Raw genomic sequence first — 125,507 nt, forward strand, 5'->3', positions numbered from 1 at the left:
TGTCTTCCTTGTGCTGATAAAGCAGAAAAGGCTCTACAAGTTAGAAATCTCTCCAATCTTTCAGATAAATCAGCTGACCAACTCTCCCCCTTTAAATTCATTATAAATGACTGGGCAGCCTCCTGTGCGGAGTGTTCTCATACAGCCAAGGTAAAAGGCCTTGACTAGTGTCCCAAACTAAGAGGGGGGAAGGTGGTCATCTGATGTACTCATAACCACACCTTAAGTGACGTGTGATCCAAATTCACAACGTCAGCAGTGATGTGAGTACCAATCACTCTCTTACTTAGTGTACTTGGGTGGACAAAAGTAAAAATCACTTCGGTCCTTCAAAACTTCGGAGTCGGGGACAGACTCGTCCAAGAGCGGAGAAGTCTGGCCTGGAACACCTGAAGGACAGCCATGGTGTGAAGGGCCGCGGAAGCCTGGCCAGCGGAGGCATACGCTCGCCCAGCGAGAGCAGAGGTGGTGCCGCAGGGCTTGGAAGGGTGCTGTACCCTGGCCTGCCATCCTCTGGAGGAGGGCGGGCAGAGGTGCGCGGCGACAGCCTCTTCGAGGGGGGGAAGAGACTCGTAGACTTTTTCCTTGGCGCCGTTGATGGTAGAGAGCGCTGAGGAAAAGGCGGATCTAGCGCGAACAGAGTAGGGAGACTTCCAAGATTTAGTAAGCTCGTTGTGTACCTCAGGGAAGAAAGGCGCGGGCTTCTAAGGAGAAGAGAGGCGGCGGCTTTCTAGGTACCACTCGTCCAGTCTGCTGCGCGTTGGCTCTTCGGGCTGGGACCACTAGAGTCCGAGGTCTTCCACGGCCTTAGAGAGCATGCGGATAAGCTCTGCGTCAGCATTGTTTTTGGAGCTCGTGGCAGTCTGCGTCGAAGCGGGGGGCTCCGAGACAGAAACTGACCACTCGCTACCCGAAGCGGCAGTGGAGAGGCTGTCCTCGTCTTCCTCTGGCGACGGGCCACCGAAAGAAACCGAACAGGCCACTGCAAGAGAGGGGCGCTGTTCCTCCTGAGTGAAGGTGACCGGCGAATGGGGGGGCACGCGGGGAATCATCCAGCGTGCAGTCGCCCGACCGCTCTGGCAGCCTCTGGTCGCGGCGTTTCTTACGGCGCGGCCCAGCGGCAGGAGGAGGGACCTGGTCGAAGGTGGCGAGGCGAGCCCGAAGGGTCTGCAGCGCCATCACATTACACTCGGGGCAGCCGCCAATGGAAAGCGTGAGCTGCGCGTGGTCCCGTCCGAGGTATGTCACACAGATGATGTGACAGTCGTCGCCGAGGAGAGGAAAAGAAAGAAAGAATAAAAGGATACAGGCGCCGGATGGCGTAGCTGGAACGGCAGAGAAGGTGGAGAGAGAATCCGTCGTCCTCAGCTGCAGGTTCCGCTGGTGCTTTTCGACCCATAGACCGTAAAAAATATGGCACCACACAAAGGACTACACATTGATTTCTCTTTCGCGTTTTTTTTTATTTTTTATATAGCCTAACGAAAAAGTCTGTATCTGATATTTAAAATAATATTGCTTGATCTCAGCCAGTGGGTCATTTGTTTAATCAACATATCATATAGCAAACCCAGAGTCAGAGGTGGACAGTAACTAAGTACATTTACTTAAGTACTGTACACTTTTTGAGTATCTGTATTTTACTTGAGTATTATTTTTTCTGGAAACTTATGACTTTTACTTCACTACATTTGAAAGACAAATATCGTACTTTTTACTCCACTACATTTCTATCAAGGTCAAAACTCGTTTCTGTTGCAGCTCTGAATGTGGATGATTTTTTCCTTCTTTAAAGGGTGTTTTGTTGTTGTTGTTGTTGTTGTTGTTGTTGTTGTTGCAGACAGTCTATCAGGAATCACTCTTATAGTCATATACCCCAACTTTTTTTGAACACATATCTTTTTCAAAGCCATACTTTGAAAGTATGTTTCAGTTTAAAAAAAAAAAATCAAGATTAGTTTAGTTGGCATACACTTGGTGCATGTCTTATAAAATATTAAAAATATAAATGTCTGGGAGAAAGAGAAGAGTAAAGTTGGGAGAATATCAGATGTGTATTAGTGTATTGGATCCGTGCTTTTGGCCTTAAAGTGACAGCAGCTTTGTAAAGAGCTTTGTAACTTATATACAAGTATTTAAATGAGTTTAAGTTAGTTGTGTGGTAGTATGTCAGATGGAGCATCACTGACTGGCTTAAACCATTATGACAGTGTGCATTTATACAACAATAATAAAATAATGCATTGGCATAAAAAAGGAAATTTACTTTTATACTTAAAGGGGGGGTGAAACACTCAGTTTCAGTCAATCTCATGTCAATCTTGAGTACCTAAAGAGTAGTATTGCATCCTTCATATCTCCGAAAAATCTTTCTTTTTATTATATTTATAAAAGAAATATAGGCTGTACCGAATCTTTCCGGAAAAAAACGAGCGCCTGGAGGCGTATCGTGTGGGCGGAGCCAAGCCTGCAGTCTCCCTCTCATTTACTGAAGCTTTCGCGCCTCTATCGCCCCCCGGTGACCGGTCCCAGTATAGCCGCCCCTCTGTGATTTCTAATGGACGCGAGGCAAACTAAATTATAAATTTACACTTCAAAATGTTTCCCCAAAGTTAGTTTATGTCACTGAAGGCAGTTATCATCACGATTTCATTTCAGGTGTTCGTTTTAAAAATAAGTTTAGTTTGAGTTAGTTATTTGATGCTATTAAAACGGGGGGTGTGACGTCATGATTGACAGCTGAGACTGACGGCTTCTCTGAGTGAAGTTTTCACTGAGGCACTAACGGACTTTTTTCGAAATTTTTGGGAGCAGATTAGAGCTTTAGCTTTAATTTCTACATTTCCATAACTGTTTATTTCACACCAACATAATTAATTGTTCTGCATCTGCGAGAGAGTGGGCGGGCTTTTGATATCGCGACTGTACTTCCTGCTCTACTTCCTGCGCTCTACTGCGCAACTCCGGTCCCGAAATCGCTACTGCGCAGACTCGGTCCCAAGATGTCCGCGCCGTGCACCCCCGCCTGAAAGCTTCAAATCTGGCAAGCGGAAACGGGTGATGTCGAGTCGTCCATATTTTTTTACGGTCTATGGGCGGAGCTAAAGAATGACGATCACGAACAAAGCGGTGACGTCCTCAAGCGTGGAGAAACCCATGGCTATCTCAGCTAATACAGATAATGATCCAGAATCAAATCTGAGGCAGAAATAAATTGAACAGGAGAAACAGCAACATCAGGACGTCCGTCTCTGTGGTATGTAATCAGGGCTTGACATTAACACCCGCCAAATGCGGGTAGATTTCAGCTGTGGCGGGTACGGCAGCCACTCCCACTAGCCACTTTGGCGGGTTGAATATAATTTACAGCTAAATGAAATGCCAAGACCGTCGTATCACAAAATTGGCTACCATTCAACTACAATTCTTTATACTTAGTGAAGGCAAGATAGGCAGAATCGCGCTGAATGACACACAACAAAAGCGCTCTCTCGCGTACGTGCTCTCTCTCTCTCGTGCGCACTCTGTCGCACGCGTGATCAGTTCTCCCTGCTTCTGAATACTCAAATACACGCGCACACTGATGTCAAAATATCCATCGCATGAACACTGTCGGTTATGGCTTAAGTTTAAACTAAGTTTAAGGTTAAGTTTTTGTAATTTGCATAGGGTATTTTTTTAATTATATTTAATTATATATATATATATATATATATATATATATATATATATATATATATATATATATATATATATATATATATATAGCCTAACTAAAATAACTCATAGCCTATCATATTACATTCCTCATATTAGCCTATTATACAGTATTCTATTATAATCTATTATATTGCCCACCCCTTGCCCACCTGCACATCCCAGCTGATATACAATGTAGTCTTGATTTGGGGGGTCACTCTGCATTTGAAAGTTTGAAAGGGTTTTAAAATCTTCTAAATCAAGTAAAATGATTTAAAATCAAGTAATTTAAGCATGCCAAAGTCAACTTTAAACATATAGAATGTATTTTCCAAACAGGAAAATTGTGGCCAGTGAAAATGCTGAGTGGCTAGTAACTTTGGAAAAACCCCTGTATGTACTGTATTTAGTGGCCTGTCAACATTTGTGTGTCTTTACTCGCAGTTTATGAGGACATGATTCGGTTTATGGACTATTGTATGCGACTAACGTTAGACCTTAGCAGCAGCAAGCAAAACGGTTTTGCACGTCAGACTAGTGTAACGTTATACAGAGAACAGCAATGGAGTAACCGTTAGCGCATTTGAATGACGAAGCACGCGATCGTGTCGTTTACTGATGTTTACTCATGCAACGGTAGCCAATAGCAGAGACATTTGAAGCAGTTTTACTCACCAGCTGCTTCCAAAGCAGGACCGAACCTTTATCGCTGGTACCGCTCCGTCAAAAACCCACTTCTTTGGTATGATCTGGTGAAGTCCTGTGAGAGCATTGGCGTGGAAATCCACTTTGAGATGCGACTGAAGCGATGTTGTGAAGCTTCCCGTCATTTCTGCGTTTTTTTTTTTTTTTTTTAGTTTAAGTAGTCATTTAAAATCAATACTAAACTAAATCAGTATCTTATAATCTCAAAAATATAGCAAGAATTAGGAGCCCTTTTGTTTCCACTAAAGACTTAGAGAAACTTGTTCATGCTTTTATCACTAGTAGGGTTGACTGTTGTAATGGACTCCTCACTGGCCTTCCTTAACATTAGACAGCTGCTGCTCATACATGTTGGCAGGATTCTGAGCAGAACCAGAAAATCTGAGCATATCACACCAGGTGAAAAAAAAAACATGCTGACCATATCACCATGAGGTCCTCTCCTTCATGGCCAAGGTGAAATTGGAGGGACTTGAAAACATAATGGTCACATGACCACAAATGTGTTCAGTTGACCAGATACAGGGGGTGTTACCCGATGTACACATTACCCTACTATCTCCTACTACTGATACGTATTCTCATGTGATGGTGTTCCACAGTACAGGCAGATGGCACATGCAGTTGCATTTCTGAAAGGTCTGGAGTGAAAACCTCTTCCTTGTTTTGTGCCTGTGGACTGGTGATGTGGTTTTTGAGTCTATTGTGAAATGGCCCCATGTCAGATGTGCATGGATGAATTTCAAAGTCCAGGGTCAAAGTGTGCTGAGGAGAGATGCATCATGGTGTGAATGACTGAGAGCGAAACAACTCACCATTGACAGGGCTCAATCCGAGGGGCGGGATAAACGGTTGTCTTTCAAACTCCCTCTGCACGCGATAGGATAGCGCTACACCAACCAGAGCAACGAAGGTGAAACAGAGCTTGTTGATAGATTAAACATTCGCCATATCCAGTCGGCTAAACTCCGAACACATCTTCCCTTTTTAAGAATGACTTCAGTGCCGTTCTTTGTTTTCTCAGAGAAAAGCTTAAGTCCAAGTCTTCCAGAGTCGCGGTCAAAGCTGATTCGAAAGACCGCCGTTCGCCAGTTTCTGTGTTTACTAGAAGAACGCAAACGCAACTCAGCCGTCGTCATTATGGCCCCGCCCACCGACTCTATATACGATGTGATTGGCCCAGCAAGAGTTTGGCGATTACAGCTCAGTAGGGTATTGAGAGTTGCTAGACGACACTCCCGGGCAGATTAGATATGCTGCCGCTAGGGTGCGTCTAGATTTCTAGGCTATAGTTCTCCAGCTGTAGCTAGCGAACACAAGATGAAAAGAAATATCGTTTATAAAACATAATCTGTGGACAATTTCTAACTAACCTCAAGTTTAATCAAAAAAGTATGAACTTATTTTTTTTTATATTTAAGATATTTGTGTGTTTAGGTATTTTAAGTTAATTCACAAGGCTGAAAATTGTAGTTTAATAAATGCCCACATCTAAAAATGTATTTCCTAAAAGTATTAGAAACCTATTCAAATTCATCTCTGCCATCAGGGATTGACTTATTGTGGTGTGTTGGTATGAGCCACTACACTGGCTACAGTCATCAAAAATATACAAAATAACACAGTGAGAATAAAGTGGCATTTGGGGGTTATGGAAACAACAGTCACCATGGTAAATGCACAACAATGGACCGTTAATACAACATATGGAAACTGCTCCTGATTAAAGTGATAGTTCACCCAAAAATGAAAATCTGATGTTTATTTGCTTAGCCCCAGGGCAAGATGTAGGTGTGTTTGTTTCTTCATTAGAACACAAACTAAGATATTTAACTCCAACCGTTGCTTGTATAATGCATGTCAACAGGGGGTTTACTATGACAGTCACAATGAGAGGAAATGTAAAAGAAGGACGCATTCGAATTGCGTCAATTCAAAAAAGTGAGTAGGACACTCCAAATGCGACGGGCTTTTGACGTATGCACCCTTCAAATGCGACCTCCAGAGGACGCAGCCTTCGGAAATGAGACACAGCTACAGGTGAATGTCCTTCTGCACTTACCTACCGCTCGTCACCTTCCACTTCTCTTCTGTTGCCTACCTTGCTGAACCACGCCCCCTTGCCACAACCATAACTAATTATAGATTAGTTAGAGTCACTTTATCCATCCACTGGCCAACACTCCAGATAAACCACATTAATTCGCCCCCTCAAGTCTCTAGGCCTTCAATGTAGCTAGATATAAGCACGACCAACAAAGGCTACTATTACACTTTTCGTCAACCAGTACAATCAACTGCCTTGCCAACTCTGTGTAATCCATCAAGACAACATTAATGCTAAATGAAGTGGGCACCTTGTAGGTCTCAGACAAATGGGCAGATTTTGGGTGAAACAACTAAAAATAGCCAGAAGAATTCATTGCAGCTTATGTCTCCTGTGTTACATTCAGAACAGGGTGAAGCATTTCTCTCAAAAGTTCTATTGTCCATATTGGCAGACTTATTTGTTATTTCCATTTTTAGTGACCTTAAAACATTTAATTTAAATTTCACATCATATAACCTTTCTTTGTTCGACATTTTTCATAATCCCAAAAGTATAGAACTTTACCCAACATTGACTAACCCTAACCAAATGTGGTCTCAGAGAATATGTTTTTTAAGCTTATGTTCATTTTTCAGCTTTTATGTTTTTTTTACACATTTTTTTTTTATGTTCATTTTTTGACACAACCACACAAACCATAACTGCAATGTGTACGTATTGTTATCATATGTTGTTATCATATGTATTCAATTTCATTTCAAATATACAACGGCAAAATTTTGTTTATGCAAGCAATGTATAGCTATGTGGACCATTTTTATGGAGGCTTTTATGGTTGTGACAGCTACTTGCTGAAATAGCAAGCACACATTAGCAGCTTGGTTATGGATGCTAAGTATTTCTACAAAATTCAAAGGACATAATCTTTGTGCTGCTGTTTGGAGCACCTGACAAAATTCAGGCAGTCAATAAATTTCTGGCCAAGTCTCACACTGAGAGTACAGACCGTGGTGGGCTGAGAGTAAAGGAGCTGGGCTCACAAGGTCAATAAAGCCACACACACATACACACGTAGTCTTTCACATGCGGCAGCTACTGCCCACCTATGTGAGTGCATTTAAGTGTAGTATAACCAGATTTGTACATGTTTTTTTGTGCAGAGTGCACACTGCATTGCCACTGTATGTGGTTGCTCACTGGTCCAAATCAAACATCTATGAAATCTTATTTTTAAAGTCCTGCTTTTAACATCATGTAAAGAAATGTTTCACCCTTGTAATTCTGGAAGAATTTTAGCACTGTATTAATACTGTTAATATATATATATATATATATATATATATATATATATATATATATATATATATATATATATATATATATATATATATATATATATATATATATATATATATATATATTTTATGTTTGTGTCATAATATAAAAAATGTCAATTGGTGATACAGTAAATTAAACAAAGATAATACCGGACCATAGACAGAAACAAACACAAGGTGTAAAGACTAGGAGGTGACAATGATCTATAACCATAGAAACAAACATGTTTCGTAATGAATAATATTTGTAATAAATAAAAATTAAATTATAAATATCCAGTAAAAATATCCAAAAACTACTAGGCCAGTGATATATATTTTGTTTAGTTGAGCACTTACAATATTCCAAATGTTTCCAACTATTTGTAAATTGTGAGAAAATTGCTAGTTTAACCAAGGAGCCGGGACGTCTGAGGGAGTCGCCTGGCAATTGCGTCATATCTGTGTTACCTTCGTTTTCAGATTTTATTTGGCAAAAGTGCTCGACTCTTAGCAGTTTGCAGCAAGTGGCACAGCAGCCGCTGAGCGAACGCACATCACAAGTAACATCATAAGTAACATCATAACCTAATTTTAAACACACTTAAATTCTAATATGATAAACAGAGCTGTGTTACCTCATTCTCATGACCGTAAAAGCGGAAATAGCGCTGGCTGTCATAATAAAAGTCCTGTTGCTCGCGAGGCGTGTGTTGTTCATCTCATCATCAATCGCTCCAGTGGCATTGCTCAGCTCCACAACACTTGGTCCTGCACTGCTTTATACTACAGTAACATTAATAACCGCATCCATCAACATGATTTCTGTCCTAGTCCTATTTTCCACTGGCTGTGAGGTGAAGACCACATGCCCCAAGATGCTGCGCTCAAACTGCGTCATCAAACTATGCCTTTGTTTTGAATAGGCCAATCTAGCGGATGGAAAAGTTGCATAGTGCACCATTAAGTTGTAGGAAAACTATGCTTACTTTTTACTTGAGACCACATGAAATCATGATTTAAGAAGAGTTATTGGTTGCATTTTATTTTAGGGTTCAATTCTTGCTAATAACCAGTTACTTATTACCATGCATTTCACTAGGATATTGGTTGATTATGATGAAGCACATATTAATGCCTTCTGCATAACTTTATTCTACATTCCTTAATCTTACCCACCTAAACTTAAAGGGCACATATCATGAAAATCTGACTTTTTCCTTGTTAAATGCTGTCGGGTCCCCGTCGGTGCATCTACACTGTAAAAAATTATTTAGAAAAAAAGTTACCTGGTTGCCATAAAATGTTGAGTTCGTTGAAATTAAAATTTTGAGTTAATCCAATGAACATTTTTTAAGATTCGACAACCTTTATTAAAATATTATTAAAAGATTTTGTAAGTATATTGGGTAATTGTGTGTTTTATTTCTGGTGACGCAGTGAAACATGGCAAATAGTGCTATTTTCATGATTTATTACATTTTATATGTGGTTCAGATACAATAATATTTTGAGTTTCTATTTATTAAACAAATTTCCTTCATTGTATCAACTCAAATTTTTAATTTTAATACACTCAAAATTTTAAGGCAACCAAGTTACTTACTTTTTTAAGTTAAACCACCAATATCTTTTTACAGTGTATGGAATGTCTCCATGTGTGTGTGTGTGTGTGTGTGTGTTTCAGATAAGTGCACTCAGAAAACAATAATAATTTAATAGCGTTAAAATGCGTGGAAATAATACATTTTAATGATAAAAAGAAGAACTATGCTCTCTGTGAGAGTGATCGCAATATAGATGATAATCAAAACCAAGTCTTGTTAGTATTTGGCAGAGAATCCGATTGAGGCAGGAACTGTATGGGCACACTGCAGCTCATTTGCATTTAAAGGCACATGCACGAAAATAGCCCATTCTTGACTGTAGTCAGAAATGGGTATTTACAACATGGATTTATAAATGATATGTGAGGTAATTTAAGCTGAAACTTCAGAGACATTCTGGGGACACCTGAGACTTAAATAAGTTGGTAAAAATGGGCATAATAGAATCCCCTTTAAACGCTAAAAATCTACCCTACTAACTATTAATAAGCAGTAAATCAGGAGTTTACTGTATTAGTCATAGTTAATAGTGAATAATGGTCCCCATACTAAAGTGCTACCAAGTTATTAAACTAAAGCTTTGGTGTTGTAAAAATGGAAAATGGTATACAAGCTTTTCTAAAAACCAACTATATGAAACCAACGACGTGAATACAAAAAATATATTTTTCTTTGCACATATGTTTTCAACAAGATTTTTTAAAGTTGTATCTTTTTTATATCATGGATTCTTGTATATGTCACTGACTCAAACATCACTAATTGTAGGCCTACTAGTGATGGTTTGTTGCTGTCATTAGATATGATTACTGTCAGAAGTGTGTATTTCTTCCTTTATCTGCATTCTAGTCATGTGGTGGCAACATGGCTTATTTTTTAAAGACTTTTGACTGTAAAATATATGGTGGTTGACCTTTATGGAATGAAATCAGAGGGGATGTCAGCATTTGAGAGGACATTTGAAAGGTTTGCTGTCAGAGTGAGTGGCGGAAAAGTAAATAGGCCAGAAAAAATCACCAAGAAAGGGCTGAAGTGACATAGTTTGCTGTGATTATAACCTTCAGTTCATTCAATGCTGGGATTGCTCCAAACATTATGACCTCCGATCCGAGAGCTGTGTTGCAGTATTGACTTTATCCTGACCTTAGCAATTGTCTGCAAGTACTGTGACCTCTGTGTTGACCCCACTGTCGAAGTATAAATTAATTCAAATGTATTGGATATAGGCTATTCCATAAAGACACCCACACTCCAGTGTTGTGCAAGGAATGTGATTTATTTTTTTTCTTTTAGTGAGCATTAGAGCACAACTCACTGACGTAATGAGTTGCTAATGTCAGCAACCGAATGAACATGTTGACAGACCTGTCAGGAACTGCAGTGGTGCCTTTTGTCAGCATGTTAACATTACATCATCTGCCCTTAGACTGGAAGTGCTTGTGCAATGCTCCCCCCAGTGGATCATGCTGTTATTACTGAACTGAACATTGTCATTCTGTGGATAGATTTTTCCTCACAAAAACATTCAAAATGCTCCCTTTAGCATATATACAGAGATTTAAAAAGCCCATTACAATCAAACTTCAATAATAAAATACACCTTCAGCACCGAAAAGAAAAGAAAAGAAAAGGAGTGCATTTCTGGACAGGAATTCTTAAAGGTGTAGTATTTTTGCCGTAAAATATCCCAAAACCAAGAGGCCAGTGTTATATATTTTGTTCAGTTGAGTTCTTACAATATCCCAAATGTTTCCAACTATTTGTAAATTGTGAGAAAATTGTTATTTTAACTAAGGGTCTGAGGGAGTCGCCTGTCAATTGCGTTATATCTGCGCTCAGTTTCTGATTTTATTCTGCAGAAGCACTTTAACTCTTAGCAGTGTGCAACAAGTGTCACAGCAGCCGCTGAGCTAAACGCACAGAGTAACGTCATAAAATAATTTTAAACACACTTAAATGTATCTGATATTGATAAACAGAGCTGTTAACTCATACTCATGACCAGAAAAGCAGAAATGGCGCCGTGTCCCTTCAAAATAAAAGTCCCGCTGCTCGCAAGCTGTGTGTTTGCGTAACAATCACTCCAGCGACCTTGCTCAGCTCCCTCAACACTTAGTCCTGCTCTGCTTCATACTACAGTAACGTTAATAATCGCATCCATGTCCATTATTTCTGCCTGAGTCCTCGCCTGATTCTTTTCCACTGGCTATTGTAGCCTGGGAAACCCCAGACAACTTCAGGCAAATTTCGATTTTCTCTGCAAGTAGTCTGGCAAAGAGCCCATTCAAGCCCATTTCTAATCCGTTGAAATTGCGGCACCCATCAGACTTTACATGATGACGATAGCGTAGCGACGGGGAAGCAGGATGCCGCCATGGAACATCACTCGTTCGAATCAGCTATCACGTCTGTTTTAAGTGATTTAAACTTTTCAGTTTCGTTACAACCCGAGCAAAGAACAACACTCGGCTACCAGATGTGGATTACACCGGCTACTTTGATGAGGAGGATGGGGAGTGTGATCTTGTGTTAAAACTACACAGCAGCTCTGTATCTGGCCTTTCTGGGCTTATTTCCTCACACTAGATCTGGTAGCCTAATCATGTAAACATGTTGAATAAATAACTAGCGTAACTATGCTCAAGTCTGAGAATTTTCTAATACATCTGAAATGACTGAATTTGAATAAAGTTTGTGAGTCACAATTTTCCAAAGACTCAAAATATTGCAATCACGTTCTAATCGCAATACAAATGCCTTACAACGGGGGCAAATGCGATCAGAGCTTGATGTTTTCTATTCGACCGTCAATCCGAGATGTTTCAGTCGGTCTGTGGACACCAGCTATAAACATTTATTTTACAACAACATCAAAAGCCGTCAGAACTAAGACATTGCAACATCTTCCTCGAAATCACAAACAGAGAATTGCTGTCTCAGATGTTTCTCTGTCGCTGTAGGCTACGTCATCGTCTGTTGGTGACGCCCCTTTGGCAGGGCTGGACTGGGGCTAAAATTCGGCTCTGGTATACCAAGCACATCCGGAGCATGAGTTCCACGTGAATGTTTTTGCTGGGGTTGGGGCCTTAAATTGGAGTATATAAATAAAACTAGGACAAGGACAAATAATGATAGATATTATCGAATTTGCTGCAAATGCAGATAAACTTAATATTGCTTTTTTGTCACACAGAAATGCCCTTGGCAGTAAAGCACTGATGATTTTGAGCTAGGATACAGTAAAGTAAATTTACTGCTTTTAAATGGTCTCATCATTTACTCACTCTCGTGTCATTCCAAACCTGCATGACTTCTGTGAAACACAAAATAAGATGTTTTGAAGAATGTTGGCAACCAAGCCATTTTAGTTAACATTTGAATATTGTATGAACAAAAAAACACTCAAATTATTTTATTTTATGCTACACAGAAATAAATTCATTTAGGTTTGGAATGACATTAGGGTGAGTAAATGATCACATTTTTGGGATGAACAATCATATTTTTCAAGAGTAATCACATCATTTAAGTAAGACACTGATAACTATCTTTCAGTTATTTTATGGAAAAATAAACTTTTCTTTCTCTGAATCTAAGGTGAACAACCTTATTATGCATCTAACAAATAAACGATTTGTTAGACGAAATAGAGGAAAAAGTTATATTACGTCTAATGCAAATTAGAAAATTATATACTGATAATAAGCAACAATGCTATAGTCTCTGGAAAGAGGTTTGCTTAAGTGATATTTATGTTCCACGTGGTTGTGCTGGTAGACAATGCAGTAGGGAAAAGAGCTGGAATCCGTTTCAACAGCCTTGAACATGAAGATCTGTGGATAATGATCTCCTGGGGCGCCAAAGGGTCCTAAAATCTGGAACAAAACAGATGAGGCCCTGAAGTAGTTGCAGAAGATCCTTAATTTGCCACATGCAGACGAAGAAACCCTGAAGTGAAGGTGTGCTCTCCTGACCTTAACCTCTTGCAAATGTCTCTGTGTGTCTTCTGCCTCTCTGGACCATACACAGAACTTGGTCAATCCGCTTTTGTCTCTCTGCCATGAAAACTCGGGATGTACTGTAGTCATCTCGCTGGACTAAACTCAGAATGTAGTGTTTCATAATGTCTCTTTCCTCACAGGCTGGAGGCTCAGAATATTGTCGTATCTGTTGCGGCCTCACAAGCCTTTTGTTGTCTCTCTGGATAAACCAGAGGCTCAGAATGTTATGGTGTACCTGTTATGTCTCATCCCTGCAGGACAGAATCAGAAATTGGTTGCTCTGTCACAGTCTGCCTTTATCCTTTTCCGACGAGGAGGAGATTGCATTTTGGTGCTTCTCCATCCAAGTGCTGTGATTGACCGCTGGCATCAGAAGGGGAACACACAGTGTTGCCCACCCTCTTTACCCCATGGAATTCATTTGCATACTGTACACAGTTAGAAATCTTTAAAGTTTACCAATGTATTTCTCCCTTTTCAAACCACCATCAGAATACCCGTGGCAATATTCTAAATTAGCACCAAACATGATGAAAAAAGATTGAACTGTCATGTGTTCATTCATTTGTTCATTAACAGCTGAATCTGTGTAAGCTGTTGCATTACAAATAGCTGTCACTGAGAATACATGTGTACTTTCCAAATATAGTTATGAATGGATTTGGATGGATCATTGTGTTCTTTCTTTGTTTCACCCACTACTGCTGAGGATTTTTTAGGGCAGTAATAGAACAGGACATGGATTTATCTCTAGATGTCCTCCAGTTTCACATGAGTAGATTACAAGTATTTTCTGTTGATTAAACTACTTCCAAGTGCATTTCAATTGTCCATTTTAAGATAGATTCATAATTTAAAACTGCACATAATGTAACCAGTATTACATTATTGTAATAAAATGTTCATTATATATGTGTATATATATATATATATATATACAGGGCCGTGCACAGACATTTTGAGGGCGGTGGTCCAAACCAAAAAAGGGGGCACTATAAGGGGGTTGAGTAATCTTAATATAGAGAATGAATATCAAACCATTTACAATGCATACTAATTTAATTTAAGTTGTTGTAATTATACTTTCAAAAAGTTTATACTGCGTTGATATCTTTTTCCAGAACATGAAACAAATTGACATAACCTCCAACATTGTAGACCTTCAACAAAAACATCAACTGCCCACTGCCCAGTATTTGCAACAGTGGACAGACTGGCGGATCACTGTAATATATCCCTGAGCAGTGTTCTTCAGTGTATCCTGGAACGCCGCTGTAAACAGTCTGGTCTTACGGTTCACAAGCTTGCCTTCCGTGACCATCAAAAAGCTTATCTTAAAGGGTTACTTCAGCGATTAGCATATGGATTTGCTGCTGCTAGGGTGCATTAGATTTCTAGGCTACATTGTAATAACTTTTAAAACAGAACCAAAAAAAATTCCATTAGAGTACATTTTTATTCTTAAATTTCTTTAAAATTTATTCTTAAAAAAAAAAAAAAACATTTAAATATTCATGCAATTCTTATTCTTATATTTTTATTAAACATAAAGTATTGGTATTCCTTTATTTTAAAAATCTAAATCCAGTCTTAACCTGCCTACAAAATCCACCAGATTACTGACACTGTTATAAATCAAGTGCACAAATGTTGTTTATAAAAAATAAAAAACACCTTAGTTTCAGTATTGCAATGAGATGCGAGTGTGATATATCTGCTTCAGCCAGTGCAGCACAGAGCACAAGTTAAGTAAACATGTTGTTACTTGTTACAGTAAGTTACAAGCAAAAAGTTACAGCAAAAACAAAGCTTAAATGTACATCAGAGGGCATGCTGGAAAAAACAACTTCCATCATGTACAGTGATTTAGATATTTAGAATGTACTGTAAATTAATACCAAATTGCTTTACATTTAATAAATATTTAAATCTGTTGCATTTCATAGGTAGTTTCAGACTGGATTTGGCTTTTGTAATAATCGAACGGTAAATTACTCGGTTTTTTTTATGGTTTCAAAACTATGGAGAAAATCACTTATCCACCAGTTACAATAACTGAGGAAATGTCTACATTTTCCCAAACTTATCATGCACGGACAGTGCATACCATCTACTGAAGACATTTGGTAATACATGGAAATTATATAATCTCATGCAAGACACGTCTATGTATAATTTTTTTTCCAACAACTTAAATTGTCCAAAATGTAAATAAACTTTAAAAAAAAAAAAACAATTAAACAAAAAAAATAAAGATAGTAATTTAGTTCACAGCAATATTCAGATTCACGGGAATAAGACTAGGATCAGATTTCATCACCTGACCAAAAGAACATTGGTTTGAATTAAGAATTTTGACAAAACAAAATCCACTTACTATGCAATAACAACTTTGCATATGCTCCATTTTGGCCTGATCAAATCAATTATTCAAAATAAAAATCAAAACTAACTATTTGAATTGCCCCGTATTTTAAACCATACCTTGCCTCAGCTGGGACACTTTAAAAAAAAAAACTAATGCACATTGAGATGAAATGTGTTGAACATGTAGGGGCAAACACTACTTTCAACACTAGAGGGAGACACATTCCATGTTATATCTGGTCCTCTTGGATAAGGCTTCTCAGCGAAGCTTTAAAATTATCAACTTTATTCTCGACTACATGCAAGCACAAGTTTTAGGTTGATTAATATTAAATTCTATTTGCTTTCATGCAGACACTTGCATTTCTATACTGCAATACATGAAAGGCGAATTAATATTTAAACATTTAAATGCTAGTAAAGCACACAGCAAACAATAGTTTCAGGATCTTTTTTATTTAGTATAACAGTAAGACGACTAGATAACCGTCAAAGATGTCAACATTTATTGCTATTTTTGCATTTCACATGTAAAGCCCTCCAATACCCATCCTCAGACTAGTACAAAGGACAGTCATGTGCTTACAGCAACAAAAACACCTTGTGAAAGCAGAAAGCTTAAGGAATGCAGACTGTAACAGGCATGTTAAGGATTTAAGCACATCATACACAATCCTCATCAGGTTCTGAAGACAGCTAATATAAGACAATGACAAAGCTGCAGTCCAAACAGTGCAGATATGTAAAAGTAGAGTTGATCAAGGTGTAAAACCACTTCTATATACAAAGACGCATTTTTTTTGGTTTGCTTTCTGAATATAGACCATGATGAAACCGTACTGTCTCATGTGAACTCAAAGAAAGAAGAAAGAAAATTCAAAATCCCCAATAATTTTAGTTTCCTTCACCGTTGACCTCTTTGGTTTCTTTGTTCTTTCGAACCACTTCCAGCTTCTTGTCCTAGAATTAAAGAAGTAAAAACGATTATATTTCTTTTATTTGCACAAAAGTCAGCTTTACAAAATATACCATATCACAATACCTTCTCTTTAAACTTCTCATTCATGGCTGCCATGATTGCTGTACGGTTTTCTTTGCTAGCCTCCATTTTCTGGTTCAGTTTTTCTTCTGTTATCTTGCTGAAATTGTTGTTTTCTTCTAGAGCTTTCTGAAGCACCTCCTTTTCATGCTCACGCTTCTCTGCTAAGTGCTTCAGAACCTCTGCTTCATGAGACTAGGGGGCAAAAAAACAGGGGTGGGGGTGGGAAGACAACCTGTCAAGCTAGGAATATAACATTGTCAGAAGAAAACAACAAATGTCCCAAGTTAACTCCAGTAATAGATCAAACAGAAAAACCTGTGCAACGTCACATCTTTCACTGATAGATTTTTTGCATCTGGAGAAAATCCTCATACACACCCATTTATTATTGCTAACGCATTTGATGTAGACAGTCAAACCAAAAATTATTCAGACACCATACATGTTTACTAGTGCAAAGTAGCAAAAAAAGTAGCAAAATAAAGTGGCATTACAAAAAAAATGTGGCATTATAACCAAAGATTCTTCATAAAGTGGACTGCCAGAAAAACTTTATTTGGGACCAAATTATTCACACTTTGACGTGACCATATTTTGCTCATTTCATTTTTGGGTGAACTAACCCTTTGTGTCATTAATGACTAACCCTAATGACGTTCCACACCCGCGAGACCTCTGTGCATCTTTAGAACACAGTTTAAGATATTTTATATTTAGTCCGAGAGCTGTTCTCTTCCTTCATGAAAGGGTATGCACACTATACTGTCTATGTCCAGAAAGGTAATAAAAACAAAGTAATCCAGCAAATAAATAGTCAAACACTTGCATATACTCTCAGACTAGATATAAAATATCTTAAACTGTGTTCCGAAGAAGAACGGTGGCCTTACGGGTGAGGAACACATTAGGGTGAGTCATTAATTACATCCCTTTAATTTATTATTATTTTTGTATTGCTGATGTGCCTTTTACACCACAGACTGAACACAATGAAGCATTTATTGGCAACTGGTAATGACCTAAATTGGTATTATCTAATTGTGTATTTAAACAGCTGACTGGTGACTGCAATCCATTACATGCCCTTCTATCAAAAGGTATCTTGCCATATGTTATTACCAAATAAACTGTTAACGTAGGAAAGCGGTGAAGGGGTCTAAATAAATGTTGGTTTGACTGTAAAATGTAGTTTTGCATGCAGAATAGTGTCCCAAAAAAAAAGTAAAGATATGCACCTTGCGCCTCTCTTCTGCAGCTTCTAGTTTTCTCTGGATCTCCTCCAAGGAAAGATCCCTTTTCTTTGGAGGGGAGAGAGGGAACTCACCCGTGGCATCTGGAGCAGGACTCCCAAGAATGACCTCAAAAGCTTGCCCAGAGGCACGCTTGTCCAGCTCCTTAATCTGAATATCTGAAAACAAGTTTACTTGTTAACTGTCGAATTCAAGGATGATCACTGCCTCATATTTATCCAGATTCTAGTTTGACGCGTGCATGAATACAGGAATATTACCACTTAAAGAGGCCATTGCTGCAGAGGACTAAGTTACAGATCCACGTATGCCTGAAAACAAAAACATAAGGGTTCCATTTTTATTGTAGTCACCATCATCCTGGTCATACTGTACACACTTGACTACTTGGATATCTAAATTAGGAAATATCAGACTTGGATTTTATATAATTAGCTCAAAATAAATCCCATAAAAAGACTAATCCTCAAATAGCCTTTTCTCATTTTTTGAAAATGTCTTAATGTCTTAACAAGTAAACTTGATATACCCCCTGGTATCCCAAACGGTAGGTTGTCAAATTGACACTTTTGAGAAACTCCGTCTCTAAAGCACAGCTAACAAATTAGGAAATTTAGCTGTCGACATGTGTATTTGGCGCGCAAATGTTTTCAGCTCTGCAAACTCGCGGTGGAAAAAAACTGGCGCGTATTCTTCAAAAACACACACACCGCACCGCCCCCTCCCCTAAACACTGTACCACACCTGCACGTGTGAAAACCACATACGAAGGACAAACATGATGACTCGTTGCCATTTTATGGTGTTCCTACTGACCTACTCTAGCATAAGACGCAAAATTTAAGTGCACTTAAATGTGAAAGGCGTTTTTATTAGCAACACGGAGAGAACAGATCCAAACAAAGACAGTCAAGGGGCACCGCGTGCACTCTGCACAGCTCCGCCCTGCTTTCTGCTCTATGAACACACAGGAACAAAATGCAAAACGATACTCTAACCTGCCAAGATGCTTTAATGCAGATGAATTGCATGCACGATATTCGAGAAGAAAAACGCATTATGATTGCAAATGTATGTTGGCAAAAAGTAGACCAAGCCGTAAACATGCATTTGACAACTTTTCAGATTTTGTAAGTTTTCAATATTGGTTTCAGGTTATACCAATACAAACTGCCTTTTATTTAAGCGTTTGCTTATACACGATCTAAACCTTGCAATGCAGGTAAACCTTGAAATGAGAGTTAGATAAACTTGAAACACTGACGAAAATAGCACCATGCATGCCATAATATAAATCTGCACGTAAATAATTCTACGCAGGTGGACAAATTGATATCTAGCGTGTTAATTTTTCAACGACTTTATCATAATAACGCATGCACACCCACCTTCAGACAAAATGATTCCAGGTTTGACGACAACGCTTGCCTCGCGCCGTTTCTGCCCTCAAAGCATGTCAAGTTCGCGCATAAAAGGGTCGAATTTATGTCGTCACATGTCTTTCTTGAATCCAATTGGCTGCTCTCACTGCCTCCCGGAAAATGTAGTTCTGTTTCAAACCAGACGTTTCTACAAAACCATGCGGGGGATGTTTATCTATTGCATTTTTGCAACTATTAAGATTCATTTGGGCAATATCGGAATGCAATATATGACAATTAAAAAAGTTTATTCTGACAAATAGTTTTAGACAGATGTGTTATGACGGCTGCTTGAGGTTACGTAACAACGTCAAAGCCAGGTGATTGTTGCTGATGATGAGGAAACCAACCTTAGTCACACAGTTCACTTAGTGGGCATGGGTGTTTATGTTTAAGGAGATTAAATATACTTTTTGTCTTTGGTTCTCATTTTAATTGTCATCAATGTCTAAGGGTTTTGAATATCATTTCCCCAATTTCCTCTGTTGTCATTGGAGAACTTTGAGCATGGATATAATTACAAGGCATTGTATTTTATTTTTCTAACCTGTACCTTCAAACCCGTGTCTGCATGAATTGATTTGTGACAATACCAGCAAACTAATATTGTCTGTGATTTCCATGTTGCATTCATTTCCAATAATCCAGGGTTGCCAACTTTTAAGTTCAGGTTGGAGTGAGATTTTTTGGGGGCCGGGGGGGGGGGGGGGGTAATGCTTTTGATCTTGATTCAGTATCAGTTTATATCTAGTAATATAGATATAATAATATGTTTCGTTTGGCACTCATAATAATATGTTTGTTTTGGCACTAGTTTAAAGATTTCTTGGGTCAAATTATATGTGCCATTCCTTAATATTCACTTGTGACTGCTTATATAAGTATCATTATTCATTAAAAAGATTAGGATGCAAGTTATTTAAGTTTTGAAATTTCACATTTAAAGAAATCTAGTGTTTGATCATCATATCTAAATATTTATTAGAATGCAAAGACTGCAATATATTTTTGAGCAACTAGATTAGATACATGTATATTTATTAAAGAGCCAAAAGGCACCTAATGGCATTACAAATAAACATTAATATTTTTTAGCCACAAAATGACTCTAATTTGCCTCTTTGAATTGGAATTCTCCATTTTAATATTAATTACTACACTAATTGTAATATAAATTTTAGAAGAAATACAAATATTAGAAGAAAAATATTTTAAGTGGTCATTTATTGACAATAATTGTTGCACAAATAGTATTTAGTACCAAAAGACCTCCTCAAAATATTCAATAAATATAATTTAATGAGTATGAGTGTGACCTATTAGTAAGGAATACCTGAGGGCTAAATACAAGAATAACATTAATGTTAACAATGTTGCACTCTCCATAATAAAACGATCCTGTAAATATGGCTGACTTAATAATCAATAAACAATATGCTGTACTGTTTACCAAAACTTGCAGCAAACATCTATATGGTGAAACTGTTGTGTATCCGCTTAAGCCATTTAAATTCATTGGCACGGCGCTAGAAGTATTGAGCGCTCATGGGCCACGTGACCAGCGCGCACAGCAGGGAGACGAGAGCATGCAACTCCGCTTTTCAACGCCTCTGGCTTTAACATTATGCCACATTAGCGCCAAAACGCTATTTATTGTTTGAATTTCATTAAAACACATTTAAAAAAATTAAAGCTTATAGCTTTGTTTAATATCAAAAGCAGGTTTGGCAATTTGGCGTGAGATTGAGTTGGGCGGAGTGAGAGCGTGAGACAGAGCCTGAAAGCGTGAGAATCACGCCAGATGCGTGAGAGTTGGCAACCCTGATAATCATATTGTGTCAGTGTCAGTCAATATAATTGGTCTCATGAAAGTAAAAAAATGCTGTGGGCTGTCAGTCATACATGAATAAAATCAATAGCATAACTAACATAAAACTGATAACACTGCCCATATAAATTCTTTGTACATGTACGACATGTACAAGGACATTATATTTTAGTGAATTTCTCTGACACCATATGTCACGGTAAGTCTGGATGTCCTGTAAAGAGCACATTCAGGGCTTTTCAGAGATGTCATTTGTTTTGAGGTTTCATCAGGACAACAACAACTCATTTGTCTTTAAAAATGACTGAATGATCAAATTTAGCACTCTTACGACAATATGATAATAATATGTGATATTTTGTAATTATCATTTAAATCTTACACATGTTCAAATAGTTTGTTTTTAAATCAACATCTCAGGAAAATTTTATGAGGTTTCTAATCAAAAATAGGACGTTCTGTTGCAAAACAGAGGACACCGTGACTTAAAACATGCGTGTATCCGGCATTTTAGGAGACACAACAAGTGAATAGGGAAATAAATTAGGCCCATATATCAATGTTCCTAAAAAATATTAGATATTATTATGAATATGTTGCCAATTATTACTCCCGTTATTACACTTCTTTTTTCATTACATGTTGCTCCAAGAACACATTAATATGCAAATTAGATACAACTTAGATACATTGCATTGAATGGAAAAAACCTATATGGCCATTTTACCCATATATTGCATAAAGTAAAATGGTTTATCAATTCATTCCATTACATCTTTCATAACATATTGAGAATCATCTTTAAATGCTAAAAAAAATCCTGAAACCTGAAAATGCATTGGTAAATAAAATAAAAAATACATGTTTTTTTCTTACATGTCATGTCCTTTCCTGTCATTTTATTTTTTAAACAACTGAATCCCATTATCCACTGAGCATAATATATGAATACATCTATATTCTTCTTATGCTCTAAACAATGTAATGACATGAAAATTGTTAAATTCAAAATGCTTTGTATTCCTGGGTCTTAGGAGGATAAACTGATTCTAATGTTTTCTGGTGACATTTCATGTCTTGCTACAGGTTACAGGCCAATTCTGGCATCTTCTGGCAGCTTTTCCCCAGCATGTTAACCATGACAACTTAACCATTTTCCATATTTGAAAATGCATATTGCTTATGCATAAATAATAGCACTGATCTTTCTGTCGAAGAGCAAAGGCAATTGACATATCACCATAAAAAAATCCAGCACAGGGATTTAGAGTAGGCCTAATACCTTTACCTGAGCACAGTTGGACTATAAAATATATTTTGAGACCATTGCTACTGAAAACATTAATGCTGTGTGTTATTTAAATTAGTAAACTCAAATAAAATACTAATGGCTTCTGATTTTCCATGCTATGCTCTCAGTGTGACCTCTCTGTGCCTGTTAGAAATTGGGAAGGGAACCTGAAAATAGCTTCTGGTTATTCTTTAGCTCTTCACACTCTCTGACAGTTTCGGGAGTTAAGGATAAAAGTAGAATTTTAAGCTTTGTAAAACGAAGCTATTTAATCTTAGGGTATATTTAGCATATCCTGTTCACAGGCACAGCGCAGGAAAGTTTAGTTTTGAGTATTTCACGTCTGCTTTTTTTCACAGCACTGATCTTTCTTCATTTGTGTGTTTTCACAGTCGGTCACATCTGACTGATTTAGTCCAATTAATTATTTTTTTTATGTGTGAAGCTGCATGCAGTGAGTCTGTACTATCATCAATCCAGTTAATATTCACCTGTGTTGTCATTATTAAGTTTGAATCTATATCTCTATATATTTAAAAACAATTGAGAGTGGTTGCCCATGCAAATTGCAAATCTTACCACCACAATTGCTTGGATTTTCTGGGAGATTGCTATAGAGCAGTACTTATACAGTTTTATATTTCCCCAATTTGAAAGCAAGATTTAAATTTTGCGCTATCCATGTCTGAGTTATGAACTACTATATTGTAAAGTTAAATACTCAAAGTTATAAGGGTCTGAGCAATATAATGGTTATATTTGTATGTGTATCAAACAGTAATTGTGTATACAGTACATTTATTATGCTAAATATCTATGCTTTTTTTTCTGTCTTCTTTACTAAGTTCTGCCCAAGACCCTGCATGGTCCATTTATTATCTGAGAAATGCTGATCAATATAATGAGTATGTGTATCCAAGCACAATGGAGGAACAGATGGTGTTGGGCAGCTCCTCGCCAACAAAGACAAAAAAAAGCAGGCATGAAGAAAATGTTGGAAAGGGTGTACTCTAACCCTTGGACATGACAATAACACAGCACCAAATAGATTTAATATACAAAAGTAAACAAAATGTCACTAATATCAAACATACTAAAAATGAATTTTATGTAAAAATGGACAAATCACAAACTGGGTGAAACCCAAGTGTAGAATTGACTAATCCCTCTACTGTTCACATTTGTGCCCATACTGTCAGAATAAGACTCTTCCCCATTTAGGCCTTGGTCATATCACCTGGCCAGTTATTGCAATTTGGCTGCTATGATAAGTCCTGTTTACAGTTTTGCATGTACACTCTGCTCATTAAACACACAGGAACGTGCAGCAGCACACAAACATTTTTAAATATTAAAAAATAAAAAGATTCCTCTTTGGAGAAGTGTTCAGTCTTTCCGCTCGCAAGTTCCGCCATGTAAATATAGTGAATCCGCCATGGCGTGAACGCAACTGGCTCTTACATTTGGCAGACACTTTTATCCAAAACGACTTACATTGCATTTTAAGGTACACTTTTAACATTTTTGTCAGTTCTTTTAACGGCAATGGGTGATAAGACGCATTAAGAGACTTGGTACAACCCTTTTGGACCATGTGCCTGCATTGTGACCGTTTTTTTTACATTGTTAAAATAGCAATGGTAATCCCTACCTTATGGGGATCCCCACAAAGATGGCAATATCCGAAATCCTCGTCCTTGTGGGGACATTTTTTGGTCCCCATGAGGAAAACGTCTTATAAATCATACAGAAGGAGTTTTTTTAAGAAAGTAAAAATGCAGAATGTTTCCTGTGATGGGTAGGTTTAGGGGTCAGGAGCAGTGTAGGGGGATAGAAAATATGGTTTGTACAGTATAAAATCCCTTACGCCTCTAGAAAGTCCCCATAAAACAGGTCACATTTTTCCTATATTATGGGGGACAAAAAATACCAGTAATCTTGTGAGGATATTTTTGGTCCCCATGAGGAAAACAACTGAATTAGTTTAAGTGAATGAATGAAATGAATGAACGAACAAACGAACGACTGAATGAATGAAAGAGGCATTTATATAGAGCTTGTATATACTGTACACCCATTATCAGGGATTATTTATAAAAAATTAAAAATGTAAATAAAGTTATCTGTGTGTAACCATTTTTTTTAATCGGCAAAGGCCATTTCAGTTGTGTCCCACAGGGGCAGTCTGATTCTCTTAACTGCACCAAGTCACATTATCTGCTTCCATAATTTGCTAATAACATTGCTAATAAAAATCAATTTACATACTTTATTAAACTGATGATATATAGGCCTTTATATCATCAGCTTAGTAAAGTATGGTGTGGTATAGTGTCTGCAGGTATAAGCAAAAACTCATTCAGGGTTGTAAGAAACTCAGGTATGTTGTATCCTGTATCCTGAGGTATGTTGATGTGCTGCTGGGCTGTTTTATCAGTTATTCAGCTGTTATGATCAGTGAAATTTCCTTTAGCAATCAGAGGAGTTCTCAAAGCAGGCGACTCAACACAGCATATTTGTTTTCTTCCTGGTCAGCGTACAGGGAGAACAAGTTGTCTTGTTTGTTTCTGACCGCAGATGCTGACCTGTTTTTTTTGTTTGTTTGTTTTTTATGGGTTGGGAGAAATGAACCAGACAATTACAGAATTTCTGTCTTTACATTTAAAATTGGACTAACATAATTACTCTGTGAAGGGAGGATGCTAGAAAGAACATAAGTAATGTGCTGTCAGTTTGATTTAAGTTCTACCATTTCAGATATCCTACTGACGATATTAAGGCTTTCCTTTGCATACTTTTAATCAGAAAAAAACCTATTTGTTGCTGTATTTATTTTTAATTATAACAAAATATGTGTTATTTAACTGTTGAGATATGTCAGTCTTTGATCAAGCCAAATCAGTTTGTTAATAAGCAAGTAAAAATTACAGATGTCAGGAAACATCCCTTACTGCATATGCTGAGAATGGTACTTTATTTCATATTAGTTACTGAATTGTTTATAATAAACTGCTGTCAGATTAAGAGACAATTTGTAACAGAGTCAGCAACATGACTATGCCAAAGAGTGGGATGCTGAATCAGTCAATGTTACCATCACACCACAACCCTGGGAGCATGATGTCACCAAGAGAGATGGAGCCATGAGAGGATGAACAGTGTTGAGGAAAAACACAACAGTCAATTATGAGCCAAGAGTTATATTATAAGCCATGCAAACACACGTACATTTGTCAACAAGAAAAAGTATAAATAAATACATAAATAAATAAATAACATTATGATAAATAACACTATGGTGAATTATGGAGGATCTGTCAGACACAGACGAGGACACAGAGGGATTAGTGCAAGTGCAAGGTTTATTATCAGATGTTTCCATTCAGTCTGGCCATTGGTCTGAGGATGGTAACCTGACGAGAGGCTGATGGATTCCCCTAGGAGACGGAAGAAGGTGGTCCACACTCTAGAGATTAATTGGGGTCCTCGGTCGGAAACGATGTCTTCCCGAAGCCTAAAATGTCAGAAGACTTGGGTGAAGACTGAAGAGTGCCTCCGCGGTTTCCAACGCGGTAGGTAAGCCTTTGAAGGGGATGAGTTTGCAGGATTTTGAAAATCGGTCGACAACGACTAGGATTACTGTCCGTCACTGACTTGGGAGGAGCAGTCGCGCGCAGTCCTACATCACTGGACTAATTTGCCTAATCTTCACGGAACTTTAGATCGCGGTTGAAACGCAGACAGTTGCAGGTCTGGGGGGGGAGTTCCTGTAAAAAAGTTCCTGATACATATTTTTCCGGGTAATTTTGGTGGAAACGGGGCTATTATTATGTAAGGGATCATTTGGATGAAAAAAAAATTGTAACAAACCCACAACATTCTTCATGATTAGTTTGAGATATAGGGAGAATGTACACAACTGGGCCTACTATAAACTTACCAAGCACTGCACAACACTGATGCTGCAGACTAAATATTTCAAGTATTTATTACAAAACTTACAGTACTTCTTACCATAATTAGTTACAGTAATCAACTAACAATGAAATCAATGAAACAAAATATGTAGTCAAATAAAAATTACTGCATGAAGTACATACACAACTGACTCTGAAGAAAAACTAAAGTAAAAGCGACAAGAATACTGTAACTCTTCATTATCTCTCTGTCTAACTGGATCAGGCCATAAGATTTTATCCACATCACAGGCTATGTCTTCATTGGCAAGGCACCATTGGAAGAATCGCCTCATGTGACGAATCCACCCCTGCACAGAAGCTACTTTGATATGATCACAGGCCTGTTCCATGGCCTTAATGAAGGGCAAATGGTCATAGGGCCACAGGTCATATACCTTCCACTGCCATGTTGAAAAAATACTCTTCTATTGGATTCAGGAACGGGGAGTATGGGGGAAGGTATACGACTTCAAATTCAGGGTCAAAATGCTGCATCTGTAACTGCATGAGATAATAATGTGAGCCAGAATATTTCCTGCTAACACGTTGCAAGCTATATTTAAAGGATTAGTTCACCCAAAAAATAAATTGATGTCATTAATGACTCACCCTAATGTTGTTCCACACCAGTAAGACCTTTATATTTAGTCCAAGAGTGTATACAAATGTCCATGTCCAGAAAGGGAATACAAACATCCTCAGAGTAGTCCATATGTGACATCAGTTAGTTAAACGTGCAGTATGCAACTTTTGGCCACTAGGGGTCACTCATTCAAAATAATAACAACAGACGTACTTTAATGACGTCGGGAAAGTGCGTGTGCTCATGGGAGTTGTTGTCATTATTGCCACTGTCAACCAGCGAATCTGGCATCTCCAGCAGAAAACATGTTCACTGACAAGGTAATTGTTATATTACATCTCTATTATTGTTAAGTTTAGTTACGGCTTTTCACGTTATGTAATGCCAATCTAATGAAATAGCAGCGAGCTACCGTTACTTAACAAACTTATCAGTAACGTTAGCTAATGTGTGAGTCAGAATGTTGTGCGGGCGGTCGCTATGTCAACACACCTATAAGTTGGTAGGCTATGTTGACATATTAACCGTGCATCATAATTTGAGTTACTCAAATTATAGATATGTTGACATGGCATCCGCGATTGTCGAACATTCTGTATATCAACTGTTCAATAAGGAAATACATTTCAATTTAGTTTATCATTACCAACATAAAACAGTAAATGAGAGAACCAGCACTAGCAATACGTTGTTCATTGGAACACGCGGTGTGTCGCTCCCCACATTCATCAATCTAATAAACATTTATTTTGGAACTCAGAGATATATGAATAAGTAGATCATTATTAAATCGATATTATATGTAGCTAGTATTAACATATGATAAAAGTGACGGTCACCTTATATTAATTGACCAAGATAGTGGCATATTACCTTATGAAGCTAACGTTACCTTCTCCAGCTACATATAAAACCAATAATAGCTAGTCCATCTGCGTTTTACACATGACATCATCGTGTCACAAAATATACGGATAGAAATATACTTTTGAATCAGTTTTAAAAAGTCTCAGTTTCAGTCTCCAAAATCACAGAATCCGCCTGTTTGAAAAGCCGATGCAATACAAAATGTAACGTTATAGGCTACGTATTCAGCTAAACGCGTCTCAATGTGGTCAAGATCGCTATGCAATATGCAAACATACAGCATGTTATGATTATATGATTATTATGTTAGCTGAATGGTTACTTAAATTACCTGTTTATTAAAACGAAAGCGAGATCAGCATATCTCTCTGCAGTCCGAGCTTGTCACGAAGATTTCGCCATCTTTCAAAGGCTTCTCCAAGGTTTACACGTCTCTTGCTTCTTCTACTGTCCCAAAATCTTCTCGGGTCATTTTTTTTCACTCGTACGTTTGCGCTTTGTTGAGCTGGCAAAGAGTAGTCATGATCCATTATCATACAGACTTTTTTATACGGGTGTTCCCCTTATACTGTCAGTGATCCTCTTTGAGTTTGGCGGTTCCGCCGAGTTCCGCAGGAAGCAAGACGCAAACGTGGATATGACGTGAAAGACTGGCGACATAACGGAAATAAAGACACGGTCCGTGTCTTCGAATTAAAATATTAATTTCTCTGGATTTAGAAGTTAATTGGAACTGTCGGGATAATGTAAACACACAACTTTAAAAAATATATAACATAGATATAGTGATCTTTTATATTTTTAATGCTGAAACATTACATATTGTGCCTTTAATTAGTATCTCTTGAAGCATCGAAAATGCATTTTGGTCCAAAAATAACAACTTTATTCAACATTGTCTTCTTTTCCTTGTTTGTGTTCAAACCTCAAATAAAGATTCAAACAGTTGTGAATCAGTGAATCGACCAATGATTCGGATCGCATGCCAAACTGCTGAAATCACGTGACACTGGTGATCCGAATCATCATTCCACGACATTCCACACTCGTACTATATGCATTTTCGTGAGATCCGCCTGGTTTAGGACAATTACAAAGTGTACAGTGTTAAATGTTTTGAGAGCAGTTACCTGAGTTTGGAGAAATATACCAAATCGATTGAGAAAGACTGTAAATATTTGAGAATACTGTTTTTTATACTCAGAACACACAAATACACTGTAACAAATATATTGTATCTTTCCCACAAAAACAATGTACACACAACCAACACAAAGTTGTAGATGCAGTGGTCTACATACAAAACAACACAAGAATTTACTGTATACAGTTACAGTAAAACATTGTTTCCAATGTTGGCATCCATTTCTGTAAAACAGAAGAGCTCACCTGTTGCCTTTTTATGCTAAAGCTCTGTTTGCTGCTGTAAAACTGTGTGACAGGCGTTTACCCATGTGATGAGTCAGTGTGCATATTTGAATGCCAGTGTGTTCCCTGTAAAAAAAAGATTTTCTGAATGAAAATTGTGCCAAATGCAGATAATTGTGTGTAGTGTTTTGAAAAAGTTTTGTTATAGAACTGAAGTTTGAGTGTAAAGCAGGAATTGTGCTTGTAATTTAGCAGAATTGGTTCAGGGGGTTGGTGCATGAGTTATATGTTGTGGTCATCGTGTCTCAAGTACCAGTGTAAAAACAATTTAGTAAAACTGTAATACACTTTGGGGTCAATTAGATTTGTTTTAAATTTATTTTTTATGTTTTAAGTTTCTTCTGCTCAAGGCTGCATTAAATATTTTTTGTCACATTTCTTATTTAATTCAGCTGTGTCTGTTTAATCATCTTGTTTGTGTTCACCATTTAAGTTGTTCCTTCTCCTGCACTTCTTGTCCAGTCACCATTATGTTCGTTGTGTTGTGCTTCTGACTGTCTGCCTAATTTGAGTTGAGAAATATGAAATTCAATCATTAAACTCTCGCTCATTGGTTCTTTCAGTTACAACACCAATCAGAGGTATTTCCTCATTTACATGGCTTTATTTACGCCATATCCTATCCTACTTTATTTTTTATTTTATTTTCAATTTGACTTTCATCTAAATGTCATATCTGTCTGGACCTTTCGGTGAAAAGGACAGACTTCTTTCTGGTGGCATGCAGGTATTCTCCAATCATTTAGTCCATTTAAAGGGATATTTCACCCACAAATGAAAATTAGCCCAGGATCTACTCACCCTCAAGTCATCCCAGGGGTTCCCGACACTCCTCCCCCACTTTCAGAGTAAAATCAAAACATGTCCTTGCTCTTCCAAGCTTTATAATGGCAGTGAATGGCTGTTTCTTTTTTAAAGTCCATAAAAGTGTACCGTATCCTATCCTAGCCGCTATCAGCACGCTGCACAAAATGATAACTCCTATAATATCTTTCCTCTTGTTGTCTACAATCTACCGACTTGGAATATGAGCAGGTTTACATGCACACCAGTAAGCTGAAAGGGGAAGATAGGGTTGGGGTTAGGGTTAGAAAGGGGAAGAGGGGAGTAGGAAGAAGTAGACCTGGAGTAGGATGTGGTAAAAGAAGACAGGCACCAAATTTATCAGATGTGATTCGGGCAACCTGGGTAACCATGGGTTGACATTAAGAGAAGCTGGATAGAGAGTTCAGCCCAACCTCAGCAGATATAAAATACAAACCTTTGAAAATGCATGAATGAATCAAATGATTGTACAATGTGGAGAGAAATACATATTTTCATCAATATGCAGTACTGGTCGATATCTCTGAGAAAAGCAGTGTGTAACTGTTTCAAAAAGATTGAAGTCATAGTAACAAAATTTTGTAAGTTGTGTATAGTTTTGACAAAAGTGTTCCATTTTGCAAATGATCTAAAGTGTTGTGCTACTTTGGTGTAGGGTTGTGTTAATTGTGAAGTGTTTTGACAAACCGGGCCTGTTTTCAAAATTGTGCTAAGCAATTAAAGAATCATATATCATTAAAGCTGATGTGCAAGCTCCCAGCGTACAGGGAGAACCTTGTTTGGTTCTGATCGCAGATTCTCTCTCTCTCTCTCTCTCTCTCTCTCTCTCTCTCTCTCTCTCTCTCTCTTTCTCTCTCTCTCTCTCTCTCTCTCTCTCTCTCTCTCTCTCTCTCTCTCTCTTTATGGGTTGGGAGATATTAACCAGACAACTACAGAATTTCAGTCTATATTCTATTATATGTGCGAACTCGGCTTGTAGTCTTCTTGACAAACTGACTGAGCTCTAGACGTGCAAGTAGTGATGTCACTGCTATGGGACCTCTGTGTGTGTGTGTGTGTGTGTGTGTGTGTGTGTGTGTGTGTGTGTGTGTGTGTGTGTGTGTGTGTGTGTGTGTGTGTGTGTGTGTGTGTGTGTGTGTGTGTGTGTGTGTGTGTGTGTGTGTGTGTGTGTGTGTGTGTGTCAGATACGGACCATACTCTATCTGTATGATTAGATTTTTATTCTACCCCACTCTAACAGTAATGGTTTCATCTGTGGAGTTAAACTGTAAAAGGATGTAAACACACCACATGAGGGACTTCGGAAGGGTTTGTGGGTTTGGTCACTGCTGGAAATATAGCAGGTCAATGAGTTTGAATCAGGTTTTGAGACCAAAGGTTTGTGAATCAGACACATTAAAGGGTTAGTTCACCCAAAAATGAAAATTCTGTTAATAATTACTTACCCTAATGTCGTTCGACACCCGTACGACCTCCGTTCATCTTCGGAACAAATTTAAGATATTTTTTGTTGAAATTCGATGGCTCAGAAAGGCCATCATTGACACCAATGTCCTTTCCTCTCTCAAGACCCATAAAAGGCACTAAAGATGTCGTTACAAAGCCCATCTCACTACTGTGGTTCTACAATAATTTGATGAAGTGACGAGAATAGTTTTTGTGCGGAAAAAAAACTAAACTAAATAACAACTTATATAGTGATGGGCCGATTTCAAAACAAAGTTTCAAACAGTTATGAATCAGCGTATCGATTCAGGATTCGGATCGCCAATGTCACGTGATTTCAGCAGTTTGGCAGTTTGCCACGTGATGATGTCACTTCGAGTGAACATGTGATATGCACATGACATGACAGTTATCACAAATTTAAGTTTTTGTAGTTTACACAGAGACAGTAATTATTATCATTAATTAAATATCATTAAGACAAAACAAAAGTTTGCATTTTCATGCAGCCAAAACAACATTTTTGTGTAAATGACCAACCAAAAAGCATAAAAAGGTTTCAGTTGGTTTGAAAACGTTGTTGAACAGCCCTGTCCAGACAGAACTGCAGAACAGCCGGAACATATTGATATTTTTTTTTATTAAATCTACACTGTGTAACTTTTTTAGTTTATTCCTAGCTAAAAACACTTGGTTCTTTCAAAAATATATGTGCTCATTAATGTATATTTACTTCTTTCAAGTTATAAAGTATTCTCGTAAGTTTATTATATGCCATTGAAAATACATACAGGTGAAGGGTTCGAATGCTGGTCGCCATGTTGCCCCTCCATCTTGAAAGTACAGTAGGCAAAGAGGGACATACCCGTAAATTCAAGCTTCGCCTTTCGCGTTTTAACACTCTATGGCACCGTGGGTGCATCTCAATCATCTCCCTAGTCAACTAGTCAGGGCACTGATTAGGACATAAGTCAATGGGCTGACTCCCTGACTACTGAACTAAGGGTGCTTTCACACCTGCCTCATTTAGTTCGGTTGAATCGTACTTGAGTTTGTTTCCCTCTTTGGTGCGGTTCATTTGGTCAGGTCTGAAAGCAGCAATCGCACTCAGGTGCGCACCACAAGCGGACCAAACAAGCATACCGAGACCCCCTTGAAGAGGTGGTCTCCGTACGCTTTCATACGAACTCTGGAGCGGTTTGTTTGTGGTGAGAATGTGATCCGACCTCGAACAGAACTAACTGCAAAAGTACAGATCATTTTTGGACTAAACCAGCTGCCGTAGTTCGCTGCGCTGACATTGTGTGCATGACATTATTACCTGATAGATCCTTGGAAATATTTTCGGGAAGATGAACATGTCAGTTAATGCATGCCTCGGCTTGAAGTGACGAGTGATGCGCGCTCGCCGTCTGCAGTGCATTAGAACAATTGTTTTCATGTCGCATCCGCGCTTCATTATAGAAATGTATTGTTTGCATACTGTGGTAAATACACACAGTGTAGTAGATTATGGCCAGGGACAAAACTGGCCCGCGCAGTCGTCTCTCCATGGTGTTATTATAATTTGCTGGCTTTGCCTCTTCTGTTGGAATTTTTCCACACGTAAATTCTGACCAATCGAAAAGGCCATGGCCAATGAATGATGTCGATGTTGTCACGTGCCTGCGTTTTGGTTCGTTTCAACTGGTTCGGAGCAAAGCAATCAGTGTGGTGTGAAAAGGAACCAAAAAAGCTGAAAAATGCAACAATGTATAATTGTTTGCCCTTGGTTCGGACCAAATGAACCGAACTAGAGATGTGAAAGCACCCTAAGGAGATGACTGAGATGCGCACCGTGTCTAATGTGAAGAGAGGGATTGCCATGTTAATCTTGGACTAAATCGGCCACCATATGAGTTAAAACGAAATCACAATTGAGAGGAACAGAAACTAATATTCACTGGATGGTCATAAACCCTTTTACCGCTAGATGGGGGAAAATATCACACAGTATAGCTTTAAAGAAAACAACTGACCAGGTAACCTGTATTCTCAATTAGGTATATCTAGATAATGTGATTTTGTTTTATTCAAGTCAAAGATTTAAAGTGGGGGGTGAAACACTCAGTTTCAGTCAGTGTCATGTCAATCTTGAGTACCTATAGAGTAGCATTGCATCCTGCATATCTCCGAAAAGTCTTTATTTTTTTTATAATTATATAAGAAAGATGCGCTGTTCCGAGTCTTTCCGGAAAAAGCAGAGCGGGTGGGGGCGTATCGTGTGAGCGGAGCAAAATAATGACGTGTGCGCGCCGCTGTTTTGTGTTGAGTGCGTCATAAAGCTGTGTCATCCCTAACAGCGGGAAAAAACTTTATTCAAAATAAAAACATGGCTTTTAATCAGATACAGCCATACATCTATGATCCGGAATCAGACCCAGAGGCTGAAGTTGAACAGGAGCAGCAGCAAAAACGACTAGAGCAGGACGTCTCTATGTGGTACAAGTTATACACTAACTATATAATATGCTTAGCGACTTGTGTTATTTACATATTTATACTTGAATTATATCGTCGTATTTTTGTCTTTGAAGGTGTACATGTGGGAAGTGCAGTTGTGCACGTGTGTGTGTGTGTTTACGCATGGTTTGTGTAGACAAGTAAGCGGCAGGCTAGTGTTTACATAGAAAGACATAGAATAGTAGCGCATTTGAATGAAGAAGCGTGCTTATTTAGTTCAACATATTTCCCCACTCTTTGTGTATTGTTGTTTGGAGTGCTTTTACAATACACAAACATAAAGTTACACCTATAGTGGCCAGCTAAACAAATGTACACGCACTACACATCGCATGCTCCATTGATCAATTAACTATACGTGATCATGTTTGGGCTACTTGATGGGCTACTTGATGGGCACTCACCGCCTGCGGTTCTAACGTTGGGACTGCTCCATCCTTCAGCATTAGGCGATCGGAAAATCCGGCGTCGAGCTGGGCCTTGTTTATGAAACAGTCGGCACCGAAATGCAGTGAACAGACATAAACCTTTGCGCAACTCAGTTGCTGATCCGGAAAAGCAAATTACATCCACTGTTGCCTTAACGCGGGGTTTTTTGGCAATCTGTACAGGACTGTCTTGGTCTGGCAACCAAAAACGCACTTTTTTGGTGACATTGTTAATTTCTTGAAGTCACATCACCTGTGCAGCGCAGCCTACGAGCCAGCGCTATGATGGGCGTAGCCTGTTGCTTTCGCTCTCTCTCTCACGCTCTTCCGGTAGAATTGTCCGTACGGCCCATACAAGGAAATTCCGAAACTTTAACGTCAAGTGGACCCATTATCGGAAAAAAATTGCCGAACCTTATGACTAACCGGAAGTAGTATTTTTGACAAAGAAATACTCCCATCAAACGTCCACCTTAACTTTTGAAACCTTTTCTATGTTTAGTATGGGATTCCAAGTCTTTAACAGTGTAAAAAGATCAGTATGCATGAAACAGCATTTCACCCCCCCTTTAATGGTTGGTGTTGCCAACCCAGAAGTTAGCGCAACCCTAGTCTCAGCCTCAGACGTCACGTCCACATTAGCTGTTGGAGTATATGGCACATTTATCTGGAAACACTTCAGGACTTTCGGAGTCATCATCCGATTGGTTGAATTCTACATGATGTCCATGTTCCGCCAAATTACGCGACTCCAAATTCCCTCGTGGAAGAAGAGCATAGAGTCGTGTTTACAACTGAGAAAATGAGTGCTCACCAGGAAACACTTAACGCTGGATTTTATGTGACGTTTGCAGCTCCTTTAATGATTAATTTATAGATGTACTGTTATCAACTTTACATGGTCACGCCCCTAAACATGACATGGAACAAAACAATTTGTGATTGGTTATGTTACATGTCAGTCAAACGTCCTCTAGGGTGGTACTCAGGTGGTCCTTGACCAATGAAAGCTATGATAGAGTTCTGACCTTTTGCCGTCTGTCTGAAAGGGCTGGCTAGGTTCACCCTGGTTCCTTCATCCAAAACACAATAGGTTTGTTCCGGTGACATTTAATTATTGTAGAAATATGCTCAGTGATTCATCATGGATAAAGTTTTGTTCATAATGGATAAATGAACACAACTTTTCTGAATTTTGAAGCCTATTTACAATCAGCGTTGACCACAGACTTTATTTCAGGCACTTAACCTAAAACAAAAACAAACAAAAAAACATTTACCTCGGAAGTGTTAAAAATGTTAACTTGTTTCCATAGCCCTACATCACTGAGGTTCAGAATTTAGTTTTCCAGTAAGTAACACTAAAATGTTATTGTTCTATTATGTTTGAAAATAATGTACAACCTAAACACATGTTGTCAGAAGCAAATTAGAGGTAAAAACTTGCTTCTAAGAGTCTTGGAAATCTTTAATTGAGCCTAAAAATTGCTAATTTGTGTGAAAAGGAATAAAAGCTGTTGGTGTTTTACTGCCACTGTTCATTTCAGTTAAAAAACTGTGTGAATTGTATGTTTAGTATGTTTAAAGTTTTTGCATAAATGTTTGTTTATTTAATGACGAAGCTGAAAGCTAATTATCTGTAAACAGGCAACACCCCACAATAGTAAGTTCCTCTGTAAGAAAAAAGACAGCATTCAAAGATCCGTTTCTATAGTAACAAGTTACATAGCAACCATGCCCACTGAGACATTGCCTTGCATGGCTGAGGCTTTGTGAACTTTCAGGGGAGAATAATTTCACAGTAATTGATGAACAGTGTATAATGTCAAACTGTAATGTCTGAGGTGTTATTTGGGTGGAAAAGAGACTGGATCAATCCTTCTGTAATGTACCTGTCTGGGGATATTTGGGAAGATTTAAATTTTGTCAATCTGTCTTGGGATTTTTACCAATCTGTCTGGAGATATTTTGGATATATTATATATGTGTGCCTATATATAATTTTAACATATTTAGTTAACATAATTATTTCCACATTTAAGGAAAACAATATAATTTAGTTAATAGGAACACATTTCTGGTTTAGTTCCACTGAAGGGAAGCTTTACTGATGGGGCTGTGGCAGTACATAAGACAAAAAGATTGGGAGACACTGGTCTAGCAGACACAGGAGTCTAGACAAGACTGGTCTAGAAATACATCAACAGGGGGAGTCTCACAAACATGGTTTTATGTTCTTCAAACACAGTTCTACAAATAAACAGAGCACAAAAAACACCTGGATGGGTCATTATAATTAATTATATTTAAATATATTCTTATATTACTGATAAAGCTTGAGCGTTTAATATCCTCCCAGGTGTCCTTTTTGTTCTTTTTAAAGATGGTTTCTTCCACAGCTGTGTAATAAGCAAGGGCAAACATGTCCCAGGGTGTGAGAAAGAGGAAAGTCTCCATCTAGAGTACAAATATGTAAATGCACTATGACATCATAACTATGATTTGGGGGGAAATAACAGCATGATTAAAAATGTTTACTTGTCATTATATAATATAAAGAAGCAAACTGCTCTGGGACAAATTTCATTTATCTAGCTTTTTCTTAAAACAAAATGTAAGTCTATGGGGTATATAAAGTACTTTGCAAAACTTAGGCTTTAAGCCAGTTATTTATAATGTAAATGGATATTTCCTACTGACACACTACAGCGAAAGACATAAATAACTTAAAAACATTATTTTTGGTATATATATATATATATATATATATATACTGTATGTAACTGTATGTAAATAAACCTTTAAACTGCTTGCGAATAGATCCTGCACTCAACTTTATTTTACCCAATTATGTCAAGCACGCAAATCTCAACATATAATATGTACTATATTGCCAAAAGTTTTGGGACGCCTGCCTTTACATGCACATGAATTTTAATGGCATCCTATGCTTAATCCGTAATCCGCCATTTTTGGGAAGGCTTTCCACATAGTTTTGGGGTGTTAAAGAAATTTTTGGCTTTTCTTCTAGAAGCACATTTTTGAAGTCAGGCACTGATGTTGGATGAGACAGCCTGGCTTGCTGTCTCCACTCTAATTCATCCCAAATGTGTTCTATTGGGTTGAGGTAAGGACTCTGTACAGGCCAGTCAAGTTGCCCCACAACAAACTTGCTCATCTTTATGGATCCTGCTTTGTGCACTGGTGCGCAGTCATGTTGGAACTGGAAGGGGTCATCCCCAAACTGTTCCCACAAAGTTAGAAGCATGAAATTGGCCAAAATGTACTGGTATGCTGAAGCATTAACAGTTCCTTTCATTAGAACTAAGGGGCCAAGCCCAAACCCTGGAAAACAACCCCCCCCCCCCCCCCCACCAAACTTTACACTTGGCACAATGCAGTCAGGCAAGTACTGTTCTCCTGGCAACCACCAAACCCAGACTCATCCATCAAGACAGAGAAGCATTTGCATTGACACTTTGCATTGCACTTGCTGATATAAGGCTTGGATGCAGCTTCTTTGGCTTATTGGCTCAAATACATCAAAGTCACTTATTTTATTAATGTGTTTTTATCATGTGTCGGTTCAGTCTGTGCTTAACTAACCTGACAAAATGTGTTCTTCAAGTCCAGACAAGTCACAACAGATCATGAACAATTACTAGTCAAAGATTTCATCATCCCATAATTCTCTGTAATTTATTTTGTGATGTAAGAATTAATTTGAAAGGCTCAACTCACATACAGTAACCTCAAAAATAATTTAGACATTTACACCACACTTGTGTAATGTAGTGTAAATATATGAAATATATCTCAGTTTTTGCATCACATACAAAATATCAAAGCAAGTGTTATTTTAAAGAAAGAAAACATACATTTTCAAGCAAAAACTCAGGTTTGAAATGGTAATTGGTAAAGCAATCATTATAGTGTTGTTGCAACAATTGAACAATGTAACGGTAGCACTTTATTTTACAGTCCTGTTCTGCATGTACATACTGTTTATTATAGCAATTACAATAACTGGGTTCATATTTACTAACTCTGAAACCCTAACCCATGTAGGTATATATTACCAGTACTTTCTTGGATATACACGTACTGTAAAATAAAGTTTAACCAATGTAACAAAAAGCAAGTATTTTGACACTTTCAAGTTGTCAAACATGAATCATGTTCATAGTTACTGTGATGAATAACTGTATAACTGTGGTAACTCTAATAACACCTATGAGACCTGACTTCATACATCCATTAAAAATCACCAAAACCAGTTGATTAAAAGTCTTGTACAGCATTTATTTTACACTTGTTATGATATTTTTTTAACCTCATTCAATTATGTTTAGACATTTTTAAGTGTGACTTAAGTGTTCAAATACTTATTATGATTGCTGTAAATTCCTTTGAAATAGTTAGTTAAAAGATTGACTAGAAAAAATGACTAGCAGGTTACCTGAAAATATCACAAAGAAAGAGTTAAAGGGTTAGTTCAATGACATTAATTACTCACCCTCATGTCGTTTCCTAACATGTAAGACCTTTGTTTGTCTTCGGAACACAAATTAAGATATTTTGATTTATTAAGTTAAAGAAAAATAACAACAAAATCAACGCTGTTGATGGTAAGCCGGTGTTCTAGAAGTGATGCACTGTTTACACTGCATCAACAGTGCCTGACACTAGGCTAGAAGAAATTGTAGAATAAACTCATTTTGTTTTTTTGTTTGGGCACAGCAAAAGTATTCTTGTCTCTTCATAAAATTACGCTTTAAACAGCCGTGGCTCGTCTGTATGGACAGGTGGCAGAGCCTCTATACACTGAATTAGTAATAAATTGTAAATGTATTAAGAATTCTGCAACCAAGAATGTTCCCTTTCGAGAGAGGTTCCTCGTATTACGTATGGGAAAAACTCCTTTTCTCGAGAATGTGAAGCAAAATTTTATTAATAAAGGTATCTATGTAAAGCGCAGTGAGCTGCACGGCCATAGCCCAGCGCGAGGAGCGCTCTGATTGGCCGGGCCGCGGCAACTGCAGGAACCTATGGTGAGGCGGCTGAGAGGAACGAACCAATGGGGGGCGTTCCAGAAGCCCGCCGAAAAAGGTGCTTATATTTGCATACAGGAGGCTATATAAGACCCTAATTCGCCATAGGTGTCAGATTTTATCTCCTTCAGCGATACCTTCGCTGATCTCCGGAAGAAGCACCGCCGTTGAAAAGGCACCAGCGGAACCTGCAGCTGAGGACGACGGACTCCCTCTCCGCCTTCTCTGCCGTTCCAGCTACGCCATCCGGCGTTATATATCCTTTAAACTGTGTCTATGTTGAGTGTTGTATGTGTTTGTGTGTGTTGCCGCTGCAACGCCACTTCTAGAGCTTACAGGCTTGTTCTATTCGAGGACTCTCTCGTTCCGCCGCGTCGTTAAGCGCCGCGGAAAGACGGAGCTCTTCTCACTCTCCCTCTGCTCTCGTCCCGTCGCGCTGAATAGCGCCGCGGAAAGAGAGAATGTTAGAGGACATGAGCACACTCAAGCCGAAGCTCTCTTCACTCTGCCGCCGCCGCGGCTCTTCTTCCGCCGCTGCCGCAGAGTTGTCCTCACTCTTCTCTCGTTCCGTCGCGCTACAGCCGCGGACAGAGAATACTAGAGTGAATAGGCAAACTCGAGCCGAAGCTCTCGTCACTATACCGTCACGCTGAGGAGGCGCCGCGGACAGACGGAGCTTTTCATCACTCTTCCTCTTCTCTAGTTCAGTCGCGATATCGCCGCGGACAGAGAATACTAGAGTGAATAAACTAACTCGAGCCGAAGCTCTCGCCGTGCTGAAGAAGCGCCGCGGACAGAGTTTTCCTCACGCTTCCAATTCTCGTTCAGTCGCGCTGTCGCCGCGGACAGGGAATACTAGAGTGAATAAACAAACTCGAGCCGAAGCTCTCGCCGTGCTAGAAGCGCCGCGGACAGAGTTTTTCCTCACGGTTCCAATTCTCTCGTTCTGTCGCTCTATCGCCGCGGACAGAGAATACTAGAGTGAATAAACTTACTCGAGCCGAAGCTCTCGCCGTGCTAGAAGCGCCGCGGACAGAGTTTTTCCTCACGCTTCCAATTCTCTCGTTCTGTCGCTCTATCGCCGCGGACAGAGAATACTAGAGTGAATAAACAAACTCGAGCCGAAGCTCTCGCCGTGCTAGAAGCGCCACGGACAGAGTTTTTCCTCACGCTTCCAATTCTCTCGTTCTGTCGCTCTATCGCCGCGGACAGAGAATACTAGAGTGAATAAACAAACTCGAGCCGAAGCTCTCGCCGTGCTAGAAGCGCCACGGACAGAGTTTTTCCTCACGCTTCCAATTCTCTCGTTCTGTCGCTCTATCGCCGCGGACAGAGAATACTAGAGTGAATAAACAAACTCGAGCCGAAGCTCTCGCCGTGCTAGAAGCGCCACGGACAGAGTTTTTCCTCACGCTTCCAATTCTCTCGTTCTGTCGCTCTATCGCCGCGGACAGAGAATACTAGAGTGAATAAACAAACTCGAGCTGAAGCTCTCGCCGTGCTAGAAACGCCGTGGACAGAGTTTTTCCTCACGCTTCCAATTCTCTCATTCTGTCGCTCTATCGCCGCGGACAGAGAATACTAGAGTGAATAAACTAACTCGAGCTGAAGCTCTCGCCGTGCTCATTCTACTGCCGTCGTGCTGAAGCGCTGCGGACAGAGAATACTAGAGTAAGTTAGACGAGCGAGCTCGGGCTGTTGGGTATGTCAAGAACAATGTCGCTGCAGCGCTCGCTTACTGCCAAGGAAGTTGTAATGGCTGCCTTGTCATGATAGCGCGCGCGCGCCCCTTCCACAGCGCGTTGCTGACTAGAGCGCGACTTACGTCATAGCACGCGCTCACTGTAAGGGCGTCGGAAAATGGCTGCCAAGCTAAGCCCTTTTTTCACTCTATCACTTCCAGTCCCCTTTATTCAGGCGGCTGGAAAGGTTTTTACACTCTAGACAAAGTGTCCACTACGCAGTGTGCACCCCTACATAAGCACTGCTAATTCAGCCTCACAAAATCACAAATAAATCCCGCCGCGGCCGGATTACACCATATAAAGTCAACTAGTCTTATTGCAGTCAACTAGCCTGTGGTCAAACACGCTTGTCTGCATGCGCGCTTTCAGTCTAGACTAGAACATAACGGCATTGTGGAATGGCTCACATACCACCCGCACTTCCTTACATTCTCCCAGTTCCCTTAAGTTTAGTGACTGGAGATGAAATATTGCAGTCAACTAGCCTGTGTTAAACACGCTCGCCTGCACACTAATGCTGTGTGCGTTTACCCCTGTGGATTTGCTCACTGGTTTGCACCGTGGATATTCTACGTAGGTTATGCGCCACTACACATTGTTTACACTACACACAAAAGAGCTTTCTATGTAGGAAATGTGCCCACTTTACAGTCTGCACTCCTGCACCCAAGCACTTTTCACAAAGTTCACTCTCGCTCACACAATATAAATGTGAGGCGCGCGCCCACTGCAAAGCCTGCACCGCCAAAACTAACACTATCCCCACAGTGTTACAAGCAGTGTTACAGCACAAGCAACCCGGCTAACAGGCCCCTATTACTAAGCGGCCAGCCCCCGAATCTAATTCAACCCCTGGCTTCACGAGCCCAGGCCTGGCAGGCCATTCCTGGTATATAATATTGGGTGTTGAACATATAAAACGAGGTTCTCGCTACAGTTTTGCTCGCAGACCCCGCGATTCAAGCCGTGGTCGAGCCCTCAGTAAGAAGCAGTGTCAGTCACGTGCTTTTCGCTGAGGCATTGAAACTGTTAAAGGAGAGAGCGGCGGAAACAGTACACCCGACGCTAGCGAGTCAGGTTTTTACTGTCGCTAATTCCTCATGCCGAAAATGGATGGCGGTCTCAGGCCCATTTTCCAGGCATCTGAACAAAGCACTTATGACACGCTCGTTTCAAGGTGCTGACGGTGAAACAAATCCTCGCGCACATTCGCCCCGGGGATTGGGTTTTCTCAATAGATCTGAAAAACGCATACTTCACGTTACGATAACCCCCTCTACAGGCCATTCTTGAGATTCGCCTTCGAGGGGCAGGCTTATCAGTACAGTCATTGTCATAGACTCAAGACTCAACGAGCGTCTTACGGCATAAGAACCACCACGTCTTGATAACGTACATAAAATCGCTAGGGCAGCCGAGATCAGACTCTCTTCACTGCATGGCTAAGCATCTCCTTTTATGGGCAGAGCACAATCTGAGCTCCCTAAGGGCGGCTTACGTGCCAGGTATTCTGAATCAGGGTCCGGACATGTTATCCAGAGGACCCATGTCCCCAGGGGGATGGTCCCTTTACCCGCAAACGATTCAGCTCACACAGCACACGCTGCCCAATATTTTTTCTGCAAACGCAGGGATGCCCTGGCCCATGTTGGCCCAGACTCCCTCTATATGCTCCCTCCGATCGCGATCCAGCTGCAAGCCTGTGCTTTTTAATAGCCCCACTTTGGAAGGACCGCACATGGTTCTCCAAACTGTTTCAGCTGTCAGACACAGCCCCATGGCCTATTCCGCCAACGAAAGGGAAGATCTGGCATCCCAATCCCGAGCTGTGGGCCCTCCACGTATGGCCCATCAACGGTATCCGGGAACCTCTCTGACAAGTTATGAACACTATTTCGGAAGCTAGAGCCCCTGCTATCTGGCAGCTCTGCTTTGAAGTGGTCAGTGGTTTTCTAACCAGTGTGCTACGCGAAACATCGAAGCACACTCATGCGAACTGGCGGAACTGCTCGCTTTCTCCAAGAGCTAATGGATGCGGGTCGTCCCCCCTCCATACTCGGGGTGTGTGTCTCCGCCATAGCAGCTAGCCACGCTCCGATCGCGGCACATTCACTAGGGAAAAGTGATCTTATTGTGTGTTTTCTTAAAGGGGCCAGGAGATTCAGCCCGCCTTGCCCCTACCTCGGTCCCTATTTGGGACCTCGCCATGGTTTTGGAGGCCGTGAAGGGTTCCCCCTCCTAACCACTTCAGACCACGAGCTTGAAGCACATATCACTCAAAACCGTTTTTCTGCTGGCTGTGGCCTCGGTTAAGCGAGTGGGTGGCTTACCTGCACTCTCTGTGAGCCCTTCCTGTCTTGAGTTTGGGTCCAGCAACTTCAAGGTTGTGCTCAAACCGAGGCATGGTTTTATGCTGAAAGTGCTATCAACCCCTTCAGTATGCAGGTCTTTTCACTGCTTAACCCGCGTCTCAGAGAGAATAGACGCAAACCTATTCTGCCCAGTCAGAGCATTGAGATTGTATCTAGAGCGCTCCGCCCCCTTCAGGCAGTCGGATCAGCTCTTCATTGCTTCGGTGGCCGCACTAAAGTTTGTGCTGTCATGAAACAGACTCTCACACTGGATAGTGGATGCAGTCCCACTAGCATATAGGTCTAGGACCTAACCTGTCCTACAGGCATTCAAGCCCACTCCTCTAGAGGCATGGCCTCATCTTGGGCCTCATCAGCACACACGGCGCTTTACATTGTGTTCCCATACGTAATACGAGGAACCTCTCTCGAAAGGGAACGTACTCGGTTACTTTCGTAACCTCGGTTCCCTGAGAGAGAGGAACGAGTATTACGTTCCGTGCCGTGTTTATGCTTCTCAGGTATCGCTTCAGTCGATCTTAAAACCTGACACCTATGGCGAATTAGGGTCTTATATAGCCTCCTGTATGCAAATATAAGCACCTTTTTCGGCGGGCTTCTGGAACGCCCCCCATTGGTTCCTTCCTCTCAGCCGCCTCACCATAGGTTCCTGCAGTTGCCGCGGCCCGGCCAATCAGAGCGCTCCTCGCGCTGGGCTATGGCCGTGCAGCTCACTGCGCTTTACATAGATACCTTTATTAATAAAATTTTGCTTCACATTCTCGAGAAAAGGAGTTTTTCCCATACGTAATACTCGTTCCTCTCTCTCAGGGAACCGAGGTTACGAAAGTAACCGAGTACGTTTTAATGTATTCATGAAATCAGGTGGGACTGGGAATTTCCAAGCTAGTCTCTGAGCCCTCCCTAGCTCTACAGTGCTCCACAAATTTCCAATGTAAATCTGTGGTAAAAAAAAAAAAAAAAAAAAAAAAAGGACCTGCAAGCAGCAGCATGCTTTCATAGAGAGCCATTGGGGCAAATTTCTGGCTACCCCACCTGTTTTCACGTGACCTCATGTAAACCTTGTTTCAGACCAAGATGATATCAGTCACTTAGCACTTGCATTAGGGCCCCTAATTATCAAGTTTCACAAAGGCCATGTCCACACTAATACGCTTTCATTTGAAAACGTATATTTTTCTCTCCGTTTTGGCCTTCCGTCCACACTGAGACAGCGTTTTAAGTCAATGAAAACGTATCGTTTTGAAAATGCTCTCCAGAGCAGATAAATTTGAAAACTAATACACACATTTGAAATGAAAGATAAACATGTTTTCATCCATGTGTAACACAGGTTAAATAAAGGGGATTATTTAATTTATATACTATCAAATTATATCATATTCCCTTTAGTAAAAGCTGTCAATAAGAGATGTAAAAATAATTAAAATTAAATAAATGCATGCAAATTCGTTCTAGAACAATCCTCAGTGATTGACGAATGAGAGCTCTGTCAATCACTTTTGCGCCGTGCTTGTCAATGAGCATGCGCGATGACAGAAGAGACAACCTTGATGAAGAGAGCAAACGTGATCGATCAACGCAATCCAATACTGATCCAAATTTTGAAATACTGATCTGAAAACACTCCGAAAAGTATGAGGAAGTTTAAATTTCAATTAGTTCAATGCATTCTGAGTAAGAGAGCCGACAGAGTAGAGTAATACGTCATATTAGTTCACAACGCCATTTTATAGTCGCGCACGCCTGTAATCGAGGTGCGCCTGTGTGAGAGCAAACAAATCGAAAATCAAAGAGTTTCACCGTCGCCATTGTTGTCCACGTGTCTGTGTAAGCGAAGCGCTATTGATTCAGAGGCCAGGTGTTTTGTCTTTCTTGTTTCTATTTTTTCTTCTTTCTTCTCTCTTTTCTTCTTTCTTGATTCTTGGAAACGTGACACCCGAGCGATCTTCTGTGACACCTTGTGAACTACACGTTTGATGGCGAGCCAAGCAAACCTTTAGCAGAGTAGAAGATTCGTCGTGGAGAGGCGACAATATCCTTTCTTTGAGTCTTCCAATTTTCTAGTGAAGAAAGACGTTTCGATCTAAAGATCTCTGAAGGGTGTATGGCCATCCATAGACCAGATCAAGACATTCAAAACTTTATGAGAATGCTTGAGGTCTTTTGAGAGACATTATACTTCTCTGTGTATTCTTTTCTTTTCTTTGTTTTATTATTTTTTTGATGTACTGAACTGACCGATCTGTTTGTATATTTAAGGAAAAAAAAACGAGTGCACTTAGAGGGAATTTTCAGTCAGTTTTTATTGGATAGACCATGTGCTCTTGTAATTTACTTTCTTTTATTTGTTTAACTTTCTACATTTTCTTTTAACGTGAAATCAATTATACTTCTATTTCAAATTAAATCTTGTGTCTGTCTGTTGCTTCTCAGTATAACCCGCTACCTCCTTAGCGATCCCTAAAATCTTCTGACTAATCCAAATCCTAACTGTATTACATAGTAAGCAATCCATTAAACTACTTCTAATTCTTAGACGAGTGTTACATAAACTTTGGCGAGCCAGCCAGGAGGTGGTGCTGTTGCTGATAACTAACAGCTACACATTTAATTTTTCCCTTGTTTTTGCTCTCAAGCAAGCGACTATAATGGAGATTATTGAAGCAGAAGGGATTGTTATCCCAAACTCTGTAATAGTCAGTGGTTAAACCGACACAGAGAGCAATGACGAATTGTTTGATGCTCTGAAACGACACGGGTCGTTTGCCAAAACCGTGCGCATCGACGACAAAGTGTCCGACTTCTACCAAAGCGTGATCGTTGAGTACAACAGTGATCAAGCGTTGCGATCACTGGGACCCAAATTGCCCGCTGTGTCTGGTAGTACTGGTGAAAACACCTGTGAGAAACCATACTGGGCATCTCCTGATGGAAATTTCAGGTCAGATAGATGACGTACCGTCCCAACCTACTCCTATCAATTTAATTGAGCCGACCCTTCGCACGTCGTCCAAATTCCTCAACCTGCCCGAGGTCCAAAGATTAGTAGTTAAGCATGTTGTGCGGAGCAGTGAAGTGGCGCACTCAGCCGTTGATCTTAATAGCTACAAACACTCTTGACATTCTTTATGAGCAGTTATTAGCAAAATCCCCAAAACACCAGCCTTCCCTGTTTGGATATAGGGTGGTTTTGAAAACACTTGAAACGAGGTGGAAGCAGAATACGAGTGGTGTCCTGGGTCAAGTGAGATTAAGAGGCAACATACCTGAGGTCATGTACCCCTTCTAGTGGTCAGTCTGTCTGGTTACCTGTGGTACTAAAAAACGAAACAGAGCACGATATAACCATTCCTCCAAGATGCATAATAGCAGAGCTGCATGCAGTTGAGTCCGTGCTTCCCCAGCCGAGTGTTTCCCCCGTTAGTGAGCACTTACCTACCCAGGAGCCCAATTTTGCCTTGAATTTCGGTGAGTCCCCGTTGCCACAAGAATGTTTTTTAGTCAACACGATTTAGATTTTGGGCATACTCAAAAGGGGAACATCGTATACAACTGCCTGACGAAACCCCCTTTTAAACATAGGGCGCGACCGATCCAGCCGCAAGATCTGGAAGCCGTCGGCCGACATCTGCGTGATCTACTTGCAAGCAACATCATTCGCGAGTCTGAGTCGCCTTTTTCTCCTCCTATCGTAGTGGTGCAGAAGAAAAACGGGGATGTGCGACCAAGGGGTTAGGAGCAGCCCTGTATCAGGAACAGGAAGGGCAGATGCGAGTAATTGCATATGCAAGTAGAGGGTTGTCCCGCAGTGAGTCCCATTACCCGGCGCATAAGCTTGAGTTTCTTGCTCTTAAATAAGCAGTAACTGAAAAGTTTAGGGACTATCTGTATGGGAGCCAATTCACCATCATTACAGACAGCAACCCTTTGACTTACGTACTTACTACGGCGAGATTAGACGCAACTAGCTATCGCTGGCTTGCTGCTCTGTGCACTTTCTCATTTAAGTTACAGTACAGAGCGGGCAAACTAAATGCTGATGCCGATGGTCTATCTAGACGACCTCAAGAACAATTGGCCGAAAACCCCGTATCTCAGAAAGAGTACGAAAGAATTGAACAGTTTATGCAACATCATCTTATGGAAGCTGCAGATTCTCGTGACACCGCCAGTGATGTAGTTCAGGCTATCTGTGAGAAGCACTTGGTCAGACAGCAGATGGATTCTGGGTCTGGTAATGCTTTCATCGAATCTCTTGCACTTTACCCAGATGCTATGTCGGATAGCTACGAACAGGAGGGTGATTTTGAGGGATTACCTGTAGTTTCTTACCTGTCAGGGAATCTCTGTGATGAGCAAAGAGAAGATCCAGTAATTCGTGAAGTAATATCTCACTTAGAGTCGGGAGAAAAGCCTCCACCAACAGTCAGGAAGGAACTCCCAGATCTTTCTTTCTTTCAAAGAGAGTGGAACCGCCTCGAATTAAAAGATGGGGTACTTTATCGGAAATGGCAGATAGAGGAATTAGTTACTTACAACTCGTGCTACCTGAGAAACTGAGGCCTTCTGTATTAAGTAGTTTGCATGACAGTATGGGTCACATGGGGGTGGAAAGAACTCTAGATTTGGTAAGGTCTCGTTTCTATTGGCGGAAGATTGCTGCGGAAGTAGAGCAAAAGGTCAGGACATGCGGTCGTTGTGTGAGGAGGAAATCTTTGCCTCAAAAAGCTACACCGTTGGTTAATATCCAAGTCACAAGACCTTTAGAGCTGGTGTGTATGGACTTTCTCTCACTAGAGCCAGACAAAAGTAACACGAGAGACATCTTGGTAATCACCGACTTTTTTACCAAATATTCTGTTGCAGTTCCCACACTCAACCAAAAGGTTAGAACGGTAGCGAAATGTCTTTGGGAAAATGTTGTAGTGCACTATGGGTTCCCTGACCGTCTTCATAGCGATCAGGGCCCAGACTTTGAATCACGCACCATCAAAGAGCTCTGTGAAATGGCAGGTGTTAAGAAAACACGAACAACCCCTTACCATCCCAGGTGAAACCCTGTCGAACGTTTTAATAGGACCCTGCTCAGTATGTTGGGTACCTTAGAAGAAAAAGACAAGGTTCGTTGGAGAGATTTTGTAAAACCATTAGCTCATGCGTACAACTGCACGAAACATGAGGTCACTGGGTTCACTCCCTACGAACTGATGTTTGGACGTCAACCTAGGTTACCCGTCGACCTTGCTTTTGGATTGCCGTATCAAGATGGTCCGGGACAGTCTCATTCGGAGTATGTCAAGCATCTTAAAACCAATTTGAAAGAGAGTTATTTGCTTGCGTCACGTGGTATATCAAAAAGTGCAGAAAGAAAAAAGCTAGGTTTGACAAATCTGTAACTCATTGCTCTTTGGAAATTGGTGATCTAGAGTTGGTGAGGAACGTTAGGTTACGCGGAAAGCATAAGTTAGCAGACAAGTGGGAGTCTGAGGTGTATGTTGTTGTGAGTCAGGCAGCTGAATTGCCAGTTTACACTGTTCGTCCACAGAGAAAGGATGGTCCTCTGTGTACTCTGCCCAGAGATCTGTTGCTTCCGTGTGGGTTTTTACCGTTTCAAGAAGTTGAACCACCCACCCTAAATGAAGCCATCTCAAGACCTCAAACGCGACGGAATCCTAAGATTACATTAATTGATGACACTTCTCTCTCTGATTCCGAGGAAGGAAATTCGTATTGCGAGTACAGTCATTATCCAAATCTACAGACAAGGAGACGGTGGATGCTGATTCTGGTAAAATCTTAGCCGAACAAACTTTCTCAACCGGCGAAACTCTGCAGGGCGACCAGAATCATAACTTACCTGTTGAACACTTACCTGTGATACACCTGGTGAACACTTACCTGTTAATGTTCCGGGAGCCCTTGAACAAGGTAACTTACCTGATAAGGGCCGAGTCGAAGCTGTAATGGGTAGTTCTGTTGATGAAGTTGAAGTAGCCAGTGTTGTTGAAAGTGAAGATGTTCCTGAAAAAGAAGCAGAACAACAATCAGAAGATGAGATAGGAACCACAGACACTCTACCGAGGCATTCTGTTAGACCGAGAGGAGTACCGAAGCGGCTTACTTATTTTCAGCCAGGAAACCCATTAATATATGTTGTCCAATCTTTGTTCCAAGGTCTGAATTCGGCTTTTGTTAAATCTCTTGGTGGAGATGAAAATCGGAATGTCCTTCCCTCGCTGCCTAATGGTTTACACAGTGTTGTCACCAGTCAGCCAAGCAGAGCATGCAAAGAGACTTGCATGAGTTTAGGAGGGGAGAATCTAACACAGGTTAAATAAGGGGGATTATTTAATTTATATACTATCAAATTATATCATATTCCCTTAATAAAAGCTGTCAATAAGAGATCCAAAAATAATTAAAATTAAATAAATGCATGCAAATTCGTTCTAGAACAATCCTCAGTGATTGACGAATGAGAGCTCTGTCATTTTGCGCCGTGCGTGTCAATGAGCATGCGCGATGACAGAAGAGACAACCTTGATGAAGAGAGTAGACGTGATCGATCAACTCAATCCAATACTGATCCAAAATTTGAAATACTGATCCGAAAACCCTCGGAAAAGCATGAGGAAGTTTAAATTTCAATTAGTTTGATGCATTCTGAGTAAGAGAGCAGACAGAGTAGAGTAATACGTCCTATTAGTTCACGACGCCATTTTATGGTCGCGCACGCCTGTAATCGAGGTGCGCCTGTGCGAGAGCAAACAAATCGAAAATCAAAGAGTTTCACCGTCGCCATTGTTGGCCACGTGTCTGTGTAAGCGAAGCGCTATTGATTCAGAGGCCAAGTTTTTTGTCTTTCTTGTTTCTATTTTTTCTTCTTTCTTCTGTCTTTTCTTCTTTCTTGATTCTTGGAAACGTGACACCCGAGCGATCTTCTGTGACACCTTCCAGTTTTCTAGTGAAGAAAGACGTTTCGATCTAAAGATCTCTGAAGGGTGTATGGTCATCCATAGACCAGATCAAGACATTCAAAACTTTATGAGAATGCTTGAGGTCTTTTGAGAGACATTATACTTCTCTGTGTATTCTTTTCTTTTCTTTGATGTACTGAATTGACCGGTCTGTGTGTATATTTAAGGGGAAAAAAACGAGTGCACTCAGAAGGAATTTTCAGTCAGTTTTTATTGGTTAGTCCATGTGATCTCGTAATTTACTTTCTTTTATTTAACTTCCTAGATTTTCTTTTAACGTGAAATCAATTATACTTCTATTTCAAATTGAATCTTGTCTCTGTCTGTTGCTTCTCAGTATAACTTCTTAGCGATCCCTAAAATCGTCTGACTAATCCAAATCCTAACTGTATTACATTGTAAGCAATCCATTAAACTATTTCTAATTCTTAGACGAGTGTTACACATGTCTTAATTACAATTTTAAAACTGGTGTGCTGTTAACTGACCTGTCTATATATACACTGTTAAACCTTACCAGGTTTTTTTATAAGTAAAATACTGGCAACACTGTTGCCAGCTAGTTACTTTAAAGAATCTGTTACAGTGACTAACTGGCAACAGTATTGCCAGTATAATACTGTGTGTATACCAATACAGTGACTAACTGTAAATCAGGCATTACAGTTGATAACTGGCAGCAGTGGTTTCAGTTGATTACTGTACTGCATATACATTAAAATAATAATTCATAATTCAGTACTCATTGTGGTACTCATAGACTTATGAAGCATTCTGTCATGTTACTTCAATAAAAAATATAAAGAACATTTAAACCTTTACACAAATTGACTTTATTACTTAGATGTTTATCTATTGCTCAACATAACAGAATTACAAAGAACTAATGAAAAATAATAACAATAATAATAATTTGCTCCTTCATAACAATATCAACAAACATAATATAAAGACACAAATATTTTCAAGACATGTCAAATCCTGCCTCCAACCAAATAAAAATTAACTTGGATGCAACACCCAAATCTACATCTCAACCACTAATGACCCTCAGGTTATTTATGTTAACACAAATTAAATGACCTTCTTATATCCGTACAAGTAAAACATTAACAAAAATGCTTTCAGTCAGTTGTATGTTTTCCGCTTAAATTCAGTGAGCCACTACAAAAAAAGGATGTACATGTGGTTTATGTTTTAAATCTTTCTTAGATGACAGTTTTTACGGCTATAGTTCCAGCTTTGGAAGCACACTGTCCCTCAGGATAAATCCTCACTAAAAACCTGTTGAGTGAATCAGACAACAGCTATTTCAGAAATGGAGTAACAAATCAAACAGTTCAGAAAAAACATACTACGAAACAACATAAATAAAAATAAAATGCACAACTGTGGCAAACTCATTTTACATTATTGCACATGTACCTTTCAATGAGTTCTAATGTGGCACTGGCTGACTCTTCAGCCTGGTCTCATCCTTAATACGTAGGTATTAATACGTTACTTTCAAAGAGACTAAACGTACGTCTTAGTACGTTTGGAGAAGTGCTAAAATGTAAAATATAGACGTATTTGCAACATTTAAACGTAGTATTATTACATTTTTTAAGAATACAAAACTTTATTCTGGTAAAAACATTTTTTTTTTGTTTTGTTATATCATAAAGATATCTATATAATTTCCCTTTGACCATTTTATTGATTAATCTACGATCCCTTAACACTACCCCAAACCTAAACCTACCAATTTAATACAGAATATAAAGAAAATAAAAGGTAAAACGTTGGAAAATGACGATTTTAGTAACAATATAGCATTAAAAAAAATATTTTGAACGGCTAATCCTACACTTACCCCTAAACCTACCCATTAGCATTTATTAAAACAACGTACTGTTATAAATCAAAGCATAACAGACAGACCAGTGTACTCACAATAATTTATTTATTGCAAAAATGTCAAAAGCGGTACCAAAAGTAGTTCAAATGAAGATGTGTTGCAGTCGCAGTCCTCTCTGGTGGTATATAACGTTAATAGTTTTGTATGAGGTACAGAGCAGAATGTTAGCTATTAATCAATGAAAATATTAATCCGGCTTCTCTCCGTGAAGTTGCGCGTTTCCCATTTCAAATACAAATCGACTGAAACACGACATGTCAAAATCTGTGACGAAGCAGGCGAGAGCCAATGAGCATTCGATGCCACTGCCGTAAATCATGTCGTAACGCTTCATGAGGGCGCGTTATTTAAATTTGAATTTACGAGCGCGAGATTTGATGTTTGCCGTCGCGCTACTGAGAGGAGATGAAGACTAATGGAGATGAAGATCACCGGGCTCAATTTTAGATTTGTTTCTCGCAAACATATGGATTCTAACAATTTGGATTACAGCGAACGAATAAAGTGTTGTGTTTTGGGAATTGATGTTGTGTTTTGGTGTATATTGTAATCGCCAGTTGCTGAATAGGAGAAAATGCCTTTTTATGTCTCACAGCAAACAACAAGCTAAATACTACAAAATGGTTGGCAAGAATGTTATTCATCTGACGGTTTAAAAATTCAGTCTTCTTTTAACATTATCTAGTCACCCGAAATGAGTTTGTAGTGATGTCACGAGAGCAAAATGTTATTTTATATTTCTGTTATTATATATTAGGTTGATTAACTTAGTAAAATGCATTTAATAAATGTGACTGAAAACATGTATTGATGTGACTATTGGATATAAAATAAACAATATTAATGCCACGATTTATGGGAGCCGGTGGCTGCTTACACGTTAACAGATACGTCGATAAATTACATTTTAGTGCTGTTAATACGTCAATATTGTACATTTTAGTGCTGTAAATAAGTCAGTATTGTACGTTTTATTGTGTGTGAAAACGTTAGTAAATGTACGTGTAGTAGAATCACACTTTACGTAAAAATACTCACGTATTTTCATGAGATCACGTTGGACTCTTATTGGTATTCAATGTTAAATACATAAAAGACACTGAAAACACATGCAGTGCCACTGAGAAATCTAACTGCTCATCAATGCAATGAGTGTCACTTTCATCCACTTAGATGAATTTAGAAGGCTATGTTGTGATTTTGTTCTCACCATAAAAACTGCATAAACACAATAATTCTTTATGATATATTACTTACCATGCATGATGAGCCTTGGTGTGACTGGTAGATAGATCATTTTCCACTGACATTCGGGTTGAAGATTTCTTTGGAAAGAAATTTGCCCTATGTTGGAGTTGTTTTGTATAAAAAAGTTAGTTGGTGAAAAGGCAAATTGCAAAGTTTGCATCTGTACATTGCGGCAAATCCTGACAAACTAAGAAAAATGAAAGCAATGATAAAACAAGTTGTTTATCAGGAAGAGTTCAATTGCTGATAAATGCAGTTACTCCAGGAAAAAAATTGTCTACACAAAGGGATATTACTTAGTGAGGAGTTGTGAGGAGAGGCTAAAAAAAACTTGATAAATCAGGAAGCTATTTCAAACCATGCAAACCATCTAACTTTACATTATGTATTTAGAAAACACAAATATTTGAATTGTTTACTTACCTGTAGCTGTGCGATTCATTTTCTGTCTGAAAACATACAAATCTACTATTGGAGTTCTCAACACAGCATGTAGCAGTAGCAAACAAACTCCAAACGGGTGACACCTGCTCTGTTTAGGCTCAAACATTCAGCCCTTGTGTATGTATTTGTGTGCTCACATGCATGCATGCTTGTATGCGTATGTGTGTGTTAATGCATTAATCCTTGTTTTCTGACTGAAGATGTAAACAGTTTGAAAAAAAAAAATGGTGACGTAACGCATCATGGGAATGTAGACCAGTAATTTACCAGTAAATTTTACAGTTATTTCCCTTCATGGGCGCTGAAAGTAATGTACTGTAGTTTATTATTAGTGCAGCTAAACCTCACCTCATATTACAGTATCTTCCAATGATGTTAAAGCTAAATACTGGCGATTTTACAGTTATTTACCCAGAAATCTACAGCAAGGTTTAACAGTGTAGCCTTGATTTATATGCATGTATGTATGTATATATATATATATATATATATATATATATATATATATATATATATATATATATATATATATATATATATATATATATACACCCACCATGGATTCCTAAAGAAAACCGAACTGGCAGAAGGAAGAAGCGATCGCTATGCATGCTCGAACTGCGTTTTAAAAAAATATATATATTATAAAAACTGACATTAACCAGCGCTGAAAAAGATGATGCCTGCTCTGTCCAAACAGAGATTAGATTGCTTGTCGTCAAACATTTCGAACAGATTCTCCATCTATTGTAAGATTTGCGCACGTCTCTGTCTCCTCAGCGCCATCACAAGCCCCTACTGGCAACTCCTAACCACTTGAGAGACCTCTCGAGCTGTCTTAAAGGACAACTCCGGCGAATTTTTAAGTTTATCTTGATCGTTATATCTTTGTGAGTACAGTCTATAGGAAAAAAAACGAACCGGATTGGTGCTTGCAACACGGAGTTATTACAGTTAATGCCCAGAACCCCCCTCAGCTAAAACGGCAGCTTTGGGGGCATAGCGTAAAGGGTGTCTTTGTGCCTCTTAACAGACACAAAATGCAATTAAAATGTCCGTCCAACATGAACAGGTCCCTCACACGACAACGAGATGCGTTTAGCCACTTAGCCATTGTTTAAATTCACCTGTTTTAGCCGGCTAGCTGTGTCTCGCGCTGAAGTCCCGTGGGAACGCCTGTGGCTCATGACGACACACACTGATATCTTAAGACACAAAACGATCAGTTTGTGTGAGAAATCGAGCCATATTTATATAATTCTTTATTATGTTGTCTAAGCATGTTTTTTGTTTTTCTCTCATAGAACGTTACCCATTCACATCATTATATGACACACAGCAACAGTTGGAGTTAAAAATCTTTATTTGTGTTCTACTGAAGAAACACAGACACCTGCATGTTGAATGCATTGGGGGTAAGCAGATAAACGTCAAATTTTCATTTTTGGGTGAACCCTTAAAGGCAATTCTAAGATGGTATTCTACGCGTTAGTCATGTGTTCTATGCCTGTCAATCATCTTTAGAGCACTCCACTCCACCCTCGGGGCTGAATAACGGAATGCCATTTAGAATTCTGCCAAAATTGAGTCTATGTGCTGTGATTAGAATATAAAGTTTACAAAATGTTTCTCATAATCTAGCGTTAAGACTCAAAATCTCCCCTGCCTAAATTTACGAACAGGAGCCGCTACTGTGAATCACTGTAGTCACATTGAGCACTCAGATTTCATCCAAAATATCTTCATTTGTGTTCAAAAGATGAACGAAGGTCTGGAACAACATGAGGGGATATTAGTGACAGACAGTAATTAATGACAGAATTTTCTTTTTTTGTGTGAACTAACCCTTTAATTGTGATTTTAGCCAACTCCACTTGCAAGAATGTGTAAATTCTAAAATAAAATAAAAAAATCAGAGGCAGAGTCAGACAAAGCAATAATAAACATATCAAAACAATTTGGGCACTTTTACTACAGTATTTAGAAGAACTCATTCTGATTAAAATCACTATACAGAGTCAACACAGAGGACCTGATAGAGTTTCCATGTGTAAAATATTGAATATAAACATGTAGCACATTTAATCTTCCAAATGTAAAAATAAATGCAAATACCCCGAACCCATTATTACACTACGTACAAAACCTCATTGTTCCCATAAAGATTTTTGATATCAATCACTGCTCGTCCCAGCGAGCACACGGCCTCATTTCTGAAGACAGTCAGCTGAGGTCATTGATGCTGTTGTCTCTATATTGGCACGTCTGTTAATGTGCTAATAGCTGTGAACAGACACCCTGTCTCAAGCTGCTGACTGGCAGAAGGTGACATTGAAAGCTGTGTTTTCAGACATGTTGCACTCTGTGTTGGCAACACCAGTGACAGTGCCAGCTCCCCCAACATATGCTGATCACAAACTATCACCATTTGCTTTGAATAAATGAATATTCAATAAGAATCTTTAAAAGACTTTCATAGTCTATATCAGAGGTAACCTGCCTCTTTCACAAGTTCAAAATGGCACTCTGATTATTACACACCATAACTGCAATATTTAACATTAAATGAAAGCTTTTATAATACACAGGTGCCATGACACATATTCTGATATGTGAAATGATAATTAATGCAGTAGGAGAGGCCAGCGGCAATAACAAAAACATTCTTCAGTTACAAATCTGTGTAATGAGTTAGACAATTCTATCTCTGCCTGAAATAATCGTGATTACTTTACTTGTAAGAAAAAGAGGTGTTAACTACTATTAATGTTAGTTAATAAAAAATATAATTGTTCATTGTTTGTTCATGCTAGTTCACAGTGCATCAACAAATGTTAACAAATACAATTTTGGACTTAAAAAATGTATTAGTAAATGTTGAAAATTAGCATTGACTAAGAAGTATTGTGCATTGTTAGTTCAACTAATATAGTTAATTAATGTTGACAAATGAAACCTTACAGTAAAGTGTGTCCAAAATGTTATTTAGGCTATGGTGTTAAAGGCAGTAAATAGTTATTAAATAAAATAATAATAATAATTTAAAAAATCTTGAAAATATAGATTGGGCCCCACTTTATATTAGGTGGCCTTAAGTACTATGTACTTACATCAAAAAATAAGTACAATGTACTTTGTCAATTTGACTGTGTTCATATTGTATTGCAACACACTTTTGCTGATATTGAGGGGGGATACGGGTATTTAGGGACAGGTGTGGTGGGATGGGTACGTTTAAGGCTAGGGTTAGGTGTAAGGGAAGTGCCAACTGTAATTACAAATGTAACTACAGAAATTAATTACAGATGTAATTACATGCAGGTATTTTTTTAAATGTAAGTACAATTTAAAAACATGTATGTACACAATAAGTGCATTGTATCAAATGATTAATTAAAATGTGAGTACATAGTCATAAGGCCACCTAATATAAAGTGGGTCCATAGATTGAATTTAAAAAATGAAAGTAATTGTCAACGGATCAATACATTTTAGTAGGATTTTAAATAATTAAAATGTAAACTTAGCCTTAAATTAACGTTACAGTTAAAAGGATAAGGTGAAAAACAGTTTGGCAATATTAATAAATAATAAAAAAATATTATTATTTTGAAGGGTTCACTTGTTAGATATACAGCTGGTTAATATAATTTAACTGACGTCTTTATAATTGTTGGAACATATATTTGTTACTTATACCGAAAGACAACAATGGCAATGACAATTAAAATGGCCCCAGATCTCAGTTCAACTAAATGGGTAAACTTTATGCAAACAAAATGTGTCTCTTCAATTTTATAAGGAATGTCCTGAGTCGAAAACTATATCTCTGGCCTTCATGAATGTCATTTTGTTTGTGTATGTGTGTCTTCCACATGGCTTATTAAAATGCAAAAAACGCTAATATAAATCCACAGATAAACATTGTAGCCTGTCTGCTTATGTCCATCAATAAAATTTGATTACTGTACGGTTCATCTACGCTGCAAAACTAGATCCCTTCCATCATAATTATCAGAGCTGTCTACATCGCAGAGACATGCCTTATAGATGACAGATGCCTGTTTGACACTGACTGCAGCTACTCCAACACTTCTGTCTGCCTGTCTATTTGAACTAAAATCATTTTGTTTGCGATTATCAAGCGTGAAGTGATTCCTGTGAATTTTAGTAAGTTATGACCATGTCTACCAGCATAGTATTACTTATATCTTATCATTGTGTTTATTAATAATTTGAATTAGCTTTTGATTTTTATATTTCTTCCTAATTTTGTGCTTTTGTCATTTTTATTGGCTTTTGTTTTTATATTTATTTATTTTTATTTAATTTCAGTATTAGTCATTGTAATACTTTTACATTTTTAAGTTTAAAAATTCTTCATTTATATTTTATTTCTATTAAAAAAATATTTTAAATAGTTTTAGTTAAAACCAACAACACTGGTGGCTTCAAAGCCACATTCGGATGTTTCTGTTCACTATATGTTAATGCTATCCACCAAATTCGCAAGTAGAATTGTAGTTCGACTGGCCACAGATGGAGGACATTACTTGACCAATTCCCCCAAGGTAATCTGAGACATCTACCAGCATGAGGCATGAGTCTGAAAGTCCACCTGCAACTGGCCAAAGCGTGCGCAGTCAAATGTCAGTCAGCACAGATAGTTTGTCACTGAGATATTGCCATCTTTATATTTCCTTTTCTTCTTTCTCCATCAGTGATGTTAGACGGGTGATCATTGTGGGGGGGTGAAGAGGAGTTTTCAGGATCCCTGTTTTTCCTCCGAGCAGTCTGGAGGGGGTGGAGCTTCCTGTGATGTCGGGGACTGAGCTCCTCCTGGACCATCTGTAGACAAAGAGCAAACAGACAGATTAAAGCACAGAACCACACATTTGTGTATATGCGTTTCAATAAATTTGATTGACCTGTGAGGGAGAGTTCCGCTAGTTTGAGAGGGAGGTCGGAGGGGTTGACACCGGCAGGAGAGCCCAGGATGTCAGGCAGAGCATTACGGCGGCCTGACCGACCTGACGACGCAAAATCCAACACCGGCTCCACCTCCGTCATCTCACCACTGCCATTCTAGAATCAAAATGATAAAAAAAAATAGCCAATTTTAGCAGAAAGATAGAAGTTGGTTTCAAAAAAGTAGAGGAAAACTTAAGATTCTCTTTTAGAAATTTAAAAGAAACAATACAATCTGTTTGCAAAAACATGAAGAACAAAAACAAACTAAGCAAAATGAAATCCACACAAAACAAGAAAAAGTTGTTTTGCTATTTGTTAAGCAAAACAAAACAAGAATCGAAACAAGAAACAAACTTTGTAACATATTCCTTCTTACTGTCAGGGTTATGTTACGTTTCATTGTGTTTGTGTCCATGTTCCTATGTCTCCATTCATTTCAGTTCATATTTAACGCTTAATAAATAAACTGCAGCTGGTCCAAAATGAAACGGAACCAGGAAGTATGATCATATTAGCCCGGTTCTGTCAACACTGCACTGGCTCCCTATTAAACATTGCATACATTTTAAAATCTTACTAATTACTTACAAAGCACTAAATGGTTTAACTCCCCAGTACTTGAGCGAGCTCTTAACACATTATACTCCATCACGTCTATTACGGTCTCAAAACTCTGGCCAGTTTATAATACAGAGGATATCTAAATCAACTGCTGACGGTCGATACTTTTCCTCTTTAGCACCTAAACTCTGGAACAGTCTCCCTAGCATTGTTTGTGAAGCAGACACACTCTGTCAGTTTAAATCTAGACTAAAAATGCTCTCTATCTCTTTAACCTGGCATACACATAACAAATGATCAATTTCTATCATTCAAATCAGTTAAATGATTGTTAGGCTGCAACCGGGAACACATCCCATAACATCTGATGTACTCGTTACATAATAAGAAAAATGGCATCTACACTAATATTAGTCTCTCTGTTTACCCCGAGGTTTACAGTAGTCTGCCCGATCCAGGCCGTATCCAGATCAGATCTAGACACGAGCACAGCAAAGACCTTAAAGGGTTAGTTCACTCAAAAATGAAATTTCTTTCATTAATGACTCACCCCAATGTTGTTCTACACCCGTAAGACCATCCTCGGAACACAGTTTAAGATATTTTAGATTTAGTCTGAGGGCTTTCTGTCCTTTGAATGTAAGTGAATGCCCACTTGCTGTCCACGTCCAGAAGGTAATGAAAACATCATAAAGTAGTCCATATGTGACATCAATTGGTTAGTTAGACTCTTTTGAACCGTCGTCAATACATTTTGGTCAAAAAAAAAATAAAAAAATAAAAACGACTTTATTCAGCCTTTATTCATCAATCGGTCATGAATCAGCAGATTGATTCGTGATTCGGATCACCAATGTCACGTGATTTCAGCAGTATAACCGTTTGATTCTTTATTTGAGGAACATGGAAGAGAAGACAGTGATGATGTTTTCATTACCTTCTGGACGTGGACAGCAAGTGGGCATTTAGTTACATTCAAAGGACAGAAAGCCCTCGAACTAAATCTAAAATATCTTAAACTGTGTTCCGAGGATAAACAGAGATTGTACGGGTGTGGAACGACATTAGGGTGAGTCATTAATGAAAGGAATTTCCTTTTTGGGTGAACTAACCCTTTAAGTGTCAGCAGAGATCGTGCCAACTAGAGTCTCCTCTAATTTGAATTTGAAGAAAGCACATGCTAATTCCACTGAAATAAATATATTTAGCTTATCCATCTTCCTATAGTATTATTCTTAGTCAATTGCAGGGTCCGCTTCACACACATTTGATTTGGCAGATTTTACGCCGGATGCCCTTCCTGATACAACACAGCACTGAGAGTGCTTGGACACATTCACACTCACACAGACAATTTGGCATATCCGGTCCACCTAACCTGCATATTTGTGGTCTGCGGGGGAAACACGAGGAGAACATGCAAACTCCACACATAAAAGGCTATGGTTCAGCCGGGAAATCGAACCGGGGATGTTATGCTGTGTGGCACCGTTCCTCCCCCACATATGTCTGCTTATCCATTATGTAATTTTGTGTGTTATTGCATATACATAGTGTTTTTTATTGGTAGCACTTTATTTTACAGTCCTGTTCCCCATGTACTTATTATAGTAATTACAATAACTGGGTAAAAACTAGGTACTAACCCTGAACCTACCACTAAACTTAACCTTCACCCATGTTGTTACTTTATATTTCCCAGTACTTTCTTAGGTAAGTACACTATAATGTATTGTAAAATAAATTGCAACTGTTATTTGTGCTTTGTACTACACACTGGTATAAATGCAGAAACAATTACAGCACTTTTGTTTCTATGGTAATGGATGAAGAATAAGCTCTGTCAGACAAACATGTAGCCATTCTATTATTTTCTTCTCTTCCTGTTTAGTGGCTCTTTGTGAACCCTCTGCCCACAGCTATTCACTGTAACACCTATCAGCACTCTATAAATTAATGCTTATGTGCTTGCACAATTTCTTTTCTTTTTTTTTTTTACTTAATTGGTAACAAGATTTGGTGGAAAGTCACAATGTAATAAATGTAAAACATAATAAAAATAAATCTTGATGTAATCTTAAGTAACTGCATTACTTCAGAAGACTTGGAAAATTGTGTAAAAAACATATGGACTAGCAATGTAGTACGTTAATGTAATACATTTATTGTAACTACATGGAAAATAGTGCTCAGTATAGTCTTCAAAATATATTTAGTTTGGAACATCATGAAAGCGAGTAAATTGTGAGAAAACTTGCCTGAATGAAAAAGTGGATACCTGCTTTAAACTGACATTTACATTATTAAATAGCTGACACTTGACGGAATGTATCCAGTGTGATTTTATGCCAGATATATTTTCTTAATTTCATAAAACAGAGAACAGCCCATGTCTGTAAGATTCACACTGGGAAGCCTACAAACAGACACACACGATGATAGCAAACCATCTGTTACCACTCTGGCCTTGCACCAAGAGAAGTTCATTTAGTTTATTGTAGGTCTGGAAGGCATAATCTCCCCCTATCCCCCTTTGTGGGAATGTCCTTCTTGCCAAAACCTAAAACTCAATACCTTTTCTGATATAGTTCTCTAAACGTACTTAAAACAACTGCCATCTCTTACATTGTTCATTCACTTCCACATCTCTTTATACTTGCTTGTTCTTTTCTAGCCAACTGTAGCTTTGTATTGTGTCTTTGTGTTGTTGCAAGTTCCACTTATTTTAAGTCTCTCTGAATAAAAGCATTTGCAAAATGCATAAATTTAAAGGCAAAACGTTTAGCCTCCGGAGGTTGATAAAGCCTAATTCAACAAAAGAGCTCTTAAGTCAAGAGAGGGCATCTCTTCACTAGTGGGGCAGTCATTACATGTGTGTGTGTGTGGATTCTCACAAGAACGAAGATTTAAAAAAAAACACCTAATGATGAATGGAAAATTATGTTATTCCAATTAATCCTTAAAACAAAATCATTTTCTATCTATCAGTCACGTAAAGCTGTCACAATGTATCCATGCTTAAAAATTATTTTTTTGTCCCCTTTCTGTCCTTAGATTGTGACGTGTGTGTGTGTGTGTGTGTGTGTGTGTGTGTGTGTGTGTGTGTGTGTGTGTGTGTGTGTGTGTGTGTGTGTGTGTGTGTGTGTGTGTGTGTGTGTGTGCGTGTGTGTGGAGGGGGGGGGGGCAGACATAGGTATTACAAGGAGAGGGTGACTTATGAGGACATTGGCCATGTCCCCACTTTTCAAAATGCTTATAAATCATACAGGATGAATTTTTTTAGAAAGTAAAAATGCAGAATGTTTCCTGTGATGGGTAGGTTTAGGTTTAGGGGCAGTGTAAGGGGATAGAAAATACGGTTTGACAATAAGGGAGTAGGAAACAAGATCAGCAATGGATGTTGAGCAAGGAATCAAATTCAGGTCACCAATAACATCTAGGTTATTAATGTAAACCCTGTTTCCTTAAAAAGGGAACAGAGACGATATGTCAGAACTGAACTGACGAACTGGGATCTCGCTTGAGAGCCTTCGAGTAGTAATACCTTTGAGTGGTAATAGAACAAGCTGATGGACATTGGTGAGTGAGATTTGCATCACACACCACTCCCCATGCCACGGGTATATCAGGAAGCGTGCAGCACTCACTCATTAAGTTTTCACTGAGGAGCCTAGCCAGTGCCTGGACGCTCAGAACTGAATGTCAGAACTGAACTGACAAATTAGGATCTCTTAGAACAGTGAGGCCTTACCGTTGAAAATACACACATGGTATCACCCAGAGGGGAAACATGGGCACCTAGTCTAGCACAGGGACTGACCAAGCAGACATACATGTGTCTAATGTATGTAGGGGTGTAACCCCGGCATCCTGGCCAAATTTGCCCATTGGCCCCTCTGTCCATCATGGCCTCCTAATAATCCCCCTCTCCTGATTGGCTTAATCACCCGGTCTCCTCTCCACCAATCAGCTGGTGTGTGGTGAGCGTTCTGGCGCAATATGGCTGCCGTCGCATCATCCAGGTGGATTCTGCACATTGGTGGTGGTTGAAGAGATTCCCCCTTCAATGTAAAGCGCTTTGAGTGCCTTGAAAAGCACTATATAAATCGATCAAATTATTATTATTATTACATACAAGTTCTAGACCCTGTGTCACAATCCTCTGCCATGTCTAACTGCTGTTGCTGGACTGAAAAAGTAGATACCTGCCCCAAACTAACATTTACATTGTTAAATATTTGACACTTGACTGAATGTATCCAGTGTGATTTTAAGCCTGATATAATTTCTAAACTTCATTAAACAGATAACAGGTCATGTCTGTAAGATTCACCCTCGGAAACCTACACCCCAACACATAAAATGATAGCAAACCATCTGTTACCACTCTGGCCTTACACCAAGAGAAGTAAATTTAGTTTATTGTAGGTCTGGAAGGCATAATCTCCCCCTCTCGACCTTTGTGAGAATGCTCTTCTTGCCAAAACCTAAAACTTCATTACTTTTCTGAAACATAATGTTTTCTCCGGCTTAACATAATGATAGCAGAGTTACGCTTGCGTGTTACTAATAAACACAGAAGCTGGCGAAAGACGGTCTTTCGATTCAGCTTTGACCATGACTCTGGAAGACTTGGAGTTAAGCTTTTCTCTGAGAAAAGAACGGCACTGAAGTTATTCTTAAAAACGGAAGATGTGTTCGGAGTTTTGCCGACCGGATACAGCGAAAGTTTAATCTATCAGCTAGCTCCGCTTCACCTTCATTGCTCTGGTTGGTTGTAGCTCTATCCAATTGCGTGCAGAGGGAGTTTGAAAGACGACCGTTTATCCCGCCCCTCAGACTGAGCCCTGTCAATGGTGAGTCTTGGTCTGGCTTGTCAGGCTACTGAATCATGATGGGACGATAGTAGCAACATACACAGCATGGGTGGCAGTGGCTCAGTGGTTCATGTACCTACAAACCGGAAGGTTGGTGGTTCCATCCCCGGTTTCACCTGACTAAGTGTGGAGGTGTCCATGAGCAAGACACCTAACCCTAGGTGCTCTTGACAAGCTGGATGGCGCCTTGCATGGCTGACACCATGTATGAATGAGTAAATGAATGGGTGAATGTGAGGCAATATGTAAAGCGCTTTGTTGGCCATGGATCTGTTTAAAGCGCTATATAAATGCAGTTCATTTACCATACACTTTCATGGTGGAGGGAGACAGCCTTCACTCGAGCCCTTTCAGCAGGAAAGAAAGGACGACTCTGATCAAGCATTTATTGGGGTATTCTAAATGAAAAGGGCACCAATCAATGAACAGACTCCACTTCAAAGCATATGTGGTGTGCCTCATAGAAAGGGTTCTAGCTGAAGTGATTGTGTCTACCACTACTGGGAGTAGAACACTTAAGTCATCCACGTGGAGGTTCCAGAGGTCTGGACATATGGTGCCCTGACCCTGAGAAAGCAGAGCCTTCATCAGGGGAATCCACCAGATAGGGGCAGTTATGAGGAGCATAAGTTCTGAGAGCCAGGTCCAGGTGGGCTAGGCGCAACCATCAAAACCTGTTCCTTGTCCTCACTGACCTTGCACAGTGTCTGGGGGAAACGAAAACTTGAGTAAGCCCAGGGGCCAGCTGTGTGCCAGTGCATACATGCTGAGGTCCCCTCAGTCAGGAAGTAAAACAGCTGGCAGTGGGACATGTCCGGAGAGGCAAACAGGTTTACCGCACACTCAGAACCGACTCCAGAGTATAGCAGGAGTATAGCATCCGCAGCCACGGTCACGCAGCTCGGATTGCATCGTATGAGACCGCTGGGCATGGCACACCGAGTGCCAATCATACTGGATAAGGCAAGAGAAGCTGTTATACCTTTTATTTAATGTTATTTGTAAAATACTGTGTACGACTTCCATAAACACTGCATCCATAGGGCTGCCATTGTTTTTTCGCAGGCTACGTGACGTCAGAGCTCGTAACTAGGAGTACAACGATTTAGTACGAGTTCACAGGTGGGAAGTCACGGGTTCGACTGCATTAAATACATGGGGAGTGTAATAAAGGATAAAACAGAACAGGCGTGGGGAGTGGGGACTGGTTAACAACCAGGGAAACTAACTAGATAATTAAGGCAGGCAAAACAGGAACAGAAGACAGTGATAATATATCAAATATAACATATAAAGCTAATCAAAAATAATTCATTAACAAAAGTCATATTGCACATTCACAGGCAGCATGCAGTGTGAATTATTAATGCCCCCACAAACGCATAATGTTAAAGAGGTTCATTTAAAGGTTTTTAATTACTGTCCCTCTATTTATAGAATGTTACAGCATGTGCATGTGTCTCGTCCTCTTGTTCTGCTTCCATGGCAACCGCCTCATTATCATCCACGGATGGAGAAATGTAAAGCACTGACTTAATCGTCCATTAACACAAAAAACTTCCTGTCACGGAAAAAGGTAACACTTTATTTTATAACGCCTTTGTTACACGTCACATGTACTTACTAAAGTAATAACAGTAAATCACGCATAATTAGGCTACATGCAACTATCAATAAACCCTGGACTAACCTTCCCGGGGCTCAGACATATTCTTCCAATTTAAATCTAGATTAAAGATGCATCTCTTCAGCCAAACATTTACATAATACATCTCATACCCTATATTCCAGTTATATCAGATGGGTTACACTTTATTTTACGAAATCATTGTTACAAAGTAATTGTATATTGATATATTAACGACATGTACTTATAATAGGGTAAGGGGTAGGATTAAGGTTTGTTTGCATGTAAATATGCATAATTTACTGTTACACTATGGTAAGTACATGTAGCATATGTATCGAATTTCTACCTCGGGATGCACATCCTGAGATAGAGATCCCGGCAGCTCCAGTTTGGACCCAGCCTCTTTAGACTATTTCAGTCAGATGATGCCAACCCCTGCCAGGACTTCAGATATAAAGACATATTGTAATCATTACAACTTGTAATAACTACTTTACTGAGATCCTCGTTTCTTCCTAAATTAATACATGATGTTAGCTAACTGCATGATTTATATTAACTTAGAACTCTACATTTCTGACATATGGACATTACTTGGACACAGTCACCACTGATAACAAATTACTCTAAATTGTAATATAGAAATCTGCATTTTCTGTAAAGCTACTTTGAAAAGATATCTACTGTGAAAAGCACTATACAAATAAATGTAAATTGAATTGAACCCTATGCATGTTGATAATTGACATTGCTCAGTACTTAAATGCATAATTACACTGTAAATAAGATACCATAATATAAAAAGTAAAAAATAAAAGAATAACAGTAGAGATATATTAAAGCATTTTAAATACAGATACTTGAGGTTATCATATACAGTATCAATTCAATTTATTCTATTCCATTTTTATTTTATTATATTTACTTCAAACCATTTAACATGCAAATTGAATTTTATCTTAATGATCTATATTTGTTTTATATACTTTACACTTAAAGGTTACAGTTTTGAAATCTCCCATTCATCAAAGAACACACAGGAAATAACAGGAATAAGTTAAACACAACCACACTATAAACAGCAACAAGACCGGACAAGGAACTGAACACAACAGACTAAGGCCAAGTCCACACAAAGTCCCCCTCGTCTCAAGAAATATCTGCATACACACGAAACCACTGAAACAGACTGTAAATGATGTAGTATACATGCCAGAGCAGTAGGAGGTGCTGTAATTCTGCCACAGAGATACAATTAAAAGTCAAAGGTGTTGGTTTCAGATTTATCCACTCTGGGACCCGGTTTCAAAAAATACCGGTTTCAGGACCTAAAACGCCGGATCTGTGTGGATGAAACGCTGATACGATACAAAATGTTTACTTATACATCTAACCGCGTTTCCGTGTGGAAACGGATGCCTAAAATGGATGGACTGAGGGAACTAAACAGGAACAGTTGAACAGAATGATTAACTCATTAAGACTCAAGGAGACTAACAAGCAACGGAAACATTGAACAAAGAACAATGAAAACTAAATCAAAACAAATCATACACGTTACAGTACACAGTGTGTTTTAAATGTATTTTGATACTGAATTGTTGTTTGTTTCACAATTAAAAAAGGTGAATGAAAAGATTTAAAAAAATAGCCCTACCAGTAGTGAGGAAGCATGGAGGAGGGAGAGATATGAAGAGGCTATTAGCTCCTCTGGGATGGATTAAACGTCTCTCTGTCTTTTTAACTCTGTTTTTCTTCCTCTCACCTTCTCACAATCTCTGTGTTTCTCTTTCTAAGCCTTCTCAGAGGATCACAGTCAGTTTTTCACACTTTGTCTGTAGGATTTTTGACAGATTAGTGTGAAACTATTACATGCCCCTGGCTAAAACTGATCTGAATTAGACACACACTCGCACACGTTAACACAATCATCACAAATTCTACAGTCTGGATATACACAGAGAATATATTTCTTGGTGAGGCACAAGAAAACATATTCACACCAAATATAACAATATTTATTTTGTAAACTTGCATTAATTTTTTTGATATGACAGATAGATTTTTGATAGATATTCCTAAATGAAGAAAATGGAGAAAATCATCTAAGCGTTCACAAATGTGTTATTTCTAGTAGTTCTTAATGGGCCCAATATTAAGTACACATACTTGTGTTGGATAAACTCAGTCATAGACAATATCAGTCATAGTTCTAAATGTAATAGTTCTGTTCTCTCTTGTGTGTGTCCTGACTTGTTGCACATTCACTTGTCTCTAGATATACCAAAAACAGCAGAAAGGTCTTATAACGGTCAGCCCAAACGCAACACACACTGCAGCTTTTCAGAGTTTCTGACCTTGATATAGAGTTTGTTCATTTAGCATATGTGCACCAGCCATGAGATGCCATCTGGCTTAAAGCATTGGCACTGCCTCTGGCATAGCCCCAGAAATATGTACAAGGGTTATCAGGCTTGTGTTTGTCCAGTGGCATAAATCAGTTTGCCCCTGAGCATCTTTTTCAATAAGCAAGAAGGTTAAAATACACAGACTGGATGGATGGATTGATGGATTGATGATGGGGAAGTACTGCACACATCGCAAACACATATGCAATACAGTAATGCTAGAGGTATTCTATAGCATGTCGGGAAATGCACTGCATATACCCACATATTTCATCTGCAGTCTCTGAGGGAATCTCAATAATAAAATAAAATAAAAAAGACGAAATTGCATCATGTGGTCAATTTTTGTAAGAAATATTGCTAATGTTTCTATTAGCACTTTGAGATTTTTTTTTTAAATGTAAAGTGCTTTATAAATAAATTGTATTATTATTATTAGTAGTAGTAGCATATGAAAAATAACTGTGCTTTATTGTATTAATGTACATTCGTTCATTTATTCATTCATAAATAAACGGTCACTACATTTTATTTAAAGAGAGTACACTTTAATTTCTTTACACGCTTCAAAAGTGCACTCTGGAAAAATGTCAAATTAAAAGTTTTACTTTAAAGTACTTTTTAAATCATGTTTTTTTACGCTTTGATGATGTACACTTATTTTGATGTGATGACTAAAGCACATGTAAAGTTGATTAGAATTTACAGTCTGTTATACAGTATTACATTTAACGTTAATATATTTTAAATGTACTAAATTGAAAAATCATCATTACAAATGTGTGGCATTAAATTATATTTTAGTTTACTATAAATATTTGTCAGTACATTCAGCTGCACTACACTTTAAACTATATATAAAAAAGACAAATTAAGTTATTAGGAAATTACATAAAAAGAAGTCACACTTACACACTTACATACTCTAAAGTTCAATTGCATTTCATATAATATAATTTAAAACTACAATACCTTCTTACTTAATTATTAAGCTGAAGGGTGGATTCTGAAAATATATATATATATATATATATATATATATATATATATATATATATATATATATATATATATATATATATATATATATATATATATATATATATATATATATATATCCAAATAATAATCAAAGCATTAATCAGTATTTATACTCCAACATCATAATTATGATTTCTAATAATTCATTAAAATGATTATATTACTAAATCAATAGAACCAATGATTTTTGTTTCTTCCTTTATGTCTTTCATTTCATATTATACTTTATTAATTTGCCTATTATTTCCTTTTACTGAAACATTGTACTATTGTCTGTACCTTAGAGGAAGCACATGTTATCAGTATGTTTTGGGGAACATTCTGGTTAGAGGAGCTCAACCAACTCCAAATTTGGAGAGTGTGTCTCTGTGTATGTGCCCAGTATTCTGTGTTACAGATCAGTAAGTATTGGAGATTGATTACGGGCATCCTAAGAGATGGGTGGACTTGTTGCTCTGAGAAAGCTGGCATCTGCTTTAGACCTGGAAGGTCACTTCATGCCTAATTCCAGGGTGAAGATGTCAACAAGTGATCTATGGACATGTGAACCAGATTAACTGACAATGTGTGGAAATATACCATGACTGTTCATTTTCTCTGAGCCAATCAGAATCATCCAATGACGAGGCTAAACCTTGAAAACAGTATAACTGTTGAGAAACTGTATGTACGATAGACGGGTAGAGGGAGCGCGACCTACAAACTCATTGTGAGACTTAAAGCTGACTTCTGTTGATGAAACTGCAAACTATTCTTCATTACATTTTTCTCTAATTAATTGCCCTCCTGACTCTTGGTCTTCATTTTTCATAACTGGTCGTGGGTCATAAACTTACCTAACAATGCAATATTGCATTGTTTAATTGCATTGTTACCCTAACAATGCAATTAAAGGTGCACTGTGTACATTTTAGCAACACAGGACATCATCTGATACAGCATAGAGTATAGCTAAAATGACATTCAGTTTGCATCTTACATTATTTTATTATTTCCATAAAAGGTATTCTTTTCAAAAGTACGCTAAAATTTACCTTTATAATACTTCTTTGTTTCTGTCAAATATATTGACCAGGCTGATTTTGTCATTCTAAGATTATTGCTATTGGCCAATAAAAAATTATCCTTCTGTCATGTGTTCCAAAGTTCCAAAATATCTAGATTTTTTAATGAATTTGTGTAAAATTATAAGTCAGTATCAGCATCACCCCCCGTGTGTGTGTGTGTGTGTGTGTGTGTGTGTGTGTGTGTGTGGGACGACCCCCACTAGCATTAACTCTCTAAGCATTAAATGTCTGTTACTCAGTAAATCTAATCTTGTGTAATATGCTAAAAGGGACCCATTGATCTCTGGACACTGATTTAGAGGATTAAAAAAACTCTATAAGCTCTCTCTCTCTCTCTCTCTCTCTCTCTCTCTCTCTCTCTCTCTCTCTCTCTCTCTCTCTCTCTCTCTCTCTCTCTCTCTCTCTCTCTCTCTCTCTCTCTCTCTCTCTCTCTCTCTCTCTCTCTCTCTCTCTCTCTCTCTCTCTCTAGGAACATCCTTCTATCTTGACAGTATAATTAAAGGGAGAGAGAGATATTTCTTCCTGTGAGACACTGAGTTGCCTAAACAGTTTGTCTGTAATGTTTGTGTTCAGTTATGTAAATGTGCAAGTATACTGTGTGTGTGTGTGTGTGTGTGTGTGTGTGTGTGTGTGTGTGTGTGTGAGCGCGCGTGCACGCGCGGGGGGGGGGGGCATGTTTTTGTGACATATGAGGACACAAATGTGTATAATGACATGGGCATGACATAGGTATTACAAGGATAGGGTGTAATATGAGGACATTGGCCATGTCCCCACTTTTCAAAATGCTAAAAAATCATACAGGATACTTTTTTTTAGAAAGTAAAAATACAGAATGTTTCCTGTGATGGGTAGGTTCAGGGGTAGTGTAAGGGGATAGAAAATTTGGTTTGTACAGTATAAAAACCATTCCACCTATGGAATGTCCATGTCACATAAACAAATGTATGTGTGTGTGTGTGTGTGTGTGTGTGTGTGTGTGTGTGTGTGTGTGTGTGTGTGTGTGTGTGTGTGTGTGTGTGTGTGTGTGTGTGTGTGTGTGTGTGTGTGTGTGTGTGTGTGTGTGTGTGTGTGTGTGTGTGTGTGTGCGCGCTCAAATGTATTTCATCATGATTAAGCTTAACAAAAATGTATATACATTGTATATATATACAATATATATATATATATATATATATATATATATATATATATATATATATATATATATTGTATATATATATATATATATTGGTATTTATTACTATTGACCACATAGAGTTTTATCATATAAGTATTACTCATGCCACCATGTGCTATATGAATATGAATCATAGCTCAAACTCTGTGACTTTTCTTTGAAGCCCTGCACATAACATTATATGCAGGAAAAGAAGATATTGCAGCCATGAATTAAGAATTCTTCCCACAATTTATACATGCATTGCTGTTTTATTATTTAATTCCCTCATTTTTAGTTCAATTGTGGTTTTACTAATTTGTTCTCTTTTTTATATAAAGGGTTAGTTCATCCAAAAATGTAAATTATCCCATAAAGTTCTCACACTCAAGCCATCCTAGGTGTATATGACATTCTTCTTTCAGCCAAACACACTTAGCATTATATTAAAATATATCCAAGCTATATAATGGGAGTGAATTAAACCTTAATAAAGAACTCGACCCCTGGAACTCCACTCTGTACAGCCGTTACCGGAAGCCATAGATTATAATTTATAAAGCTCTAAATATGGATATTCTTCTTACAAAAACACAACATTCAATGCCATTATAAAGCCTGGAAGAGCAAGAATACTTTTTTTGTGTGTGTGTTTGGCTGAAACAAGAAAGTCATATACACCTAGGATAGCTTGAGGGTGAGTAAATTATAGGGTACTTTTCCTTTTTGGGTGAACTATCCCTTTAGTTAAAAAGTGGCATAAATGTACGTATAACGGAGAAATTATTTCATAAATTAATAAATTATTAATTAATCTTCTTTCCCCTACGTCATGTGTGGGGCTCCAAACGTTTCTAAGCAATCGATTTTTTATCTGGCTGATGAGGAAAAGAAATGTGTGGAAGAAATTGACAAATGTAGATAACAGAATGTCATAGAGCCTCATAGGACTCATTTGGGGCAGTAAATAACCTCCTAACAACCACTCAGAAGACCTTAGCAACTGCATAGTGATGCCCAGATAACCATTGTGGCAGCAACTTTTTCACCGGTAAACACAACTCACATTTTCTTCAGACAATATAAAAATCTATTTTGCTTATGAATGTTGATCAAAAAAGCCATAAAAACAAATAACCAGCTGTTCTCTCTAATAAAGTGAGTGTCTTCAGACTGAAGGAAAGCTGAAGGGCTGAAAGATGGTTAAATGTCTTGTCAAGGTGAACACAAAGAGCCACTAAACACAGAGTGAGCATCTTACAAAGCACGGAAAAGCGTGGGCTGACTGTGCTGAATTACCCAGAATACCACACTGAGACATCTTACACAACAACCACATGTTGCTGGGAATCAAAAGTACGAAGAGCATGTTTATGCATCCCTGCACTGCACAGGATAATAGCTACATGTCCTAGAACACTAGGCGGGGGGGGGAAAGAGACAAGACCGAACGCAGGCATATGAGGAGATACTTATTCTGCTCTCCTGTGACTCATTTGGTTAAAGAGATCATTCCAGAATGAGATTTCTCCCGAGGGGAACAGCAGCTCGGAGAAGGCTCGCCTGAGTGGTTCTCTGAAACTGCTGGACACGAGAGATTTCTAAAATGGTTGTACTGCTGTAAAATACTGTACTGTAGTAAAACTCACATTGTGAAGGAGATTCCAGAGAGTGTTATAACACCATCTGTTTACCCAAATTGATCTGAGCTACAGAGGGGAAATCAAATCATTGATTTCCAACATCCTCGTTTGTTGAAGTTGTGAGGTATGTTGAAACAAGTAATCGACACTAATTAACAGGGGATACATATTATATTGCAAACATTGATTCTGATTGAAGTATATTATATATTATATACTTCAATCAGAATCAATGTTTGCAATATGTAAAAAATAACAGTGTATCTTCATTTATTCTTCTCATTTGCAGCACTAGAGTGGTATAGTTTTTATAGTTTGATATTTTTATCAGCAACTATTTCTTATATTACAGTTTTTATTTTATGGACTGGTTTCATTAGGCCTTAGTTCAGTTATGACATTTAAGTAGCTTTTATGGACCCACTTTATATCAGATGGGCTTAGTTGGTTTAACTTAAAAAAGTAAGTAACCTTGTTGCCTTAAAGTTCTGAGTTTATTGAAAATAAAACTTTGAGTTGATGAAATGAAGGAAATTGGTTTAATAAATAGAAACTCAAAATATTATTGTATCTGAACCACATAAAAAATGTGATAAATCATGAAAATAGCACAATTTGATCACAAATAAAACACACAATTACTCAATATGCATACAAAATCTTTTCATAATATTTGAATAAAGGTTGTCGATTCTCAAAAATGTTAATTGTGTTAACTCAACTCAACGACCCAAGACTCAAAATGGTGATTTTAATTCATAATTTGATCAAATGCATTTATGCACACGTTTTTACATTGTACTTACATTTTTCAAAACAATAACTGCATGTAATTATATCTGTAATTTATTTCTGTAGTTACATTTATAATTACACTGTTGACCCTTTTCTTAAACCCTATCCTTGAACTTACCCATACCCCCACACCCGTTCCTAACTTTACCTGTATCCCACATCAATATCAGCAAAAGTGTTTTTGCTTATTTTTTGATGTAAGTACATAGTAGTTAAAGGGTTAGTTCACCCAAAAATGAAAATTCTCTCATTAATTACTTACCCTGTCTTTCGACACCTCTTTCCTCTCTCATGACCCATAAAAGGAACTAAACATGTTACAAAGCCCATCTCACTACAGTGATTCTACAATAATTTTATGAAGCGACGAGAATAGTTTTTGTGCGCAAAAAAAAATAAAAAATAATAATAATTAAATAACGACATTGTCCCGTACCAGTGATGATCACAACTTAAGAAGATGAAGAAGGACTAGGAACAGGACTTTAGTAAACAACACTTTAATAGATTACTCACACACTGGTTAACATAGACGTGTATCTGGCATGTATAGAGACGGGTCTACTCTACAGACGAGTACACAGATGGACCAAGAGTGAACAAAGAGGACTTAAATACACACACTGAAGATGATGATAACGAGGGGACAGGTGATACAGATGATGACTAATTAACATAGTAGGACTAAACTAAACTAATGAGGGATGACGGTGGTAACAGACAGACATGTGACAGACATACAGTGATGGGCCGATTTCATGAATCAATATGCTGATTCATAGCCGTTCTAAACTTTGTTTTGAAATCGGCCCATCACTATATAAGTCGTTATTTCGTTTTTTTGCGCACAAAAACTATTCTCGTCGCTTCATCAAATTATTGTAGAGCCACTGTAGTGAGATGGGCTTTGTAACGACGTCTTTAGTGCCTTTTATGGGTCTTGAGAGAGGAAATGACATTGGTGTCGATGATGGCCTCGAATTTCAACACTAATATCTTCATTTGTGTTCCGAAGATGAACGGAGGTCTTACGGGTGCTGAACGACATTAGGGTAAGTAATTAATGAGAGAATTTTCATTTTTGGGTGAACTAACCCTTTAAGGCCACCTAATATAAAGTGGGGTCGCTTTTACAAGATTTCTTTAGAAACAAAAACATTACTGGTGTGCATCTTGAGACAAAACGATGACACTGACATATTTTAAGATATATCAGTGCAATTTGCTTTCTGTTAAAACAGCTCAAATATGCATTTTAGTCTGGGACTAGCTTAAGCATTTTCTGTGAAACCATGGGTAAATGTACTTATTATCATTCAATTTTAAAATCTACCCAATTCTTTTCTGAATTTATCAGCTTAAATGATATAAATTATACATTCTCAAGCAACCTGCCATTTAGGTCATGACATTTTAATAATACAGCCAAGCCATTATATATATATATATATATATATATATATATATATATATATATATATATATATATATATATATATATATATATATATATATATATATATATATATATATATATATATATATATATATATATAATGTCCTCTGAGCAGACCTGACTGACCTTTAGTCAAAACACTAAAGTATAGATTTAGATATAATATTAATAGCCTCTGCAGTATTATTGTACAACATTTAAGCAAACAAAAACAGAATGACCATGTTTGAAGACAATTTTCACAGTCATTTACTCTCAAAAACAGCAACATGTGAAAGTATCAATATTTCATAACTGTACTAATAAGCAAATGTTAACTGGATTTAAAACTGCTGTAATATTCAACACAGATGATTGTTCATGTGTAAACCAACAAAACCACTATATATCTAATATAATGTTTAAAGACAGAGAAACTGATTAGTTAAATCCTCATCTAACAATAACAATGTTATATTTCAGATAAAATCTTCACTTACCAATAATGAGCAGCCCTAAAGCAAGATGGTTTTCATTTCTGCGCTTATCATGCTCCTCTTGGACAGAACAGGTGTGTATCAGGGCATTTTCAGACAGTGTGTGTGTGGCATTCAGCCTCTTGAACCGTTCACAAAGCGTTTGGAAACAGACTGTACCATCTTCAGCACACAGAGGGGGAGGACAGGATCAAATCAGTTTATTTGCTCAGTGCTAGCCTATCAGTGCTCCACCTCCATGGGTAAAATGAAAATGGCTTTCAATCCGAGTACACATCAAAATGTGGTTTATTTTGAGTTTATTGCCTCAACAAGAGTTCTGCCCTTGATGTTATAATTCAGTGGTTTTGTAAATATGATAATAATAAAGAACTACACTATCATAATACAATCTTTGAATATAAATTAAGTGTTTATAGGATGGCCATACCAAAATAAATGTAACTGTTAATTTTCTCTTCATTGACAGCTACTTGGTTTTTATTTTATTTTTATTTTATTTTTCATAAAAGGAAGTTAGTATTTGACTAAATTTGCTAGTTATGTTAGCACATGTATGCTAGCTACTGTCAGTTAGCTGCTATATTTAGTGGATTCAAAGAAGTTCACAATACTCATAAATATTGTTTTGTTTTGTTTTTTACAACCTTTTCAGTTACCTTGGCTTGTTGGGTCTACTCTATTGTTTTGTCTTGGTAACAATAGTTGTTCAGATATAGCTACTCGTTTAAAAAAAAAAAAAAATATATATATATATATATATATATATATATATATATATATATATATATATATATATATATATATATTTAATTGAATCAATTCATATGGATTAAGTACAGTTTAGAGTATTTGCACGTTTACATAGATTAATCATACCGGCTATGAGACATTTCATAAGCTTTGTTATAATATAAATTATATACATTGTTATTATTTAGGAATAGAGATGTTTCTCCAGTAATGGAAATTGAATTTTTTGACTTGTTTTTCTTCATATATGCATGTACAAACAAACAAAATAAATGCATGGACTAATGCATGTAGTTTTACTACTCACCTAGGCAGTAGTGTGGTTACACCAACATTTGTACGTGATTCATTTACACCATTTTGGTTTAAAGGGATAGTTCACCCAAAAATAAATTCATGTAATTTTTAATGAAACCTGAAAGTTTTTTTCCCCCTATAATGGCAGCTACGTAACAACCACTTTGACGCTTCAAAAAGTTCATAATGAGATCATAAATCTTATCCATATGAATTCAGCGGATTAGTCCAAAATTTTCCAAAAAGGCACGATCGCTTTTTGATTAATACATTGAATGTAGGCTTTTATTTACATATTAACATTCATCAACTCACACATGATTTGTGGTAAACGGAAGCTCAAGCATGTTCACTTGACTGACTTGTGGGAACCAATGAGGTTTATTCTCGTGAGTTACGTAACATATTTCATCCAAAAGATATTAATTTGTTTTCTGCAGATGAAAAAAAACATCTTACAGGTTTGGAACACATGAAGGTAATTAAATAAATATTTTGATTGAACTATCCCTTTGATGGGTCCTATTGCACAACATTAGGATAAGGGATTAAGCCGGGATATCTTGGTGATTCTGGCTCAATTTATCCGCTAATACAGTTATCTTTCGTTATTGTTCTTGGTGTGAGTGGCCTTCAGGGTACGTTTACATGACAGCGGTGTAAATTTTGTATTGATCCCTTATCCTAGTTTTGTGCAATAGGTCGCCTATTTCACAACACTTTGTGACTTGCCGTTGGTAATTTTTATTTTTATTTTTTATAGTTACAACTAATCTGTAAAATTTCTAAAACACTCATTAGGAGTGCCGATTCAGGCGTTCTACTTTAATTATTAGGCTAAGATGTTTTACAATATTGCATAACTTACCTGTCTATCTAGATTCTAGACAGCTTGCAGATTTTATCGAATATGTAGTCCTGAATTGTCTTTGTTCCTAACATTGCAAAACAGATTTGTTCTGGAGAGGGATATATTTTGGTAATTCATGTAAAATGTCAATTTAAAGTGTCAATACGTTTTTGAGCAAACACCTAGGCCTAATTAACTGAATTTTGCGCCATCTAGTGTTTTAATGAAAGTTATAATTTTCTGTCCTCACATTAAATTTTGCCCAGATTAGAGATATTTGTGGTCTCATTTATGTTTTAAATATGACATTTTAAGACGATGACCATCTCTGACAGACGAGCTGGACCTTCTAAATGACTAAACTGGAGGGCTATACACTCACAAAGAGCAGCATATTGCATTAGCCCAGGGCAACTCAAATCTTACCATGGAGGGCCAATGCACTGCAGAGTTTAGCTCCAACCCTAATCAAACACACCTGAACATGCTAATCGATGTCTTCAGGATTATTAGAAAATCACAGGTGGGCGTGTGTTTGATCAGGGTGGGAGCTAAACTCTGCAGTGCATTGGCCCTCCAGGGTAAGATTTGAATAGCCCTGCATTAGTCTATACTCCACTAGATGTCGTCGCAGTACATTAAATGCAATCAAACAATGAAAGGAAGTGCTTGATGGTTTGAAAACTACTAATTATTGGGACGATATATGAGTCCGAATCAGTTGTAGCGGAAGGTAGGGGCCTACGTGATGCTAACAAAAATAGATAAGGCCGTGACTAAGGGGGCGGGGATTCACCTTATATGGGGGCGTGGCTGTGGCGTGGGGGAGGACTTCTGACAGAAATATGCATGGCACTGCCATAGACTGCAATAGTCTGGAAGGTTATATATATGAGGGCGGGCCAAGATGGCAGCTTGAGTAGACGCACATGTTCTAGCTCTTACAACAATTTAGGGTATATCTTACAAACGTTGATGTAAGAAACAAGTCACACTTCTAAGCTGTTTTTGAGATTCGTAGAAATAATCTAGAGCTGATTAATATTAGTTCCGCAAATTTGTTTTACGTGTACAGAGTCGAGAAATTAGCATGGACGTGTCAGACTCAGTCCCTAAAGCGATGGATATTGATCTCCAGAAAACGACGGAAAAAAGATTTATCAGCGAAACTCATTCCTACACTTGCCAACAGAAAAAGGGAGGAGAATGTGATATTCGACTCCAAATACGCCATCCAAAGCACCTCCGTCAAAAAAGCACGCAAAAAGTGATGTAACGGATGAACTAACGTTAAGTCAGGTACAGCAAAGCATCATTCAAATAATTAGACAGTCATCCGAGGAAATAAAAGACATGGTAAAAGATAATTCGAACAGCATCAATCTGTTGAAAGAAGCGCTAGAAGTGGTGCATTCCGAAATTTTCGACATTCGGAAGGAGAACGAAGATTTGAAAAACAAAAACGAAACAAACCTGAAGCGCATCTCGGAATTGGAGGACCGAGTAAATGACCAGGATCGGTACTGTCGGAGATGGAATCTTCGATTGGAGGGGCTGACCGAACGTCCAGAGGATAATGTCAAGACTCGGGTGATGGAAATCTGCAAAGCGGTGGTTATCGAAGAGGATCGTAACTTCGTTGCTAACAATGTGGACATTGCTCATCGAGTTGGAAGACCTGTTGCAGACAGCGGCAAGGAAAAGAGACCTAGGTCGGTGATAATACGATTCACTTCCAGAACAGCCAGGGACCTCACATGGAAAGGAGCAAAGGGAAATGACTTTCTTAAGAAGAACAAGATGTACTTCAAGGAAGACCTGACGATAAAAGACAGGGCTACGCGGAATCTCCTTTGGCCTGCGATCGACAAAGCACGGAAAGAGGGTAAAAGGGCCTTCTTTGTTGGAATCAAGGCAATCGTAGATGGCAAAGAAATTAAAATGTAAACGAATGCTCTCTTTAATATAGGGTTCGGAATCCTAAATTACTGTGAAAGGAATGGTATGTTGCTTTTTCAAAAAAGACAAAGACTAATTATTCAAAGTATTTTTCATAATGTTTATCCTTTCCTAATGTGAAACTACAACTGGGTTATTATTCTTTATATGTTACTCAAATTGAAGCGAACAGGATCTCAGGAATGGTTACTGAACTGTGACTGATTTTCGGAAAGATGGGAGTAAGATTACCCTTTATTACACTCTCAACACTTTCAACTTTAATTTGCACACTGTTCACCTAATTGTTCTATTAAGGTTTTTTCTTTTTTCTTGTTCGAATCTATGTCAATATCGATATTTTCAGTAAATGCTAGGGGTATACGAGATACACTTAAAAGAAAAGCTCTTTTTTTGTTTTGTAAAGGTAAAGAAGCAGATTTCTGTTTTATTCAAGAAACTCATGCCTGCAAGGATGATGTGCTTTTTTGGAAGAACCAGTGGGGTTGTGACATTTGGTTTTCTTTTGGTGACTCAAATAGGACAGCTGGTGTCGCTATTTTAAAGGACAGGTTTTCAGGGAAAGTTTTAAGTCACAAAATGGATGATCATGGTCATTGGATTGCTTTACTTATTGATATAAACCAAGTTAAAATTATTATCATAAATATATATGCCACCAATAATAAAAAAACAAACGAGTTAATCTTTCGAGATATTGAAGGCCATGTTAATAATTTACATTCAAAATTCCCTTCAGCTGAAATAATTTGGGGTGGTGACTTTAATACGGTGTTTGATGGCAAACAAGATCGATTGCCACCTAGAATTGACAATATGGCAAGTGAATTAAGCAATGTTTGTTTGCGACTAAATATACTTGACATATGGAGATATAAAAATCCTCAGTCACTTGTGTATACATGGAGTAATAGGGACAAATCGCAACAATCACGTATTGATTTTTGGCTAATTTCAGAAAATATAAAAGAGAGAGTTGAATTTGTATCTATTGAACCATCAGTTTTAACAGATCATAAAGGCATATCTATTAAAATGAATGTGGTCATTTCTCAATCAAGTAGAAATAAGCATGCATATTGGAAGTTAAATAATAGTCTATTGAAACATAATGAGTTTTGTGATCAAATTAAGAATTTGATTGTTAAATATTGGCAACAAGCTTCTTTGATTCAATCTTATGGGAAATTATGGGAACAAACTAAATTTGAAATAAGGAAATTTGCAATATCGTATGGAAAATCCATTAAAAAAAAGAAAAAAGAAAATGAAAACAAAATAATTAATGAAATAATATCCCTCACTTGTAGAAATAACCAAAATATGTCAAACACTGAAATATTAAAGCTTGATACATTGCAGAATGAGCTGGATAATATTTATGAAGAGAAAGCTAGGGGTGCTTTTGTTAGGTCTAGACAAAAATGGATGGAAGCAGGAGAAAAAAACACTAAATATTTTTTTGGTTTAGAAAAAAGAAATAGAGAAAATAAATTCTGTAAACAAATTAATAATAAATGGACTTGTTAATGATAATCTCAAGGATATTTCTTGTTTTGTTAATCAATTTTATAGCAAATTGTACAGTTCAAATAATCAACTAAATGATGCAGATTTTTTTCTTAATAATTTATCAAGCAGTATTAATAAGATTTCGTCAGATTATAAAAATTCATGTGATAAGGAATTAAATATTGAGGAAATCACACATTGTATAAATAGTCTTAAAGAAAATAAGTCTCCTGGAAATGATGGCTTGACAGGGGAGTTTTACAAAACCTTTTGTAATGACCTGTCACCCTTTTTACTTGCAGTATTTAATGAAGCAGTTGATTTGGGAGAAATGCCCGCATCACTAAAACAAGGGGTAATTACACTTATACCCAAGCCTAACAAAGATAAACTGTATTTAGAAAATTGGAGACCAATTAGTTTGTTAAATAATGATACTAAAATATTTTCGTTAATATTTGCAAAAAGACTCAAGAAAAATTTAAATACAATAATTGATGAAGAACAGTCAGGTTTTCTTAAAGGCCGTTATATTGGAAATAATATTAGGTTAATTTTGGATTTAATTGATTATAGATACTTTGTCTCAGATGATTCTTTTATATTATTTATTGATTTCTATAAAGCGTTTGACACCATTGAACATTCTTTTATGTTCAAAGTTATTGATTGCTTTGGTTTTGGTCATTTTTTTCAAAAAGCAATTCGTACACTTTATAAAGGTTCAAATAGTTCAGTCAAATTATCTCACGGTACCTGTCAGAGATTTGATATGGGGCGTGGGATTAGACAAGGATGTCCTATATCACCTTTTCTCTTCATATTGGTTACTCAGGTCATGGCTGTTCATATCAAAAAAGCTAATTTTCAAGGAATTTCAGTGTTTGGAAAAGAGATTAAACTTAGCCAATTAGCAGATGATACCACAATTTTTGTCAAAAATAGTGATGAATTGGAAGAAGTTATTAAATGTATTGGAACATTTTCTGAAATTTCTGGATTAAAAATGAATAAAAATAAGTCCACTTTATTCTCTCTTAAAGACTGTACATTGAAAGAAATCTGTGGTATACCAATTAAAGATAATATCACATACCTTGGGATAATGGTATGTAAAGATTTGAATCAAAGAAGCAGGTTAAATTTTGAGCCTATTATAGAGAAAATTAAAAACAGATTTAATATGTGGCTTATGAGAGATCTGTCCCTAAATGGACGTATTCTACTTTCAAAAGCTGAAGGAATTTCAAGGTCTGTTTATATATCTATGTCAGCAGATGTTCCAAATAATGTTGTTAGGGAATTAGATAAGGTTCTTTATGATTTCATTTGGAGGAAAAAAATACACTATTTACGGAAAGATATTCTAAATAATAATAGAGACTTTGGTGGCCTTGAAGTTTTAAATTTTACAGATCTTAATAATGTGTTTAAGATAAAATGGTTAATAGAATTTATTAAAAATAAAGATAGTATATGGAATGTTTTCCCAAATTACATATTTAACTCTGTGGGTGGCATTAATTTCCTTTTAAAATGTAACTTTTCGGTAGAAAAAATCCCAGTTAAACTGGCAAACTTTCATAAGCAGGCACTGCTGGCTTGGCAATTAATATATAAACATAATTTTTCACCGCATCGATACTTTATATGGAATAACAAAGATATCTTGTACAAAAAAAAGTCAATCTTTAATAAGACTTGGTATGACAATGGAATTCTTACTGTTAGTCAGTTACTTAATGAACAAGGTTTACTTTTAACATATTCTGAATTTCTCAATAAATTTATGATTCCTGTGAAGCCAAAAGAATATGCTATTATCTTTGATGCAATCCCGGGCAGAGTTGTATCACTATTACGAAACCCTGGATTTTCTCCTATAAACGTTGATTTTCAAAACTGTTTTTCTAGTGATACAATATTTATTGGGGATATTAACATAATAATAGATAAATGCAGTAACAAATATATTAGAAATATTTTAAAAACAAATTATTTGCCTTGTTCAACAGTGTTTTGGTCTGCTAAATATGAAAATATTAATTGGAAAAGAGTATGGTTAACAACAAACAAGTTTTTTATTAATAATAAAATTAGAGAGGTATCTTATAAAATTTTGCACAGAATTTACCCTGTCAAGGAGTTACTTAAACGTTTCCATGTGGATATTGAAAACTTGTGTGAATTCTGTGGTATTGCCAAAGAATCTGTAACTCATCTTTTTTTTGATTGTATATTTTCAAAAATGTTTTGGTTTGATGTCTCTAATTTCATATCTAGATTGTTTGGAACATGTATACAAATTGATTTATATGATGTAATATTTTTCTTTGTACAAGACAATATCGATTCCAAAAGTACGATGTGCTTCCTTATACAACTTTTTATTTTACTTGGAAAATATCACATTCATGTGAAAAAATGGGCTAAAGCTAAGCCAAGCTTTGAACATTTTATAAAAGAAATTAAACAATATGGCACTACATTAGAGAAAATTAAAAACAAAAAAGCAAGAAAGACCTATGAAGCTTTTTGTTACTTTAAATTGTTGTAATTTTACCCCTGGCATGAACTACTTTAATTTAAAATATATATATATACTTTGTTTTTTTTTTGTATGTTTGTTTTTGTTTTATACTTGTTGTGAGCTGTAATTGCATGTATCATTTTCTGTATATATTTTTGCATGAATTAAAAAAAAAAAAAAAAAGGTTATATATATATATATATATATATATATATATATATATATATATATATATATATATATATATATATATATATATATATTTAACTTGGCTTTATTCTGATAATGATCAATCTAAAAAATAAAAATTTAATGTGATTAATCTGATCTTTACTAGCTAGAATTCCACATTCATAAATTGAAATATTGAAATGCTTAACCTTTCTTTCTTATTGCTATTCGTGAAAGAACTTGAAAAAATACCTATTTTCTGTTAAATTATCTGAGAACAAATACACCATAAAAACTTCTTTTTGCAATTATTTTCCTTTTTCAGTGTCATGTAATTATCATAATTTTTCAATATGTTTAATTTAGGCTCCCCCCCCCCCCCCAGTTGTTTAGTTTATGTTGTTGTTGTTTGTATTCTGTTATTATTTGATATTATTTGCGTATTGTTTTGAGCATCAGTAAAAAACATATGGCATTCCGTTTCAAGTATTGTTTGAAAATAGTATTTAGTAGGCTATTTGAAACAATAGTTTCCTCTCAAGATTTGACTAAAAATGCAAGATGATCATATTTATTACAAAGATGATATGGAATTAAACATAAAGAGGTAACAACAGTGTAGTTGTTTTAAATGCATGTCATAATGATTGTTATAGGCCTTCTACTAAAAACAAACACAAAAAAAAACATAGTATGCCCTTTTCAGTAGGCCTATATAGGCTACTGCTCAGTATGCAGTAAGCATCATGCCATTGTGAACACAGCCCGAGTCCTTGCTTGAGCATGCGTGCATGGTGACAAACCCACAAGACTCCACCTTCCAGTAGCAAGGGATGATATATCATGAGCACAGTGGCGACACTCTCGCAGAAATCAGCCGATGCTTTCACAAAGCCCGTGCGTCTGATGTGAAAGTGTTTTATACCGCTGAAGGACTAGAAAAAAAGATCCAGGAGAGAGAAGACAGCGTTCAGTCTGCGAGTTGGAAGCAACACAACGGTGCATGTGATAAATAGGCTACATGATTGCATGGAAGCTTTTGCGTCGAGTTTTAACGGGCGTGTGCGACTTTAACAAAAAGAAAAAACAACGCGTTGTGAATTGTTGATTTAGTAATATTGCGAGTGCTTTTAAGTTATAAATATGCCGTAATAAATAATGTGGGCTTGTTTGTCAGCTTAATATCATCGCTGCATGTTCAGAAATTAATCAAAGCATCCCAGCTATTGTTTTTACCCAAATCTTGATAATTTGTTAATGTAACAAAGATGATGGCTTCTTGACGCGGACCAAGCGACCAACCCGGAGTGCCAAATGCAAGTCTGAGACAGAGGACAAACTGGAATTGGAGATGGAACACAAGCAATTTACAATCTACTTTTGGAGGCCTCGACCATATTAACCTCTTTCTGAACGGCCTTTCCTAGCACCACGGACAGCGATCATGAACAGGTTACGCAAGAAAGCGTGCGTGGCTCTTTTATTGTTTACTTTGTTCATTTTTGGTACTATGATGGGCCTACGAACCCTCAAACCCACCGATGGTTTCTCGGATCTTGCTCCAGGGATGGAATTGATGCCTTTAGTTGGAGAGCGAATGGACCAGAGACCCAATAATGTAGTTGAATCAGCAGGTCAAAATGTTGGTGGGGGGAGCGACACCAAAATAGTGTTCTCCAACTCTGGTCCTGACCACAGCATATTCTATGACATTCACATCTTCTATTACTTATGGTATGGCTCGCCACAGATGGACGGTAGTTACATACACTGGGACCACGTACTGGTACCACACTGGGACCCCAAAATAGCCGCCAGTCACCCGAAAGGACAACACAATCCTCCAGATGACATTGCGTCCAGTTATTACCCCGAACTGGGACCCTACAGCTCCAGAGATCCAGATGTCATTGAATCCCACATGGCTCAAATCGAAGCTGCGGCTGCAGGTTTTACGGCCAAGATACAATTTGCTGAATTATAATATTTAACATTTATAATAATTGTTTTTGTTTGGCTATTATAGTACAATGTAGATGGTCGTTCCTCATTAAAAAAAAAAAAAAAAAAACATTAAAAGAGACATAATGTTGCTTGTAGAGCAATGCATTTCCACTTTTGATGCCAGGTGTGGTGGTCCTGTCCTGGTACCCGCCTGACGTGGCAGATGAACATGGCAAACCCTCAGAGGATCTAGTGCCAGCTGTAATGGATGCTGCCCATAGACACAGTATCAAGGTAACTGGTGAGAGATCCATAAAACTTATTTGCTTACATAAACACTTTATTTATGAATTTTATTTTGTGATGTATATGCACTGTCAAAAAATGTTTTACAACGTTATCTACCCCTAAAAGATTCACATTAGTACATTAGAGCAGGTTTTCCTTCTGGTGAGACCCCAGCAGTTGTCATTTCAATAATTTAACAATGCATTTGTATGTTTACAGTTCTCTGGTGTCAGTTAATGTCATGACGGTCATACAGTCGTAACAAGCAAGTAAACTGAAGAAAGTAATCTAGTGACATATTTTATATGAAGATTTTTCATATTGCTACTGTTGAGACATGTTCGAACCCTCAAGCTTTACAATGTCAGATCCTTAAGCTTTTGATTTGGTGGAATATTGGCCAAACACTGTAAAGTACTGTCCACAAAATTGTTAGAATTCATGTGAACGTGAAAGTAAAGAAAAGTGAACTATATATAGTCAAAACTAAAATTATTCAGGCAACATATATCATTTTTTACTTTTGGGTTCACGGCATTATAGGTCATTTATGTAAGTGAGGATAGCAAAAGAAAGTAAAACTGTGACATATACCAAAAAATAATCTTACAGTGGTCAACCAATATAATGTATAAAAATGTGGGACAAATGTTAATTTAGACACTTTAAACTGACCATGTGTTTTTTTTTATTTTGTTTTTTTTTATTGCCAATGCGACCTTTTTCTATCAAAGTTATCTGACATCATCAAGATTAATGTGATCACAAAAAGTCATATATTTTTATACAAACATATTTTATTAACATTTTCTAAACTATAGCGAATAAACTGTGATAATGTGAGAACATGTTGAAGGTGTCTGAATACATTTTGGTTTGACAGTAGCTATTTTAGACCGCAGCCTCTGATAAAAAATGTCCTAGCTCTTCCAAGCTTTGTAAAGGTAGTTAATGTTTTTTTTTAAGTCCATAAAGTGCATCCACCCATTATAAAAGTGCTCCACGCGGCTCCGGGGGGATAATGAATGCCTTCTGAAGTGAATCGATGCATTTGTGTAAGAAAAATATCCTTATTTAAAACTTTACAAACTGTAATCGCTAACTCCCGCTTACAGAGACTGTTGTTCTAACGGATGACGTAGGAATGCTCCGGTGAGAATATGCTAGTTCTCGCAAGAACCAAGTTTGGTTCAGCTCTAACCTCTGCGCTCCCATGTTTCGTCACCGGAACTTGCGCTATGCCTGCGTCCTGCGTCATATGCTGGACCACCAGTCTTTTGTGTACGGCAGTTAGCGGAAGTTAGAGATTGCAGTTTGTAAAATTGTAAATATGGATATTTTATCGATTCACTGCAGAAAGCCTTTATTTACCCTGGAGCCATGTGGATTACTTTTATAAAGGATGGATGCACTTTTATGGACTTTAAAGGTGGGGTAAGTGCTATCTGGTAACCGTTGTTGATATTTCAAATCACCAAAACAAACACGCCCCTACCCCCAAAAAGGGTCTCGGCCCTATTTTGATAGCTCCGCCCCACACATACGTAACCCAGGCAACGACTATGGCAGAATCTGTGTGTAACTAATCCAGGTCGAATATTCTATGAAAAATTGAATATCCATCACAAAAACACAAACCTTCATCATGAACAACTATATATTACACAAGCACAGTCCTGTTAATGAACATATTACAATTATGACCAGATTAGAGTTATAGCGATCACAAAAACACAAACAGTTCTCATGAACAACTCGATAGAAGACGAGCCGACAGTCCAGCTAATGACATATTACAATTATGACCAGGTTAGAGTTATAGTGATCACAAAACAAACAGTTCTCATGAACAACTCGATAACGTTAGTATACAAACTCGATAGTGCAGCTAACGACATATTACAATTATGACCGGATGGCTTAGATGAAAAGAGGAAACAAACATATATTAGGAGTATAGTATCTTACCTGTCGGACACATTTTGTGAGTAGACACTTGAAACCTTGAAACACTGAGGGGATTTATACGGTGTGGAAATGAACTGGTCTTTATCATTGCTGAAGTGAGCGACAATACGATCGCAAATGGACGAACAAGTGAACATGACACACAAGCATATTCAAGAAAATAAGCCAGCATATATTAGTTCTTTCTTGGCTAATGTGTCTTTCTGTGACTCGTGTGTTTTGAATAATGACGTGCACTGAGCCTCTCTTCTCACCATAGACACGCCCCTTACCTGCTGATTGGCTACAAGTTTGTTATTCCACTCGGCCCGAGTCCTTTTTCTAAAACGGTTTTGAAATAACGCTTACCCCACCTTTAAAACAGAAACAGCCATTCACTGCCATTGTAAAGCTTGGAAGAGCCAGGACATTTTTTAATATAACTCCGATTGTATTAGTCTGAAAGGTTAAGGCAATAATAGCAAATATCAATAGATATGAAACTAGGAAAGTGTTATCATTGCTAGTCAATTTGTGACTCTGAAGGGTTAACATGACTTCCACCTATTAGATTATAAAGATCTTTCCACTGTTCTGTATTACAGTTTTCACATTACAACACCCATATGACTTGTATAAATATCAGGAGATACGCGTGATATTATATATTATGTTGTATCTTATTAGTGTTCTTATAAAAAGAGTAAATATGATTTTACATATAATTCCTCAAAAATGAGCTATGAGCTACTGTAAAAAGTAGGTAGGCACTAAAAAGCTTTTCGATTTTGTTGCAACATCTGAATCATTTTTGCATTTGTGGATGAGCCACTTATAATTTCTTGAGCCTGCTAGTGGTTGCATACATCTCTGTCTTTACTGCCTACCGCTGTGTTCAATATTTATGCCGGATGAGCTGTTCAGAGCTGTTTCTGAGCCTTTTTGTCAGTCATGTTCTGTAATCCCCTGGTGTGAAGAGAAACAAGTATTATAACACATGCCTGTGATTTATAGTGTCCTTGTTGCTTGGTGATTTTGAAAGTAATTCCCTCCCAGTGTGGTCAGTGTGTGAGTTGTGTTTTACCCCGGGGGCATAGAATTGTTGAATTTTAGCCGTAAAATTGGAGGGGGGTGGGAACATTGGCGATTGTATTTTTAAGCCAGTGTCATGCTTGTGTCCTTTATCTGTACAGCAATGTGCAAAGACGTCAAGCTGTTTCCCAGAGACCTTGAATTCTGCACCTGCTCAACTGTTCTGTTTTGGGTAAACAAAGCGCAGCATTCTGTGGCGCAGATTTTTAGAGTCTTGAAATACACAAGGGGCTGTATTGAAAGGCAATTGTAAAATCTTTTGAACAAAATATTTGAATTAGTTTGGAAACAGAATGCAGTACCAGTCATTTGTACTCATTCATAATTGCTCCCAGTGGCTATAGAGACTGTTTGAGCAGTGGGGTGGAATGAAGCGTATCTCTTCAATGCATGTGCTTCGGTTCCCATCAGAATTGACAATGCTGGAGTCTGGGCTTTATGTCTGATCACAATCCTCACCACCACATTGATTTCTGAGCTCTTCTACATACCCTGGTGCCATACTTTTAGTGAGGTCCTTTCTTAAAAAATGCAATAATTCGATTTTTCATTTGTTGATAAATAGACTGGGTAAACCCAGCCTCATCTGCCAGCGATTTGATTTCACCCTGCAGCTCAGGCTGGAAACCTGTACATTCATTTATCCTGCTTCTGTTAAACTTTTGCGGGAACCAATCACAGACTGGCTTATCCAGCTGGTTTAACACAATGGTGGGTAGAGAAGTATGGATCGAGGCTTGTTGATCACACCTCTTGTGGTCTGATTGGTTGAAGGACGATCCAATTGCATACAAAGTCATTTGAATTATGCTCGTTGATCATGCCTCTTGTGCAGTAGAAAATACAGAGCTCCCCAGACCAATGTTCAATCTTAATAGATTGAGCTTGGTCTGGTGATAGCCAGACAAGTTGACAGGGTGAATCAACAGATAAAAGTGTTTTAATGACAAATTAACAACGTTAACATGCTCTTTCAAAATGTATTTGAGCTCCACTTGTGGCTGCACATCTGTGTTTGGCCATTCTGGACATTTCAACACTTTTAGAGTTACTGTATTAAGGGCTGAGATTAATAAAATGTCATTTCAGAAGTTTAGATTTCTTCATCCCAATTCTTATACTATCCGTTCTAAATAGTATTCAAAAATAGAATATTTATGTCCCAAATCGTAGTATGTTGAAATGAGTATTCCAAAGATGCCCAAATAGAGACAGAATCTGCTAACCGTCTTCATTGACTTTCTATTGTGTGAGGCTGCCTCCTTGTTATTTATGACTTATAACAACAAAAAACAATGTCTAAAAGCTGATATGGGACAAAGTGTACAGAAAACAAGCTAAAAAAAAACAGAACCAAAAACCCAGAAGTGTTTGACGCTGTTGTACCAAAAAACGAGTGTTCTCCAACTTGAAGACAAAAGTGCAAACTTGCAATAAAGAGAGAGCGTGACACATTATATTACATTGCGAACTACCCCCACTGGAGAAGAAAGTAATCAGCTAAAGGAAATATAATATATAAAACTGACATTTGGATACTTGACAAAATGTTTACTGCACACGTAGGCATACTAAGGCATACTGAGTGTCAGGATCCCAAAATTGTCCTATTCTTCTTTCTGAGGCTTCACGCCTATTTGCCTGTATCCACTTTTGTCTCCTTAAATGCTCGTTTTTTGGGGTTTGACAGCTTATACAAACTTAGTTAAGTGTTTTTTTTTTTACTTGTTTGCTGTACATCTCGTCACAAATCAGCTTTTAGACATTGTTCTGTTTTTTTGTATTAAGTCCGAAATGACAAGGAGACAGCCTCATGCAATATAAAAAATGGAGATACATTTTGTCTCTATGGTCTACTATTACAGTCAGAATCCGAAGTACGGCTCGACACGCAATCTAACGGCTGATATTGCCCACAACCCATTGCGCGTTGGACGAGGATTCGATTAGAACTACAAACTAGAGAGATGGAGGATGTGCGAGTCTGGCGGTTATGTAGAGAGGTTTATATAAAGTGGTTTGAGTGATTATTTATCAGTATCTAACCTGACGAAAAGAAAATATATTTATTTTATGTTACCCACATGAGATTTCATCTGCAGCAGCATTGTGAACTTTTGTAATTATATGGTTGGCCATTACCTTTTAAATGCATCATTATATTCAAATTGCAAACGCAACATATTCATTCAATTATAAATTATTAGGTAAGCTAAGCTTCATGTTATTTATTTATTTGTTTATTTATTATTCATCAAATACTATAGGTTCTGACCATTAAAACAAAATCCAGGCTTGTTTATTTGTGTATTTACCACAGGTGTGTGATATTTTTCCCATTAGCAATTAGCTGATCAACTTATTGTAACTTGAAGACTACTACAGCATGCTTATACATAAGCTCCTTCAGTATTATCAGCAGCTATCACGTTTCAGTATTATTAGCAGCTATCACATTTCTCCAGAGCTCATTTATCCTCCTCCATCCCCAGTTCCTCCTCTCATCCAATCAGGATTTGGTATTCTGATTCCCTTTGAATAAGGGAGGTTATTACTGCTCTCCCTGCTCTTATCCATGCTAAGCTGCATGGATGCGGAGGGAGTTCTTGCCCAGAACAGAACCATACCGCCAATCTAAACTGTATGTTAATTGTTAGTCTTCTTTGATGATAGGGGTACTGACAGAACTGGAAAAAAAAATGCTGTGTTGTCATTATGGTCTACCTGTGTGACAGAATCCAATGTGTTGTGTGTATTAAGAAAAATAAGGGCCACACTCTGAACCCTGGATGTTAAACGGAGATAACGGAAACACCCTGCCCTCGGAAACCTTGAAGAATCTGTCCATGTAGTATAAATGTCATATCTGAATCTGCACTCTGGCCTGTGGGGGAGCTGGGGGGTTTATCCAGTTAATCTTGCTGTCAAACAGTTAGATGTAAGGGCACAGCAATGCTTACAGGCTGAGTGAGTGGGCTGATGTAGTGCTAAAACAACAACCACTGTATATTGTATGCTCAAGGTCGTGCCTCATTCTGTATAGACACATTCAGCCATTGAAATGAAATCAGATTCATCAATACTTTGTATTTTCGGAATATGTCTTTGAGCCCTATTTTAACAATCTAAGTGTATGGTCGAAAGCGCATGGCGCAAGTGCACTTAGGGCATGTCCGAATCATCTTGTGCTAGTTTAACGACGGGAAAAATGATCGGCACGCCTGCTGCATGGTCTAAAGGGGTTGTCCCTATTCTATTACTGAATAATGGGTGTGTTTCACTATTACATGATGGCGGAATATACAGGAGAACGTTGCAACACTTTCAGATGTTGAGCACCTATGATTTGAATTATCAGCAACCTTCTTTTCAAGACTGTTGTTGTGGAACAGTTATACTGTAGATGTTCGCTTCCAAAGTGTCTTATGTCAAACTGTCCATGACAGACTGAGCTGCGTCGCCAAATGCAAGTTGCCATGGAAACTGCTTATGAAGACCTTCCAGATTGGCGGTGTGGAAAAATGGTGGGTGTTTGTGCTTGGCTTTTCTTTTTCAAGGCCCTGAGGGTTTTGCGGATCAATCAGCCATGTGCATGTCGCTGTCACTGAAGTAGAGAGGGTCTGTCTCCTTGGACAGTTACCATGTTTCTGGGACTTTGAGAAATCATCTGTCAGCCACCTTAGGAAGGTGTTGCTGTAGTATAGAGCAATATGTTCGTTATCTTTGATACACGTGTAATTCATTTTTCACTGATAATTGTAAACCTGTAAGTGGATAATTTATGAGTTTGTCAGACATGTTTACCTAAAGTGACTTACATTGCATTAAAGGTGCTGTATGTAAGTTTTTGACTGTACTAAAGCATAAAAATACCATAATATTTGCATATTTTTAGGACATACTCGTTTCTCAGAAAAACAATGCAACAGTAATTTTACTTTGAAATGTGTGTTGCGTGTCAGAATATCCGTTTTTTATTTTTTTTATTTTTGGTCTGTGCGATACCGCACGTTGCTAATTTACAGATTCAGAGTTTGCAGATTCTACTCAACCTAAAAGGCCTGAGCACCCTTAAAAAAATAATCTCTATGAATGGGAGCATATTAAAACGTGATATCAACTCATAAATTAATAAATCAACTCATCATCTTAGAGTGTATGAGTCCTCGCCCTCAGTTGACAATTGTGCTCGTTCCAGTTGCGTGCTGGGTGCAGAGATTCTGCTTCTGGAGCCTGTCCCTAGTGGCCAGTCGGAGAATTGCAGTTTGAGTTACTTTGGTACAGAGTGTATGCAAGCAGAAGAAAGCCATCTTAATGCCCCGTGCATACAGTGGACGCAAGTGTTGTTGTCTCTGATGCACATAACGGCACCAAATTAATGATTAAAAACAATATATTGAACCATCTTCTGTTTTCTATTATGCACCGTGTGTGTTTGTGATGCCTTAAAGGGATAGTTCACTTTAAAATAAAAAATTCTGTCATCCTTTACTCACCCTCAAGTTGTTTCTAACTTAGTAGGGGGAAAAAATACCATGGAAGTCAATGGTTGTAGTTAACTGTTTGCTTACTGACATTCTTCAAAATGTCTTCACTTGTGTTCAGCTGAAGAAATTCATACAGGTTAGAAACAACTTGAGGGTGAGTAAATGATGACAGAATTTTCATTTTAAAGTGAACTATCCCTTTAAGAACGAATGCAAATCCACCAGCAACTTTTTCTACACGGTTTAGCCGTTCGTCAACACTCAAATGCAGTGTCAGGTCACTGAAACCAAACACTTTTGAAAACTCCTGCCAGGGTGAAGATTATCAGAAATTCTGGTTGCAGTGGTGTCGTGTAGCCAGTGAAACCAGAGATCTAGGCTTTTGACATCAAAGTGCAGAATCCAGAGTGCTGCTATCTCCTTTGTTTGATGTCAGATTGTGCACCGCTGACTCCTTTGTTTATATGAGGCGCATCTGTACAATGGCTGACATAGCCAAAATATAATAACTGTGTTAACAGCTTAACGTACTGTATACAGATGTATGCACAGTGCTTATGACAATAACCTTTTTTAAGGCTTCTGATTAGACAACATGGTTTTACGGTTAGGGTTATATCGCCACTTGTTGGTTTGGGATGCTCTTGACACCACCTCATAGCATCTTTTTGCGTTTTCATGTGTACAGAGATTTTTTTTTATAAAAATACCTGTGTACATGTGAACTAGACCTTAATGTCCAAATACATTTCACTGTATCATTATCTATATATGTAGTACAGACAGATGTAGACTGTGGGTTTGAATGACACATTTAAAGGTCCCATGGAATGGATTTTTTTATTATTATTTTATACTGTTTCCTGAGTTTTACTTATACTGTTAGTATGGTTTTTACATCAAAAAATGTCATAATTTAGAAACAAAAAGGCATTTTTTTATATACTGATATTAGCCCTCTGCCTTGAATGCTCTGTTTCAAGAGGCGTGTCTGCTGTGAGTCTTTAGTGAAAACACCCGCTGTTGTGATTGGCTAACATCTTTGCATTTGAAATGAGATTACTGTTACTCACTGTTTGTGGCGGTGCTGTCCATATAGTATCCATATAGTAAAGCCTGAGCTGCTGACATCGCGACTGATAAATTAAATCCATTCTCTACTATTTCTCTGGGCGGGCAAAGCAGAGGAAGAGGAGGTAACCTTTCCTGTTATGATGTCATAACAGGAGAATTCAAGATCCGCTCGTCTGAGCTCTCATTTTCTCAAAGGCAGAGAAAGACAGCCAGAACTTGGTTATACTGATCAAAATCTCTAGCCATTTGGGGACAACATTTAGGCTAGAGGAACTCATATTAATGTTAAAAATCCTCATAAAATAAAAATGGCATGCCATGGCACCTTTAAAATAACTGATATAGATACTGCTAGTGATTCTTTTTTCCAATTCTTTACAGGTTGCATTTCACCTGCAGCCCTACAAAGGCCGGACAGACCTCAGTGTGCATGACAACATCAAATACATCATTGACAAGTAGGTTGCACCTCTACAATATCATACATCCTGCACCTTTCCAACACGAAAGTTCAGAGAGTTCCTGTCTGCTAACCTGAAGGTCTAGCCCCTCTTCATCCCGAAGAGCCGCTTTGAACTCAGGAGATGGGAAGGGAATTTAATTCAGTCTGGTTAAAAGAAAAAGAGAGTGGTGTTTTAAAAATAGAGGACTTTTCTTTCATTAATCATTCATGAAACAGAACGTATAACATTACCTGATGCTGTTACAGCTAACCCACTCATGTTCAAGAGCCTGTAACAATGGCTGCAGTCTGTAAATCTATTGTACTATATAACAATCTACTGACTGTAAAATACTCTTTTTATTTCTTTTTTTAGGGAACACATTATAAAGTTGTTTATTTATAAATTATCCTATAGCAACAGGAATACATTATGCAAAACAATATGTAAAACTGATCTAGGTAAAGTGTGGGTTTACATGGTCAGGGTATCAGGTAATACAGGCACTGCTGTGGAAAGAGGCTCAATTTTAGAACAAGGACACATACTGTACCATCCTAGCAAGCTCAAAAAAATGTAGAGGACTGTACATTGTTGTATTTTGGTTGTTAAAAATGTTCCACGATGCAACATTTTGGTTATTAAAAATGTTCCTTAAAAAAATACACGCTTAAAAACATAACCAACATAACTTAAAAACATAATCAACACATGATGTGCAGTTACTTTAGTTACGAAAGATGATCATTACTAAACCGCATCTTTGAGAAAACATACATTTTACAGATACATTTTTCTGAAAGATAATGTAAAGGATTGTTAAAGTACTTCTCTAAATATTGTAGTTTTCCCAACAGATGTTTCAAGTGTTTAGAAAAACCAGCATATACATTTATACATCTCTATAATAAAATCTTTTTACCATATTTAAATATATTTTTAACTAATATAATTAATATTAACAATGAGCAAGACATTTGTTGAAATATGTATTAATCTTTTGACAAAAAAAGGCAGGTCCAAGGCACTCAGTCAGATGTAAACGAAGGATAAGGAAATAATTAAAAAGCCTTTATTATGTATGGCTTAAGTCATTTTAAAATACAAAAGCCAACATATTTCGACCAACAATTGTCTTCATAAGGGTAAAGCAACACAATGAATGAGAATGATACCAACTTATAAGTTAAACCCCACCCATAAACCAACAACATTCAATTAGCCTAATAAGGCCCAATACAATCAATTAACCCAATGAGCCAATCAGGTTTACAGGATTGGGGATACCAACGTAATGGGGCAAAAAAAAAAAAAAAAAACTCCCCTTTGTCGTAGGCTGCCTGGAGAGGAAAACAAAGCAAGTATCACAAATTAGAAAGAAACAAAACCCAAAGACAGCAAAAGTAAGAAATACAAAGCAAGACCATCATAAAGACATAGAAAATACATCATATAAAACACTTGAACTCTGTCCTCGTTCAGACCTGGATAACGAAGCGCATCCAGCTGATGGATCGAGTGAGTTAACCAAACATTTTAACATCTTAAATAAACACTTGACTTTCTTGCCTATAATAAAATCCATAGATATCAAACACTTTAAGCATCATAATGTTAGTTTAAACATTTAGTATCACCACCACCACCACCACAGTGAAAAGGCATTTTGACAAGCCGGGGCAGGCTGATGCTACTCGCAACGGCGTTCACAAACAAAACAAGGCTATGCGATCTAAACAACAAAAACAAAAAACATGCAGGATGTCTTGCCTAATACCTCTCCACAAAATGAATCTAAATCCGATCTTCAATTCCAGCGTTATATGCACATTTAACAGAGTTCACGTCAAAGAAAGCAACAGACATGAGCTGCATTTTATTCATCAACTCATTTCAAGATCAAAGAAGGCAATAGGAGAAGGATTGATGTAAGCACTGTTAAGCGCATTTAGTCTAATTAGTTTTAAAGATGATTGTGTTTTTGAGCATCTAAGACTTACTTTCAGTTTCACTTGGCAGCAGTTTGCGTGTTGGCTTGCTTTAGCCTACTCATTTGCTTGTTGCAGTAGTGCCTTACATATCTCACAACAACATATATAGCCTATAACACGTTCTAACACTTCAATTTTTTTAACAATTTGCCAGAATTAACATATGCGATTTAAACCAGATGCATAAACCAGATTCACACACTGCGTCCCAGACCACCTCCTGAATTGGTTTGTTTGAGTAATCGGATTTAAATCCATCTCAAAAGAATTTCAAAAGACATTTATTTCTGGTCTCTTCACAACTGGATAGATATCTGGTCAGAGAAAATGAATGAAGTGACCAGGTGTGAAAAGGCCATAACTCTCCCAGCGGTGCCAAAGGAACGCTCACTGATGCTGGTGGTGGACATTAAACACTGTAGTACTGCTTTATTTGTTCAGTACTCTTCATATTTACATTTAAAAAGCAGATGTAAAAGTAACTTAGAAGTTACTTTCCCTAGTAACTAATTACTTTTGAGATACATTAATTGGTAAAGTTATTCAATTACTTTTAAAAGAAGTAACTAGTAGCTGTAACTAATTACTCATTTTCAGTAACTTGCTCAACAGTGCTAGTAACGTGGAGCAAGGATGAAGCAGAGTGAGAATCCAAATGCAGTACAAACATTTATTAAACACATAAACAGAGATAATCCAGGAGAGAGTATCCACAGAAGGCAGACAAAACCAACAACAGGAACACACATGCAAGAACAACGACCGATACCCTACAACTGAAGCACGGGCTTAAATACACAGGGGCAAACCAGCTTAAAGGGATTCTTCACCGCTTTTTCATATTAAACTGTTATTCCCTTAACTAAGACGAGTTGATACATACCTCGTGTCTCAGTGCATGCGCTTAATCTCTCTGACACGCGGTGACATTATTTATATAGCGCTTTTACAATCACGATTGTGTCAAAGCAGCTTCACAGTGTCAAACAGGATAATATTGCAACAAAATTATAAAATAATATTGCAAAATAATTTAAATACAGTTACACGAATAGTTGAACAAGCTAGTATGGTGACACAAAATAAAGCGTGGTGCTTTTCTAAGCGGGTTTAAAAGGATAACTATAATGTATGGCGAAATAGCACTTCTGAAGCCTTGTTTATACTTTCGCCTTGCCTCCGATGACTGCGCACGCTCCTCCCCAAACGGACGAGGCGTTTATACTTGGGCAACTCGGAGTAATTGTTCTATAAACCATCAGGAAAAAATGTCAAAGTGGGCTGATGTACACAGGGGATGATATTTATTTTAGTACATTTCACCAAAAACCATACTACTAAAGAATCGTGTAAAACACAGTAAACCTTGGCTTGATATTATTACTTGTGACATGAGAACAAAATATATGTACAGTATGCAACTAAATTAACGATCTTTTAAATATTTCCTAATTAAACATTTTAGTGTCATGATTTATTTATTTATTTGATTAAACATCCGGATCTTTATTTAAAAGGGTTTATTTCTGCTTTTGTAGGCTCATTTTGTAAATATAAGCACTTCATTTGTATGTGGAAACTGGGGGCCGTTGTGGTGAGACGTCATGCTTGGCTAAAATCGCCGTGAGCTCATTCATCTTTGGATGCGGAGCAGCCCGTGCTGTTCCAAAAAATGCACTGCACTGCACACCACCAGGCGAAATGGGGTCTAGCGCTCCCAACGCACACGACCGCCCACTTCGCGTTGACGCCATTTTTGTCGCGCGCACCCTCGCACTCAAGCGGACACGCTGAGTATAAACAAGGCTTGAGAGTGTTACGACTCGGCGCAGAAAAAAATCATGGCTGAAAAATCCTCCCTCACATCTCCCCCTCTCATTTCTGTCAATAGGAGGGGAGGATTTTTCAGCCATGAAAGGTATGGATCAACTCATCCTAGTTAAGGGAATAACATAGTTTAATGTGAAAAAGCGGTGGAGTATCCCTTTAACAAATTTACAAGAAACACCTGGGGAGACTAAAGAACTAAAAAACATGGTCCAAGACAGGACATAACAAAAGTCCCCACATGAAAAAGGCTGGGATCATGACACTAGTTCATGTTAGTTCAGGTCCATTGAATAATATTTATATATACAACTGATTTTAACAATGTATTAATAAATTAAGATGAACTAAGATTAAGAATGTGTTCTTGTTAGTTCAGTTTAGCTAATGTAGTTAACTAATGTTAACAGATGGAACCTTATTGTAAAGTGTTACCCATTATTTATTAATCTTTGTTAACATTAGTTAATAAAAATGCTATTAAATAACTATTTATTGTTAATTTTAGCTCATGTCCATTAAATTACCAATTACTTACCAATTATTAAATAACCTACCAATGAACATCTTTTGATTTTTAAAAATGTACAAGTAAATATTTAAATTAACATTTTAACTAAGGATAAAGGTATAGGCACCCAAAAAATACAAATCTTTCATAATTGCCTCCCCCTCATACCGTTTCAAACCTGTATGACTTTCATCTGTGGAAAATAAAAGAAGAAATTTTGAGACATTTTGTTTTTTTTCCATACAGTGGTAGTCAATGGTAACCAAAATAGTTTGGTTATCAGAATACCACAGAAAAAAGAAATGGGCAACATTTTACAATAAGACTCCATTCATTAACATTGGTTAAATTAGCTTTCATAAACTTACAATTTATACCATTTCTAAGTACTACAACAACATAAGTCTAATTATATTAAGTAATATTAATTCATAATATTCACTATGAATTCATGCTTATTTCAGATTGCATGTATGTAATCTGATAAAAAGTAGCTTAAAATGTTTTTTAGTTCATTATTACTTCATGATACCTAATGCATTATGGAAATAATCTTATTATTACCAATACATTTTTTTATGTAACAATATGTATTATAAATAAATACAGTGTGTATATGTATCATTACAATATATATAACTGTGATGCATGCTTAGCTCTAAAATGAGTTCAGTATAATTAAACACCTCGCTCCTGTATTCTTTTTACAGATATGGGAATCATGGGGCTTTCTACAGGTTTAAGTCCAGCACTGGAAAGGTCCTCCCACTCTTTTATGTGTACGACTCTTACCTTATGTCACCTGAGGCCTGGGCTGAGCTGCTAACCGTCAGAGGGTCTCACAGCCTCCGAGGAACTCCTTATGATGGCATCTTTATTGCCCTCATTGTGGAAGAGCGCCACAAGCAAGACATCCAGGCTGGAGGTTTTGACGGCATGTACACCTACTTTGCTTCTAATGGCTTTTCCTTTGGATCTTCTCACCAGAACTGGAAAGCAATCAAAGCTTTCTGTGACAAAAACAACTTGCTGTTTGTACCTAGTGCTGGACCTGGTTATATAGACACCGCCGTCCGGCCGTGGAACAACCACAACACACGCAACAGAGTCAATGGACGGTATTACGAGACTTCTTTGCAGGCAGCAATATCAATAAGGCCTGATATCATCACAGTAACGTCATTTAATGAGTGGCATGAAGGAACTCAGATTGAGAGGGCCGTGCCTAAGAAGACTGTGGCCCGTCTGTATTTGGACTATAAACCCCATCAGCCAGACCACTACCTGGAGCTCACCAGGAAGTGGGCAGAACATTTCAGTAAAGAGAAAGAGCAGTGGCTTATGTGATTTGACTTCGTAACTTCTTACCATTGTTGAGTTTTGCGTTTAGATTGTTTTAACACTGACATTAGCCGTGTTTCCACCGCAGGAACTTTCCCCAGGAACAAGGGACTTTGGGGTGGTACTCGTGTGTTTCGACCGCAGGAACCAGGGTCTAAATGATGTTCCGGTTAAATATTTTACCCCATAAATCTGCACTTCTTGTGAGGTATAACTTTTTCAAAGTTCAGGAACTTCTGGAGGTTGGACTCGGGCACTGAACATGCTGATTGATCAAGTTCACGCAACCTTTTGATTGTTTGAGTCCACGTGGCATTTTATTTCAACCATAATTTTATGAAGTCTATTGCGGTGCGTGCAGTAAGAGTAAGTTGCTAATCGGGAAAAAAAAGAGGTTTTAATAATACGACCGTTAGGCCGATGATGAGTTTCAGGCTTTATTAACTCTTTCCCCGCCAACATTTAAAAAAAAAAGTTGCTAGCCACCGCCACGGTTTTTGACCATTTTTACAAAAATGTTATACCCCATAGAATATATATTTTTTTAATGAATATCTGAGCATCCAATATATCAAAAGAAAGAGCTGACCCTCTTCTTTTAAATACAAAAAATGCATTCTTTTTTTATCAACACTTGAATATGGGTAAGTTTAATAACAAAAAACATTTTGAACAAAAAGCTGAAAAAAATCACGTTTTTGTGAAAGACTGTTTCCAGATAAGATTCGGAGCGATGATCAAACACAGATGGAGTGGATCGAGTCCATCAACACCTCTAATGCTTCACAATCCTGTACCTCGTCCTGGGTCCACATCTCATTCAATAACATTAGATAGTTTTGATTCATATGATGTTTAATAATGATGATCACGTTATTTTTCATATGCATATGATTACATACAATAGCTTGTTTTACTTCGTCTTACTTGCGTGTGTTTTGATCAGGAGATTCAGTACTCATTCATAAGATGCGTAATAGCGCCCCCCTAGCGTCTAACAGTGAAAACCCTGAAAATACTGTTTTTGGCCTGGTTGCGTTTTCTCATAAATAACAGAAAATTCCGCGTTTGGCGGGGAAAGAGTTAAGCTTATATGCGGAGGACAAAATCCAGCAGAACTGGAAAGTCACGCAAAGTCGTACGTCAACGGACTAATCTTCACGGTACTTTAGACCACAATGGAAAAGCAGACAGCAAAGAAAAAAGTTCCTGGGACAAATTGTTTCTGGGTAATTTTGGTGGAAACTGGGCTATTGTTAATTATGATCCTTCAATTTATGCATACATTTTAAAGGCAGCTAATTAGCAAGGACAAGCCACCTTCTCTCCCACATTCGGTTCCTTGATAAACGATTGATTTACTGTCAATTTTCTTGTTGGTAGATGTTTAGATCCAAGTATTTACAAGAACAGTTCACCGAAAAAGGATAATTCTATCATCCTTTAGTTGGTTTAAGCTACCCATTAGCCATTACCCAACATATCTTCATCATGAGGTTGGCCCCCAAGCCTGTTCAGAACCTAGTCAGTTTGTGTGTTTTACTGATTGTTTTTTTTTTAACTCACTTGGTCACGTAAATGTGTCTGAATATAAATCCGATCTTCAATTACAGTGCTATATGCAACTTCACATCAATGAATGCTAAAGATATTATTAGGTACAATTGATTTATCATCAGCTAATTTTAAAATCAAAGTTCGCCGCATCAGAAAAATGAAATCAGCACTTGTATGATCACTTAGTCACACTACTTTTAATAAAGATGATTGTTTGTTGAGCTCCAAGATGAGCTTTCAGTTTCATTAGCAGCAGTTTGTGCGTCCGCATGCTGAAGAGATACTGGAGCCGTTATCGTATAATGTGATCTCACACATTTATATTTTTTTTACCAGTTTGGGGGGAGAAAAATGTACATGTGGTTTCAACAACCAGACGCATTAATGCTAAGTTCCCAGTACAGGATTTGAAACCCTTTTTAAACCTGATTTGCAAGTTAAAGAGCTCGCAGACAGGTCGGGCTGTGATCGGGGGCTTTGTGTCTTCGTGTGAAACACTCACTGATGCCTCACCGACGCCAAACAAATATCTTGCATGTTAAATATCTGGAGCTGTCGGCCATCTCAACGTCCTGTGGTGTTGTGAAGAGCTACAGCCAATGAGAGCATAGGCGCCGAGAGCACATAGGTCCAGAGCACCCACAAAAAAACACGAGATATTCAACGACTGCAGCTTTCAGACACAACTTTCTTCTATTTTTTATATTTCATTGGAGGCCATTTCTATGCCGTTATTATAATGACAGTTGTCGAGAGTGAATTATTGTAATGCGAGAACGCATCCATGTAACAAATCTCCACTTGCTAGCAGATTTCTTTCACTCTCGCACAAAACTTTGTCCTGGACCCTATACTTGAATCTCTACTTGCTCTTTCTGTAGAATTGAAAAAGCTTTCAACCACAAGATTTTCATTATTGACTGATGAAATAACACAGTGTAGTCTACCATTAAATTTCCTCATTTCCCGTGCCTCTTTTCGCACGTGTTTTCATGACATAATGTGGTTTGGGGAGCGGATGGACTCGTTGGGTGACAGAGTTGTTGTCAGCTCGTGAAGTATACTTGTTGTGGATTATTTGCATAGTGTCACGTAGTGTGAACGCCACAACGACTTCAAGAATCCAGAGCAAGTAATGTAGTCTGAACTGTACCGCAATCTGCCGATGTTTTAAGTTGTGTAGTGTGAACTAGACTTTAGACCAGTCCAGTTCCATCTGGAATGCGTCTCAAACCACCTCCTAAAGTAGTTTTAGGTAATTTGATTTAAATCTTTTCAAATGCATTTCGGAAAGCATTTACACCTGGTCTTTTCATTATTATCCGCATGAAGTGGCCAGGTGTAATCAGGCCCTAAATGAGTATTTTAGGAATATTTTAGAAAAATTAATCTTCTCATTGGGAATATGATCTAATTTACAGTGACTAATGTGTCACCTTGTCTTGCTTAACACTTTTATAGCTAAAGGATAATTTGCTCATCATTTCAAATCTGAATGACTTTAATTTATTTCCTGGAATTCAAAAGGAGATGGTTTGAAGAACGTTTGTTGGGGTTTTCTTTTTCTTTTTTTCTTCAATATAACAAAATTGAATGAGTATTGTCCAAAAATGCAAGTTGTGATTTGCAGAAAACCCCTGTGCATCTCATTCACGCACACGCATTTTCATACACAGGGCATCATTAACAGCCCAAGACACGTGAGAGGCCATCACAGAACCTGGCTCAAAGTGTCTTTATATGCCATAATTGTATGGAAATGAATGCAAATGATATTTCACAGCTGCAATTAACATAGACGTTCAGCAAAAAAACGTGTTCTGAACACAAAGCTAGTGCACAATTTGTATGGTTTGCTTGTATAGTTTTATTTTGTCATTTTTGGAGCTCAGCAGCATCCATCCTCATTCCCTATCATTGTATGGAGAAGGGAAGTGTGTGCTATATTCCTGTATTCTGTATTCCACAAAAAAAGAGAAAACAATACTGTTTGAAATTACACGGTGCTGAGTGAATTTGCAGTTTTAGCTATTCCTATAATATTAGGCCTTGAATTTGTGAATTTGACTCCTGCTAGCAGAAATAGTGTGGCCTCAGTATTTTAAGACTGTACCTTACATGTAATGTGTGTTTGGATGACATTTAAAAATGATTGGTGGTTGTGGTCATGGTTTGTTGGGATAGTGGCTGGGTTAAGTTCTGTAAATCCTATTAATTATGCATATTGTAATCCACATTTAATATTAAACAATGAAAGAGAATTATTTTGCCATAATGCTGTATGATACAGACTAAGAAATTGAACTGAATGCGTTTGTGTAAAACAAATCTTATGTAAATGTTCACATTCAAGCCATTGTTTCAATTTAAATAAGGATATTTTTCAGAACAATTTACACATTCTACATGTTCTGCAAATTTTTCATGATGTGCAGTATTACCCAGCATTATTGTTTATGGAATATTCATTGAAATTACCTTTAAATTAGCATTTATGTGCTGTTTAGGTTAGAAACTTTAAGCTGAAAATGAAGCTAACTTTATCCCTGTAGGAGGTAACACAACAACATTGACATTACTTTATTCAGCTAGAGGACGGTGTTGTCATGTGTGATGAATGATGTTTCATTTCTGGACAGATTTTAGCTCCATGTTGCTTTGTGTTGAGCTAATGTTAGCCAGTGCTGTTCCAGCAGTTTATAAATGTCAGCCCTGCACAAACCAACACTTAAAACACACACGCACTTCAACGGTGTTGTATAACCAGAGGACAAATTGCACTGCACTTCACACAATCAGCACTGTGCTAAAATAGTCACAGAAGGAAAAAAAACAGGCTTTTATGTCAAAAGGGGACTCAAGAACAAGGAAACAGTTTTACAATGTGGGCGTATTCGGCAGGCAGTGGCCAGGTAGTTGATATTAAAATCCTTTCTTGTATTATAGTTTAAAATTTAAAGTTTACTATTGTTACAGGAAGGTGGCGGCAATAAGGATACCGCAAAAGTCTTAAATGAATAAAACAAAAACACTGTAAATATCCGTACATGTGATGAAAAATGAGAAATAAAGAGACAGGTGAAATCAATTGGTAACCATGGAAACAAATGAAGACATCAAGAAAAACCTGTGGAGGAGTGATAGTCTTATTATTGACAGATATGAGGGTCCATGGCTCTACCATTGGAGAAGGCATAACGGCTAACACGGGATAATGTGAGCCTTGATAACTATTATATTACTGCCTTTAAAATAATTGCATTTGGTTCAGATTGTGCGACAGTTGATCACTGTTTGTGGATACCATGGAAATTAACGAGAAGCGCCGTAAACCGGATTATACCTGTCACGCAATTGTCGGAGACTTACAAAACAGAATTTTTTGTTTATATAAACTAGATAAATAAAGTAGATAAATCCAAAAGAAATGTTTAAGAGCAAACATGTTGAAGATTAGCCAATGGGCTGTCGATTCATTAAATGATAAGCAATTTTCCTACAATAACAGTTTATTCAGCACTGGAAAGCCTCTCCTCCATTGACATCAGTTTTTTTTAAAAGGTCACTGTGTACTGCAGTGTTAGCAGGCATTGCACTTTTATTTGCAAACTTTGCAGGCTTGCCTTCAAGTGGCTTTGTATATAGGCAAATACTGACGAAATGAATGTCCAAATAAAAGTCCTTGAAACCAAACTAGTTGTGACAACTATTAAGTTATTTGTAGGTTGATTTTCTGAAAAGTGTAAGTGCTGTGATGCTTTAAAGGGTTAGTTCACCCAAAAATAAAATTGATGTCATTAATGACTCACCCTAATGTTGTTCCACACCCGTAAGACCTCCATTCATCTTCGGAACACAGTTTAAAATATTTATATTTTAGTCCGAGAGTTTTCTGTTCCTTCATGAAAGTATATGCACACTATACTGTCCATGTCCAGAAAGGGAATAAAAACTTAATCAAAGTAGTCCATATGTGACATCAGTTAGTTAATTAGAATCTCTTGAAGCATAGAAAATACATTTTGGTCCAAAAATAACAAGAATTACAACTTTATTCATCATTGTCTCCTCTTCTGCATTTTTTTTCAAACCTCAAATAAAGATTCAAATGGTTATGAATCAGCGTATTGATTCATGAATCGGATCACCAATGTCACATGATTTCAGCAGTTTGGCGGTTTGGCACAGGATGAAATAGTTGTCATGAAAACATGTTTCAACATAAATTTCATTTTTGGGTGAACCAACCCTTTAAAAGCTTAGATCTGTTTAAGCAACCCAAGGTACATTTCATTTGAATATTATTACATTTATAATTACAAGCAACCAATCCTTACCTTAACCTTAGTTAGTAAATGTATTTATAATTAATTTTACTCAGTACTTTGTTACACAGTGTCACCCTACAAAAACTACACATTTCAAAAGCTTTAAGATAAAAAATATATATATATAATGATATAAAACAACCAATACTTTGATTGTACAAAGTGTACTTTGAGAGCAGCATTTATTCTGATGTTAATGCCCAGAGGCACTTGTTCCCAGTCCTATAGTTTCTGGCCCATTTGGATGGAATGACACAATTAGTTGAATGTATCCCACGTCATCTCTTTCCTGCTCATATAACCAACTTACACCATGCACAAAATAATGTCAAACCTAATCATAGTCGTGAGCAATCTCTTTCCCCGAGTGACAAGCCTGTGCTCGCAGCCTTCCATCAACAATTCTCAGTAAGACTAGAGCTGAAAAACAGTGCAGGAAATATAACATGACATTTGACACAAATAGAGAACGCTTAAAGTGGTTTGAGATGTTTTGTAATACGGCTAGAGCTTATTAAATCGAGGGGAACAAAAATACTCTGAACAAGTCACCATGAAATAACAAATCTCCTTTTTTTAAAGGAATATTGCAGTGGTTATTATAAATAATTTATCTCTTCACATAATTTAAAAACTAATTTTAAAGTGCCCTCCTAATCTTCTCATTCCCCCAACATCTCTTCTCTCTGCGTGTTTACTGGTGTGAGGGCGAGGCAACCTATCGCTCTCATCACAGGAATTGAAAACCACAATGATTAATTTCCCGATTGTCACATGCCTGTCCTGTCTTTTGTTATGTCTTGCATGTGCTCCTGTCATTGTCTGATCCCTCCCCCTTGTTATCTGATTAGTGTTTGATTTTTCCCACCTGTTCCCTCTTGATTTCTACCCTTTATAAGCTCCTTGTGTTTGTCAGTCTTTGTCGGATCGTTGTCGTGTCTATGTCTCTCGTTTCCCCGTTATCCTCCGGTATGTTCTGTTTTGAAGTTGCTGTTTGTTGTTTTGAGTATGTTTTATTTTGTTAACAAACCTTCATTTATCTGCACTTGAGTCCTCGCACCATTTTTCTTTATGTTGACTTGACACCAATGGATGAAATCAAGTTGTTTCACTCGGGTATACGTCACAATAGTGAAGAAAAGATTAGATTAAAATCTGAAGTATTCTGTTTCAATATTACTCATGATGTAAAATGTATTAGAATAATACATAAATATTGTAATGAAGTGTCATTATTTTACACCCCTGCAGATGCAGTCCACACAGTTGTACTGAACCAAGGACGTGTTCTCATACAAAACAAGGTCCTTTTAAGGTAGTAAATTAATCTTGTACAATAATGGACTAAAGCACAAGATGACAGTAATGAAAGTATTCATTACAGTAGAAGAGAGATGACAATCATTTTAGAGACTACAGAATAACTGATAACACTCATTATTTAAAGTTAGTTAATGCATTGTAACTAACAACTAATAAGCAGTCATATAATATATACTATATTGCCAAACATTTTGGGATGCCTGCCTTTACATGCACATGAAATGTAATGGTATCGTACTTCTAATCTCAGTTTTAATATGGATTTGGCCCTCCCTTTGCAACTACGGTATAACAGCTTCAACTCTTCCAAGAAGACTTTCCACAAGGTTTAGGAGTGTGTTTATGGAAATTTTTGACCAATCTTCTAGGATCGCACTTGTGAGGTCAGGCACTGTTGGATGAGACGGCCTGGCTCGCAGTCTGCACTTTTATTTATCCCACAGCTGTTCTATCGGGTTGTGGTTAGAACTCTGTGCAAGCCAGTGAAGTTCCTCCACACCAAACTCACTCTTCCATGTCTTTATGGACCTTGCTTTGTACACTGGTGCACAGTCATGTTGGAACAGTTGCATCCAGTAGGAAGAGTTCCTTTCACTGGAGCTAAAGGGCAAAGCCCATAATCCTCCACCCCCTCTACCAAACTTTACACTTGGCACAATGCAGTCAGGCAAGTACCGTTCTCCTGGCAACCGCCAAACCCAGACTCGTCCATCGGACTAACAGACAGAGAAGTTTGATTTGTCACTCCAGAGAACACGTCTCCACTTCTGGACACGAGTCCAGTAGCAGCGTGCTTTACACCACTGCATTCAATGCTTTGCATTGTAATTGGTGATGCTTGGATGTAGCTGCTCACCCGTTGGAAACTCATTCCATGAAGCTCTCTGCTCACTGTTCTTGAGCTAATCTTAAAGTTTGAGGTATGTAGCTATTGACTCTGCAGAAAGTTGGTGACTTCTGTGCTGAACCCAATCAATTACTTTACATGCTTTACCACTTCATGGCTGAGTTGCTATTGTTCCCAACTGCTTCCACTTAACTTTTAGCCTGACAAGCCAGACCCACATCAAGATGTTTGGTCTGGAAACCCACCATTGACAGGGCTCAATACGAGGGGCGGGATAAATGGTCTTTCAAACGCCCTCTGAGGGCAATTGGATAGCGCTACAACCAACCAGAGCAACGTGAAGTGGAGCTAGTTGAGAGATTAAACTTTCTTTCACTGTATCCAGTCAGCAAAACTCTGAACACATCTTCCCTTTTTAAGAATGACTTCAGTGTCATTCTTTTCTCAGAGAAAAGCTTAACTCCAAGTCTTCCAGAGCCGCAGTCAAAGCTGATTCGAAAGACCGCTGTTCGCCAGTTTCTGTGTTTACTAGTAGCACGCAAGCGCAACTCTGGCGTCATTATGATAAGTCCCGCCCACCGACTTTATACACGATGTGATTGGCCTGACCAGAGTTTGTTTTTTACAGCTCAGAAGTGTATTGTGAGTTGCTCCACACTCGTGGCAGATTCGATTTGCTGCCACTAGGGTGGGTCTAGATTTACTTAACTGTTGAAATATCACTGACAGTTAACCATGAAATATTTAGTAGTGAGGAAATTTCACAAATGGAATTATTGCACAGGTGGCAACCTATCACTGTACCACGCTTGAATTCGCTGAGCTTAGAGAACTCCTGAGAGCGACCTATTCTTTCAGTCTGCATGCCTAGGTGCTTGCTTTTATGCACCTGTGGCCATGGAAGAGATTGGAATTTGAAACACCTGAATTCAATGAATTGGAGGGGTGTCCCAATACTTTTGGTAATTTGTTACTGTATATTAATCTTGGTTAACATTAGCCAATATAAAAATACTACTGGTCAATGTTAATTTATGTTAATTCAGGTCCATTCAATAATATTAACACCAAGAATTTTTATTTTTATTTTAATAATGTATTAGTAAACATTAACATTAAGATTAATAAATGTTATATTTCATTTTAACTGATGTAGTTAACTAATATTAACAATTGGAAAATTACTGTAAAGTGTTACCGAATAACCTAAAAACTTTTGGAGAGAAATTTAGATGAAAGCATCTACAAACATTTTGGCTCTTCCCAAAAGTAAAAGTTTAAGTATAGTGGAGATTAAGTGAAACATGGGAAGAGTATATCACAAATGATTTAGAAATGAGTTATCACTGCCATAAACTTATTTAATGTTATTTAGTCATAGCTACTCTTCAACTGAACTTCTAAAGAATTATTGATGTTAAAATTCTGGGTATTTCTTCCATTTTTTACCAAATCAAAGCACTCAGTAAATGTTCTCTAACAGGTGTCTTTATTGTCTGCAGCTGTGACCCTTCTCTTGACCCCTAACCCTGTTGTGAGAATATAATAGCCTTAAGCAAAATATGCTTTCAGACAAGTAGACTTTGGCTTGAAGTGCACTTTTTTTTTTAATTTCCTTTCCCTGCGCAGTATAAATTACAACAAAAAATAATTCTATACATATTTTTCCATCACCATCATTACTCCTGACTCACAATTACTCAGTAAACACAAAATCAATTATTTGTTGAATGACATGATGGTGTGCATGTGGGCTTCAGATATCGGTTGATTTGCACCACCAACTTTTCAAAAAGTCTGGGTTTAAAGCGTTGTCTGTGCACAAAAGGCCGAATAGCAGTAATTTTTATGCTTTTTTTCTGGCCAGGTTACACTGCAGCCTGTTACTATAGTGAACAATATTAATTAAATCACATTGGTTGTTACGATACCAAAAATTCTAAAAATTAGTGAAATTTCACAATTCTCAATACCAGTTTAATTACTATACAGCAAAGACTAATACTAGGCTAATACTTCTGCCTAACAGAAGTGAGGGAAAAAAACAGAAAATGAATAAAGTAATCAAATATAAAACACTGCATAGTTGTCAGGAAACACAGACTCACAGAAGTGAGTAGTAATAAAATACTTAAAGATTTATAGGAAGATGTCTTTATTCAAATGTCAGTATATTGCAGGCAGACAACAACAACGACAATAAAGACAATGATGATGAAGCAATGGAACACAGGTACATTGCACCACATTCACACACCAGTATATTGTTGAGTATTGATGAGATGTTTCCTCTTTTAGGGAGTTGAAGGGTTGGAGACTAGGAGGATAACACAGAGGTAGTATATCTCAGTTAGGGAATATCTACAACTTAGGTCCTGGTTTGGTGCAGGCTTTTGTAATGTGAAAAGGATGAGGGTGATTGCTGGCAGGTGATTATGGAGTGAGAGCAGATGGGAGCCAGGGAGGATGATGGGAACTAGTACACACTGTAAACCCTAATGTTGTCTTTACTTAAACAAATCAAGTAAACTTGACTAAATATTACTAGTTTTGTCTAAAAACTCAGTCATATAAGTTAGTATAACTTATTAAACTACAAAATGCATAAACTTAAGATTTCAAGTTGTATGAACTCAAAATCATAAGTAATTAAAATAGCTCACTCTGGTCTTGCTTTGATGTGATTGGCCATGCAAGGAGTTCTGTCTAGCAACAAGAGAACAAATTCACTGATTGGAGGACATTTCCAAAAGGCGGTCCTTTTCGCCTCACCTGTTGCTTGTTGCTGATTCAAATTAAGATGGAGACTTTTTCATTGTGTGCAATCTTAAATTCGGTAAGTAAAAATTTGTAAGTTACTAAACCTAACAATAATACGTGAACTAACTTATAACCAGATTGACTTTATTTCTGTTTTAATGAAAATAATAGTTTTGTTGGAAGTCACCATGATGGAGATAAGTGTTTGCTTTAGTTGGGCTCTTGACAAATGATAATGTAATATTAGTGTTTCTCTGGCTGCTTTGTGTTTGTGAGACACATATGTTAAGTAACAAAAAGCCAAGAGAAAATATCATCAAGTGGTGTTGTTTATTCATTGATGATGATAATAACATCATCAAGTATAGGCAGAATCCCTGATCTTGTGCAGAGTCCAATGCTTTGGATGTCAAAGCAGTTATTAATAGTTTTGAAATATTAATAATACTAGAATCTTCACTATTGTGCTAATATATATATTTTTTTTTAATGTTCACAAAATGTTTAAATCTATGGCATAAGTTAGACACATACACACATCACTAATCTGCGTATGAATCTCTACAATGGTGACAAAACTTTTTACAACGGTGAAAAAAATCTGATAAACAGATCAACTCTGAACATAAAACAAGCTACAAAAACATCAGAACAAAACAGCAAAAGTAACAGCAAATAGTAAGAATTCAAAGAAAATTTGTCACAATTCAGACACATAATTTATTCATGCTGCAATGCATGTTGGGACCAATGGGGAAGTTTTGATTGGTTGTACCCAGCATGGTGTACTGAACTGGTGTAGCAAGTTTGGTGAACTTAACAATTTAAGTACAGTGAAAGTGAGCACCAAGTTAAGTAAACTTAAATATTCAAGTTTTAGGAGACTCCATTACTCAATTGAATTGAGGGAATCACTTTCCTCAAATCATTTGAGTATTCTCAACTTATTAGGGTTTACAGTGTGGTTCAGTGGTTCATGTAGGTTGTTTACAAACCGGAAGGTTGGTGGTTCGATCCCTGGTTCCACCTGACCAAGTTTCGAGGTGTCCATGAGCAAGACACCTAACCCCAAACTGCTCCCGATGAGCTGGAGGGCGCCTTGCATGGCACCGCCATCAGTGTATGAATGAGTGTATGGATGGGTGAATGTGAGGCAACATGTTGAAAGCGCAATATAAATGCAGTCCATTTACCATCATCATTAGGCTGCTGTCACTGTAAGAGCTAATGCCCTGAAGACATAAACCTACTGTGTTTACGTGAATAATCCGATTTGGACATATCTTTGTGTTTTTGACCATTTAGCCACACACAGAAATCTGCCTTAAAAAATCATTTGGGACCTGGAAGGAAGGGGGTAAACATATTAAATTATCATAATACTTCGAGCTTATCCCTGATTGGTGGAATGGGTTGTATTACAACTCTCCCCATTTTACAACAACCAGCAGTCTCCCATACTGAATACAAGTTCTCTTTTGCAGCATATTGCACTTTTTAACATCAAGCACATCCTGCTCTTTACACAACTAACATGTTAATCAATTAATTAACAAATCTTTCATGTTTGGTAGTTGTAAAATTCAGTGGACAGATATGTAATATACACAAACTGTGATCAAGAGGAATTACTTTACCAATGATTTGACTTACAATATTTAATACTTCAATATTTATGCATCTTCAATATTTATGCATTCCCACATACAATGGAAAAAAGTTCCCGTCTTGTTTATATGTATAGTATACATCAGGAATACCGGTATTCGGGTTGAAGTGATGTAACGTAACTGGAGTGATATACTGTCTTCTTAGCCATTTATAATGAAGCAGTCTCAAATGGTGTTCATTGTCTGAGTTTGGGCTTTTAAACATATTTGCCATTCTTCCTCAGTTATATCAATGTATTAAACGATTCTTTAGATTTAGCCACAAACTGCAGTGATATCTGACCCCTACCTTTTAAACAGTTAAGTGTAATATTTTCCAAAAAGGAGGCTCATCCAGACTTCTTGATTAAATGAAGCTACATAATTGCAAATATTTGAAATAGTTATAGATAGTATTTTGTAATATGACAATTTTCTATCCATACAGAGGGGGCATATTAAATGTATTGAAACTAAGGCATCTTTGATCTTTGAAAACTTAAAGTATCATTTAAGTATCTCATTGCCAGGCCAAGTGTGGTTTTCATTAATCCAAATATGGTCACTTTAGCATAGGCTCTATAAAGGCAATAGGAAAAAAATTAATTGATTCACTCTTATGATTACCACGATATAGCACATTGTAGTGAAGTCCCACTACAATCAATATTTTACTGGTTGAGGCGGCCAAATATGAATCGGATTCCGATCAGAGAATCAGGAATGGAGAAGAGATTGTTGGTAACGAAGCATTTATTTGCAATCTTGAATATGCATCTGTGGTATGCAGCTGTGATATTGTATGGTATGTATTGCATTAACGCATTAAACATTGCATAACCAGCAGCATAAACGAAGATTGACAGTCATCTTCTACCGGTGCGCGTCACTATATACTGAACGTGCGGAAACGATAATATTAGTTCCTAGGACAGGCTTTCTGACACAGCCGCCCCCAATTATCTGTAAAGATAATTGAACACTCTAAGAAAGTCTGCCTGAAGTGTCTGTGTCATCATCCTCAAGGTGAGGAAGTGGGATCAGCCGGACCACTGGACGGGTGTAGGTTTTCTCCTTAACCTTGACTCTGGCGATACGGATCCTACCATCAGCTCCAGCTAGGGTTTCCATTACTCTGCCAACAGGCCAGAGGGCCCTTGGAAGTTGGGGATCGACAATAAGCACTACTTGATCTACTGTCAGTTCTTTGCCATCGGTCTTCCACTTGTGACGACCTTGCAACCCGGGGAGGTAATGGCGGATGAAGGCAGTCCAGAAACAGTCAGCCAGTACCTGACTATGTCTCCACCTCCGTCTTCCGAGCAGGTTGTTAGAGTCGTACAGGACCTGAGGTAGAGAGGCATCACGGCGACCCATAAGAAGTAAGTTCGGCGTCACTGGATCGAAGTCTGCGACATCCGAGGATACATAGCCAAGTGGCTTGGCATTCAAGATGCTCTCAACTTCTACCAGAAGGGTTTGCAATACCGGTTCTGGAACTGACTGCTCTCGCAGGATTACACGAAGTGCTGTCTTGACTGATTTCACCTCACGCTCCCAGGTTCCCCCGAAGTGGGGTGCACTCGGTGGATTATGGCGAAAACGGATCTTCTGCCCAGCCAACAGCTCCTGTAGCCTTGGTGACATGTCATTGAAGGTCTCTCGAAGTTCTCGATCACCTCCAATGAAATTAGTGCCGTTATCACATAGCAGTTCCATGGGCGTGCCTCGTCGTGCTATGAATCGGCGCAGAGAAAGCAGGAATGCATCAGTGTCCAAGTGCTCTAAGAGATCCAGATGTACGCACCGTGTCGTCATACATTTGTAAATGATCCCCCATCTTTTCTCTTGGCGGCGACCAACCTTGACTGCGAATGGGCCGAAGCAATCAACGCCGGTAGAATGAAAAGGTGGCTTGTACAGGTTCAGCCTGCAGGGTGGTAGATCAGCCAATCGCGGTGTTTGAGGCTTGGCGCGCCACCGTTGACATTCTTGACAGGTTCGTTGCTGTTTACGAATTGCTTCTCTGCCCCGAAGTACCCAATATTGGCGACGCAGTTCAGCCAAGACCCGTTCTGAGCCAGGGTGGAGGAGTCGCTGATCTGTCTCCTTAATTAGCAGCTTGGTGAGGGGATGGCTAGAGTCCAACACAATTGGATGTATAGTCTCCAAGTCCAGGTCACTAGCACGCCGTAGCCGACCACCCACTCTAATGAGACCAGTGGCCCCATCATACTCAGGGGCGAGCGAGCTCAAACGACTGTCAGCTGGAACTAACTGTCCGGCCTTTAAAGCCCTAACTTCAAGCGGGAATGAGTCACTTTGAGCCTGTGCCAGGAGGAGCCTCTCTGCTTCAATATAATCAGAAGCCTCGACTGAAGAGTCAGTGTCTGTGCCGGCCGCCCCATGCAGGGATCTAACAGTAGCCTGGATGAGCTCTTGCCATGCGTGGAACTGGCTTGGATCAGGAATGGAACTACTAGGCATGGAAACCATTCCAATAAAGGCAGACTTCTTTAACTCACTGAAGTCTGGCTCATCTTTCGGTTTAGGTGTAGATGGCCACTGGTCCACTGGCTGGTTTAGGAAAGACGGTCCTGAGCTCCACTGATGCGGGCCTGTTAAATCAGTTAGTGTAAGCCCTTGTGTGATGTGGTCAGCAGGGTTGTGCACAGACTCAACATACCTCCATTCGGCCATGTCAGTCAGGGTCTGAATTTCTGCTACACGTGTTCCTACGAACACCTTATAGCGGCAGGACTCCGATGTCAGCCAGTGTAACACAGTTGTAGAGTCCGACCAGAAAGTAACCCTTTGAAGAGGAATGGTCAACTCCGTTTTGATCACCTTGGCCAACTGGGCACCAGTCAGTGCTGCACTCAGCTCCAAGCGAGGCATAGACAGACATTTCTTTGGAGCTACTCTAGACCTGGCCAAGACAAAGGTAACTGTGACCTGCCCTTGACTATCTGTAGTACGCAAATAGGCTACCGAGCCATAAGCTCTTTCCGATGCATCACTAAAGACATGAAGCTCGTGAATGACAGGAGAGTTGTCATTGGATGCCAAGGTGTATGTTCGAGGGAACTGCAACTGAAGGAGAGTCGGGAGTTCTCCTACCCAGGTAAGCCACTGTTCTCTCAAATGCAGAGGTTCGATGGGGTCGTCCCAACCAAGCTTGTGCTTCCAGAGGTCTTGGATAAGAACCTTGGCCCTGGTAGTGAATGGGATAATGAACCCCAAAGGGTCATATTGACTTGCCAAAGTCCTATACACGTTCCTCATGGTAGGAGCGGTCATCTCCATAGAGCGCAAGTTATAGCCCAGGGTGTCATTGATACAATTCCACCGCAAACCAAGAGTGGGTTCTTGGAGGTCAGTGCTGCTTTGTGCCAACCAGCGCTCACTATTAGCAGACTTGGCCTCTGTGGGAAGGTGTTGGATGACAGATGGCACGTTGCTTGCCCATTGTCTTATCTCAAAGCCTCCATCTGAGAGCATTTGACGCAATCCATCCACTATTGCTTTAGCTTCATCTATGGTTGGCGTGCTGTGGAGGCAGTTATCAACATAGAATGAATGTTCTACTATGTCGACCAGGTCAGCCATGTCATCTTTGTGTCCTTGGGCGTGGTTTTGAAGGGCATAAATAGCACAACATGGGCTGCATGTAGTGCCGAACGGAAGCACCTGCCATTCATATATATCAGGTTCCACCTCCCTGCACATGTCTCTCCAAAGGAACCGCAGCACTGACTTGTCCCCGGGCAGCAATCGTACCTGGTGGAACATACCTTTGATGTCCCCGCTGATTGCAACAGTGTGTTGGCGGAATCTCAGGAGGACACCCAGCAAAGAAGGTCCCAAAGTCGGTCCAGGCAGCAGTTGATCATTCAAGGATTGTCCCTGGTGTTTAAAGGAACAGTTAAAGACTATCCTGTCCTTGTCGTTGTGATGTACCAGGTGGTGCGGGATGTACCAAGACTCTACACTGTCGTTGGCCTCCTCTGGAGTTATCTTAGCCACATAACCAGCCACCTCTAACTTTCGGATCTCGCTGCAGTAGGTTTTAGCCCTCTCTGGATCCCGTGCCAGTCTGCGCTCAGTGCTACGTAAACTGGGGAGCATAGATTCTTTAGTTGCATGGAGTAAACTCACTGGCGTTTGTCTCAGCAATGGAGTAGCGTATCGTTGAACACCATCCACATTCACCCGGATAGTGGCATTTTGCAGCAGGGTGTACGCCTCTCTATCCTGTTTGGACCTGGTGACTATTTTCTCGTTATAAGGGAGAGTGTCAACTTGCCAAAGCCTTTCTACATGGTGGACAAGGTCATCCTGAGTTGGAACTGTCATGATGTGAAGACACTGCTGATTCCCTCGTGAGGGTTGCATTGGACTCATCGGGCCCTGGAGAGACCATCCCAGTTGTGTGCAGACAGCAATGGGTCCCCCTATTGGACCTTTGCGTATGGGCTGAATTGGTGTCAGAAGGTGGGGATTATCTGACCCGATAAGGAGCAGCGGCTTTACCCTGTCCACATGAGGCAGCGGCAGATCCTTCAGGTGTCTATAGGCATTCTGGAGGGCAGCCACTGGATAGTTATGCTCCGCTAGACACAGACCGGTTGCAGTAAATGCGTTGTGTATGGTGAACTTCGTCATGGGCTTGGACACTGAGGACACCTCAAACGATATTGACGATCCATCCAGTTCAGTGGGACACTGTTGAATTGTCTGTAGGGGAAGCAATTCAGGGGTACCAGTTAACTTGAGCTGCTGAACTACTGGCTGAAGCACTATGGTTCTCTCTGATCCATCATCGAGGACTGCATGGGCTTCCATTGTATGTCGCCCATTGCGGAGAAGAACTTTAACCACTTTCAACATGACCTTCTGAGAACGGTTAGGTTTGTCAAGGTAAATCCTGGTAGGTGGTGTGCTTACCATGAGTACAGCCCTGGAGGTGTCATTAATGGAGTCATGTAGTACTGTGAGATGTATCTCTTTACAGACCTTGCATGGACGCTTGAGGTTGCATGCCTCTGCTGCATGTGCCCGACCACATCTCCAACAGCGTTTTCCCTCTTTAATCCAAGCGACGATTTGAGAAGTGGTTAACTTCTTGAATTGGTCACATGAGTTGAGGTAATGGTCCCTGTTGTCACAATGGGGACAATATGGCTGAAGCTTTGAGCTGGGTTTCAGGTCTGCAGATTTAGGTGACCTTGTGCTGCTTTCATTGGACAGAAGAACTGGTGTTGGTCGTTCCTTTGGACGAGTGGATGTCACAGCCTTACCATAGGACATGAATGAGTCACTCTGGAACAAGGTTGCCGCGCGGTTGGAGATGCGTTTCGCTTGAGACTTGATCTCTAACCAGGCGGCCAGATCAGGAAGCGTATAGGTCCTGTCAGTACCCGTCTGGAGAATACCTCTGCTCAGGCAGTATTCGACAAAGCCGTCACGATAAGCAGATGGTAATTTACTTAGCAGACGATCCACATGAGAGCCACACATGAGCTCATAACCGTTCTGGCCCTCAAGAGTCCTCAGCATGCCCACCAATGATTGAACCGATAATGCAAAGGAGTCAAAAGCGTGAGCATCACCCATTTTGAGTGGTGGAGTGCTCATGATGGCACCCAACTCTGACTGCACAAGCTGTCTTGGCTGGCCATACTTGTCTTGAAGAGCCTGCAGTGCAGCTGAATAAGGGCGTGGATGGTACATATAGGCTTTAGCCAGCTGTTGAGCACTAGGAAGTCTTAAATGGCTAAGTAAGACATGATATTTGTACTGTTCACTGAGATGGCTGTGACTGCTCAGCAAATTGTCCAGGGCCAACTTTAACAAGGCAAAGTCACTCTCATTACCACTTTCAAACATCGGCAACTTGAGCTGTGGAATGCCATAGGCCGATGCAAACAGTAGCTCCGTACCAGGGTATGCTGGATGACCATCATGCAGGAAGGGCAAGAATGAAGGTGGTTGAGCATGGCTGGAGCCAGTAGGTGGCATGGCGGAAGCCTGATAGCTGGTAACTGGTGGCTGCAGCGGACGTGTGTGTGTTGTCACAGGAGGAACTACTTTCTGCAGTGCCACGGAATAAGGCATTGTAAGTGGTGGCAGTGTTGCTGTAGTAAATTGCTGTGGCACATATGGCGTGCTTGTATTTACGGGCTGTGCAGCATTGGACATGACAATGGCTCTTGAATGAGGTTGGGGAACCAAATTCGGTCTTGATGGCACAGTACGAGCTGGAGCAGATATAGGGGTTGTCTGAAATACATTGGAGACGGGTGGTGAGACTGCTTGTGGTAACCGGTGGAGTGCTGAAGGTGGTGCACTCTCAGATTTGGCTGTCAACTGCTGTGGTCTAAGTGATGGCTGAGACACCCAAGAGTCATCAGGAATAATCTGTTCAGCTGGACAAATTTGTATGGTAGAGGTCACCGCTGGTGACTGAGTGATGGGCTGCTGGAGTGAGGATGATGGCTGAGGTGGACTTATGGCTGGACTGATGTGCACGAGCTGCGGTGGAGGCAAAAAGCTGTCCGATGAGCCTGGAAGCATAGGAGTCGTTGAACCAGAGTCTTTAATTAGCATGGAGGATACAAGCTTCGCTACCTCAAGCTCAGTCTCTGCTTGTTGCAGCTTACGCTGTCTGTCTAGATGCTTGGATAAGGCCTCCTTTGCCGTGAGAGCTTCCTCTTGAATACGCTGGGCTTCTTTCGCTTGTGTCTGTAGCCGTTGGTATTCCACATCAGCCAGTGAATCCTCCTCCATTTGCTGGCGGAGACTGTCTAACTGCTTCTGTTTAATCTTCTCCTCCAACATAGCAGTCTGGACACTGGAGAGTTCAGGTGGAAGATAAACGCCAGTGGAGGTTATAGAACGCCTACTCGTCCTGGAATGAGAGCTTGCGCCACTACGAGACGTTTTCCTCGAGCTGCTTCTTGGTTGACTGGGACAGTGGGAAGAAGCGTTAGGAGGAGGGTCCTCAGTGGGTCGGTAGCCAACCTCATAATCGTCCAGGTGAGAAGGCAGATTAGTCCTGCGGCGAGGTCTATCCATTGTCTCTAATGTGTCACTTGCTGCTGGATCCATATTGGTTTAAACTTGCTCTCAATCCGGCTCGAAGGACCATAATAATGTAGTGAAGTCCCACTACAATCAATATTTTACTGGTTGAGGCGGCCAAATATGAATCGGATTCCGATCAGAGAATCAGGAATGGAGAAGAGATTGTTGGTAACGAAGCATTTATTTGCAATCTTGAATATGCATCTGTGGTATGCAGCTGTGATATTGTATGGTATGTATTGCATTAACGCATTAAACATTGCATAACCAGCAGCATAAACGAAGATTGACAGTCATCTTCTACCGGTGCGCGTCACTATATACTGAACGTGCGGAAACGATAATATTAGTTCCTAGGACAGGCTTTCTGACACACATCATAACATCCATAAGCAGTAATGCTTAAACTAACTTGACAAGATAGTTGGCCAAACCAACAACCGATTAAATATCAAGACTTACTGGCTAATGCTATTTTCCCCTTACCAGTGCTCTTTTAATCCTTCATGTAAACTAAAGGCAAATGATGTTCTGTTTTACCCGTAATCAACATGTAGAATCAACCATGACATCCTCAACTTATCTTATTCCTCCTTATTAAGGCCGAAACTTTGCTCACCCAATGCTAGATGGAGTCGTACAAAGGCTTTAAAATACAAAATATATTTTTACTATATTTACTATACTGCTAATCCCACTCTTCAGGCTGCTTCACTGATTTCAACAACTTTTTATTTATTTATCCTACCAGATGAGGGTTACATCAGCCTCATTCATTTGAATCACTCAAAGCAGGTCCTGAGCGTTTCAGGCTTTCATCAAAGACAGGCCAGACAGATGCTTTGTTAGCCAAAAAAATTGTGATCTCAGCAATTTCCCTATTGTAGATAAAAAGTCTCGTTAGGACATGCTGACGCTGCACACTGGAAATAAATTTGCCAAGACAGGAACAGAGAGTGAACCAGACTGAAAGATACACTACCTGTGCACCACGTCTGACCTGAAAATGAGCTGATAAATAAAAAACAGCTCATGTCACAGTTTTCAAGGAAAAACACCACACGTTTTGTTCGGATTTTTTTTTTTTTTTTAAATAATAATAATAATAATGTAGGCTATTGACAAAGCTGCTAATTTTCATACTTTTTTATTTACAGACAAATAATTAAAATAATTAAATAAATAACTTATAAATCAGTCAATTTTAGAATTCCAGAATATTCAATAATGTTTAGGGAAAAGAATAATTAATGGCTGCTGAGATCTGCTTGGTTACAAACATTCTTCCAAATATCTTCCTTTGTGTTCCGCAGAACAAAGACATTTATCAAGGTCTGAAACAACTTGAGGGTGAGTAAATGATGACAGAATCTTTATTTTTGGGTGAATTATCCCTTTAAATTGCTGTCCATGGAGGGGTTAGATAGCTCTGATTTCATAAAAAATATTAATTTGTGTTCCCGTACTTATGGGTTGATGAGGGTGAAGAATTAATTAGAGAATTGTAATTTTGGGGTGAACTAAACCTTTTAACTGTTAACCCCTTTGGCTTTTATGAACATAGACGTGAACTGATGAAGCCTTAGAATCTCTTTTTAAAGACACTAGGCAGATTATTAGTTAAAAGCACTAGTGAAAGGAAAACAATGAACTGCATTTGGTTAACCAAAAAAAGCTATGATATTTGTTATAATTGTGTTATTTGATTATAAAATAGGGCAGTACATTTTTGAATATGGGAGGAGCCAATTTCAAAACGATTTTGTACCGGATGAAAGAATGAACCTTTAAGTTTTAATTTTAATCATTTCTAAAATATGTTGTAAAAAGAGCAATTAATAAAAATTACACCAAAGTCAATAACATGCATTTAAAAAGATAAATGAGGTGAATTTATGGTATTATGATATCTGGTTCAACCCGCTGGATGAGACTGACACCTGGTGGACATGTACGAGTTTACAGACACGCCTGTTTTCCTCACGTCTCTCAAACACAGAACCAGGAAACTCAATAAAAAGAAGCAGAAACTAATATGTTGTGGAGCTGTTGTAGGCCTGTGTGTGTCTTTATTTGTGTACATGTATTAAAATGGCTGAAGCCAGTGTTTCAGTGGAGCCGTTTAGCTGTCCCGTGTGTCTGTATCTACTGAAGGATCCAATGGCCATTCCTGGTGGACACAGTTAGGCCTACTGTATGAGCTGTATTACAGACTGCTGGAATCAAGAGGATCAGAAAAGAGTCTACAGCTGCCCACCATGCAGACAGACTTTCAGTCCGAAACCTAGTTTAAGCTAAAAACACCATGCTGGCTGAAGTGGTGGAGACACTGAAGCGAACCAAACTCAAAGCTGATGTTCCTGCTGCTCCTAGATGTGGAATGTTATTTCTGTACTGGAAGAAAACACAAAGCCGTCAAGTCCTGTGTGGTGTGGCTGGAATTTTACTGTCAAACTCATTTTGAGGGGCATGAGGAGTTTCGCTCATGAAAATGACACAAAGTTACTAATGCGACTGAATGACTGCAGCAGATGATCTGCATCAACATCACATGCCTCTATTGGTTTTCTGCCGTACTGACCAGCAATCCATCTCCATGCTGTGTGCAATGGATAAACATAAAAAACATGACACTGTAGCAGAGAGGACTGAGAAAGAGGTATGACCTGGAATCACATTGATGTATGAATGCTTCAAGTGATGGTCTTCACTAATTCCCTTGCAGTATTCCAGCTGTATCATTGGTGGACCATGTGATCTACACTCCCACTCCATTACTACATAGCAGCTGTGCAGCACAAGGTAAACTTTGCTCAACTGTCACATTGCTCAAGTTCACTATATAGCTACTCTAACTAAAAAAAGTATTAGAGTTGCTTATTGTGATGCAAAATGTAGCCAGTTTTAATGTCTATTTCATGGACATTGCAAATTCCAAAACAACATCCCCTCTGGTGTCAAGGAATGTTCCCAGTGTAACGCAGGCCACCAGCTAGTAGTTGCTGTGCGAGTAAACCTCACTCATCTGACCTCAAGAGACGCTCTAGTGACTGGCACTAGGGATTGCAGCCTTTAGCCTCCTTGTTCGAGCATCCAACTCTTATGCCACTAGACCTGGGTTCGAGTCCCGCTTGGAGGGGGGCGGTTCGAACAGGAGGAGTTACTCCATAATGTTCTGTGACTGTCCTGATGAGGAGTTCTTTAAAGGGTTCGGAGGCATTATTATATGACCAACAGAGGACCATGTCGGAACATTCTGTTTGTGTTCCAAAATCCTCTTTGAAATATTGCCACGTGACCTATGAATAACCCCATAGTCATCGCAATCTTTTTTATATGACGACAGAGGACCATTAGGGAACGTTCTGTTAGCATCCCAAATGTCCTCTTTGTTAATGTTGCTATGTGAACATAAAATAACCAAAACGGAAGGGCCCCCAAATTCATATATAGCACTTTCATAACCAAAAGAGAACGTTTTAGGAACATCCCTAATGTTCTAAAAAGTTTGGAATTTTTATTATATTTAGAAAACTTTTAGGGTCCCCTCCTACATGGGTGTCCACCTTCATGTGTGAGGCCTTTATCAAACCTATATTCAATAATTTCCTCTACAGAAGCACTTGAAGGAGACATCCAACAGAGAATCCAGCAGAGACAGGAAGACCTTCTGCAGCTGAGAGAGGCTGTGGCATCGCATAAGGCGAGTTTGGAGAAGTTTGATAATCAGTTTGGACTCTTTCTTCAGTGCTAAAGCTCTTTTGGTAGAACTGAATCCAATTGCGGCTCACAGATTGTGTAACTGTGCAGTGTACAATAACTCTGCACAAACAGCAGTTGAGGACAGTGAGAGGATCTTTACTGAACTGATCCGCTCCATTGAGAGAAAGTTTTCTGAGGTGACATAGCAGATCTGAGAACAGAAAAAGACTGCAGTGAGTCGAACTGAAGGAAAACTGGAGCAACTGAAGCAGGAGATTGATGATCTGAAGAGAAGAAATGCTGAGCTGGAGCAGCTTTCACACACAGACGATCACATCTATTTCCTCCAGGTAAAGACTGGAATACATTACACCCTTTTTATAATCTGAACATATTATGCAAAAAAGGTATACACTTGCAGATGTCCTAAATGCTTAAAGAAAAAAGTACTTAACGACCTAGGATGGCACTAACAGACGTTCCAAAAGTCGTTCTATACATAAACTAGTGCACTTTGTTGATAGGAAACATGAAAACAAGTATTGTCAGAAATGATGTCTGCCATTACAAAAAATAATATACTTCAATATATTTATAAAAATATATACTTCAAGTTAATTCTATTAAGGACACTTAGGTAAAGTTCAAGTATATTTTTAATTAAACTTTATGTAGCAAGTCTAATATCAAAGTACTAGTATTATACTTGTAAGTGTACTATCTCAATACTAAAGGTGCACTATATAGTATTATTGCAGTAAAATATCCAAAACCCACTATAGGTCAGTGTTATATATTT

General features: G+C 38.4%; 3 protein-coding genes across 3 annotated transcripts; 1 reads left to right on the top strand and 2 right to left on the bottom strand.

Annotated features, from left to right (window-relative positions):
• Nucleotides 1–16,182: 16,182 nt before the first annotated feature.
• On the bottom strand, nt 16,183–19,537 carry stmn1a (stathmin 1a). Its single transcript, XM_067426256.1, has 5 exons — nt 19,426–19,537; nt 18,298–18,348; nt 18,023–18,195; nt 16,788–16,979; nt 16,183–16,705 (listed from the first exon to the last, which is right to left on the bottom strand). The coding sequence occupies exons 2-5, from the start codon at nt 18,311–18,313 to the stop codon at nt 16,640–16,642; spliced, it is 447 nt and encodes a 148-aa protein (XP_067282357.1). The 5' UTR covers nt 18,314–18,348; nt 19,426–19,537; the 3' UTR covers nt 16,183–16,639.
• A 39,087-nt stretch (nt 19,538–58,624) lies between these two features.
• LOC137047509 (cAMP-dependent protein kinase inhibitor beta-like) lies at nt 58,625–76,586 on the bottom strand. The gene is made up of 3 exons (XM_067425244.1): nt 76,443–76,586; nt 59,284–59,440; nt 58,625–59,203 (listed from the first exon to the last, which is right to left on the bottom strand). The coding sequence occupies exons 2-3, from the start codon at nt 59,423–59,425 to the stop codon at nt 59,121–59,123; spliced, it is 225 nt and encodes a 74-aa protein (XP_067281345.1). The 5' UTR covers nt 59,426–59,440; nt 76,443–76,586; the 3' UTR covers nt 58,625–59,120.
• Nucleotides 76,587–85,311: 8,725 nt separating this feature from the next.
• maneal (mannosidase endo-alpha like) lies at nt 85,312–102,556 on the top strand. Its single transcript, XM_067425646.1, has 4 exons — nt 85,312–86,460; nt 86,640–86,749; nt 95,725–95,801; nt 100,826–102,556. Exons 1-4 carry the CDS (start codon nt 85,956–85,958, stop codon nt 101,460–101,462), a joined length of 1,329 nt encoding a protein of 442 aa, XP_067281747.1. The 5' UTR covers nt 85,312–85,955; the 3' UTR covers nt 101,463–102,556.
• Nucleotides 102,557–125,507: the final 22,951 nt, after the last annotated feature.

This window comes from Pseudorasbora parva, chromosome 19, assembly GCF_024679245.1.
Source record: "Pseudorasbora parva isolate DD20220531a chromosome 19, ASM2467924v1, whole genome shotgun sequence".
NCBI lineage: Eukaryota > Metazoa > Chordata > Actinopteri > Cypriniformes > Gobionidae > Pseudorasbora > Pseudorasbora parva.

Bases quoted from the DNA above. Each gene is read 5' to 3' on its own strand.
- maneal (XM_067425646.1), top strand. From the start codon at position 85,956: ATGAACAGGTTACGCAAGAAAGCGTGCGTGGCTCTTTTATTGTTTACT. The intron at 86,461-86,639 runs GTTTTACGGCCA...TTTTGATGCCAG, and splicing joins AATCGAAGCTGCGGCTGCAG to GTGTGGTGGTCCTGTCCTGG. The intron at 95,802-100,825 runs GTAGGTTGCACC...TTCTTTTTACAG, and splicing joins ATCAAATACATCATTGACAA to ATATGGGAATCATGGGGCTT.
- LOC137047509 (XM_067425244.1), bottom strand. From the start codon at position 59,425: ATGACGGAGGTGGAGCCGGTGTTGGATTTTGCGTCGTCAGGTCGGTCA. The intron at 59,204-59,283 runs GTCAATCAAATT...CTTTGTCTACAG, and splicing joins AGCGGAACTCTCCCTCACAG to ATGGTCCAGGAGGAGCTCAG.
- stmn1a (XM_067426256.1), bottom strand. The intron at 16,980-18,022 runs GTGCATATCTTT...TTTGCCCCCTAG, and splicing joins CTGCAGAAGAGAGGCGCAAG to TCTCATGAAGCAGAGGTTCT. The intron at 16,706-16,787 runs GTATTGTGATAT...CTTTAATTCTAG, and splicing joins ATGAGAAGTTTAAAGAGAAG to GACAAGAAGCTGGAAGTGGT.